Here is a 144,179-nt window from a genome sequence, read left to right as displayed (position 1 = left end):
GAGATATCAGTAGGGCAGTGCATACTACAATAATCTTATCTGATTATCCGAGCGTCAGTCAGTACCTGACAACAAATGTGGTTCATCAGTGTACTTGTTGAGAAAGATAAACTTCATGAAATTATCAAAAGATAATTTTTGGGCTATGATATTTAAAGTCGAATTGTCTCAAGATAAGTGCATCGAACGTTTCAAAATTGCTTTTGGTTCTGAAGCGCCATTTTCTGCTACTTTTTTATGTTGTATTTGGAATTTCAAAGGGGTAATAATTAACTTAAAGATAAATAATGTTCGGGAAGGCAGCATTCCACCGTCACTTAAGAAAACACTGATAGCGGTTATAATGTGATCCTAGAGGACTGGCACTGTACTTTACCGTTTGCTAGGGATTGGATCCGTAGCAATTCGAATAATCTTGCATGAATTTTTAAAAGTAATAGAAGTTGTTTCTCAATGGGTACCTCATGATTGAACAAATAAAGAAAGAGAGGGTACTTTATGTCAAGATCACCAAGACCTGAAATGGTGTTACAAGTTTATGCAAATAACTACAAACAAATTTTCTTGCTTTGAAAATCAATCAAATTCGGTTTTGAGTCCATGATTATATGTTGAAAACTCACACTCATTGACACTGTAAAAGGGGTTTTCAAGAAGCCACCTGGTAAGACGTAACTTGAGTGTTCTGGGGTTCTCGCTCTTGACGTCTTGAAGCAGGATGTTTTGAAATTTTGCGTCTAGATATGAAGGGTTTTTCTCAAAAAGTGTCCAATGATGTGCAGGAAGACTAAAGTTCTGGGTATTTCTAGTACTATACCTATGCAGGTCTTGATGTCGAGTCTGCTGACTCGACTTACATTAACTTACCAGGATAATGACTTTGTAAATGTAGAGACTTAACACTGTCATCAACTTCAGCTCTTTGAAATATCTTCTACAACTGTCCCCCCGTCCCAGACCAGACAATTCTTACCATTTTTTTTTTTCTGAAGAATGAGCACACATTCTAAATTCTGTTGAGAAGAGGCACCCCATACCTCATGTTGCTCTCAAAAAGGGCATGATAGGCAATTAAAACTGCTTCAGGTATGCTAACTGCTTGTGTTTTTCTAAGGGTGAATAGGACACTGCTGAGTTTCTTGAAGAGTATGTATATGGTCATGCCAGTTCAGTGAATTATCAATAATTGTCTGGAAGTATTCAGTGGCAAGGTTTACAGCTATAAACAAATTTACTTATAAAATTATTTGTGCGCTGTTAACAAAACTGAATTGTCAGCATACATAATGGTGTGGCTGGCTCAACCTACTGTGGTAAGTAATTTGTGTTTAACCCTTTGCACTCCGGAGTGAAATTTTGTGTCACTGCCAAAAACTCCAGTGGCTATTGCAAGTGTACTAGCGAAAAACTCCAATGCCATTTGATCAAAAGTGTAAGGGTTTCATAAAAAAAATCATAACTTTTTTATTTTAGTACATAAAGCCAACAATTTTGTTTTGTTTTGTTTGTTATAAGTTTCTGCATATAAAAGAACATAAAAAATGCTGATCCAAAAATCTTGTTTTTTTTTTTTTTAATTTTTTTATATATATTTATGTAAAAATATTTATAAAATTTCACTTTCAGCTCTTATAACTGACTAAAATTACATTGACCCCCTATAAACTGTTATTATTTTTGGAATTCTTATCTAACTATGTATCTACACTCAAAATTTTATGAACTTACCTCGAAAATCCAAAAAGTTATGGGCACTTTATCAATTGGTGTCAAATTCTACAAATCGTGAAATGTCTGTGATATACTGAACACTTATTTTATACTGTTTATAAACAATATAAAACACTAATTATATTGAAAACGATTTATCCACTGAAAAAGAGGTTATCTGAAACACGAACTCACAGCAAACAAAGCACGAACTCACAGCGAACAAAGCAATACACAAGCCAGCTGATATCCTGACTTCAGCTGATACGTCATAGAAAGTGATGTTGCATTATTCATTACAAAAAAAAAAACATAGAGTATCAAAGTTTACTACCGTACATCGTTATAATCTATAACTATCCCAGATTGCGTATATCGCAAATTAGGTGCATTTGGATCATTTATGTAGCCAGTAAACGCGACTTATCAACGGTCCGACATATCGGACGTCGGAGTTTATGGCCTAAACTGCGATGTCCGATATTTCGGACCGCGGAGTTTTTAGCCTAAACTACGATGTCCGATATGTCGGACCGCGGAGTGCAAAGGGTTAAGATAAGGATCGGTCCAAGAAATGATCCTTGTGTACACTACTTTTTACTGGTGAGAGGCTACATCTAGCCCTAGTTTAAAGACCATTCACCATTTGTCTGCTTTCCACAAGCTGCTCACAATCACTAAGGTAACTTTTAGGCCACTTTGTTGGATTGTTCCTGAAAAAAGACTGAGCATATAAGAGAATCAGCCAGCAGGCTTTTGGTTATTCTTCAGTGTGAAGAAACATTTGTATGTCATCGCTTTTCTTTTGAAATTGATGCTGTAATTCATAAATATTTTGACTCTATTACAAAATTTGAACGGACGTTTGCTTTGACTCACCCGCATGAACGGTCATGGAACGCATATGTGAATGTAATTAGTATTAATACTTTAAAATAAAATTTCATTTAATTTGAACATGCTTAACAATTTGTAAGTTTAGCATAAAAACTCATCATAAATCTGAAAACCTGAGTAACACTGGAGAGGGGTGAAAGATGGCTGGGTGATTTCTTTCCCTTTATGAAGACCTCACCTGTTCTATTTTTCAGAAACAATGACCTTGGTTAATCAGTGAGTCAGTTTTCGAATACATATTGGGACGTGTTAATGTAAGATTTCGGTTTAAAAAGGACACTGCTGAATGTTACGTATTTTATAAAATAAATTTGTATTCATGTATTTATTCGAATTGTATTTTATTCCACATACTTAGCCACAATATGTACATGACATACAGGTTTTAATGTATACAGTCCAGCAGTGAAAAATGTGTATTTTTGAATAAGACAGGAGATAGATTAAACGGTTATAAAGTAAACACATTTTACAATCTAACAATACATATATATTTATGTGTAATGTTTCATTTACAATACAGGATTACAAGACGAGTTGTGATATTTAATATTTATATTTTTACAAAACCTTACAATAAATAAAAATTGTGTAGAAATAAAAACAAACCTTCACCACTAAAACTTTACAAGTATATTGTCACTAATAAATTTAAAACTAAACTTTGTAATGTACACTGGGTTTTATATCTCACATATGGACAACAATCGTTTGATAAACAAACTGTGAAGGAATGACAATGAAGATTCTGGTGTCAGACTCATCTTACTGGACTGGATTGCCCTGAACAAAAGAAGATATTTTGATCAGTAATAATTGACTAAAAATCACCCATAAATTACCATTAATAATTATAGACCACTAATATAAAAAATCAATAGTATGAGATCCAGGTTTACAAATTTTCTTTTTTTTTAATTCATGCCCAGGTTATAAATGATATTCTTGTTTGATGCAATTCTTAATGGTAACATTTTCATATGTGTCTAATAAACCAAACAATTTCAACTTTTAAAATACAATTTTCAAGGAACAAGAATTCTGAGTGTTATTCAAAAATAACTCTAAGACAACTTAATCAATTTAAATTTTAGCAACAAAATTGTATTAAGTTATCTGTTTGTCTAAGGTTTTCTAAGGTCTTCCTTGTTGTACAAGGTCAATGAAATAAGTATCCAAACTGTTATCTTATCTCCAGTAGAAAGCATCATCACAGTACATAACAATGGCTGGATTTTTGAACTGTGTATTTTATTGATTCACTTGCAAAATTTGTGTGAACAGGTAATGGAGTAGTTGTTTGATAGTGAGTTTTTTCCCAATGCTCCATCATACTTTTATATTTCAAAAAAACAATGAGCGACCTGTTTCTAATTTCGTCAAAGCTTGGTGAACTGCTACAAACATTCACAAATAGTTAGTATGAGTTTTAGGAAAAGAAATGCCATAATCTCTAAGCGAGACCTTTACGATATGTACACTGGCAGAAACATTACTAGAGGCCAACCAAGACCTAAGTTTGTTTTAAAATGTCTTTAGGAAACAAATAAAATTATAACAACAAATGCAAACAATGCATGTTTTGTGTAATAGTGGTGTGTTATTTTTTTAAGTTGTCTGTTTATGTAAAACTTTATATTGATATGTAACGAGTAAGAAAAGTTATAATAGTGTTACAACTTTTAAAAGTGCAAGTGACACTTAAATAAACAAAAATTTTCATGAAGGAAGTGTTATTGACTTCAGTAAAGATATCTATGCATATGGTCCTAGCATTCGTTTGAGCAGTGCAGAGCATAGTTATGGTCATCTAGGTTCTTCCTACCGTGACAGAAAGCCTAGGCCTGTTTATTTTGATGTAAGTGATTCAAGTAAATTAATTAGTTGACAGTACCAATCAAGATCCGGACCATATTGGAAAATTAAAGATTCTGGCAGAGGAGGTAAAATTCCAATATCTTCTCCAACGAAGTAAGGGTGTTGTTTCCCTTAATTGATAAAAAACCAGTTATAACAAATCAAAATATGATGATCAGAATACCAGTTGATGTTGGCCTGGAGGCTTCAAGTGAAGACAGTGATGAGAAAATATGGTGTGAAGTTAGTCAGAATGAGTTTTTCCCCTACCACTAGTCAATTTCATGGAAAATGTAAGTTTCAAGCATATTTTAAGCCAAGACTATAAATTTTCATCATACTTTTCTCTATTTGCTTAACTTAACTATTACTAGAATACAATACAGTGTTTGTCCTTAATTTTTAATTGATATATAACATGTTGGATACCTGTTTCTGCTATGGAGATAAAAGTTTTCATAGTTTATGTCTTAAATGAAAGTTTGATTAAAAAACCCTCAATCAAGTTTATTGGTTACAACTTGGTTTTACCAGATGTCTAAGAAACCTCTGCTCTACTATACTCACCTAGACGAGAGAATGTCTCATAAATTTTGTAAAACGGTATTCTTAAATTTTTGCTCAAATGCCTAAAACCAACTACTTATAAAATATTTGATAACTACCCACTGCAAGGCCAATAACCCGATTCCAATTCACTGAATGATCCTCACTGATACTAGGAAGGAATGATTACTTCAAGAAGCAGAAAAAGACATACATGATCCGCAAATTATCAAAACATTTGGAGTGAAAAAGAACTACATCCTCAGTTTCTGTCATAACACAAGTGATGGGGTTTTTATAGTAATTAAATAGGAAGTGTGCGGAAATAGTAACTCTGTTTATGTTCATGTATTATAAATATTGGACAGAAAATGCCAGAGAAAGGTAAGAATTTATCTTCATGCTACCAAGTAACTCAAACCCTTCTGTTTGATCCAATAGCATTTATTGTCTTTGAATTGTGTTTCCAGTATCTGAATGCTATCCCACATACAATGTTAGAAGCCAAATCCACAAGAAGCCTTTTAACAAGTTTTTTCAACTTTAGTTGTAATAAATCTAATGATTTATACATGTTTTTCTGTCTTTATCTACTCTATAACTTGACAGAATTAAAATTTAAGCAAATTATTTTTTAAACTGTTATTTTGATTCAAACTTGTTTTTATAAACCTGTTTTTCATTCTTGCTTCTCTGAAATGTATATTCCCCAGTTTATTAAGATAAAAGGTATCTAATCAATTTATTTTAATCATGTTTTAAATCTCGTCAGGATGAAACTAGCAGTGAACTGGAATAGGAATTAATATTAACTATGCTATAATTCAATTTAGAAACTGATAAGCTTTCAATACTGCTATTAAATAATGCAGTAAGTTGGTCATTTTTACGTTGGATTCATTAATAAATAAATTAGTAGTTCGGAGATTTATTCAAACCAATTCATAGCCTGACAAAAGAAATAGTCACTTCAATAAGGAACACTCTTCTCATTAGCTAGCAACGAATGGAGGCCCTGCCTGACATAAAAATGGCTGTGATAATCCCACCCCTAGTGGCTACAGAGCAAACAAGCAAGACGCTTTGTCCATGATGCGAAAAGAAAGTTTTCTCCCCGTGCAAAACATACATCCATAGCACGCCAAAAGAAGTACTCACTTCGATAATAATGGTCTAATTTACTGAATTTCCCTTTTAAAACAAATTTTTTAACATAATTGTAATAGTTTTTCTCAAAACTTGTTCTGATTCTGACCACAACACGAGGAGTGGCATGATTCAAGTAACTTCCTAGTAATAACACTTTATTCATGGATGGTTATTTTATTTTGGATTTCTTGCAATGTAAATGGACTATCTACGTACCCATTCTCTGGCCATCAAGAGGAGAGTCTTATTCTCAATTTTGGGGCCAATCAGAGGGTTCATTTGTGCCATGTAGCAACAGAGCCAGCTAGAACAGAGAGCAAACTTAAATAACATAGAAAGCCTTAACATATGGACAATTTATGAATACTGTTAAAGTAAATTATCACATCTTGGTAACAAGTTAGTAGTAAACAATAGTAATAAATACATTGATTTGGTAATTTAAGCCTTTATTTTTATTATTTTTATTGAACTTGTGATGTTTCTCACCCTTTCAAACATTGTGATCTATTGTAAGATTCAATCTTTCCACTTTGCTCCAATTCTAGCATTTGAAGGACTAATAGCACTTCAAATACATTAATTTATAATTCTTCTAATTCAGAATTGTATTATCAAGCATGGGTATAAATAAAATAATAGTGTTTACTTACAAAAGCATTACCGGTATGTTTAAAATGGAAAAGATATTATTTTTTTATGGCATTAGCAATTGAATTGGCTGTAACTAAGTAGATTTCATACACTTTTAAGAAGATAAAATTTCAAGTAAACCACAATGTCAATAATTTTTAAAAAGATTAATTTCAGCTATTAAACCAACGACTAGTAAGCAATTGGCAAGTCTTGACTGGAAAACCATCTTGATGGTTTGCACAGACTTTTTAATTTTTTCTTGCACAGTTAATTACTGAACAAAATATAACTTATTATACACCCATATACTCAGATGTATAATCTGTTAACATAACACAATTTAAATTTGTTTTTATTTGAGTAATAGTAGATGTTGCATGATCAGAAGTTAACACTTTCTCCAAACAGTTTTTATTTTACGTTACTCGAAGAGAATGCAAAATTTTACAATTTGGAGATCCAAAATATATCAAATGTTCAATGGTTTGTGCTTAAAAAGAAAATGTGTACTTATGTATACTTTTGTTTACAAATAAAATACATATTACAAAACAAGATTATAAACTAGTCTGTAAAAATACAATTAATTATAGTATCTTACATAATACTTACAAAAGCCAACATGTTGCTCCGGTTAGCATGAGAACTAGTTGAATTATCCTAAAAAAAACACAATATATTTTAGAACCAAATCACTAACTGTCAAATACTATTCAAGCAGTACATTTTTCACAACTGGTACTCATATATAGTGAATTATTTTATTTCTCAGGAAATTATGCAAAGTTATAACACAAAAACAATTAAATGTGACCTATTCACGTAACTGTATTAAGATACAGTTAATAATTTTGTTAGAAAGATACTGCCATTCACAAAAGAAAATATGAAAATAATAGAATGTATTTATGTAGCTTAGGTGTATTTTATGTAACTGTTAACGCATTGAAAGCTGTAGATGCACGTTACTGCTATTCCAACTTGCCCAGAGTCGGTAAAAATCTCCATTGAAGGTGCTAAGGGAACATTTAAGAATTTGTTATTAGCTTATTGCAATTTTATTAATGTAAGCCCTACAGCCAAATACTACACTAAGCTATCTCTACCTTCACCTTGTAATAAGAGGAGTTTTAAAACCTATTAACTAGTCTATAACATCTACTGAAGTCGATAATGCATTCTCAAAGCTATTTAAACGTTGCAATGATGAAATTGTTTACTGTTAATAATGTATAATCAACAAATCTTTCAATCAACGAATCTTTCCAAAAATATCCAAAGCATATCCCAAATAAGGGAGGAGAAAAGCCGAAGCAAGAAACTACTGCCCCATTTCACTTACTCTAAAATAATTGAAAAAGTTGCCCTTTGAAGATTATTAAGTTATAGGGAAAACGACAATCTTTTAACATGATAACAACATGGCTTTCTGAAGAACAAATCCACAAGAGCCATCATTTAACAAATTGAAAATGTTATACACAAAGTTACCGATGGATATACTACAATAAGTATATTCCCTAGTAAGGTATTTGATTGCTTAAACCACAAAATACTCATTTAAAAGCTTGAATAACTCGGGGTAGTAGGGAGAGATGCTACATTGCTCCACAGTTAAAAGCAGGACAAATAGTAGAAATTAATAATTTCTTTAAGAGATAATGTATCATAAAAGTCTATCCACAATCCTAAACCGTTCAAAGAGTTGTCCCACAAGGGTCAGTACTGGGACCTATACTTTTCCTAGGACCTAAGTGCTTCCTGACACACTTTTAGCACTAAACACGACTAAAAAATACTTTTACCAATGACTTGTTCCTTATAGATCCCAAAACAAAATAGGCTTTTTATCATACAAATCCTAAATGCTTGATGGGCTACCAGAACCTGAAACTCAAAATATTATTGTCTCAACAATAGATAAAAACAACATATTGAGGAATTGTGCAAAAAAATTAGCTCTGGTACTTGTCATAACATGGATCAAAGAGATAGGTGGCCCCCAAGCAGCTAAATTAATCTACCATGTGCTGTTTGAATCAAACTTAAGGTATGGATGGTGTAGTGGCAAAACCAATAAAACTAATACAGTTCTAGAACTCATCTGTTAGTTCCTGAAATATGCTTCTGTGGTTGGGTACCTTATAAACTTGGCCCAATTGAATGCAACATTCAAAGATTTGTCCAATTGTATTGGTCATCGTGAAGATTTCAAATTATCTTATTATAGCAAGTACAGATGTATTTTGTTTCACACGACAGTAAATAGAAAATTATTAGTAGTGCTTTTTATTGATTCAAACTAACCACGTCTAAGAACAATCTTACTAAATAAAATAAACACATGGTAAACAAACATATTTTATTTTACTTATCTATTATATTTACATGTAATAATTTTAATATCATAGTCTTTACAATTCAAAACTAGTTAACTTAATAATACTCAAATTGAACTTTAAAGGCACCACTTTGTTCAACACTATGTTTACTGGTAGGAGAAACTAATTTAGTGTGATAAATCAGATTAAAGGTAGGTTCAATTATTAAGTTCTCTTTTGAAGGGATTATACATAGACTGAAGAAGTCAAAACACTTAGAAACCGAAGCAATCAATCGATTAAATCAAAACACAATATTGTAATATTTTTATATTGAATTGACATGAATGCTGCATTTCCACTATAATAACCTTTTCTTTTCTAAGTGTAAGCTGTAATAAACTATACAAACCTCTTTCTTTGATATACAAGGTAGGAGTATGCCACACCATGTATTGTGTAATAGGCTTAGGTTAAGTTCAATGCAAAATTTCAAGACTATAGACTATTTTGTTTTTGTGATGTGCGGACAAATAGGCAGAATGAAATTTTCCAGCTTCTCAAGTGATGATAGGCTTCACTAACACCCTGTCCATTAACTGCATTATTAGAAACTAATGCAGAGTCAGAGTATAATTTTATTAATTACAGTAATTATTAATTCTAGAAGTTTATTTAGAATGAACCAATAATAAAAAAGGGCCCACCCCGTTTCTTGATTTGTTGCCATCTTCTTTCTGCCATGATGATTGTAATTTACTATTGACCTATCGTCATTTGCAGTGGATGGTAGTTCAAAGTGATCATCTATTATCCTAATAATATTATACATGCGAAAGTGCCTTTGTTTGTTTGTTTTGCTTCCACACGTAAACTATTCCACCGATTGTAGCCTACTGAACTTTTTCATTGACATTCTTACAGTCCCTGGGATGAATAGGCTTATTCTAATTTCAAAAATCCTTCATAGATCCCCCCAATTTTTACTATTTTTAAGGATAAACTTGTCTGACACTTCATCACCCAAATAACACATACGTATGTATATTGCCATTATACTTGCAGCCACTACTCAAATACCGTTCACATGATTTTACTTTGTTTTAATTAATTTGGAACAATAATGTCGAAATGAATTACGTTACAGGTTTTTAAGATTGTACTATAGTGAAGCTATTTTTATATTTACGCCTAAAACAAATATATAGGTATTTGAGAATGTAAAAATATATAATATAGTTACATTTATGCGTAGTATGCTACTTACTGTTTACAGGATAAAGATGTTTGACAACGTTTAAAAACTGCTCGAGCTCTAACGTGATCAGTTAGTACTAACGCTACAATTTAAGTAGTATCTTGAGAGATGTTTTTCTTCTTTCGCCAGAAGTGGGGAGTGGTGCCGAGGCATTTTCCGAGCTCAGATCTCATCAGACAATCTGGCATGTAATCTGAGGTCAGAAAAGTACCAATAGGAAATGCCCCCAGCCATCAGTGCGGGCTTCAGTGGTGCCACCCCACACTTATAGTGAAAAAAGAAAAATATCCCTCGAGATAGTACCCAAATTTCAACTCAGATCACGTGAGCGTTTATAACGGTTAACTTTAACTTTGGTACTACTAGTACCATGTTTATGAGCTGCAGTATAATAAACGTCCAACACTCAAGTGACCGATAATATTGAATAATCAATTAGAATGATATTAATGCTGTCAGACATGTTTGTTTACTCTATTAAGTAATTATAACTGCCACACTTAGTATAAAGAAAGTTGTATTATTTTTTATACTCTAAAATGCATGTATTTCTTTTGACATGTAAAACTATAGTTTCACTATAATATAATCGTAAAAGTCTACAACATAATTCCGTTTGAATTATTGTTCCGAAGTAATTGAAACAAAGTTAAAGCAAGTGTGGTATTTGAATAATGGCTGCTAGAGATGGGAAATACTGTTTGTCAATACCTATTGCAAAATAATGTGTTGAGTTATTACGTTCGTGTAACATATTACTGTGGTAGCATGTTACTATACAAAAATTTAACTAACTCAATTCAATGTAACATAGACTGATAAGATAAACTAATAAATTTATAAACAGGTTTGACTATAAAACACAATTATTGGGGCGAGACCTTAATAAACAGCCTACACTCATTAGTTGATTATTATCGAATGATTCGATATATTATCTAACTTTGGTATTATATAATAATTGTAAGCAACAAAAATTATATTACATTAACAACAAAAATAACACATTACAATTCTTAATAAAATAAATATAACAATAACATAGACAACTAACAAAGCCAACTTTGGTTTAGACCTACATTTCAGAGAAACGTTACAGTATTTATAGATTGCTTGAATAACAGTGAATAACCACTTTTGTGAAATAGAGAAAAGGATTCTTCTCAGACAGGTGCACTTCCCAGCAGTAAAAAAATCACAAAGATTGTCTGCTAGGCAGTCTACCCCTATTACACTCCTCAAATTTCTCTGAGATTTTGCCAAGAACTATCTCACACAGATTCCTCATATTCATCACATTATTAAGAACAAACTGCAGGAGTTTAAATTAAAATTTATTTAACTTAACAACAACAGCCGAATAACGAGTGTAGGCCGCTTATTAGTCTCCCCTTATTGGGCATTATGAAGTCCTACTATCCTTCTACTATTTGTTATAAGACTATACATATGTACGTATTATAAATATTAAGAAATAAAGATAATTTTAACAAGTGCTCACGTGATCTGAGCTTGAATTTGGGTACTATCTTGATGGATATTTTTCTTATTTCACCAGAAGTACCATGGGTGCTACCAAAGCTCGCATTGATGGTCCACACTGGCCGGTAATTTCCTGGTGTAGGGTACGATAAGCGGACCTGGTTTTTTATATAGAATTTGGCAAACGATATTACTTAATCATAACCATCGATACAAATTATTTATTTTGAATAGTTAACGTAATATTTCTATTTTACATAAGTAAAATTTGATTATTAAAAATGGCAGTCAATTTTAGAAAACTACACGACATTGCTTTGGAAAATGATAAAACGTGTTTTTCGTGGCTTCAACATGTTGGACTCGTACGGAAAAAAACCATTATATGAAATTTGTGGGGAAGAAACAACTGTAACTGTGAGAGGAGCAAATATGGTCGTCTTCAGTTTTCGTAATTTTGTTTATTATAATTTGTTTGATCACTGTGAATATTAAATTTATATTTTAATTTAAAACATATGATTGTTATTGAGGACTATAGATACTTTTATATCGATTGATAGTCTAGGATTTGATATGCGAATATTAGGTATCGATGGTTACATTCTTCGATATAAAAATCCGCTTATCGTACCCTACTCATTTCCTGACCTCAGATCATCTAACTTCACCTACGTGAGGATCACGTAAGATTTAGGACGTGATGTAAGATCGGGAAAATATTGATCTGGAGTGCTTCTAGCCATCAGTGTGGGCTTCAGTGGCTCCGGCACCACCCCACTCTGCTGGCAAAAAAAAAAAGAAAAACATCCCTCGAGATACTACCCAAATTGAAGCTCAGATTACATAAGCGTTTGTAAAGGTTATATTTAACTTTGGTGCTGCTAGTAACATATTTACGATAACCTAATTATATTGCATAATAACATTGCAAAATGTAGTAATATTTCTAGTGATAATATATATTATGGTAATTGTCACATTAACGGCCGGAGCGGCAAAATATGAGTTTCGCGTTATTAACTTATTGGAATCTTCCTACAGAACAAAACAATATAAGGTTTGACGGGGTGGAAATGAGGAATAACGAAGTTCTAGAACATCAAATAAAATGGAACAACTTTTCAACTATTTCCATGTTCTACATCCATATCGGGCATCACGTGACCTTTTGTGACCATGATTCAACCTCGTGATGACGTCATCTGATGCAGCGCCATCTTTGCAAACGTAAATGAAATATAATACTGAAATGAGCAGAATTTTTATCCAAATGAACTACTATGTTTCTCTTAAATTTCAAGCTATAAATTAATTAGTTGTTATCGAGTTTAGACGAGTGCCTCTGGCCATCAGCACGGGCTTCGGCACCGCCAGTGCTGCCCCGCGCTGATGTCAAGGAAAGAAAAACATCCCTCGAGATAGTACCTATCAGTCAAATATCAAATTCTAGAGGGGCTGATCAGAAATATAAATTGAATTGTAATGGAAAGGCAATTATGTACCGTGTAAAAAACGTAATAAATCATGAATGTACCCCTAATATGAATACGTATATAAATGGACATTAATAGAGAACATTTACCATTAGTGTGTTCCACAGAATGTACAGAAACTAAATAATCTCGTTTCGGTTGAATCGTAACATCTTAACATGCCCAACAAAACACTCTAACACACCAATTCACTACGATTGGTTGAACTAGTGGATGGTTGATCCATGATCGTCACGCACTCACTCGATCCAAACTACAGTACACGATATCCAGCGAAGCACTGACTTCTGCCCCGGAGCGTTCAGTTAACAGATACGCTATCAGTCCCAGCCGCAGATAATATTTACGACACACCAGTTCACTACGATTGGTCGAACTAGTGGATGGTTGATTCATAATTGTCACACTCACTCGATCCAAGCTACAGTAAACATTATCTCTGACTTCTGCCCCAGAGCACTCAGATAACAGATACGCTATCAGTCCCACCTGCAGATAATATTTACAGATATCCAGACACAGCACACAAACAGAACATTAAAACATTAAGAACTTAATTATTTATGTATATACCCTCTAAAGTCATGTTATTTGTCATTTGCACCCCCTAAAACCATAACTTATGTATTTTTTGTTCTGGAGGATGAGCAGAATACGTTGATAACGTCAAATTTGTGATTTGCCACCTCGACTTTTAATCCTATAATTTCCGAACAAATCATTCAGCCTAACTGTTACTGGAACAACAGTATCCTGTTAATAGGTTAACATTGAATTACCTGTTAATGACACTAATACAACAGGTCTGTAATGGCAGCAAGTGCAGTGGTTATGCACATGTTTTATTTGTATCAAGACAAGTTTATCCTTCAAAATAGTAAAAAGTAAGTAGCCTAAATGTTAATACTGTTTTGTTTGTTACATTTTATAAATACATATCTTATATTATTTTTTATTCACCATAACATTAACTTATAGCTTTTTATATTGTAATTTGAAGTACAACTTAATTAAAATATAAAGTAATTTGGTATAAGTAGGCTAGTTGTTGCGAGGATTCTTTACTCATGAATATTGATGATTCGATATTATAGATCACTATAGGACCTTATTATACTGCAGTATATACATGATAACCTAAAATAAACCTACTTATATTGCACAATAACAAGTAACCTAGTAGATAGTGACAGAGCAGCCTCCATATAATATCAAAGAACCCAAAATTATGATCTTGTAGCCATTTGAAACATTGTTCAACGTTTAAAAAAACATTTTGACACAAAAAACATGTTCATCACCATGTTCTTGACAGTGTCATTACTCACTACAAAAATGATTTTTACTTTGTTTCAATAAATTTAAATCTAAACAATATTAATAATGTGTAAAATAAAAACAGCGTGATTATTAATTAGAAATATCTGTAGGTCACAATTTTTTTTACTCAATAGTTTAGAAATTTCTAATCAATAAATTATTTGATTGCCGTGGTGACCACTTATTAAAATACAGCTTTAACCAAAGTCAGTCCTATCTATAAAAGTCTAAGTTAGATTACAAAACTTACCCTCTATTCTGACCCTTGGGTACCAAAAATGGAAGAACTATTCCAACAACACCCCATAAAACAGACATAACAATTACAGGAATAGCAGAAGCACCCATTGCTTATTTTATATAGAGTACTGTCACGTTCACTTCACACCTTACGGGTAATGTAGAAATATATAATAAAATTGCACAAAAATTGATACTGTCAATAAGTTCCTACACGAAGAACAGGAGGAGCTCTTGAGATTGAGAATTGAGATGTCAGCTGACATGAAGTCACATGCTACAAACTACCCATTGCCAACACTCGCACAATTAAAGATTGTAACTTGAGTTTTTTTATAACAACCTAAGAATGCAATACAAATACATTTTGTTATACATTTTTAAATTACATAGTTAAGAACCAATTTACAATAAATGGCTAACAGAAAAAGAAAAGAATTATCTAAACTGAAATCCTGAAAACTGAAATTTGGGGGGGTCTAGGAGACGGGCTGACCTTAGTTCGGGTCAATCCCAAATGAACTGGGAAAGTACCTCTCCAGGGGCGGCACCGCCAAGGTGTCGCTCAAGACCGAAGGGGGATCCGAATCCAACCATCTAACCAATGGTTGGGCCCGGATAAACGCTATTCAGCGTCCTGCTTGAGGTGGCCCTGCTGTCAACAAAACCCCAGGATCTAGGGTAGTGTCTCGAGTGTGCACTCTGCGCGGTGACGGCCCTCGGCGCCGCGCAGTAGTGGTGCCAGTCCGGGTCCGCCTGGAATCGCACCACACACAAAAACTTGTTTTTGACTGAGGGCACCCCAATCCCACGGTGTGAAGCGACCCGTGCCTAAGGGATGCATGGCGCAGGGGTTGTGCGTCGTAAACGGAGCCCTTGGGGGTTGGGCGCCCCCCCAAGCGTAAATAGCCTTACCTGGTCATGCGGGGCTCTGGCTGGGTGGACTGTTATTTCCTCGGTACTCGTGGGACCTTTTATGGAGTCTTTTAAAAATAAACAAAAAACACCAACAGATTTAGATCTGGAAGAACTGCAACGGGCAGTTGCATCCGGCACCCAGGCCTTGGATGTATCTGCCTGTTCTTCTAGCGCTACCACCATCGACGACGATGTAGTACTCGATGATGCTAGCGGAAGGGTTGAGTCCATGGACACAGACACTGGAGCATGTGTAATGGACTACAACCTTAAGCTCCCCTTTAAACTGCGCAAGCGTTGGGCGATGGAGCAGAAAAAGGCCGACGGCACCTGGCTTCCGGACAGTCAATGGAGGAGGCAAACGGGCAAGAGGTCGGCCAATGAAAGAAGAAAGATAAAAAGACAGAGGGAGGCAGCACCGGAGGCAACTGCAGGTGCGGTCTCTACTCCTATTGGGAAGAGAGGGCGCTCGGGCGGTTCTTCGGCGGAAAAACCCCTGCCGAAGAGGCGCCCGACCGCACCTCCTGAGCAAGCAGCGCATGCGACGAGTACCAATCCCTCAACGGAGGAGGGGTTGGGAGAAACATTCAGGGAAGTTCTGACGGGACATAAGCTAGTCTTGGTCCCTGCTAACTTTCCTGAGAGGCGCCTCTCAGAGGAGGAGGCTATGGAACTTCGGGGGCGCATTCTCGACGAGGTACTCTCAGCAGAGGGTGTGTGCCTGCAGTTCAAAAGGTGTTTCCCCGAAAGGGGGGCTCTCGTCATGCTTTGTGGCAATGACGAGACCAGGGATTGGCTGCGGGGTCTGGCTCCGGGGCTGGGGATCGGTGGCCCTGGGGGAATAGGGGTGATCTGTGGGGACTACAAAGACCTCATAAGATCTACCAAGGTCTTCCTAAGGGTCGATGGTCCCATGGCCGGGAAGGACTCTGCGACCATTCTCAAGGCCATTAATAAACAGAATGCTGGGATCTCTGTGTCGGACTGGAGGGTTGTTGGAGATGTCCACACGGGAGATTCCAGAACTCTTGTAATTTTAATAGATGAACAGTCTTCAACCACTCTTAAGGGGAGGGGCTGGAGGGTGTTCATTGGTGTGGAGCAGGTCCAGCTGAGGGCGCGGGGTGGGGCGGTTGATCATGGGGATCAAGGTTCTTCAGATCAACCTGCAGCACAATAAGGCTGCCTCGGCTGTATTCTGCAGACGCTTCCTGTCGGAAGATTTTCACGTGGCTCTGATACAGGAACCTTGGATCAGCAAGGGAAAAATATCAGGGCTTTCAATGACAGGGGTGAAAATATTTAGTGCCCAGGTTGAAAATGCCAGGACATGTATTGTTGTAAGCAACAAGGTGGACAGCATTCCTGTTCTGGAATTTTGTTGCAGGGATCTCGCCACAGTCAGGTTGATGGTGACTGGTACTGGACGAGCCCTGCTAGTTGCATCATCATATCTACCGTATGATGATGCGGAGTCCACGCCCTCCAGGGAACTGGCTGCCTTGGTGGACCATGTTGGGAGGAGTGGAGCGGAACTGGTGGTGGGATGCGACGCCAACTCGCACAACGAGGCGTGGGGCAGCACCAACACTAATAACAGAGGTAAGTTACTTCTAGAATACATAATGTCCCGTAGTCTAATGATCGCAAATGTGGGAAATGTGCCCACGTTTCGCACGAGGACAAGAAGGGAGGTGCTAGATGTGACCATGATGTCGGAGGGTATGGCTGGTCGGATGCATGGCTGGCATGTGTCTGACGAGCCTTCCCTCTCTGATCATGCTCACATCTGTTTTAAGATCGGTGAACAGATGCTGGAAAAAGTTCAGTATAGGAATCCGAGGAACACAAACTGGGTATCCTACAAGGAAAACCTCAGGGCACGGCTGGATTCTGATTCCACTAATGGGAAACGGATTCACAGCGCGGCGCAGCTTGACGAATCTGCTGACGGTCTAACTTCTGCGATTGTCGGCTCCTTCGATCTCAGCTGCCCGATTATAAACAAAAACAGATCTAAGGTAGCCTGGTGGAGCTCTGAATTGGCCTCTTTGAGGAAGAGGGTCAGGGCTCTATTCAGGAGAGCCAAAACTTGGGGTACTTGGGACACCTACCACGAGGCTCTTGCACTGTACAACCGCAAGGTTCGTACGGCTAAGAGGTTAGCCTGGAAGAAGCTCTGCACCGATATTGACAGTGTGCAGGGCAGTGCAAGGCTGCAAAAGCTATTGGCAAAGAATCCCATCTCGCCGCTTGGTAGTCTCAAGGACGATCAAGGTGTTTACATTACTGAGCCGGAAGGAGTTCTGAAAGTCATGATGGGAACACACTTCCCGGACTGTATTGTTCATGAGGGTGAACAACCACCCGAAAGTGAGGGGAGACATGCGGGTCGCGCCACTCATTCGCAGTGGAGTCTGGCGCACCGTATTGTTACCTTCAGTAGGATTGAGTGGGCTATTAACTCATTCAGTCCTTACAAGGCTCCTGGGGGCGACGGGGTGAGACCGGTTTGCTTGCAGCGGGGATTGGACATTCTCCTTCCACAGCTGTGCAGACTGTTCAGAGCCTCCGTGGCTCTCAGGTACATCCCACTACCCTGGAGAGTGTCCAGAGTGGTGTTCATACCGAAGCAGGGGAGGGCGGGCATGGATCGGCCGAAGTCTTTCAGGCCAATATGCCTGTCCTCCTTCCTTCTCAAAACCATGGAGAAAATGGTTGCCAGGTTTGTTTGGGAGGGAGCTCTTCTGGAGCGACCTTTGCATCCTAACCAGCATGCCTACACTCCAGGAAAGTCATGCGACTCGGCCCTGCATCAATTGGTATGCAGGATTGAGAAGACGCTGGCGGCAAAAGAGGTAGCCATAGGAGTCTTTTTAGACATTGAAGGTGCCTTTGATAATACAGCCACTCAGGCGATTATCAATGCGGTCTCGGGACGTGGCGTTGATGGTCAGGTGTGTGACTGGATAGGGGCCTTGCTCACGGACAGGGTTGTTGTTTCAACCCTCATGGGAGCAAGTGTTAGTGCAAAGGCTACGAGGGGCTGTCCGCAGGGCGGCGTTCTCTCTCCTCTTCTGTGGAACCTGGTTGTGGATGACCTGCTGAATTCTTTGAATAGCAGCGGTGTCTTTGCACAAGGGTACGCAGATGATATTGTGATTCTTGTGAGTGGCAAGTTCAACACAACAATCACGGAATTGACCAATGCTGCTCTGAACATGGTGGGAAACTGGTGTGATAAGGTTGGCCTCACCGTCAACCCCACCAAGGCTGCCGTGGTTGCCTTTACCAGGAGGCGACAGATGGAGGGCATTGGTCCTTTTCTATTTAAAGGCTCACCCGTTGAGCTGAAGCCTGAGGTCAAGTACCTGGGCGTGATCCTAGATAGGGTTCTAAACTGGGGACCTCATCTAGAAAGGGTCATTGCCAGGGGTAAGTGGTCTCTAATGCAATGCAGACGTGTGATAGGTGGGCCCTGGGGACTGAAGCCGAGGCTCTTGTACTGGCTTTATGTTTCCGTGGTCAGACCTGCACTAATGTACGGAGCTGTCGTATGGTGGCCAAAAATGGAAGCCAAAACGGTGGTAGCACGTTTGGCAGGTATCCAAAGGATGGCCTGCCTCGCTATCACAGGGGCCTTTCCTAGTGCGCCAGGCGCGGCTCTGGACTGTTGTCTTAATCTCGCCCCCCTGGACATTGTCATTCGAGCTATGGCCAGGAAGAGTGCCTACTGTCTGCAGCAGACGGGATTCTGGTCGGGCTGCAGCGGTGGGCACTGCAGAATTAGCACTCTGATACAGGAGGATGTTTTGCATATGATCTCTGATCAGGTGCCACAAAAGTTTTCCTTTGACAAACCCTTTAGGATTATTTTGCCCTCAAGGGATGATTGGTCAGAGGGGAAGCAACCTCTTCCACCAGCGGAGCTCGAATGGTACACAGACGGCTCTAAAACAAAAAGCGGCACAGGTGCTGGAATTCTGGGAGTGAGACCATGTAGGGAGCTGGTGGTTCCTATGGGTCCGTATCCGACAGTCTTTCAAGCGGAGGTCGCAGCCATTATGGAATGTGCTCGTGAGAATCTTCGTCTGCGATATAGGGGCAAGACGATTAACATTTTCACGGACAGTCAGGCAGCGCTGATGGCGCTGGATTCTTGCGCAATCAAATCCAAACTGGTTTGGGATTGCTATCAGACCGTTTCCTCCCTTGCCAGAATCAACAATGTAACCGTTTGTTGGGTTCCTGGTCATAAGGGGATTTCTGGGAACGAAAGAGCTGATGCCCTGGCCAACCAGGGCTCAGCAACAATTATGACGGGCCCTCAACCATTCTGCGGTGTTCCAAGGTGTGAATCCTCTAGGGTTGTCTCGAAATGGATTCGCGCGGAGCATGGGAGAAGGTGGAGGTTGCATCCGGGTTTGAGAGTGAGTAGAATGGTATTACAGTCACCTTCCTCCAAGGTGGCCTCGGACCTTCTCTCATTAAACAGATCAATGTCTTCCAAGGTCATTGGTCTCATTACGGGGCATGGTCACCTGAAGAAGCATCTACACAGAGTTGGTATCCTTCAGGAGGATCCGCTCTGTGGAAGGTGTAATGAGCAGGAGGAGACTGCTGAGCACCTGCTCTTTGATTGCCCAGCAATAGCAAGAGAGCGGTATGCCATCTTTGGTAGCTTGAACAGGGGTGGCGAGTTTTCCCAGGAGGACTTGATAGGTTGTTTTCGGCGGTTTGTTGAACTGCTGAAGTTGTAGACTGGTAGTCCTCATGGTGTTTTCGGGGTGCGCAAAAGGCCCTTGAGGCTTAAGTGCATGGCAGTAGGCCGCCCCAAAGAAGAAAAAAAAAAAACTGAAATCCTTAAATTAATTATGGAAATAACTAAATTTAAATTCAAATGTCGATTTTATCTCGTTCATCTTCTGCTTATAGTAATGTCTGAAATCAGACCGTACTCCTGAAATCTAGTACATTTCCATCTAAAAAAGGTCCAAGAAAGGTTTACGACTAAAGTATTTACTATGCAGTCTAGATAAAGAAGTGTTCACATTGTCTTATCGAACCTGACATCACATAGGTACTAAATATGTAGTATGTATATAATTATTTCAAGTGCTAAAAGCCTTAATCAGTTTACCCTTATATTTACAAAATCTTGATTCAGTTCAGCATAAATCAAACAAGATGCGGTTTGCTTTAGATATCACTAGCTGTTTCCCGCGGCTTCGCACGCGTCTCTTAAGCTTTGCCCGTATATTTCTTTGCCTTCAAATAGTGTTTGGATATTTTAATATACGTAACTACTGTGTTGTAATTGCAGTTTATAATGTGCAGGCGCTTTGATAACTTTTATATCTTGCAGTACAGCCTGGTGGTTAGTTACATCAATGGGCATTGCGTATAAACCTTCTACATAGAAAAATACAAATTTTCATAGTGATCGGTCCAATAGTTTCTGAGTCTATAAAGGACAAACACACAAACATTCATTTTTATATATTATGATTGCAGAAACAGTTTAAACAAAATTTGTCGTTTCTCTTAAGCTTACTCTATGCTTTAAAACTATAAGTGTAAAGAAATTTATATATAAATATATTTTTTGTCGCATTATATATGTTTACAAAGAACAGCTGATTAAAAATTTGAAAAGACTCTTTCACTTAATAACATATGTTTGCTGCAATGCATTTCTTACGGGTATTTCTGTAACCAGTGGGGCGGAATCCTGAATCAGGAAAGGGATAAAAAGTATCCTATAACCTTCTACAGATCAAGACGAACAAATTTAAAAAAAAATTAGGCGAATCCGTCCAGCCGTTTGTGAGTGATGCTGTTACACACGAACAGTTTCATTTTTATATATATAGATAAAGAGAACACGATATATTTCTCAACACACCATACAGAACATTCTACTCACACTATAGGACCACATGCTGATTTGTGACTTTCTTTCAGATTCAATAAACGTATAGTTTAAGGTATTCTCCTACATTTCTTCTACTCGATAAAAAGCTACGTTATATTTATAACACGGGAGTTCCAAAATACCAAACTTTGTATTTTGTAATTTCTTAACTTAACTTTTTCTTCATTTCCAAACGTAAGGCTACAGACTTTTGGTCAATAATCAGTGTAAAGAAGAGTCCTATTTAATTGTACCTCAATTTTATAAATGCTTCCACATTGGCATGCACATCTTTTTGGGAATATACTTGTTCTGACTGTGAAAATATCCTTCAGAAAAATACGAAAGTATGAAATTGTGCAGTAGAGGATTTCTCAGAAGCATCCGCTTCTAATAAAAATGAAATTTCATCGTTAGTACGACATTTTTGGAACGAACTTACGGACTCTTAAAGGCATTAAAGGAAATTGCAAGAAGTAAGAAGTTTGTGTTTTCAACCAAAGCATGAATCTTCTGAGAGAATAACATTTAGGGATGAAGTAAGAGTAGTGGGCAAACACCCCCGAAGTACGATACAATGTGGCCAGTATAGGTAATTCCATTAAAGGTTCCAAACTTCACGTTCCGATTTAGTCATTTTATCATGCATCACATGTCACAGCAGATTGATATATTCAGTAGGTAACGTAAATTTGTGTTTGTATAGCATTGGTTTATATTAATTTGCAGCATTGAGTTTTTCAAATTTAAATGGTATTTTTGTTAGTTTTCCCCATAAACAGTAACATTGTTCAAATTACGCGAAAGTATGTTGAAAGGTTTGAGTTTTATTCACACACACACGCGCGCGCGCGCGCGCGCGCGCGAACACACAGGCAGAGAGGGGGAGAGCTATTATAACTGCTCGAAGAATGATCAAAACAAGATTTATTTTACACACACACACACACACACACACACACACACACACACACACACACACACACACACACACACACACACACACACACTTTGAAATATGGTAAAATATTTTAATACGTAATTGTAAAGCTAAAAATAAGAAAAAAATGTTATATAAAGGTAGCTCCGGAAACGCTCCATTAGTGAGTAATGGCTGGCGAAAAATTCTGCTTTATTTTCAGTTCATCTGGTGAAATTAAATGATTCTGAAATGTTTTGTTCTTACTTTTTAACTCAAATAAGGTGGATTTATAAGGAAAACCACCTGAAAAATCAAATAAAACCACTCTAGAGGTTGTAGTGTGAACGGTTTTTGAGAAAAAGTAAGAACTTTGCCAAAAAATAACAATAACAAAATAATAACAAAAATACCGTCTTAAATGTTTGATGTCAAATAAAATTGTTAAATAACCAATAAACGAATTGTTTTTCTTGATACAGACTGTAGAGAATTTAATTCTGAAAACAACCATAATAAGCAAAGCTAACTAAATGTGTAAAAAAGTTATGAAATTGACTACTCACGTATTACAATCCACAGCAAACTTTGCTGTTTTATAATAACGAATGAGTATCTGATTGGAAACAACTGGTGAAAAACAAACATATTTTTAATCCAAAATTGTATTTTAAAATACAATAAACATATCTACAATCGCTTTAAGTTTCACCGGAAGATTAAAGATGATGCTCAAAATGACCTCCGTTATTCAAAATGCAAGCGTTCAGGCGTCTTCTCATCGAGTTTCGGACCCGTCCAAAACTCCAGGTGTCGGCTTAATGGTTTCTATTCCATTAGAAATGTTTAATCGGAGTTCTTCAATGGTATCTATTGAGAAAGAGTAAACTAATGTTTTTAAAATGTCCCCCAAAGTAAAAGTCTAAAGTATTTAAGTCCGATGATCTTGCTGGCCATGAAACTGGTCCACCTCGGCCTATCCATTGATTTGTGATACTCTCATTTAGGTGTCCACGAACAGCCAGAAAGTAGTGCCAAGGTGCCCCGTCATGCATAAACCACATGTTTTTGGCGCAAATGCAGAGGTACATCATCAAGCAGGTTAGGTAGCTCGTCTCTTAAAAAGTTTAAGTACACCACGCCATTAAGCCTGGGAGGAAGCACGAATACGACTAAATGGTCTGCTAAGATTCCAACCAAAACATTTACTGAAAACCGATGTTGTGGGCGTTTAGGTTTCATGCATAAGTCATCTAATAATAAATGCCCAGCTGATTATTTATTATTTAACAATGTTTAAACAACTGTTGTTTAAATGTTGTAGATGGAGCTTATATTGGTACTGATAACTTACTTACATTAAAACATAAAACCAATATTTAATACTTTTATTATTTTGTGAGGCCTTTTGATATCAAGGGTATCTTCTTTAATCATTAATAAGTTACTACGAGACAATAATAAGGTATAAGAGGTTGTTATAAATGTAGTGGCATTAAGTGATAAAAGTATCTTCATTTCAGATAAGTTGTCTTGAAAGATAATGGGTGGAAACGTATCTGCCAGCCCTAGACAATCGACTGTTAAAGAAAAGGTTGGTAGTACCCTGGATTATAAAATCTTCAGATGGTTTCACAATTCACTGTAGTAAACTGGTGGCAGTGAAACAGGTTCTCATTCCTTGTAGATGGTAGAGGGACTTACAGAGTCATTAATCCAAGGTGAGGGCAAGCCACTTCTTTTCCGAAGATTTTTTCATTAGGTACATCTTTAAATAGAAAAAGTATATACTCGTAGTCAAGTGTGTAACCAATGACGCGCCAGAACTACCTTTGAATTCTTTTAACTCTGATACTGAGTCCTGTTTTGTAAGGTGTCCAGTTGTCAGGATAATACTGTTGTACTTCAATATTGGCCTAACCAGTGCCACAAATTAACCTTTCATTGTTCCTGTGCTGATTACACCCCAAAAGTAGTCGAGGATAAAGAACGATATAGAGTTCTAAGTGCAGTTAGGTCATTCAGGCCACAAGAAGAACAAATCAGGAAGCTACAATGCTAGTTTGTCCTCTATGATTATCCAGTAGATTCTTTTAAAACAAAGTTGAAAAGTACAGAAGAAACAAAGAAAGAATTTCTTTTTTCACTCCAACACAATACAAAGATAAGAGTGTTAATCGGATATTGTACGTTACTGTAACAATGACTGGACTAAATGTCCAAAATCGTCTATTTATAAAAAATATAACATAAATATTTCTTTAAAATTTGAAGAATACAACATATAATAAAACTAAAAGATTATCACCTTTTTACATACTTTACAGTTAGATGAGAACATTTAGGGCCTCAAAGGCTATGCCTTATTTAAGGTTCCGGTATATGAACTTTAGGTTTTAAAAAATATCAGCGTTCTAAATGGAAGTTATACAAAGTTGATAATTAATGCACTATTTTAACAGTCCTAGCTAAACAAAAGGTGTTATCGGTTATATGATAATGTAGTAGAATAGATCAAATAATAACAATTAACTTAAAATGTGAAGTGCACATAAAAAAACAAAAACGAAAAATTAAATATTTTATGAAATAATCTGCTTGAACCAAAGATAGTAAATCTCAGTTTAGGACTCAATGGCAACATATTGTTATAAATCTTCAACTTGTAAAAACACTCCCGAATGAACCTCTTTTGAGTTTACAATTTATTTAAATCATGTTTTTATTACATTATACTGAAATGTAATCTCAAAGCAATTTTTTAAATCACATAAATTATATTCTTTTATCTATTCGATACAAAGAGGATCGTAACTGTGTATCTCTAAAACTAGTGTTAAGTAAGTGACGTGTCCCACTACGAAAAAAATATATGTTTATGTTTCACGTAGGCTGGCTTCTGGCTAACCTTTTCATTACAACTTAAAGTTAGTCCTGCTAGGTCTTATTCTCAAACCGGATTGATATATATTTAGGTTTTCTTGATTTAAAAGCAAAATATTGGAATATGAGTTTAATTATCAGTTACCCGTCCTTAGTTTTATTATTTTGTATAGTTTTTAAATCAACAAATGCATTATATTTTCACATTGGAGAAACTGAGAGAAAGTGTTTCATTGAAGAAATTCCTGATGAAACTACAGTTCTTTGTAAGTAAGATTCAGTTACAATTAGCTTATTATAAAATGATAGAATTTAGTTATAAGATTAACAAATTTATAAGTTTGTGTTCTAGAAAGAATTTAGTTATAAGATTAACAAATTTATTAGTTTGTGTTCTAGAAATAGGCCTAGGCATATTAAAAATAGGAAGTAGCATATCAGAATTTACTGTTAGGCTTAGAAATGTCCATTTAATTAGCACAATTTAAATGTCAACATGTTCTAGAGCCTCATTCTGACAGAATCCAATATGTGATACCTTGTTTGTGAAAATTGTACTGTACACTTTCAGAACCAGTACATCTAAGCAACTTAAAATATAATACTGTACTGATCAGGTTGTTATAAATGTGGTATTTAAGTGATAAAAGATGGTGTAGCGACTGGTAAACATGGATTCAGTTAGTTGCTTAGCAGACAAACAGTGCTGGTAGCGCATTTTATACTTTGTGGAGAAATTAATTAAATCTGATTTTAGTCCCACTAACTAACGAAACTGATTTGTATCTTGTATTATCATTAAAATATGTAGGCAAGAATAAATTGTTGTTCTTTCACAGCATAAAAAAACCAGGGCTGCAGTGTAATAAGCGGCCACCAACACAATCGGATAATGATTATCGAATGATTCGGATTATTGATATTCATGACTATCCGAACGACTGAAGCAAACTGTCAAAGACTAAAAACAAAATTTTGGACGAAGTATAACGTAATAGATATTTCATAGATGGTTTTGCTTGTTTTCAATGTTAAGATACAGTAGGAATATTAACCCTTTGAGTGCCAAGGGCCGATTTAATCGGCCTAGCAACGTTTCCGCATAGTGCCAAGGGCCGATGGTACTGACGAAAATTGCCAAGGGCCGACTAGATCGGCCTTTCCAATATTGGTCATCCTATTGCTAAATATTGACGTATGATATCGTAAAACGTATCAAATTAAAGCCCAAAAAATGTACGACATAATTCACGTATTGATAGTTTGTATATATAGTATACAATATTTTTATGTGGCTGATATCTAGAAGCCTGTGGCGCGAACCGCCTGTTGTCACGCTGCAGTCGTTTTGTTTACGTTCAGTTGTTTTAATTTGCTAGCTGTCTATTGTGGCTGTGTTGACATTTTGATTAATGTTTTAAAAGTTTCCTACTTTTATTACGTCAGTTCAATTTCATTATTGAATGTACAGTTTGCCGAAATGAGTAAAAGGAACAGATCGCCCTTAAGCGGAAAAGGTCAGATTCCGTTATATGCCCCCAACGCTTAAACTTTTTTCAATGATCTTAGAACGTTATAACACAATGTAGTTGAGTAACAAAACTAACATTATGCCCCCAACACTAATTTAAGTAAACTAACTAAACTTAAATTATCATGTGATGCCGCGCGGCCTGCCGTAATCGGGATTCTCGAGAAAGATAAGATAACAGCGACAACAATACCGATCGCAATACCTGGAAATGCTTGTTGATTGATGGAATGTTAGTTCTGTTACTCATCTACATCGTTTTATAACGTTCTAAGTTTATTGAAAAAAGTTTAAGCGTTGGGAGCATATAACGGAATCTGACCGCGAAAATACATTAATTTATTCTTATGATAAAAACACTCACTCAGTTATTTCATCTGAAGGATTTAGTATAATAGGCCTAATGAAATAAGCCCAAAGTAATTAATTGATGTCTGTTCATAATAAATAAATAACATTTGTATAATCTACCTTTATTTAATTTCTTAAAACTAGTAAAATATATTTTATATGAACGTGCAATGTTGGGGCAGGTTTTCAGCATTTTGCAGCAATATATAAACAAAATTCAAAACTCAGTTATATATAAATGTATTTTTATGAAACTTGGTACATGTATTCCAACTAACATTGGGAACATAGAATTGGCACATAAAACTCATAAAACAAAAATAAATAAATACTTTTAGTATCTTAAACAAAAAAAGAGTTTTTTTTTGTTTTTTATTTTTGCTTACACATATATAAATATATTTTTTTTTTATTTATGGTCAAAATGTATATATACCAATTTGTAGCCCGTATCTTGCCCTAAAAAATAAAGCAAAAAGTGTCCCATTATGTTAATATTTAAGGAAGTTGTTAATTTTTTAGTAAAATACTGCAGTAACATAAAAATAGTGCTTGGCACTGAGGGCAATGGCCTGTCACAAATGACTGGCACTGGCTGCATGACCTCCGCCACTTCGCGTGGCACTCAAAGGGTTAATATAATTTACAATTAATGTGTGATATATAATTAATATAATTACAAGAAAACACACTTACATTTAATTACCTTATTTATTTTCAAGAATAAACGTGAATGCTTGTGACACAAAGAAGACACGTACGTCACTGTTCTTGGCGCCGTTAGTCAATAACTGAACACATGATTTTAATTTTAAATGTATTTCCAAACACAATTTTACTTTGAATTAATTTTGAGCAAACTGAATTAAGTTTGATAGGCCTACTTTTAAAATCGTCTTATGGTGTAGCTATACTTTTGTATGTAAAACAAATGTATTTTTTCAGATTGCATAAAATAACAAAACTATATTTAAATTATGTTTGAGCAGCGCAGTACTTACGATTACTTTAACCAATCTGAAATGGCACTACTGGCATTTCTGCAGGTACTGAAGCCGTCAAATGTACATTCATTAATAATTAAAAGTCATAGTTTTTTTATTTCAACTAAAATAATACACGAGTTTTCATTATATTTATTACCAAATTTAAAATGTTCAAAAGAAGGCTTCTCAAGATCATTTTTGGATACGTCATGTTTGTTCTTACTTTTCTTGTGATATTAACCTTTATTTCTAGTTTTCAACTCGTCAATACAAACTGGACAATTCGTATTTAAAGGAGCAAGGTCTTGTAACCATTTAAACCATTTGTTCAGTGTTTATAAAACTGTTCTTCTCCTACATAGACAAAATAACAACAGCTGATAATGACATCACTAGTCTAAATAAAGAAAGCTGGCAATGATTATTTATGAATATGTGTAGGTCAAATGTCATATTAGATAGTGTCGATATTTAAAATTGATAATCATAATCCAATTGTGTTGGTGGCCGCTTATTATACTATAGCCAAAACCAGCATGAATGAAATAATTTTAGTAAAGTAAATATTGGGTTAAGGGAAAACTACTTAAAAACTTTAAAACCCCATTTAAAATATTCCTGACTATGTAAACTGTCATTAAATTGTTGCCATGGGCGAGACTTTAATAGCCTAAGCGACATATACTTGTTATTCAATTGTCATTATCAAACAATTCATCGTACAACAAGAATTATTATACATTAAAAATATGAATAACACAGTACAACAACAAAAAATAACTTAACAGTAGCATTAAAAATAACAAAACCAACTTTAAGCTTGACCACATCTTAGAGATACTTACAGCTTGCCCAGATAAGCCTAACTGTGAGCAACCGCTTTTGTGAAATGAAGGAAATGACTTCCTGACAGGTGCACTTCTCTGTGGTACAAACAATTACAAAGATAGTCAGCTAGACAGTCTACCGGTATTTCATTCCTCAACTTCTATGACCGCTTGCCAAAACTTCTCTCACTCATACTCTATCTCACACTCATTACCATTTTTTAGATCTCCAAAAAATAGATATTACTTGTTTATTGTTTACTTTAGACAATATTATAATTCATCAATAGGCCTACATTGAAGTCATGTGTTAAGTTAAATTTTGTAATATCGAATTAATAATTTGATAGAAACTATTGATAAAAACAACCAAATAAAGAGTGTAGGCCACTTATTTAAGTCTACCCTTGCCACGAGTTTTAAGGAAGAAGTCTGTTTTTCAACATTAAAAACTTTAAAGGATTTCAGGATTTCGGACATTTCCTATCGTTGCATGTTATAAAAAGCATAACACTTATACATCCAGTATATTTCCAGTGTTATACCTTTTATAACCTTTAACGATGGCAAATGTCTGAAATCTTGTTATCTTTTCAAACCTTCCATCGTCAATAACAAACTTAAAACAAAAAGTTAAAAACTTGAATCATGTTGACGTTTTATTATTTTTATTGTTCCATTACATACATTATTACAATTAAAATCATGTTTATAATTTTTATAACTACTGATATTTGTTTAATAAAGTCACCACATGACACACTTTTCGTCATGTTTTAATCTAGTACAATCTATTTTTGTAATGTTAGTCAGAACTTTTCTAATTTGAATCTATGAAAGAGGAATCCTGTTATTTTGTTTTTTATCGTTTAAAATATGAAGATAAACAGTAACAACTCAAAATTATATATATATTTATTTATTTATACTGATATATATATATATATATATATATATATATATATATATATATATATATATATATATATATATATATATATATATATATATATATCAGTTTATTCATATTGTTTTATTTCAGTGTTTAGAAGTGTAAGAGTATAATATTTTAAAATTGTAGAAAAGTTAAATAGACTGAAAATCAAAATAATATAAATCAGATTTACCTTATTGTAATTATTTGCCTGTACGTTGAGGAAAAATATTTTAGAATAAATACATTCTAAAACAAATTCTAACTATTGTCGGAACTATAGAAAGACATTGATATATATATTGAAAACAGAAATGAAGTGTCAACACGTCTTTTACAACCATACGAATCTTCGCAATCTCTCATATTTCCATCAAGGGCTAATATTTTATAGGTTCTCATACATGACGATCTAAAACATATTACTGTTTCAGTTTCAACTGCTACTGGGAGAACCTGTAAACCTTAAAAAGGATGAACAATAAATCTGCTAAGTTTTCAGTAGTTATAAAAATTTTTTACAATTAAAATATACATTTATCACCTAATGTAACTTATTATGATATTGTATGTTTATGTATATAGTGTGTTGTACTACATGAAACATTGTATTTATTAATTCAATAGCTATAAATTAAATCTCCAAACTGTGTAAAAAAAAACACTCAATTAGGTTGTTATTTTTACTAACTAAATTAGTTTATTCATTTATTATTTCTGGTATGGCACACTGTAAAACATCTGACGACGTAGTATACTCATACCAATTTAATTGTATGCAATTGAAAACTACTTGAAATGCTAAGTTTATAATTTGCATTTATTTAAGATAGAAATTTAAATCATTGATCGTTGATTTTTAAACAAAAATGTGGTACTATGTTTTTTTGTATATATTTCCTACATAAGTAGAAGTCAAGTGGAGTATGATAATTTAGCGTATAAATTTTAATGGTTTCATGACCTATTAATACAAACTTTTCTTTACTTTTTAACTTTGAGTTCATAACAATCCTCATAGTTTTTGTTAAGGTGAACAGCATGTAAGACTACTACTTTTTTTTACTCTATTGAAAAACAGTGACCGGTCATTCTTACTCACAGGGAATTTGAAGTTTGTATCCAGTTTGAAATACATTCTAATTTATCAACTGTTGGATAATTTTATTAATTACGCTACTTTTCACTTGATTGTTCTTACTCACAATCTCGCAGATACTACAACAGGGTTTATTAAATGGGTGATTTAATTGTAATTAGTTAAATAATCTGATGAGAGTTGAGATTAGTTTTGCATGTAATTATGGAACCCTTTTTACGTTGTATTGGTAACTAGTATATAATTTCTGTATCTGTAATTTTTCAGTAAACTATAAAGTGGAACTGTACGACCCTCGGAGTGGTGGTTTCATGCCTTCAAGTCCAGGAATTGGAATGCATGTTGAAGTGAAAGATCCTGATGGCAAAGTTTTGCTTTCCAGGGTGAGCAAGTAGTAATTAAATTTATTGATTTAAACAATATATAATTGTAATTGTTAGTAAATATGAACAAAATAATTATAAGCCTATGACTTGGTCAATTACACAGTTTGTGTTTAAAGACAATAAAAACTTCTTGATTCTGATTAATCTATTCTTAACATCTTTTACTGCAGGTCTATTCTGAGTGATCTTGAGTAGCAATCCTAAGTCTGATGTAGTTACACGTCTACTGCAGTAGACATGTTAGTGTGTTAATTAAATATTGATTCTTATATACATAGACTATGACATCAGGCCTTTCAGTACTACCTTATGCAAAAACATGTTATGGATTTCTTTTGAGTGTACTCTGAATGACACAATTGGCTGTGTAGTATAAGTATGCAACTGAGTAAAAGTACTTATATAACCTAAAAAATGGTCATAATTTAATTTATTTGTTAAAAATCTCTTTAACCCATTTGCTGCAGTAAAAAACAAATGACAAATGGATATGGAAAATTTTGAAACATTCTGTGTCAAAGCCAGATTGAGGCCATCTGAACCATGCGCGCACTTCCGCTAATCCCGATTGGAGCTGGCCGCATCGAATATCTTAACTAACTTCAGTAATTAATAATTGTTACTTCAGTAGAGCATCAAAAATCCGGACTGTCCAGATTCAGATCTGGCAAAAAATTTTGTGTAACCTACATGTACAGTACTTGTATAAAATAGCTAAAACCCACTGTCCCAGAGCGTGTGCCAGGGGCGTGTTGTGGGGATTCACATGACACTGTGGCGTAGGTATCAGTGACGCCATACTGCTGGCGTTAAGCGTTGTTTTCTGCGTGTGCACTAAATTAGTTTTATTCACCTTTTGTGTTTACATTATTTTTTGTTTGCCGTTTGTGTGCACCAGGTTTTATTTTGTTGTTCTTTATTATAACAAAATACAAGTTTGAAAAGCCTACTTTTTAAACATAGAAAATAAAATGAAAATTTTAGATAGGTTGAAAAAATGGTGACATTGGCGTATCGCTAGCGAAGTATTTTGGGTTGGCACTTCAACAAATGATATTAAAGCAAAAAGATCCCAAGTGGAACAATGTGAAGACAGGAGTCTTAAAAGAAAAATTGCATATTCAGCAACAACAAAGCTTTAGAAGAGGCAGTTAACTCAAAGAAGAAGCTTAAGAGAGCCAATATCAGGTCTTTTGATATATAAAAAAGCCTTATAATTAAAATTCTTAATGGACCAAAAGTTTTCAAAGCCAATTCTGGCTGGCTTAAAACCTTTACGCATAGGCATGGAATTAAAAAATTAGACATTAGAGGAGAAAACTTTCATCAGATATGGATGTGTATTTAAAGAGAAGTTTCTTAAAGCTCTAGAAAAAGGGTACATCGAGGTTGACATGTACAATGCCGATGAAACTGCAATAAACTGTTGAGCCCTTCCAAGTCCCTGGTGTCAAGACATGAACAATCTGCTTGCAGTTTTAAAGTTTGTAAGGAGAGAATTAAAACTATAGTGTGTGCGATTTACAGTAAGGAGCAGAAGTTAAAATTATTAGTGATTGGTAAAAGCATAAAACCTCATTGCTTTAAAAATTTGCAAACTATTCCTGCAAAATCTCAAAAGAATGCATTAATGACTTCAATCATTTTTCTTAATTGGTTTATAAATGAATTTATCTCTAGTGCTAGAAAGTTTCGTGAGGAGAAAAATAAAAAAGGGAAACTTCTCTTTATAAATTGATAAACACACCCACCCCCCTTTCGAGGTATTAATTATCACGTTGACTGCCATGAGGACCACCGGTGGCTCTCACTATGTTCTATACGTGACGCCATGAGAGCCACCGGTGGCTCTCACTGGTTTTACATCTGAGGCCAATGGCATTTGGGCCAGGAACGTCATAACTGAACTATCATTGGTTATACATCCCATGTGATCAAATACGGTCTCCTGAGTATTATAATCAACAAGATTCGGTCCTAGGCCAATTGTATTAAAAGTTGTAGCTGAGGACCACCTGTGGCTCTCATGGCCTGGGCAAATCTTTTTCTGCTTCCATCTGAGTGGTTTTTTTTAACTTAACCAGCTGTTTTAGTTTGGTTATGTAATTTCCCACCAATTCTCGTCACCCTGTTGTTTTGTTTTATTGTGTGGACCACCGGTGGCTCTCATGGCACAGCCAAGTCTCTATATCTAGTTTCCAGCTAATTCGTGTTCTATTCGTTTTGTCTAGATCATAATCTTGAGTTTTAGTGCTGTTACAAAAATGAGTGCGGGTCGATTGAGACATGATGACGAGGATTTAGGGGATTTTGTGAACAGAATATTAGAGGAACCTGCGAGTACAGGTACAGAGCCAGTGGGTGTTGAAGAGGAGGATAATAGTGAATTTGACGACAATGGTAGTGAATCAAGTGAATGGTTTGGAGGTCATGATTCAGATATGGACCCTGAATATCTTCCTTCAGAGGATAGTAGTGAAGACAGTGATAACGATATGAATACCTTGGACCAAAGGCAGCTCGTCCACAACCAACTTATTCAGCAGCAGCCCAACCCACACCCACAGCCTGACAATGGAATCCAACAGGTAAACCAAAACATTGAACCAAATTACTTAGCCTTGACCTGGGGAAATACTAACCAAAACAACTTATCATCATTCGAGTTCAATGCATTACCTCTTATCTCACAAGAAATAAGGGACAAAATTGAGGGTGCTTCCCCATTTGAAGTCTACAACCAAGTCTTTGTTGACAACTCTTTTTTTACAGAAATTGCACTGCAAACAAACCTATATGCACAGCAGACAATTGAATCTGGTGTACCTTCTGATAAGTCTCGGCTCAAATCCTGGCTTCCAACAGACGAAAAGGAAATTAAGCAATTTTTTGGTCTCATAATATGGATGGGGTTAGTTCAAATGCCAAGTTTAAATTTGTATTGGAGCACAAAAAACATATACAAAAATGAAATGTGCAAAGTAATGCCTAGAAACAGATTTGAACTGTTACTTAGAATGCTTCATTTCAGCGATAATACAAATGCAGATGAAACAAACAAACTATACAAAATACAAAACATACTTGACTCCCTGAATGAAAAATTTAAATCTGCTCTGACTCCTCAGCAGCAACTCTGTATTGACGAGAGTTTGATTCCCTTTCGTGGCAGGGTGGGATTTAGACAATACATCCCTAACAAGGCCAGCCGCTATTGCATTAAGATCTTTAAACTATGCACTGAAAAGGGTTACACCTGGAATTTTAAGGTGTACACAGGTAAATCCGAAGGAAGGAGAGTTGGTCTTGCTCAGGCCATTGTGATGCAGTTGATTTCCCCGTTACTTGATGCTGGTCGAACACTGTATGTTGACAATTGGTACAGCAGCATAGCTCTAGCCCATACCTTGAAAGAGCGTTCCACTCATTTAGTTGGAACACTTCGTAAAAACAGAAGAGGAATCCCAGCATGCATTGCAAATGCAAAGCTAAACAAGGGTGATGTTGTGGGGAAACAAAGCAATAGCAATGTCATCGTGATAAAATGGAAAGATAAGAGAGAATTAATGATGATAACGACACAGCATACTGATGAATGTATTGAGATTCCTCAAAGGCAAGGAATCAAAATAAAATCAAGATGTGTGGTTGACTACAACAAGGCCAAATCTTTCATAGATTTGTCTGATCAAATGGCTTTATATTCTAGACCTCTGCGACGCTGCGTAAAATGGTATAAGAAAGTACTGTTTGAACTACTTCTAAACACAGCAGTGGTGAACTCACTTCTTCTGTACAACATTGTGAATGAAAAGAAAATGCAAATCACCCAGTTCAGACAGGAAATCGCAGATTCTCTTATTGAAACCAAAGAGGGAGAGGAAGATGAACCTCAAGCTGCAAGAACTCCCAAACATAAGCTTATCGAAATCCAGAGTCCTAAACGCTCAGTACGTCGGAGATGCGGCAACTGCTACAAAACTCTCTCAAAGTCTTATGGTCGTGAACATGCCCAGAAACAGTGCAAGAGAGTAACCACAAAATGTGTCATGTGCAATGTATTTATTTGTTTGAACTGTTTCAATGCAACCCATAAAAGCCCATTCATGTAATATTAGTGTGTAATCTAAAGTTCTGAATACAAACATGATGTACTTATTACATTAAATTATTTTAGTTATAATCTAATTTTTCAAGGCTATAGAGGTTTTATAATTTTTAACTTTTACTCATGTTATAAAACAAGTTCTTGTACAACTGGGTTTTACTTAGTCTATTCCTATAGTGTAAACCACAATAAACAAACCCAATTTTTCAGCCTATTTATTTTGAGTTGTAAAAGCAGTATCCAATAAACATATGACCTTTTTTATCTTCATTTAATAAGCTATCAGTTAGTATAAATACAGGGTGTATATTATGTCTGGAAACACCCAAATATATCCTTTAATAATTTAAATATAAATTTGAAACCTCTTACAATCGTGATAGAGATTGGGCATCTACTTTTTGGAACAATGTTTTGTTATGTCACACCAACGGGGGACGTCCTGCCGAGGGTATCGTGAATATTCTTAATGGAAGCCTATACCTTGTGATACATAATTTTAAAGGTAATAGCTTACTGAATTGAATGCCACAAACCGCATCTCAAAGGAATTATTCTATCAGAAAATAGAGCATTTTTAGTATTGAAAATTTACTGATGTTCAACAATGTAATTTTAACATGGTTCTTGCCACAAAATGTGTTACACTAATTTTTTAGCATTTTTTAAATGTTCAATTGAAATAAATTAAACAATTTATTTTTAAGCTGGTTTCATTAGTACAAATTTACCAGTTTTTATTACAATGAATAAAACTTATGAGTCACTTTCTCTGATTACTTATGAATCTGTACTTGGTGTTTTCCAGTCAGCAGGAAGGTTTAAAGAGACAAAGGTCACTAGCCTATGAGAAACATTATTGTGTTATTAATCATCTGGTCTACAGGTTTCAGTTTGTTGAGCATGGAGCTTTCACTAGACAGGTCTAAGCTTGGGAATTACAAATGGACAAAGGTCATATCATTCCTGTCGAGTTAATCAGTGTCTCTGAAGCATTGCTGTCAACAAGTTATCTAATTACAGTAGTTCAGTTTTTATTTGGCATTTTAATGGAATTGTCTGAAAGAGAACGAATTACTCTGTTGATGATGCGAGGATATGGCGATCGTCAAAGATCTTATCGGGAAGTTTGTAATTTGTTTAATGACACTTTCCCAGAAAGGAATCCCATAAGTGTTTCAACAATATCAAAAACTATTGAGCGTTTTGAAATGACAGGGAGTGTACGTAATCGGCCAAAGTCGGGTAGGATACAATCTGCAACAGATGAAGAACATGCACTAGATGTTTTGCAAACATTTATTGAAGACCCACATACATCGCTCAGAAAAGCTGCACAGCAACATGATATGCACCCTATGTCTGTGAGTAAGATTTTGAAAATTAATAAATACAAATTAGCAACCACAAAAACTGAACGTATGGTGTGGAATTTTAGGTAACAAAATTGTTGGACCCTTTTTCATCAATGGAAATTTAAATGCCGAACTTTACTACAATATGCTCCAAAATGAAATAATCCCAGCTATTCAAATTGCATCAGGAGAATACTTTGATAATGTATGGTTTCAGCAGGATGGTGCTCCACCCCATTATGGGAGACAGGTAAGAGAGTATTTGGATTTAAGGTTTCCTCATAAATGGATTGGCCGAAGAGGAGAAATCGAATGGCCTCCAAGATCTCCGGATTTGTCACCAATCGATTATTTCCTATGGGGTCATTTAAAATCCAATGTTTATAGAAGAAAGCCTCATAATTTGGAAGACCTAAGAAACAGGATTATAGAGGAGATTGCTTTGATAACTGAAGAAATGTTAGGCAACTCTGTCGAATCATTTTACACAAGATTGGCTCATTGTCAAACCGTAGAAGGAACACAGTTCGAACAATTGCTTTGACACCAAATGCAGGTAAAACGTTTGTTGTAAGACTTTTCTAACAGCATACATTATTTTTTATTTGTAATAAGAAATCAATAACATAAGTATTTCCATAATTGTACTGTAATAAAAACTGGCAAATTTGTGCTAATAGAACCAGCTTAAAATGAAATTTTTGTTTTATTTAATTGAACATTTAAAAAAATTCTAAAAAATTAGTGTAACACATTTTGTGGCAAGAACCATGTTAAAATTACATTGTTGAACATCAGTAAATTTTCAATACTAAAAATGCTCTATTTTCTGATAGAATAATTCCCTTGAGATGCGGTTTGTGGCATTCAATTCAGTAAGCTATTACCTTTAAAATTATGTATCACAAGGTATAGGCTTCCATTAAGAATATTCACGATACCCTCGGCAGGACGTCCCCCGTTGGTGTGACATAACAAAACATTGTTCCAAAAAGTAGATGCCCAATCTCTATCACGATTGTAAGAGGTTTCAAATTTATATTTAAATTATTAAAGGATATATTTGGGTGTTTCCAGACATAATATACACCCTGTATAATTGCTGGAATGTGTTTACAGATACTGTGAAAAAAGTTTAAAAAATGTATAACCTGAGAGCCACCGGTGGTCCTCACGGCGTAGTTCAGTACACCTGTTGAGAGCCACCGGTGGTCCTCATGGCGCACAGAGGAAGTTCACAAAATTAGTCCTTGGCCTACAGATACAGCAAAAATATATTCCTTGGTGGCAGTCAACGTGTTATCCAGTTTAATTTTATATGATATTTATCCTATTTAAGTCATTACCTGAAGACGAAATTCCAGATTTCGAAATGTACATTGTAAGAAAAATAAAAGTGAAAAAAAGTGTTAAAAGGTTTTATTCATATTGTGTTATACATATTGGAGAAACATTTTTTAGTGACTAGTTACTAGTTGTCTTACAGATGGAGGGTTAAGTATTTTACTTACATTTTGTGTTATATGTCAAAAGTAATTTTAGTTAAATTAGTTTAAGATCTGATATTCATAGTTATGACAGAAAAAAGAAAAGTGACATAGAATGTAAATATTAAAGATTGGGAAAAACCAAAAATAGCTTTATGTATATAATAAGGTATTATACTATTTACTTTACTCCCAATATCTTACAGGGTCATTAAATATTTTTACAAATAAAATAGAGGTTAATTAAAAAGTAAAGCTTTCTGTTGAAGAGTTTGAAGAAGACTGCTGTGCTACATTGTATATAAAAGTAGGCTATACTTTTAAGATTCGTGACAATGTGTATTACACTGTATTGTGGTCAATGACAATAAAGATTCTGATTCTGACACACACTGAAACTGAATTTTTATGGCAGCAGAGACTTTGATGGTGTAGTTTAAAAACCAGACTGAAAGCACACTAACTCAGCTTGTTCTCCTTAACCAAATAAAGAACATGTCTGCAAAAAATGAACCAATACAGTGATTTAGAAATCCATAACAGGTTATTTTTAACTTCAACTATTTCGTAATTAAAGTTATTTATCAATCACAGTTTTACATTAGGTACAATATTTTATTTTTATATAGCCTAGATGTACTTTATACGAAATGAGACGTTAAACATTGAAAGCTTATACAGTAATGAATAGTTTTATTTATCCACTCCACTTCTATAATCAACAATGAGATTTATGCTCGATTGCACATAACTTTTCATTAGCCCCTTATTATTATTACCTTTTTTTTGCTTCATTTAAAAAATCCAGACATTTCGAAAATCCGGACTGTTGATGCTCTTCTGTATAAAGTTATGCATGCAATGTCTTATTGTACTGTTATCACAATATTATGTACGTGAAATATGAAATTTACATAATAAACACCGATTCCTCCTGGTCCCCAAGATTGATAGACTTATTGAACTATAACTTAAACTTGAAACTTTGTAATAATTATTGTGCAATATATGGCTTGCCACTGCCTAATAATTCTTTCTAGAAATGAAAGTATACTATTTTAATCAATTGTTAACAGTACTCTTAGATCGTTTTAGGTATCATGGTTAGCTAGTAAATTATTAAACTTCATGTTGGATTAGTGGCATTATAACAGTTGTTACAATACTATATAAGTCTCAACTGAGTTTATTAATATAACGTGTTCAAACCATAACTTACACTTGTCTGTTGTACCACCACTGATAATATTGTGCACTGCACCGCTTAAGAATCAGCATGAATGTTGTATCCTAGTGCTTCTAGTACAACATGTAATGACAGTAATGTGTAACCGCTGGAATGGCATGTGTCGATTTCCACATTTCAGTATGTGGCACTTCTGTGTATATAATATATACTGATCTGCTTAGGAGCTAACTAACGATAGTTACTTGTGTTTACCAACGAATGCAAAACATTTTATGTGTATACAAGTTTTAAGTTGTTACAATGCTTAACAATAATTCGATTTCAAATTTGTTGATACAGGCTCATAAGATGCTTTCTTATTGGCTGTACTGAATGTTACTGAAAATAATAAGATTCTAAAACGAGGATAGTTTTAGTATTTTATCATTGTAAGATAATTTGAATATTACTGCATATAATTTTGGTTACCCTTTATCAAATAAAGTTCCTAATTTATTTGATGGCTAATAGTAACATACAAGATTTTTGCTATAAAATACAAACCACTATAATTCATTATTCACAAAATTTCTAATCACTGAGCAGATTAATTATAACACATCATGTGTATTTTTCAAACCATTCGTTCGTAAATTATTTTGTTGTTATTGTCAATTCCAACACAAAATATTTGCTTAAAAATCTTTAGGAAAAATAGTTGAGACTGTAAGAAATATGTTTGAAGTGCTTTTAAATATTGAGGATTACAAATGTATAATTGCAAAGTTAAAATTGACCCTGTAATTTAACAATGGTTATTTTTAGGTTTACAGTTATGAGGGAAGAATCTCTTTCACTTCCCATACCCCGGGCGAACACGGGCTGTGTTTATACTCAAACAGCACAAAATGGATCGGTGGAACTCAGTTGGTATGTGATATTATCATATTTCTTTATACAAATTGTATTGATAAATTTAATATCAATTCTGGATGTTAAATAAGTTTTTATTGTTCAACTGTTATATGTATTAGAAATTATAAGAGTTTTTTTTAACAGAGAGTGCATCTGGACATCCAAGTGGGTGAACATGCCATCGATTACGCCACCGTGGCACAGAAAGACAAACTGACAGAACTGCAGTTGAGAGTTCGCCAGCTGCTAGATCAAGTTGATCAGATAACTAAGGAACAAAACTACCAGAGGGTGAGTGTTCTCTAGGAGTGAAGTCCAAGATTTATTAATTTGATCAGTGTCTCAGGGCTGTCTTATTAAAAAAGTAAAATAATCAATAGTGATTGTTGGTTAGTTTGCTGGTCTGTATCATTATTTAAATACCCTTGCTCATGCATAATAAGCAGTGGTTGTGTTCATGGGCTGAGGCTCACTAATCATTCTCATTCATCTTGTGTATAAAAAAGATACATTTCCTACCATTTAAACTCTATTGTTGTCTTGAACAATGCACCAGGTGCCCAACTTATAAACGCTTGACAGAATATGACAAAAATTTGATAGCAAGCGGGGTCAGTAGAGTGCATCGTACAACATTATTTGCAACTTGGGTTTAACCTGGAAGTTTTTGTAGTATTGGAAAATCAAAAAAGAAGTCACAACATATTTCACTAATGAGTGTTTTGCTGTGATGGTGAATGTCTTGGATTCATGTAATGTATTTATTCTTATTAGAATTATATTTATAATTTGAATACTTTAGTTTTCATAATTTTTTAACTAAAAATCTAACCTTTATATAACGTAGTTTTAAACTGGTTTAGATTAGAACATGCTTAGGTCTTACAGAATTAGTTCTTTTTAATTTAATAAAAATTTAAAAGTACAACGAGAAATTTCGAGTGTTATTGTAAAAAACAGGTAAAGTAAAGATTTCTAATTTTACCAGATGAAATTAGGGCTAAGAAGCCCTCTCTAACACTTAACCTGGGGACCACCGGCTTAAAGGTGACTTTGGAACCACCACCAACTATTTCTCAAAATATACTATACTATTTTAATGACTTAAGACGAATGTGACGTGGAAAAATTTCAACATGAAACCCTGTATAAAGAATTTCTCACAAAATAGTAAATTAGTTGTTTAGATTTAAAACCAACGTAACAAGCTGTGTTGTATGTGCAGTATCGAGAAGAACGGTTCCGTCAGACGAGTGAGAGCACAAACCAGCGTGTGTTCTGGTGGTCTCTGGCGCAGCTGTGTATCCTGCTGGTCATGGGAGTGTGGCAGATGAGACATCTCAAGAGCTTCTTTGAAGCTAAAAAACTTGTGTAGACCTTGAGTTCTCGTCCTTATTCTACGCTTTTGGGGAATGTCTGGAAGAATGTTTTCCTGTGAGGATGATTTTGTTTTTGTTGTTTTTCCCATGAAAATGTTCATTCAAATGAACTCAGGACTTGTATAAGTGTTGATTGTATTGTTTTCCAATTTGTACAGTAGTAGAAACTGTGTATATATAAGAGGTGAAACGTGTTTTTAACATAAGTAAAATTATTAAAGGATGGTTTTTCAGTTATTTACTTGTATCATGATTGTGTATTCATTTTATTTTGTTCCTTATACAGAGTGTATCTGATGATCTCTTTCTCCATAATTATTGATGCTCTTACTCGTAATGCATTAGGTGCCATACTGACCCAATTGGAACAGTAACATTTTTGTTGACAATTTTGCCGACCTATTAAGTCGCTACCATAGTGTCAGTAGTTTTAATTTATTGCCATTGGGTGCATTGCACTCTGATCTAGTAGCAAATAAAAGAAACAGTGTCTCGATCAAAACAATGACCAGAGATCACCCTGGAATACTGTATAGCAAACAACCGTCTGAGGTTAATGTTCGGTCTTTCAGTTTTATGTTTTTTAAGAAAATATTCCTGATATAATACGATGCAAAACTGACATAAACATATTGATTCAATTTTTAGTTTATTATGTATACACTGTGTGGGGATAGATTTAATAGTTCTGATTTACTAGTTATAACTGGCTATAAATTGGTTGTAACCAGTTTATTGAGATTCTTTCTGTTAATATTGTGTAGAAGACTACAGGTTCGCTGCCTGACTATGCTGTAGTCTAGATAAACAGTAGTAATAAACCATTTATACCATGAGAATTACGTCTTGGAGTACTAGATGTCAGCCTAGTATTATATTGTCACACATAGATCTGGTTCACAAAGATCTGGATCACACATACATAAAGGTTAATAGGTTATTTAATGACCTATTAAATAAATCTTTAGATAATATTATCTTATTTATGTTATTTCTGGTTGGTAATCAATTTGAACAGATTTCAGTTACATGTATATAAAGAGAGTTAAAAATAATTATTTAGTTATAGTCAGTTTATTTTTTCCTGTTTCCATTACAATCCATAATGTTGGATTTTGCATAATTTAATAATTCTTTATAAGCACAGTCGAGTCACGTTGATCTCCCTACATTCAAAAATACCTTTCTTTTATATTCTGAAGTATTATAAGATTAACTAGTATTAAGTTATGTACTAGAACAAGTTCAATAATTACAGATTGAAGTAATAATTGTCAATTTTGATATTATAAAAACATTGTAATCAAATTTTAATATTAAATTTTTTTGATTACAAACTATGGTTCATACATTAAAACTTTATTAACCCTCTGACAGCCACTTAATGGATATCTGTTGTTTATTTTTGTCCCTTAAACGATAATCAACAGATATTCCTTGATTGGGACCACCCGCTTAATCTCAAATTTTATAGTACGTAAACAATTGAGTAACGATGTGACTTATACCACTGAAAGGTTAAGAGTTGCTGAACACAGCACTGGTTTTTTTAAAATTATTGTATGACAGAGTAATTTTAGAATGACATTGCTATTTTTGTCTTTGTTAGAAAATTATAACAAAATACTATATATATATATATATATATATATAGTATTCTCTTATTTTCTTTTATATATATATATATATATACATTTTTTTAACTGAACCTCTTGGTTATTATAAACTTTTACAAAACCCAAAAACATTATTACAATAACAGTTTTTACCAGGTAAGTATCCCATTTTTGATAAACATAATAATTTTGATTTCTACTAATAATAACAAATAAAAAACCCTTATGTTTTCTCAAATTATTTATTAATATAGTGTTCTCTAGTTTATTGCAAATAAAATTATACCAAATATAGTTAGTTTTACAGTTTATTACATTTTATAAAATTTATGTGTTTTTGATTACGAAAACCACGCTTATTGTACTACTCTTAGTTTTTGCGCTAAAACTAATTTATTTACCCAAAAACTCATACAAACCTATACATTTTCTGAAATTAGACTAAATTTGTGACCCTTAGGCTCATTTTAATTTAAAATTTATATAATAAACTGTATTTTTCAGGCGCACGCCTCTTTTACATACAAATAAAAAAAATCATTTCCGCACTCACCGTAAAACATTAAAATAAAAATATTTACCATAGCTACTTATTTTCATTGTATTATGCTGTTCATTATGAACAAAATTATACCAAAAATATAATACTAAATAAATGGGTTAGCAGTATAAAACAATTTTTAGAGATTTTAGAAAAATAATTTGCAAAACTAGGAAAAACAGCTTGGCGTGTAAGGAAAATACTAAGGGCAGTTGGAGGGTTTACACAAAGTTTTTACAATCTGTTCTATAGTGATTCATAAATGTTTATTTTTTTTAATAATTAATGTATTTAATTTTGAATTTGATATCATGGAGGGATGTGGATGTAAAAAGTAAAAAAATGCCTAATACCATTTATATAAATAAAATCATAATCTCAAAAACATGTGTAAAGAAAGATGTGTCACTCTTCTTATATATGAAACTTGTGAGTGCTTATATTTTCAATCATGATATCACACAACTGAATAAATTATTACATAAATGTACACTTGTGACTTAACTTTTCATCATTCCAAATACTACACTAATTTACATGACTCATATAGTAAAAACTGAAGCACTCAAGTTTACATCATGACAACTGACTGGAGAAAAATATCTCTCCATTTTTGGGTGTTGACTGCCTTATGATTTTAAGACATTAAAGGATTCCGGCACTGTCGCCACTCTATTTTTATTTATATTATATAGGCCTATAATTAAAAAAAATAAGTTTACAGACTGCTTTTCAGAATAAATTAGGTCAATAAACACGAATAAATGAACTAAAGAATTAAGGTGGTCGGGGAGACCGTAAAACAATTTAAGAGCAAAAGTAAGAGCTACTTTTCCCCAACTCTAACTTCACTTTAAAAAAGTGGAGCGAATGCACAACATGGCAGACCTTCCCCTGGTACAAGAGCCTCCTGTTCAGATACTGTGGTTCTCTATGTAATAGGAACCTTGAGATCATAGTGCAGGTCTGCATTCTGCATACAATTTCCATAGGTAAAAGGCCAAATCAGCAATGCAGGAACTTAGAAGGAACTATGGCGAACCAAAGAATCCCATATTTTGCAGGAATTGAGCAATATTTACAGAGTATGACATAAGCCACCTCATCAAAGAGGACCCCACTTCAATTATTAATGATTTTCAAACAAAAACTAGGAAAAATATGCCATAATCAATTTAGAAGCCAGAGTCCTCCTCACAAAGACAGAAATCAAGACCCCTCACCAATTTGGGTTTGAGTGTACGCCTTTTTGAGCTGAGTAGAGATGACAATGGAAAATAATCTGCTAATACAGGCAATATTTACATAAATATAAATGTCTTAGTGTCCAAACAAACATTCATGTTAAATGATCTCAGACTCTACAACAGCGTTACACACATTGAAGCTAAACTTTATTCAAGGAGTGCCAGTATGTGGAAAAACAACTTATTTTTAATAACTATACAGATGGTGACCTCTCACTGTTTCCAACTTGAGACTCAGCTATTGACTACCAAACTGTTCACTACACATCTGCTATAAGTACTATGGATGCATGCTGGAGAAATACTGTTTGTGGCAGTGCTCTCTAGAGTACAAGAGCTGGTGTTTATTGACGACTTAAACCAAATTCCATATATGAACTGAGCAGACAAACTTGAGATAACGTTTTACCAAATACCTGAGATAGCAACTATATCCAAACTAAAAGTGCATCATACAGGTGTAATAAAACCACCACAGCCCTCCTCTAAAAATTCTACAGCAAAAATGAACAAAGACTCATATACCCATCTGTTTTCAAACAGTCAGAGAAGCTAGAACTTAGCAAACTAGACTACATCACATTTACTGTCCATGGGTTCCTGGGCAAGCAAGCTGAAAATATAGCAGTGGTATGCACCAATAGCAAAATGGAACAAATATAAAATAGTTCTTAAGCTCACTGTCTAGTTTTCACCTCAAGACAATTAGCAAATGGATACAGCAAGCACAAACGTTTCCTTCAACTGGAAACCTTTCATACTAACTCCCATCTGGAAGAGTAACCTACTCAAGACATCACTAAAACTTTTGACCCAGAATCTGAACCTTGCACAAAAGAGCCAAACTACCACACAACATAATTTTTCAGCCATCACAGACTCGCACAATGGGAGATACAAACAGAAACATGCACTCTGAGTGCAGTCTGGAACACTGGTCACAAGAAAGAATCATGCAACAAGAGCCTTTACAGTATTGTAAAACCAACAGTAATGAAATTAAAATCTTCCACCAAAACATTAACTGGCTCTCAAATAAAACTGATAAACTAAACCCACTTTATAAACAATATATTTGTGGATACGAGGTCTGTCCAAAAAGTATTCGATCGCCAACTAGTAGGTGGCCGTGGCGTAACCGACCGGCTCAACCAGTTATTGGAGGGGGGGGGTGAGCCTACTCCTTCCCATATTAGGCATTGAATACGATCAAGTCACATCGCTCTGTTCCGTACAGTACTGCCGTATGTGTGCGTAGCATTTCAATATGACTGAACGTGTTGAGCAGTGCATTTGCATTAAATTTTGCCAAAAACTTGACCAGACTGCATCAGAGACGATTACTATGATACAAAAAGTTTATGGTGACATGTCTATGGGCGATACACAAATAAAAGAGTGGTTTAGGCGGTTTAAAAATGGCTGCATATCAGTGGAGAGTGACGACCGATTTGGCAGGCCAACGGCCAGAAACGCTGAAAATGTTGAACGTGTTTGTGCAGCAATTAATGAAAACTGTCAATTGACTGTCCGAGAGCTGGAAGAAGATTTAGGAATACCAAAATCGTCAAGTTGTTACATTTTACACAAAGATTTAAAAATGAACCTTGTTTTGGCAAAATTTGTTCCTCAGCTGCTGACAGAAGACCAAAAGAACTGTCAACTTGAAATCGCACAGGACAATCTGGATTTGATAAAAAGTGACCAAGGGCTATTTAAAAAAGTTATTACTGGTGATGAGTCATGGGTTTATGCCTACAACCCTGAAACAAAGGCTCAATCTTCACAGTGGAAAACTCACGAAGAGCAACGGCCGAAAAAAGCAAGACAAAGTCGAAGCAATGTCAAGACAATGCGGACAGTTTTTTTTTTTTACCAGGACGGTGTTGTTCATCACGAATATGCTCCAAGAGGCCAGACAGTGTATCTTGAGGTCCTAAGGTGGCTACGAGATGCAGTGCGAAGGAAACGACCTGAACTGTGGACAAGCCGTGACTGGATCCTGCACCACGGCAACGCGCCAGCTCATTCCTCAAATCGTATTCAGCGTTTTTTGGTCAAACACAACATCAACCAACTACGACAGCCTCCCTACAGTCCTGACATAGCTCCTTGTGACTTCTGGCTATTTCCGAAATTACAAATTTCTTTGAAAGGAAAAAGATTTGACGATGTTGAACAAATAAAACAAAATGCAACGAAGGACCTGTTAGCCATTCCACAAAATGAATTTAAGGAGTGTTTCCGGAAGTGGGAGGAGCGTTGGAATAAGGTAGTGGCTTGTGGAGGGGAGTACTTTGAAGGGGACCAGATTGCCGTAGCCGCAGAGTAACGTCAGTTCATGCCAGACGTTAAGGTCGGATACTTTTTGGACACACCTCGTATGTGGACAAAGAAGGATTTAGCAGGAAACAAATGAAATGATATTGAAGTGGCTGCACTTTTCGAGGAAAATAATACTTTTCCCCTCCAAGATGGCACACTCTTCATTTCAAGTACTGCCCCTTCATCGTGGTTACTGTTGAACGAACTTTCAGTGGGTAAAGACACAGCACAGACTGAATGGGTTAAAAGCGTCCAATGGAAATTCTTCAAGAAGAATTTGAACTGGATTTAAAAAAAGGTTTGAAGAAAACTTCTTCAAACCCAAGAAAAAGGATGTAATTTTAAGAAAACACATATAATTATACAAGTCTAAATTTTGTCAAGGAAACAATATTATAATAACCAATATAGCACTGCTGTAAGTATATAAATAATTTTCTTACAATTAGGTTCCATTCACTTTTCCCATTCTAAAATGTTACAACCTAAACGACCATGATATGACCCTCTCAAGTATTTATTTTGAGTACACTCTTGGTAAGCTGACAAGACTAATTATACAAATATCTTGAGACTCCATTTGAAACGTGAAATATATCGTAATTTGTTTGAAATATAGGATACAAATGATTTAAAACACACTTTATAAACTTCTTGTTTATTAATTAATCATCTTACACAGCAAATAATGTTAAGGCAGATAGATGCTAGTTAGGAATTTGAGAATTAAAAATACTTAAATTTATTCAATGATTTGGTGATGGTAATACTCAGCATACCTTCAATCAAATAAAATTAAATAAAAAAATTGGAAAAAATAATTAGTACAAAATTAGTATTTTTAATGTTTAATGAACATTAAATTAAATTAATGACCTTTAAAAGTTAACGAAAATACTACATTGGGCGACCGCGACCCCTGCCCATTGGAGGGCCTCCATCTCCAGACTTGGGGTTCTTGATGGTTTCATCAACAGATAAGACTAAACAAGCAGCCTCGCTAGCTGCTGTTAAGGCGTTTTTCTTTACAATAGCTGGCTCCCACACACAGTTCTCAAAGTTGTCGCTGATATCTTCCTGTGTGATATCAACTCCATACCAGCACATACCTGCAATTAAAAAAGTTGATTCAATCATAGTTCTAGGATTTGTTTTATTCTTTATAACTGTTTACATAAAATGTTATATTTAACAGTCCAATTTCAGGTAAGTTCAACAAAACTTAAATTATCACGCAAAGAGGTAAATTATCACCAATTACATCTAGTAATTAAAAGTATAATGAGAACCAAAATGACTACACTTTGGTGACCACGTACTGTAGGTGAGTCACAAAATGACCCCTGACCCAGAACACGGCACAGCAGTATATTGTAGCAGTATTACCTGACTTTGCAGGTACTTACGTCAGTAATAACGTCTGTAAATTAGAGCACACTATTATAGTTAGAGCCTCAATAGAAGTGATTAGCGCCCTCAATTTTCCGATATGCAAAGGGACCAGGGATCGTCTCGCTTTGTACTTTTGATGCGTTGAAAAGTACATTAAATTTATAAGGAGTTATAAATAAATGCACAACATAAAAAAGATACACTACTTCTATTATTTGGTTACTAAATTTATTTAGAAACACAGACTTTCTGACAATCTGCTTCAAGTGAATTTGAAAAGATTCTCTGAGTTTTAAATGTATTGAAAGAAATTAAGCAAATATTTATAAAATTTTTACCCATCTTAAAGATATTTTCAACATTTAATTAAGCTAGGAAACTAATTATAATTTTCTACTCTACTAATCTTCTACTCTTCCTATATATGTCACACTGAAACTAAACTAAATATTGCATTAAAAATTTACAAATAATTTAGTATGGCATATTCTTCACCAGAAGAAAGGTTCACTTCTGGCTGGTTTATAACTTCCAGTTGATCCTACACTGAGTACAGCAAAAACCAAAGTGTCAGTTATATCTGGGTATTCTATGGATGTCCAGTAGCGGCACATTACTAACCACAAATGTCGAGTTACTGAGGTAGAAGGGTACATCGATAGATCTAGTCTTCTGCAGAGAATGACTTGAGAGTGGGTGAAGCTCCCTTAGTAGCTGTTGCTAGTCTAAACATGAGGGTGTACTGGCCCTTGCCCATTATGACTGGAGAAGCTGGAAGAGAGTTGGCCTCCCAATCTTATAATATAACATGACTGAGATATAGAGCGCATGCTATACTTCCGCATGGGATCTCAACAAGGGGCAGCCTCTAACTCCAAATTTATCCTGAATATCCTAGATGTTATATACACACAGATGTATACATTGTTGTAAAACTGAACACATCATAAAATGTTACTTAAAAATTACATTGAACGTAGTATTCATTTTGTTAAATTACTGGGTGTACATCTAGACAATAATTTGAGCTGGGGTTATCATGTAAATTATTTATGAACAAAATTACCTAGAGTTATCTATTTATTATGTAAACTAAAAAGATTTGTGTCAATCAGGAAATTTTTATTACTTGTATTAGGCTTTTTTCTCATTTCAGAAATGGTGTGTGACGCTAGGGGAACAGTACAAACTCTAAAAAAAGTATTCATCTGGCAAAAAAGGCTTTGAGAATCATAAAAAATGCTTTAAATCATGAATAATGTGTGCCATTATTTAAAGAAGTTCAAATTATGAAAGAAGTCCAGCCTGTTTATACTACAAGTAAAAAAATTTAATATCTTTATAAACAGACAAGACTTTCATAGGCATCTCACAATAAATAAATATCTGTTGGCCTTGCCCTCCAATAGATTACATAAAATTAAAATTGCCATATGTTTTTGAGGATAAAATTATTTAAAAGTTACCAGAAAGAGCAAGGGATATTCCAGACAGTAAATCTAAAATTACTGTGAATAAATGGCTGAAAAGCAAGGCTTTTTACTCTGTCCATGATTACTGATCAGTGATATAAGCACAATTGTGTTTAAAACCTTTATGTTTTAACTTAGTTATAGGATTTTAATTAATAAAAAGATTTTATTTATTTCTTTGTTAGTTATTGTATTTATTTATTTTAGTATATTATAAGATAGTTGTCTTGTATTAAACAAATGAATAGGTTTGGAAATATGCTTTCAATGTTATTGTGTGTAATATTCCAATCCAGTAGTAAAGTTTAATTTTGTCTATTGCATAATCAGTAATTTTATCGTGTTTAATGAGAATAAAAACATCTTGAATCTTGCCAGTATAGTGAGATTTTCATTAAAAAAAAATAATATTTAGTAACCAAATATCTTTAATAATGAGTGGAAATTGGGTAGCAACACCTATACCATAAATGCAATAAAAATAAAAGTAATAGTAATGTTTACACAGCTTCCTTATAAGTTTTTCACATTAGTGCTCTTTTTGATAAATATTTTTTATATAGCAATATACCAACACTTATGATTTTGGGTAATAATCCGAACAATACTAATTAATTTTCGCTTTATGGCTAGTTCTACAAACCAGATTCAATTTTACGTATCCTTTGTTGCCAAATTTCAGTAACAAAAATGTTTTACTCTCAGTAAAAGTACAATCTTATTGTTTTCCACTACAACCTCCTTTATGCAATTTGGCAACACTGGATATTTCAAGCTGAATCTCTCTGGGGTAAAAAAAAAACTCACGTAAAAACGTATATAGATTTAGATATTCATTGTATATAACAGAATAATTTAAATAAAGATTGGCTTTTCAGTTTATTTGTTATTTGTCATCGATAACATTTTGAAACAACCTATAAATATTGCCAAGATACGAGACAGAATAGTAAAAATGAAGAATGGTTTCTCTATATTGTTTTATTCAATTAATTTTCATACAATTAAACAGAGATTTCAATACTATGATGCAAAGTGAGTTTAAATGAAGATCTGCTTATATTTCATTTTAAATATGAAAAACAAAAAAACATAGAATGACTTACCTTGAGCGTGTTTCTGGCGCAGTTTGTTTAGAATATTGGTTGCGTCAAAGCCTGCATTGTCACACAGTTGACGAGGTATGATCTCCAGCGCCTTGGCCACAGCTCCCACCAGTAGCTGTTCCTTTCCAGCAATGGTGCGTGAGTAGTCACGTAGAGCCTTGCTTAACTCCATTTCTATTGCACCACCTCCTACAAATTGATAATAAGCAGCTTATTAACAGATATAAAATCATATACATATTTTGTAGTTCAACTCAGACTCTCATATTTTATTTTAGAAAAAACTAGATCACTATTTTTGTTATATTTAAAGCAGCAACTCACAAACATTCTAATTCTAGTCTAAAACATTTAATAATTTGTCAGATGAAAGTTAGCAAATGTTTGAAAAAGAAAAGAAAAAGTCTTTGCTACTACTAACATTAGAAACTATAATCAGTTAATTTTTATTTTAAAACTTTTAAAAGAATAAATTTTAATTAAGACCTAAGAGGAAAAACAGTATAGTACTAATTTTATAAAATTAAATTTATTTTTACCTGCAACCACTGCATCGTTCTTGATTGTACGCCGGACAATCATGATAGCATCATGTAACGAACGTTCCGTCTCTTCCAAAAACTGTTCAGCTCCTCCACGCAGGACAATTGTACAAGTTTTAGCATTTGGACAACCGGAGAAAAAGTTGAATCTATAACAATTCGGAAATCAAGTTTAACTAACCGAATATGTCCCCAATAATTACAGTAAGATATATTATGAATATATACTAACAGGAGTATGAGACAGTAGTGCAAACAAAAATCGTTATCTCAATCTTTCTGAAGTCCAAAATGTTTACTTTTATTAAAAAAAAAAAAGAATAGACACAGATTAACCTTTTGGGGTCTATAGGTGAACTATGTCCAACATCACTATCTCAGCCATTCAGGTCCAAAGTGTTCGACATCTGTTGAAACGTGAACATCTAACAAAAAAAGTCATTTGGATTCATATTTGTTCCAAGTAACATCTCTGTAGATCTTGTGAAACAGTTACCAGTCACAAGTTATCTTCCTCTGTCTATGGTTTCACTTTCAGCACTATTACGATGCGTACTTGTAATATGTACATAGTGCATATTTTCAATTGAGCGACTTGTAGCACCAAATACGGTTTGGTTAAATATTTGTTTTGAAGTAGTTTGTTTTTATGAATAGATGCAGGTTTAGTATGATTATTAGTTATTAACAAAAAAAGTAAAGTGAGTTTTCATTTTCAACTGATATGGCATCAAAAAGCCGATGCTGCAGTTGCAAGATGTACGCATTGAATATGCACTGTTTGACTTTTTTAGGTGTTCATGATAGTGATTGTGATTTAGATGACAACGTTAGTGGTAGTGATGATGCTGAACCAACAACCTCCAGCACCAGGCAGGGTTAGGCATAGAATAATGCCTGATGCCCACACAAACCTAGACTCCATGTATTTTTATTTTATAAAAAAAATTATTAATAACAATTTATTTTCCATTACTTAACTTTTTACAACAGTGGTACAAGGTTCTACCTTGAGAAAAATAAGAGTTTATTACAATTTATTCATTTATGTTCATCAGAAATATAGGCATATTCACTTGAAATTAATTGGATCTGGTGAGTCAACCCAGTGGGGAACAAATAGACCCCAAAAGGTTGACAGTTTTTATCACCAAATAAAGCGCTTATTATTTTAACAAAGTCAATTATAAAAACACAACCCAGTTTTTGAGACATCAATAGCAGTATTTCTCTTCAGAGAGGGAATTCTCTTGAGTCTATGTTAGCTGTAAAAGTTAATGACTTATAACATCGATAATTACCAATTAATTACTTGAACCTTGTTTTGGTACTAGTCAAAATAGGAGGGTAACAAATGAGTTACACATAAAAATGATAAATTTTATCATCTGTCATTTTATAGTTTAACAAACAACTGTTAAACATGTAAATATTATAAGATATAAATTAGAGTCAACCAAAAGAATAATATTTGATTTTTGTATTACATACTCTTATAAATTACTTGAATGTATCAATTCAACAATATTAATATTGTGGTTATTAAAACAATATTAAATAAGTAGTATCCAACGTTTCAGTTTTACTGGTAGTGCTTTACAGTTGACTGTAATTTGTAGTATATGTCACATAATTTTAAGTGTCAATATATTTTATTAAATAAGCTGGCATGGTAGCACATTGTTTTAATGTGTTTATATGACTAAGCTGCTTTATATAATCTGAAATGTTAAACGTTACTCAATTCTTATCTTGTGAGGGCATTGCAATCAAGCAATGGAGGCTGTGGTAAGAGGTGTCAAATTTGAATGTGTTAACTCAGGTTATTTCATGCTCTATTAAAGGATGATATGTAGATTTGCACTGTAAAAAGTATGCTTATACAAAAATAAAAAAACAATAATTTTTAGTGAATAAAAATGGTTTGGAATAATAAATGTTTAATGAATAATAAATAAGGTATGTACCTTTCACCTCCAATTTGGTTTTCTTCAAAGAGTTGACAGGTTCCAAGGACAGAATCGTTGAGATCATGGGCAGTAGTCATAACAGCGCCTCCACAAGCCTTCATCGTCCGCTTCAAATCTTCCTCAGGCACTCGACCAGCACAGAACATGTCTCTGCAGGAACATACATAAATAAACTTTACTGTGACATTAGCTTGTAAATAATTTAACTAGTGTCACTATTCATCTGCATCTTGTGTGGGCCTACAGATTGAAAATAACAATATTATGGTTGATTGATTTAGTCTTAAGAATAATAAATTTAATAATTATATTTCACTTCCGAAAATAATCAGTTTAGATTCCAGTCCACAGATATTGATTAAGACATTGCAATAGAAACCTTAGAGTCTGTGTTTAACATTTTATAACCTGATTACAACATTATGAGTCCAGATTTATTTCATGTTATAATTATAAGATTTTGCAATATATATAATGACTTTTAAGGAGAACTAAAACCATCAGCATTAAAAAGATCATAGGATGCAAGAAGGTAAGTTCTGTGTTCACTGACCTATCGGCAAAGTACTGAGTGGCAACATCACCGATTGGGAGTTTTGACAGAACGACTTGAGCACCGGACTTGACAATCTTGTCTAGTTTCTCATAAAGAATCTGCCATTCTGCATCAACCACTTTCTGATACTCCTGTAAACAAATTCACATCCTCTTTTCAGAAATATTGGTCAAATTAACTCTCTGAGCACCAGACAACAATCTAGTAAGTAGCCCAACATCATTTATGAAATACTAAAATCATCGCCTTAGGATACTCTGGATTAATCAAAATGCACAAGCATGACTTTAACAATAAGTTTTTTATGGATAAACTAAACATACCTATTAATAATTTAAATACAAAACAATACACTGCCAAAGCAAATTTCAGATGGAAAAACCTAATGGAGTTTGAAAGAATGTTTTTCCTCTAATACTATTATACTACTCTATTTAACCCTTTCCGGGCCAGGCGGCAATATATTGCCGCCATAGATTGTGTCTGAAAAGTGCCAGGTGGCAATATAGTCTTATTGATATTCGTTGTTTTCTTAAATAAATACAACATCAAATGATTAAAGTTTTATGTTTTTATATTTCCTGGTATATTTGTAGATAATTATTATGAATATAATTTTTATTTTGGAGGTCTATGCATTTTTATTTTGTAATTGTCACGTGACATTATCAGCTGACTCGATCTTTTGTTGTTAATTTTTTATGCTTTAGTGTAATCCTACTATTATTGTATACTAGATTCTTCTTCATTATTTTATTTTGTGGTTGTAAATATTAGTAGTGTTAGTTGTTACGTGCTTAGCTATTGTGTGTAGTAGTTACAATGACTGACAATTTGCGATCTCACGAGAGTGAAATTGTAAATAGCACATTTTTAAATAGAAAAAGTGTAAATAAATTTCAAATAAAATTGTGTAAATATTTCTTGGTAAATAGTGTTTTTTAACTGCATTGAAATTGTTTATGGATCCTACAATCATCTGTTTACCGGTAAATCCATAATGTGAATATTTATTTTAAGTTTCTTGGAATGTAAGAGTCAGTTGCTTTAACACTTGAGCAAAATCTTGAGAAGTACAATTATGCGTATTCATACAAAATGAGTCATAAAAAATTTATTTATGAGAGAAATAACACAAAATTGTGTATGGTTGTTCCTTTCTAAATGTATAATATAATTAAATAGCTTTCTACGATAAAATTATTTTTCCTTTTTTAATTATATGCAAAAACAAATAAAAAATAATTTTGTATGTAATCTATTAAAACATAATTTTTTTCATTTTAAATTATTTAAAACTACATCTATATATTTTTTGTTGATAGTATTTATAAGAGTAATTTGGTGCAACTTTTAGGTAATTCTCTAATTTTTATGAAAAATTATAAATTTTAATCTAAGAGACTGCAAAATCACCAATTTTAGCCTGGCACTTTTGACTAGTCACAAGGGGATATGAGATATGAAAAAATTTGCAACATCTCATATTTGCTCCTGGCCCTGAAAGGGTTAATGGCTAATAGGTAATACAGTAGGGGATTCCTATGTACCAAACTGGAGCTACAGTGCTACGGCAGCATGAAACTGAAAAACCACACCCAAACTTTCTCTTCATTACTCTTTGAGTTCCTTAGTTACATGTAAAGGCTTTCCAATCGACACTTAAACAATTAATTTTCTAATACACAAAATTATCCTTCTCTTGATTTAGAGATTTTGTTCAGTATGATTTCAGTGTTTTATTGAATGACTTAGATGCTATTTTAATAACCATCACAAAAGCCAGTAAACTAAGAGCCTAGGCACTAAAATTTACTTTATTAGGTTTTAATTATTTTTGGACATTTGTGTATAACAAAAAGATTTCCTTCTCTAGAGTATGTCCTATAAATTTGCCATATAACTAATTTGTCATATACAGTGTGTATATGTGTATGTTTATATAATATAATATATACAATGATTAACTGTATGTAATTAATGACAATATGTGGAAACTAGCATTCTAATACTAACATACCTTAACATTGTCAACTCTGATCTCTGCATTATCTCGCTCTGCCTTCAACTCTAGCTCAATATTCAACAATGCTATCTTCGGATTGTCATATTTCTTAGGCTGCATTTCAAAGCCAGCATAGGAAAATGTCTTCTTAAATGCTACACCATCCACAAGTTTTGAATCCTGGAAAACACAAAGTTTATTTATAAAACACAAAGGAATGACTTAATTTTGTGATATTAGGCTTTTCATTAGGTAACATTATATACAATTTTATCCATTTACACATAGAAACAGATGGAAATTTCATCTATCTTTAAAAAGTTTGTTGATTTTTTACAACTTTGAGATTTTTCACTTTCAACTTGATTTTGTGACCATAGAACATAGTAGATAAAACCTGCTAACTTCATAGGTATTTAAAAATTCCTTGTAGTTCTTTGGCATTCACATAAAGACAATTTTAACTTGGGATATATGGTATGAAATTTTACTTTCCAATAATAAGTAAAATTTTATAAGATAAATTTAATTAAGTTTTAAACCACAAAATGGTATTGGTGGAATTTTATCAAGACGAATCGGACTCAACAATTTTGTTCAAATAAAAAAAAAAGAATGTATTCCTTATTAATTCTCAAACCAATATAAAATAATGAATCTCTTGACTGCCACGCCTGTGTCAACATGGGCAAACCCGCTTTTACATTCACCTGCCACGCCCATGTTATACACTTGCTTGGTTACCCAACACCACAATGGACTCTGGTCGGATTTAGTTGACTGACCTACATCAACTCCACAGTAGTTTTGTTTGATGTCCAATGAAGGAACCAAAGCACATGGTAAAGTTTTACTAGATCGTTCAAATAAAACATAGGTTTCTACTTTTTTAAGATTTTAAAAATTGCAAGTTTTGTATTTTATATTACGATTGTGCTTCAGTTGTTATGGAGGATATTCTACCATTTTTAGATCTGCCTGAATGCATACTCCTGAGTAGCAGTGTGACTTTTTGAAGGAAAAAATCATGATACAGACTTAATTTATCAACCAACACCTGAAGTGTCTCACGGTTATAAAAGTAGTTTTGTAAATGAAGGCATCACTGAAGTTTATCATAATTTATGAATTTTTAATTCCCAATACAAAAATATATTACCCACTTTATACTACAAATTTATAAAGGTTTTCATGTGTATATAGCGAGACAATGCCTCGAAACATCAATCATTATGTTGCGTAGCTAAATAAAATAAACTGGTTGAAAACTCTTACAGCGCAGTTGAAAACTCAACACTCATAGGGTTAATAAAGAGTTAGATAAGATTTTGCAATTATTTTTTATTTTATTTTCTTTAAACATTTATTCTATTTTCAACAATTTCATTTTGGCAGTCAATTAGATGGATTTTTATTCCATGGCACTTAGAAATAAAAGCTTTTCACTCAGTCCCACAAGGTGGTTCTTGTCAATAGCAAGGTGTACTTTTGATTGTCACACCCTTCCTTTCAGTACTGAAAAACCAATCCAATTTTTTGATCTGCATCTTTCTTATACTAAAATAATTTTAGTATAAAAATATGAGTATTATCAGATTATTGGTTTGTTTTATAATCTTTGTTCCACGTCAGTCTGCACTGCATCATTCATTAACACCTAAACATGCCTGATATTTTATTGGCCACCATTGGCTGCCACATCTTTTCCTTCCATACCACAACCTGATTTGATTACTGGATCATTAGCTTATCCAAAATTATACTTTACTGACACAATACACTGCTTTAAATACAACAGAGATACTCACTTCTAACGCTCCACCTTGGACTTTCTTGATTCCAATCATATTGAGAGGCAGGAGATCATCTAGTGACAAGACAGCGTCGACTACAATCTTTGAGAAAAAGTCTTTCTGTTGGTGGATCAGTTTTGAACTGAGAGCAGTCGCTGCACATTTCTCTAACAGGGCTCTGTGTTCTGTTGTGTTACTCTTCTCTATCTGTATAGGAAAATAAACTTACTGATTTAGAAAATCAACTTAAGACAAACTCTTGCGAAGACACAAATAATTAGGTGCTCAAAATATATGTCATTCTATAACAATCCATTTCTATTACAACATTGAAATAAGGATGAAAGTTCTCTTTACTAATGCCATTATAAGTAGCCAATGAATAGTAAATGTTAAAACTAATTTATGATAACCTTCCAGAAAACTAAAAAAAAAATCATATACTAGTAAATTAACACAATTTAAGATGTTTATTAACTGAATACAATGGTTTGAATTGCGTACGTCTTAAAAGGTTTAAATTTATGCAGCCCTTTGATAAATTTATCTCCAATATAAGAGGATTTTTAATATTTTAGTTGATATTTATTAAAAAGACTATATCTGAGAACGTTCTTTAGGTGTTATGCAATAAGAATAAATTTAAACTGTACACAGAATAGGTATTCTTTCTAAAGGTGACATTTCTTAATCAACAAAAGATTAATTACCTTAACAGCCAAGCTGTCAATCTTCTCCATGGATAACTGAAGAGCTTTACGGATAGCTTTAATGACAATCCGAGGATGCACGCCTTCCTCGACATAAGGTTTTACCTGTTTGAGGAATTCACCTGCCAGCAAAACCACGCTTGTTGTTCCATCCCCAACCTAAGAAATACATCTTTCTTAAAAATCATTACATTGATATTGACAATAAAAGAAATAAGGAGTAATAAAGTCTTAATAAGACTTCACTACAGTTGTACATATATATTCAGAAGTGGGTGAACCGTGATCACCTACAAATTAGTTATGCTATAAATTATATAGCATAAATTTATACGCTATACACATTTTAATTAAAATATTCTAAATAATAGGTGTTATACTGATTAATATACAATATATTTACATGATGTTATAAATATTAGTATCATTAACAAATCACTTATATTCAATCAACTGAAAATATATCAGGCTACCATAAATATTTTGTATAAGAACTGAATTTACTTATGAAAATTTATCTATCTATTTAATCTTAGAGTATAAAAGTTTAAATAAACTGAAACACTACTTTCATGAATAATTGTTTTTTTTATAAAACTACAGCGGAGAGCAAATGTAAGCTGAGAATTGACTAAAATTGGGATCACAACCACTTTTGTTGACTACAATAATCTACATGCTGAATACATCCACTTGAGAGGTTGATATGAAAATGAAAGTACTTTCTGAAAAGAAACCATGTTTGTGCCTGAAGTGAAATAATCAGCCTCTCCTAAAATTACCCAATTGGATAAAATGATTGTTTCTTTTTGGTCTGCTTACCTTAAAGAACTTGCATTTGGAGTAGTCTTAAGTCTTAATTCTATTCTTAATTGTCATTTTTTATATGCATTGTATATATATATATATATATATATATATATATATATATATATATACATATTCACTTCGAGTGTATAAAAGCAGAATTGCTCTGTTATATCAATTATTAAACTTCTTGATACAAAGTTCCTTTAATATTTCGGCTTTTTGCCGTTTTCAAAAAGGTATAATACAAAATAACAATACAGCAACAAAATTTACAAAAGTAAATAAATAAAAACTGACATAAATAAATATATATATATTTGGTTCTTTATTTTAAGTGGTTAATTTTACTATAGTGTAAGGATTATAATGAGCTGAATATTTCACTACACATACTCATCAGTCCAATAATCCTCTAGATTAATGTGCCCTCTCTTGTGTTAAAGTTTCCATTTCTTTTGAAAACATTAACACAAGCCTGTGTGGGGGGTGAATGTACCATCACAATAAAATCATTTCTAATTTTATGTTTTAAAATGAACGAACCTCAGCATCCTGTGATTTGGCAATATCTACTAATGTTTTAGCAGCCGGATGGACAATGTCGAGAAGCTTCATGATAGTCGCCCCATCATTGGATATTGTGGATTTGCCTCCCTGATCCACGATGAGCTTGTCCATGCCCCTCGGACCGAGAGTTGTCCGAACTGCTTCCACAACAGCTTGGCAGGCATTGATATTTGAGATTAACTGAGGTTTACCTTGGGAATTCTCTGTCCCCTCTTTCAGTAAAATAATCTGTGGTTGCTGGAAAACAACAATATCATATTACAACATTTAATGATATGGAATAATTTTATTTTACAATTACTCATTTAAAAAATCTCCAGGAGAATGTGATCTCAAAATCTTTAAGTAAGAAGAAGCAAAAAATTGTTTTTGATTATTTTTTTAAGTGTAAAGATGGTATTTTAAGATTCTTCACTTATGTATTATGTATACACAGTTTGTTCTTACAGTATAGTGATTGCTTATTTTCATGTTTCTTACTGATTATAGGTTATTTATGCATTGTGTAAATGGCACCCTTGGTAATCGGACAGTGTGCTAGTCCCATATAGGTCAGATTATTTACAATACAATTACAAATTAAATTGACAGATATGGGACCAGCACACTGTCGGATTATCAAGATTGGACTGTAGTAGGATCCACTCACTCAGTGTGGGCTGCCTAAATGAGGGATCGAATGTGATAGTTGTCCTCTAACCTGACAAAGAAAAGTGCAAACTGAGGGGATAAATGAAAAATTAAATGAAATGAAACACATAAGGGGGGGGATAAACACATGAGCTAAAACCAAGCTCTAGGGATTAGGATTTTTTTACTCTAGTAATGATACTCGATGACTATTCAGAGATTTAAAAGTTATAGTGGGCAAATGGTGTAAAATTGTCAATTTATGTTGCCTCACTATTCAATTTACATTAAAACCTGTCATATCCTGCCTGGTGATACAAAATAAAATATTATGTAACTAAAAAGGTTTGCAAGCAAAGAATCTAGTAAGCTGCAACATCTCCCGTAAATTAGCTATGAAATACGTATGTTATTCATATTATAATTGTACGTATCTGGATTGAACTATATCCAGCCTACCTTTCACCACAATGGTCCTGATATGACAAGATTCTATTATACTATAAGAAAATAAAACTGTGTTGATAGTAATCAAACATCTAACTCAAAAAAAAAAAAAAAAAAAAAAAAAAAAAAAAAAAAAAAAAAAAAAAAAAAAACACTAATAAATATGCAGAAAGTCATATTTAGCTAAAAGATTTATTTTTGTGTTTGTGAGCATTTAAGAATTTATCCATTACACTATGTCACACACGTTAAAATGTCAAAATGACAGTTTCCAAATTTTTTATTCTATGATATTCTTGATGCCATCATGGTTACCCATAAGACAAGAAGCATAAAAATATTTGCTAACACTCAGCCACATAAAAATATTTGCTAACACTCAGCCAAATCCCAGAGTGACATGAACCATCATAAAGCTCGATGTTGCCTACATAGAAATAAGGCTTCATGTAAAATTTCAAGCTTAAGGCCACTTTGTTCTCAATATATTGTGCAGACAGACAGAAATTACATAATTTTCATCACCTCGAATGATAGGCTTTGTTAACACCCAGCCAATTAATTTAACCATAACACCACTCTCTGTCCTCTAAACAATATGTTTGAAACACACAAGAATATTGAAGGCTGTGTTACATTGCTGTAGTAGATATATTTCTCCAAATAAGCTAAGTTTTCTTCTAGATATCTTTCAAGAATTGTTAAATGTTCAAGTTAAATATCTAAGCTTAGTTAATATTTAGATAGGTACCTACGGAAATAGTAAAAACTACATTCTCCATTAAATTGGCATTAAACACACCACACTAAGTTATATTATATATGATTAAATTTTCATTTAGGATCCAAATATAACTAAAGCTAATGAAGCAACTTATTTTGTAAACTCAAGTCATACAATGCAACCTCTAATATCAAACTCTGACATACCCAATCCATAGTTGGATTTTCCAACAAAAAAGTCTAAATATCTTTTGTAAAACACTCATAAAATAATTTTACTATGAATACAATGTTATTGAAATAACTTTTAGCTTAAAATAAAAGTATACACATACCACACTGTATGCAATAACTAACTGATGAAAATATGAAAAGACTGTAGGATATGAAGGATTCAACCCTAATTATGAGATTAGATAATTGTCTAATCTCATTCTTTTCAGATAAACATATGCATTGTATATTTTTAAACAACTTAAATTATCTTTAAAAAGTCTTGTTTAACTATATATAAATTTGGATTTAAGATTCAACGATTGCTTTTATTAATAATTTGTAACCAATATTTACTAATCATCCTATTATAGGTATAACACTGGCATTTTTTCAGAGTAAATTCAAAGATGCTACCAATGTACTATTTAAGTACAAACAAGCATTGTCTCTGATAATGGTTAATAAATGAGAATTCGGTATGAGATGCTACCAAATGAGCGAGTTTATAATTGATAGTTGTTTGAATATCGAAATTTAATAAGCCTTACGAGATAACTAGAGTATTGATATTATCTAACAAAACTAATTTTAAAATAATAAACCCTTGTTTATTTTTATATATAAATGTTGATTGTTAAAAATTACTTACGTTTCCATAAAGGTTATACTGTTAATATGCCAATTAATTTTAAAACTTAAATTAAACACTCTTAAAAATTACAGAAATTCGAGTTTCTTGTTATTTTGCATTTTTAAATAGCCTATAACATAGAAGAATTTTATGATGAATGATCAATTTATTCAAATTGGTTAATACATAATAAATTTATAAACATAGATTATTGACAAATAACAGTATTTCCTATCTCTAGTGGCCATTACCCAAAAACCATACAAATGATATAACTTTGTTTATATTAATTTGAAACAATAACACCAAACTGAATTATATTATAGACTTTTTAGGGTACTCTGGGATTATACAGACCACACCCAGACATGAATCGTTATTTGACATTTTGCTTTTACTGATTACTAGATTAGCGTACAACAATATTTCGTCAATATAAAACAGGAATTGTCTTATCGCAAACCCCTCCCCATCCTCAGACAGAGGTCAAAGTCGAGCGGTCTAATAAATAACGTGATTGCAGAGTCTCGTTCAGCTGGTGCGTCACTTTGTTGTACTTTCGTGTTTTACCCCTACATTTCTCCAAACACAAAAATTCAACAAAAACAAACATTACCAAACAAAAACTAAATTCTTTATTGAAAAAAAACACACAAAACTTGTTTTTATTCTTGATCACACTCCGCCACCCAAAATGCGAGTGTCTCCGACCATCAGCGCGGGCTTCCTGCACCACGCTGATGTCAACGAAAGAAAAACATCCCTCGAGATAGTACCTATCAGTAAAATATCAAATTCTAGAGGGGCTGATCAGAAATATAAATTGAATTGTAATGGAAAGACAATTATGTAGCGTGCAAAAAATTTAAATAATCATGTGATGCCGCGCGGCCTGCCGTAATCGGGATTCTTGAGAAAGGTAAGATAACAGCGACAACAATACCGATCACAATACCTGGAAATGCTTGTTGATTGATGGAATGTTAGTTCTGTTACTCAACTACATCGTTTTATAACGTTCTAAGTTAATTGAAAAAAGTTTAAGCGTTGGGGGCATATAACGGAATCTGACCCCATTAACAATTAATAATCATTGTAAGTTTAATTTGTAATTAAAGAGTTGTTTCTTCGTTCTATCATGTTTCTTTCTATAAATTTATATTTTTGTGTTCTTCATACTGGTGTGGTCGGTATAATCCCAAAGTACCCTTTTTAGATTATATCATAGTGAAGCTATATGTTGTATGTAAAAGAAATACGCATTTTAGATTAAAGAAAATAATATAACTTTATTTATACTAAGTTTTAGCAGCGTATTACTTAAAATTTCTTTACAGGGTAAACATGACAGCATTTAATCGTTCTAAGCAATACTTAATTCAATAACTATGAATATTTCAGTGTTGGCCACTTATCATACTGCAGCCAGAAGGTTTTTCCTTTTAGCACAGAAGTGCGGGGTGCGCACTATATATCCTAAGTCTAAACCTAATTATATAGCCTAATAAAATAGTAGATAGGGACAGACTGGCCTCCTCACCAATATTGCTTCCTTTTAGGGTGCAAAAAATATGAACCAATCATTATAATGACACATAATTTTAACAGTACCGTAAATGAAATAAAAGTATGTTCAGGTAGACTTTAATAAGCAGTTTAGGTTGTTTTTATCAAAAGGTTTGATACTTTTTATCCGAATGAATAATTTGACAAATATATATATATAGCCAACTTATGATTCCTACTTATTAGTTAGTCATTTGTCATATAAACAATAAACAGCAAGAAGTAACTAAATTGTTGAGAATTTGAAAATAATAATGAGTATGGGATGAAATTGCGTGATTAATTTCTAGATATAGGCTACACGTGAGTTTGGATACTGCCTTCACAAAAGGGGTTACTCACTACTGTCCGCTCAATCTATTATATTGTAACGTATTTCTGATGTGTACGTCTAGGCCATAGCTGAATTCCTTATTTTGTAATGTTATTGTTAAATTTATGTTATTAACCCTTTTACTGCCGGCCATTTTTTTATTGTACCAGTCAAAATTGCCAAGGAGGAAAATCACTGTTGTGCATTCATTTACAAACAATGCTGTATCTTTTTTATTTTTCATTAGATTTGCATGAATTTTTATTTTATTTACTCGTATTTAAATGCTGTTTTTTAAATAATAAAAAGACATTTTAATTTGAAACAAACACATTATTTATTTTTAAAAATGATATAAATAAAAAATAAATAAAAAAATAAAAATTGTGTTTGGCATCTGATAATTTATTTTTAAAATTATACTAAAATTATGAGCATGATATCATTATAAACTAGAGCAATTGCTTAGAACATATACCAAATTTGAAGGTGCTACCTTGAAACATAACTGCACTATGAGGATTTTCCCAAAACTGGTAGGCCTCCTCTAGGCCTACCAGTGGAATTTGAAGGTAAACTTATCTGTGCCACATCCCCCTCACTATCTAATAACTCCTCATTATCTGATGGTAAGATACAGTCAGGATCGTCATCAGTGTCATCCACATCACTTTGATTGTCATCAATAGCCCTAACAATAATATCAGATTCGTTCTCGGCATCTGAATCTGACAAATTCAGAAGGAAATCGTCACTTAGTTCGTCTTGCACTTACTTATTGTTCCCTCACTCACAGGAGAGTTAGATGTAACTCTTTTACTCATTTTATCCTTGATCAACAAAAGTAACACTTCAAAAAACTTTCGATAACATTGTAAACAACAACAATGAACGAAGATTTCAGTAACATAATCCGATCATCTGGTTTTGACAGCTGTCTAGGTAGTTCGTCAATTCTAGTCAAAGACGACAAAAATAGAAATCCAAAGTTCTTCAAATGGCTTCTTTCATTATCCTTTGCTCCTAAACAACCAAAATACCGAATATTTTGGCATTTGAACATAACAGTAGCCAGTAACGATAAAAAAAAACAGACGTCCGACATATCGGACGTTGGCGTTTTCGGCAAAAATGCCGACGTCCGATATGTCGGACGTCGGCAGTAAAAGGGTTAAAAATTTGTATCATAATTTTTAGGGTAGGGTACGATAAGCGGACCCGGCTTTTTATATCGAAGAATATAGTCATCGATACCTAATATTCGCATCTCAAACCCTAGACTATCAATCGATATAAAAGTACCTATAGTCCTCAATAACAATCATATGTTTTAAATTAAAATATGAATTTAATATTTACAGAGATCAAACAAATTATTATAACCAAAATTAGGAAAATTGAAGACGACCATATTTACTCCTGTCACAGTTACAGTTGTTTCCTTCCCACAAATTTCACAAAATGGGTTTTTCGGTACAAGTCCAACACGTTGAAGCCACGAAAAAGCAACGTTGTGTAGGCCTAGTTTTCTAGAATTGACTGCCATTTTTCATAATCAGAATTACTTATGTAAAATTGAAATATTATCCTACGTCTATTATTTTAGAGTGTTTACAGCTGTTGATATAGATAATTTAAGTTAATAGTTCAAAATAATTAATTAGTAACGATTGATTATATCAATGGATATAATTAAGTAATATCGTTTGCCAATTTCGATATAAAAACCGGGTCCGCTTATCGTACCCTACCCAATGTATAATATCGAACTTGGAGAATAGTTCCATAATAACAATCAAACAAGTGTAAACTTAGGCCGTTTATTAAAGTCTCCCAGTATGTTCTTCCTAATAATGTAGATTTCTAGATCCTTGGTTGGAAAAACGCTTTCGAAAATAGTGGCCATTGTATACCACAGAACCAAATTTTGTTGTAGAGATGAAAGTAGTTCTGTACTTATCTTCTATTTCAGTTCATAATTTAGTGAAATTTTCCATTGCAATATCCTAAAACTAGTAGGCAAAGATGGATAGAAGTAGCCTATGGTAACCTAAAACTTCAGGCTTGTCAAAACATTTTTTTTCAATATATCCAAACGCCCTGCAATTTATAATAGATATATGCGTAACCTAGTAACTTCACTACAGATACTTAAATTCAAATCACCATTCTTTGAAGATTGTTATTTTAAGTGAAGTAAAAATGATTATTGATACTTATGAAGAAAACAAAGGTGTTAAATTTTAGGAGAGTTAAATATATATAGAAATCTCGTGTCAGCAGTTTTGTTATACTTAATTATCTTTTAACGCTGATGTAAAGTAATGTTATTTATTCAAACTTAGAAAATGTAGAAAGATTAAATCATAAAATCTGGATTAAAATTACCATTGCGGGATCTCGAAGTAAGCTTTTCTAGTAGACAAACCAACCAATTTCTAAACTGAAAATGACAATGCCTTCCTAATTTCAGCGATTTTACTAGTGAGTCTTCGCCTATAGCCTAAGGCCCAACCTAGTACACAAACCCACCGGCTAGTCAGCAATAAGACCACATGATGAAACAAAAACATGGAGAAAGATGAACAAAGCTACAAAGAGAAACATTTGTATTGATTTGTAATATAGACCAGTTAACAAACCCCCTTCAACAAGAGCAGTTAGTTTGTACATCATCTGTATGTTATTTACTTATATATTTACCACATACTTGTTTATTAAGGAGTCGACTGACAGGCCCCTCTTAAAATCTTGTCGTTTTCTGTCCATCCGTGCAATGACAGAAACGTTCTAATGGAAAAGGCGTGTTACACGAGAATTAAATCATTATTTAAGACACGAATCTTATAACAATTGTTTAACTGATTTATAACACTGCAGTAATAATTCTTAAGGCTGGCAACAAAACTGTTTCTGAAAGAAAACTTCAATTTTCCCCCTGATATATAACAGATCTATTTATGAGTGCAAGAAAGAATAAACAATCGTATTGCCTAATTACTTCCAATCTTCATTTTGTCATAACAAGGATACTCAAGACAACGTAATTTTATCTTATGTTATCTTTGTCACCTCCTCTCCATGATGACAGAGATGATGAGAGATTAGTGATGGCCACTTCATCATCTGAGATCGTATACCACACGAAAACAGTGAAAAATAAAACTTTTGTGGTATTTCCAACATAGTTCTACGCAACACAGTTTACCTAGATTATACTTAATTTCCTGCTGTATCTCTTAAATATTTGTATAAATGTCTCACAAGGTAATTCCCAACAAATTGGAAACATCCGCATTGTTATTGTGCTTTATAAACCTGGAAACCCACCATCTTAAGTAAACAGTTATCGTCCAATCAGTTTTCTCCCGTCATTTTCGAAATCATCAATAAACGTATAGACGTGTGTGTAAATAATGTTTTACTTATTTCCCACCATGTATTTAGTTCCTAATCTCATCACTGTTCATTAACAATTAATAGCAGAGAAGAACTCTATATGCGATCCCGGCAAAACCTAATCCTCGGGATACCCCACCTAGAATCTGACCGTCTGCTTGTGTCCGATATCAGACGATAACGGTAAGGATGTCCGAACTTTGCCGATTTTCATCAATTTAGTTACTGTATAACATACGGTATATACTTACATTTCTATCTAAAAATTATTCTACTAATACTTTATACTCTATTATATTACTGTATAAGTGTTTTCGTCAGATATATAGATGTTTTGTTTGGAAAAGAGGTTTTTTTGCTCCTCTATATATCCCCGACTTTTTACCGTTCCGACTACAACCGGTCCCATTAGGGGGATATGAAGGGTTCTACTGTAAATAATAGCATAATTGAAGAAGCAAAAACAAATGTTTATACATTATGGCCTTCTCCTAAGTCAGGAAAAACTAGCATTGTACACTTTAAAGCTACGAATACTTTCGAAAGCGAACTCAGACAGACTATTCATGTATAGTTGAGACTTGCAGGATATTAGGAATACGTATTGGCAAAAACCTAAACTGGAAGTCATATATTGATTAGGTACTTTTAGATTTGCTTTCCAAATTCTATTAAAATTAGTATCAATTTAAACATGAACAGTGTTATACTATGTATATTATACTACGTGCATTGCGCATAGACGCGGCTGACGCTCGGCGATGAACAAATATAGACATACATAATATGAACAAGTTAAATATTATTCACAAAGCATGACATTTCGTTACTTTCGTAATGTAAGTTTGGTTTTTATACACTAAGTTTGACAGAAACACATAGAGATCGGTTAGTAACTATCGTAATAATCAATTACCATACACGAATAAACCGATGAAAAATAAATGTATATAGTTTTTTAAAGATTTTGATGTCATCATACTCGTGATAACAAAGACTCTAGTGCCATACTAGACATTCTTTTGGATTACAGTTTTATGCAAACTATTACAGGCTTAAATCAACCTCAGATCTGACAGGGAAGGCACGGTATAGACATTTTTCTTTCAAATAAAAAAATAGCCTTTTATTTAGCAGTTTCTTAGAAGTAAGATCGCTGAACCTGATAAAATAATACTAATAATTTATAGTATGAACATTATCGAAAACCCCTGCAACATTAACATTGGAATAAAGTATTGTTGTAAAGTAATGTTTATAGCTAAAGTTGTGTAATAAAAATATTAGAAATTACTAGATGAGAACTTAAAGATATTTTACATATCAATGACCCACCAGACAGTGGTTGCTTCAGTAGGTGGGCCCGGGCCCACCCAGAATTTTAAGAACATGACGTAATCAACAAGAAGTATGATCGAAAAAACGGGTTTGGTTTTGTTTATACTCAGAGCGACTCTAGAACAAAGTTATAGCCTATACAGGTTAAACATTTATTTTATACTATAAGCATCTTGTAAACTGCTAAGTTTTCATTGTGGCTAAAGATAAACTAAAAATTAACGTGTTATTGTTACAAAGAGCCTAAATTGTAAATAATATAAGATGAGAAGATGACTAAGAACTTACAACTAGTGTTAGTGAAAGTAGACATTTTTAGGAGATCTGAGGTGTAGAATTTATTTATTTATGTGCCACAACCAATTAATATGGATAAATATTAGCTTAAATGAAAAAACTCATGTAATAATTATAATTTATCAGTTAAAACAGACAGGCTGTCCTAAACTCAGTAGCATTTCTGAAAAATTTGAGCAAGAAAAGAGTAAAAAAATAAAATTCGATCAGCCTTGTACCTCTAAAACACAAATGGTAGATGTTCAAGTTGTAACAATGGGCCCAAACAGCCCAGTTGTAACGTTTGCACGTTAGCTGGAAACAACGAAAATTTCTGAGATCGTGGTACGAAAGATGCCCTTGGATTGAATATTCAATTAAAAATGATTTTGTTTTTTGCTTTGTTTGTAGAAATTTTTTGACACATGGCAATTTACTTGAAGATGTATTAGTTGAAACTGGTTACAATGATTGGTAACATTTAGGAAGTACGGTATGGTGACAAGACATGAAAGTTCCAAGTTCTCCAAAGCATGTTTATCTAAATACCACAGATGGAAATCTTCCAAAAATACTAGTGTGGTGACTACAAAATTAGATACATCCTTAAGTTAGTTATTAGAAGCATTATATTTTTTGGAAGGTAAAACATTGCATTGCGCGGGCACCGTGAAACTAAGATAAAAGATTACAAAGATTCATTGGCACTCAAAGGGTTATATGGTACCGTATTTTTATTGTTTATCTAATCATGTTAAGTTTTTGCTGTTGTTAATTATTTTCAATTTCTTTGTGGAATGATGTTGACAGTTTATAAATTAATACTTTACTATTGCAAAATCATTGATCTATTTTATAATCTATACAGACATAAAAAATGGTAATAGAGTCATAATATAATGTTTAAATATGATGGTGCTACTCGATAGCATGAAGAATTACATCTGACAGTGGTGTACCTAGGACTTAGCTTTGGGGGGATGAATTTGATTAAAAAGTCCCTAGCACATGGCTGTAGAGAATAAATGTGAATATTATTTAAATAAGCCTAATGCAAGGTAAAACATTAAACTGCTGCATTTAAGAAAATTTAGATTAATATACTAACATTTTATTTATTTTTAGAGCTCTTAGGGGTTGTCCCCTCATTTTCCTCCGTAGATACACCACTAACAACTAATAAGTAACAACAGTGATTTATTTGCCAACTGAAATTCACATGCCTGCTTCAGCCTCATTGACTACCAACTGTAGATAAAATTGGAAACTTAAATGTACAAATAGGACCTCATCCTTCACTTTGCACAATAATTATCAGGTAGTATGAAAACAGAAAAACACAAGATAGGTGGACTAGGCCATATTTTAACGCTAATTAGTAAATAAGCCCTACATTTCCAAATTGGACATTTATATCTCACTGATAAAGTAGTTTTTACCAAAACAGTTGCTTCTACCCATCCTATGCATTATTAGTTGTACCTTCCCATCTTAAGGTTGGTATAAGATGAGCATCCAGATATACAATCTATTAACTTACATGAAGAAACTCCATAGATGACTAATACAAACAATAATTAGATGTTGGATAACTTAACTGCAGAACTCAGTCAAATAGTTATTTGCTTGACTGATATGGATCTAATCAATGTCTGTAGTGGAGTTACATAATTATTTTTCAGAGGACTGCTCCAACGACTAATGTAAGTACAACATATTTGTATGTTTTCATGAAGAACACATTGAAATGTTTTTTAAACATTGCATTGCGCTAATCAGGTTGAAATGTTTCTTAAATACTTATATTAATGTTTGTATATAAATATTGAATTTAAAATCTTGAGCTTTTATGTGTTACAATACAACAGTAAAAGACACACAAATACTACTTCTCATATATCACATGCTTCACTGAAAAAACACATCAAAATAATTAAAGAAAAAAATATAATTAGTATTGCCATTTTAGTCAATAAATTAAATCATAAAATTTAATGTTAACTAGTACACATTTTAATCTCTGTACTGTATATATTATTTGTTTCATTAAAAGATATATTTTTTACATTGTTTCATCATGGATTAAACATTAGAATAAATGCATTGCCAGCCAAGGACAGTACTTTGAAGAAAATTAAATCAAATTCAAAGTAAGTTTATTACTTTTTGAAATAAAAACCTATTTACTGCATTTTTTTATCACATCTCGTTAATACAATAAAAATTATTTTAGAATCCGAACCAAAACTTAAATTGTTATTTTAAAATTGTAGAAGCTATTCCCGGAATAGAGATGATTCTCCCTATTCCAGTTTACCACAGATTATTGGACTTCTTGCCACATCCACTGATTTAACTTTCACTCAGTGAATTATGTGATTTTTTTAAAAAGAACATAGATGTGGAAATATAATTTCATCTATACATGAAAACGTTTTCATGTGTACCTTTTTTTAAAACTCAATATCTAAAACATTTCTTATTGTAAGGTATATATGACTGATTGGGCTGAGTATTGAGACCGATAACTGAAGACAAATGCAGCTACTAAACAATACTCAATACTTATATAGACAGGAAGCTGACTAAAGCTGTTTATAGTGTTCAATATAGTTAAAATAATTAAAAATGTAGCAAATTAGAGATAATAAATTGATTATATCAGGAATTATTTTAAATTTCAAGTTGTATACAATAAATTAAGAGAAATACTGTAAGGTGTAAGTTTAAATAAATATTTTGAAAGAGTAAATTTTAATCAATGAACGTTTACAGGCATTATTCACCACTATGAGAGTTTTGTCAACACTCATTTTGATTTGTGTCTACGTTGAAAACACAATTGAATGGAGTCTCAACCCACTTTCATGGTTTTCTCGAGCTCGAGGCAAGTTGGAGCATTTTTACAGTTAACACAATTTTGTATCAGGTGTTTTATATACATATAGACTGATAATATACAATCCTCTCACAATGCTTTATCTCCAGATTTTAAAAACAGTTAAGTTCTCCAAGGTATAGCAGAAGAATCAGCAGAGTACATTTGACTGAACTGTCCTGCTATTAGTATAACCAGGAAAAAGTTCTTATCACATTGCATGCAGCGCGGTCACTGACGACTGTCACACATCACTACTGTAGCGGTCACTGGTGACCATGCCGCACATAACGTGTTAAGAATTAAGACATCAATTGAGGTCAAAGAATATTAGATAAATGGAGCCCACAAATCTAATTGGTTTTTGAAGAAGCCTCTGAGGGATAAATACAAGAAAAGGAGGCATGAAGGTCCTTTTAGTATTATGTGAATGGTCTTGGACTCTTCCCTCAAATAACAAAAAATATAGAATGTTTGTACTATTGAAGTTTCTGAAAGAATCTTCTCATCTTGACAGAATTTCCTCATTTTTCTATCAATTTGAAAGTTGGTCCAACTCAGTTTATTCAATTCACAAGTACACACTAAATCCGGTGAACATTTCATAATTTATTATTAAGGGGATTCACAAAATAGAATACTAGTAACTCCACACAGCCAGTTATTTAAATGATTAATTGGTTGTATTTCACTATTTAATTCAATAATTGAAATAGTTATATATTTTTATTACCAATACCATTAACCATATATTCTATTTTGAAACCATTGCAGGATGTCAGTTAAAACTGAACTCTGATTTAAATCGTGGACATGAGCCTGTTTTCCTAGCGAAGACGCGTCATGGATTTGAATTGGCCATGCCGGAACTTGTTGATGAAATAGGTATGTTTAAGCTGGCAAAGGGAGACACACTGTTTGTGGCATGTCCAGGAAACAACAATGAAATTCGAGGATTTGCCAACAATAATGGAGGATCAGTCATGTCTAGGTAGGAACAACACTGATAGCTACAGTTTTTAATATACCACATTAATACTCAATTATTGAAAGTTTGATTTAAATATATTACATTTAAAAAATCTCTTCTGAACACCTTTGTTTAAGAGAGGCATATGGCAAATCTGTTTTAGTTAACTAAAACCACTTAATGGTTTAGGCTGTTTATAAGTTCATAACTTTTTTGAGATATCAAATCATATTTTGTTAGTACCAGTATCAGTATTGATCTGATCATTCCTTTACTTTGATTCTTTCTTATGCTTTTCCTATTTGTTTGTGTTTGGAGGAGTAAAAAAGGTTATTTCAATCTACTTACTGAACAGTTTGTATTGCATAATTTACAATTTTTACAACTCAATGATCAAACCTAAACACCTGAAATAATACAAATTACCTTATTAGGTCTCCAATTATATGGATTAAAAAATCACACTATTTGTTTCTATAACAAAACAGGCATTTTATGATGGCAGAAGTAAGAAATGGAATGGTTTTGCTGATTTATAAAATAGAGAGAAAACAAGTATAGAAAGATTATCAATAAAATACAAAATATTGGGAAAACAATATAATATAGTACTAATTTATTGCCGAAGAAATAAATGAATGTCTACTAGTATATACTAAGTTTTCATATCATGTAAAACGTTTATAATGTTATTTTAGTGCTCTTGTTCTGGATCTAGAATTATACTGTACAGCATGTTTATTTTCTTGCTTATTAAATATACAAGCCACTGGCCTAATATTGTGTAGTAATCTCACTGTATTTAAACTATTTTATTACTATGTTTGAAAACAAATTGGTGTACATATCAACTTAATTAATTACTCCTATAAACTGTAGTTTATTAACTTGCACAGGTGTGTCATGGACAAAACTCTGGAGCTGAAGGGAAAGCAAGTTGTATCCTCAGAACTTGAGTGCAAGGACAAAGTATTTTCCAAATTGAAAGAGACAGAGAAGGAATGTGGAAATAATATTGGGGAGGAGGTGCAACTAGGATTTGAGGTTGGCCATGAATTTGCTATAATTTTTTTGTTTCTTAAATATATATGAGTATCTGTTTTCAGTTCAAACCAAGAACAGTAGTATAATTTCTTTATCATATTCATCTTAAGAGCCAACTGTAAAACGACCCTTAGTTTTACCGCATGAGAACAGTATTAAACTTCAAACATTTGTATGCCTTTAAATGGTGTATCTCTTTTTAAAAGTGTAATTTATACACACACACACACACACATATATATATATATATATATATATATATATATATGTGTGTGTGTGTGTGTGTGTGTGTGTGTGTGTGTGTGTGTGTGTGTGTGTGTGTGTAAAAAACGTTTTTCTGGTATAATGTGTACTTTTTCAATATTTAAACAATCAAGTACTTAAAGGTTTGAGAATTTTTTTCTGTATAAACAATACAAATATTAAAGGGACTAAAAAGTATTTGGAGAAGTATTAGTCATATCTTTAAAATTATACATTTCCCACAATGCTATAATTGAGAATAAAATTGTAAAGGTATTTGAAATTGTACCATTGGTCCATAACATGTTCTTATGGGACCAAGATCAAGATGGTTTGCCAGTACAGACAGCCAGTTCTAAGCACTCAAATTGATTTTCCCAAATGGTTTGACTGAGAATACCTTGCATATTTTGATTGTTTACTATTATGTTTAAAGATTACAATACTTCAAAATAATATGGATTCTTTAAAGTAAAGTTTAGTTACATATATAAACACAATTATTCACTGTAATTTTTCAGTTTATTTAAAAACAGGACTTTGATGAGAGTTAAGAAAATTAATTTTTTCAAGAGAGCTAATTGATTTTAGAGGAGAGTTTGCCCTTTTCAGATCTAAGCATATAGCAAGTCCTGTCATAAATAAAAAAAATAATATAAAGGAGCCTTTTGATACCCATTCTATTATGGTTTAATAACTTTCTTTCCCTGACACATGTAATGATTTTGTATTCCACTTAACAGTGGAAAGTGCCTGGAAAGATTGAGAAAGGAGACTTTGATCCCTAGACACATTTTGGTAGATAAAGCCAACACTGTATGACTAGGTATGGAAGATCTATATTGGTTAACTATAATTTTGCTGTGTTCTGCAACTTAATGGGTAAGAACAGTTAAGAAAGTAAAGATGACACTGGGTTAAGCAGACAATCAGTACATTCCAGATGCATATAAATTCTATGCTAATACTTTAGAACTAAATAAACTCAACCACATTTTTAATTTGTAGTAAAAATCATATTGCTCAAATTACGTGTACAACAGCACTATTAGTATTTAAATTGGGTATGTATAGCATTATTTTAATGAAATTAATTATCAAATTCACTGCTGTTCTATACTCTGTCCAACTTGGATTATAAAACGTGACGGAACCATTGAAGAGTGAAGTAACGCACTCACATTAATGTGTTTTTAACTGATTTTTTTACTCTTAAATCTTCTACCTAGATTATGAAACAAGTTTTTTTTTTACTTTACAAACATTGTACAATTTACGTATTTGTTAAACTTAGTTTCCTAATTCTTCCTCTTTTAACACATTTATGTTTTTTTAAGAATCATAATTGAAAAATTATTGTACATTTGTTAATTTATTATTTTTTAGTTCATAGTATATTACACTTGTTCAAATGTTCATCTATTATTGTTGAGTACGTTAGATATTTTTCTCTTTTAACTCAAGGTGGAAGGTTGGCATCCATTAGTGACAGTGTGTTATTATCGAAGCAGAGCTGAGACCTTGCACGCTTCTCACATCCTCTTTGGTTCATCTCTCCTCGGAGCAGAAATTAAGGAGAAGAAAAATTACTTCATCAAGGGTCCAAGCAGTATATATCCTGGCGTCAACCCAGCCAGTTCTTACAAACAGGTAATATTTTACATGTTGTTGCTACTTATTTGGAAGAAAATATATAACAAGCTGTTTTAAAAATAGAACATTTTTTTAAGCAACACTCTACTTTGTTTGATCAATTATGAATTCTCATATAGATGATTGAAAGGAGGTTAACATAAATTAAAAATATAATAGTTGTATGTTAAAATAAGTAATTGAATACTGCTCCTTCTGATCTAAATTTGAGTAATTTACAAGTTTTGTGATTTTGAGTAATTACTGGCACATGAGTAAATATATACTACCATTAATTCAAGTTTATTAAGCTAAGCATTCCAAGCAACCGTGGTAAAGGTGAAATGTGAACAGTGCCTAAAATACAAACAGTAACAAAGTATTTGAATTTTTTTACATGCAGTGGATTCAGTTCACGCAAATAGTATGAACCCATAAGATAAATGTAGATTCAATTAGCAAAGTTTTCTATAAAATATAAAAAAAGGAAAAACTAAAAGTTTAAAATTGTGCCACAGTATTAAAGTAAGACATCGTAATTAGACCTCATTAGAGGCACTAACATCCAGTTCACAAACTGGCTATTGAGCTAAATCATGACCTTCTGATCATGTCATTTTCCTTATTACTGAACAAGGTACTGAAGCAAGAAACACCTGCGTAGCTTAAGACTCACTGATGATCCTAGTGTAGACTGTGTAATCAATCAGCAGGAGGAAACTGCTATGCACATTATTTTGGATTGTGAGATGTTTGAGGTTAGTAGAAAAACCCTATTTGGAACCTCACAGCCAGGTGATGAATTTGACATCAGTATTGGTCAGAAGCTCTTTGATCTCATGGAGGGTTTAGAAGTAGGTCGGCCCTACTAACGGAATTTGGGGTGCACAACAAACTTAGGTTGATGTGTTGGGAACTAAGAGTCCTTTATAACCCCCTCTTTAATCTAATATAAGACATCGTAATAGTAGATATTTTATTTAATTATTAAATTCGTATAATCTATATATATAAAAATGAATGTTTGTATGTTTGTCCTTTATGGAATCGTGAACTATTGGACCGATCATGATGAAAATTTGTACGTATATGTATTTTTCCACGGAGAAGGTTTATAAGCTATGCCCATCCCTTTCCCGATTCAGGATTCCGCCCCACTGGTTACAGAAATACCCATAAGAAATGCATTGCAGCAAACATATGTTAACGTCTTTTCAAATTTTTAATCAGCTGTTCTTTGTAAACATATATTACACTTATAGTTTTAAAGCATAGAGTAAGCTTAAGAGAAACGACAAATTTTGTTTAAACTGTTTTTGCAATCACTGTTAAACATAGACTTTACTATCCAGATAATACAATTCAAATTTGACGTAAAAATTCACCTTTAACTGCAATATTTATTTAATATAAACCATGCTCATGCTTGATCAGAAGAGTAATGCAGATATCATAATTACTATCTTACGTTGGCTACAAATATAAAGAATGTTATAAAATCAACCTTAGTTGTTTTTTTTTTTTGACAGAAGTATGGTTCTCAAAACTCCGTGTGTACATATTCTCTCGATCGAGACAACAAAGCAAGCTCAATCGTGGCATCGGAGATATAACTAATTTAATCTAAAATTTATTATAGTAAAAAAAAATTTACTAAGTAATATAAGGACTTCGGTTCTTAAGATTTGCGTGCGAAGCCGTGGGTAACAGCTAGATAGAGGCAGGAATATGGTACATACCTTCATAATACGCCCAAGAGGCTCACGATGGAACGACTATCAATTATCTCAGCAATGTTTAGAATGTGATAGAAAAAGAATAAGTGAATATAGTGTACTGTTTTCAACGGGAAATTGCGTGCGAAGCCGCGGGCAACTTTTGCAAAAAATTATTGAAATGCGCAGCAAAGCGCGCCGGGCTCGCTAGTATTTAATAAAATTGTCAAAATAATTAACATATTAATCTTCAAATATTTATATTTTCTAACATGAGTTTTGTGAATAAAACCTTATTTTGTGTTAACATTTCCTCAACACCATCACAGTGTAAACAAATAAAAAACATAACCATAAAATAGGATAAAATGGCACCCAATTTGTTTAGGAAGTCAGATTTTTATTTTATTGATGTTGTTGGTTTTGACTCATTAAAATCTTTAACGTGAGGTGATACTTGGATCTTCACGTTAAAAATGTTTGAGATGCCCCCACCCTCTAATATTTTGGTCAGGGAATATAATTTTAAAATGTGCCTAATCTTCTTTCAGTGTATCTTATGGCAATCCCCCAATGGGTTTGGAAATATTCAACATTCTAAACTTTTTAGGGGAAAGACTATTTCTATCCTGAATATAAAATACAATTGTGTACTGCAATTAGCAATGACAGTAGTATTATGTAATTTTAATTATAGATTAAGACAGTAAAGGGGTTCAAGCCATTTAGTTAATTCTGAATATAATTTGCCATTGCTATAAAATTAATTTTAATGAACACAATTGTGAACATGTAATGTAAAGTTGTGCTATACTAAATTCAACACTTTGAATGTATCTGTTAAGATCATTGACCCATCCTTGTACACCTCCAATGCATAAAACCTTATCATATGTTTTTCTTTAATCATCACTTTTGTGATGTGTCGTTCAGATTGAATGTATATCAGTTGTGTCTTTACATATTTTAAAATTATTTGTCATATCTTATTAATATAAAGTGAACTAGACTACCTGGGTCACTGACTGAAGCGGTATAACCAGTGAAGATAGAAACTCTGTTTTAACTGAACCACCACTAGTTTGTGGCCAAAGAATTCAATAAAATTATTTTTAACCACCGAAAAAATCTGTAAGGGGTATTTTTGGTAGCTGGGTGATTGTTTTTGACAGATTTTTATATGTAAGATGGGGGCATGTGTTATCTCGTTTTAAAGGTCTTTGGACACAGATTATTAAACATTTTTTCCAATTTATATTGCTGTAAATGTACAGTGTGTTAATAATGAAATAACAACCGCTTTAACAAGTTTTTCCTTTATTGAACAACTTATGAAACTCCAAAAGTTACCAAAAATAGTTGAGGATCTCCCCTCCCAATAAAATAACTGTAAAGTACTGTTCCTAAAAACTTTCAACATTAAAAAATAATTTTCATTTTAAAAATTTAAAAATGCTATAGTAAAGAAATTAAGTAAAATCATTACTTAATAGTATGCATTATGCCAAATTAAATGTATTAAAAGAAAACAAAATTAAGCAAATAACAATTTCAATTGACTTTTTCCCAATTTGTTTTCAAACAATTTTATCTAAACGAAATTGTCCTAATCATTTTTGTTCTTTTTCAAGAAAATGTATGTATATTTATGTCTGACCTTTCTATCTACTATATTTATAGAATGATTCTACATTTTTCACTGCCTATTTTCTTTCCGTCATTCCCTAGAATTTTCAAGTAATATGATTTATTTATTGTTCAGGTGTTCTTTTGTTGTGAAAACCAAATATTGCTTGTTAATTATTTGGTCCTAGTGAGCATATGCTTCTCATTTTCTGTTTTCTACAGAAAAATCAACGTAAAGTGTTATCTCAACTGCTGGGTGACGAGCGAGCTAACTTCATCTTGGCACGTTCTTACCTGTCTCGTGGTCACTTAGCTCCTGATGGCGACTTCTTGCTAGGCACATGGCAACACCTAGCCTATTTCTACATCAACACGGCCCCACAGTGGCAGAGTATCAATGGGGGCAACTGGCTCAAGCTAGAGACGTTAGTGAGAAACTTCGCTTCAAGTGTTAGTAATATTATTCTATCCACTTTTTTTTAATTTAGAGATATCGTAAATAAAAAAGCAAGTCGACTTTTAGAATCATAATAAGTGGGCAATACTGAAAACTATATTGGGTCAAGGCTACAACTGAACTTTTGATTCAATGGAATAGGTTAATTTCCCACTAACTCCAACTTTTGATACAAATAGTGGATCTACTATTGATCACAATGTAGATTAACCCATATAAACCCAAGACCTAGAGGAATTTACAAGCCACCACTAAATTTCTTGAGTTCTCTGCTGCCCAATATTGGAATTATGGGAACATATCAGATAAACCAGACAGAAATACACACATGCCAAATTACAATTAGTTTTGATTCCAAAATTTGTCCAATATACAAGAAAGGCCCTAAAAATCTACCGGAGAGTTATCGACCAATATCAGTTGTACCCACATTATCAAAAATTATAGAAATATTAGTTCATGATCAATTATTAGCATATTTAGAAAACAATTATTACCTTGATGTATCGCAATTTGGTTTTAGAAAGGGTAAATGCACCATAGATGCAATAGGTGCACTAATTAGAGAAGTTGTGAGTGCCTTTGAGGACAAAGCCTTTGCTCAGGCCACCTTGTGCGACCTGAGCAGGGCTTTTGACTGTGTGGACCACAACAAACTAGTCCTTAAACTAAATTATTATGGTGTAACAGGAACTCCCTCTAAGTTTTTTTCAGTCAAACCTATCAAACCGAAGGCAAAAAGTATGTGTTGATGGAAACTGGTCAGATGAGGCTAAAGTTTCTACTGGAGTGCCCCAAGGATCGGTTTTGGGCCCTCTGTTGTTCTTATTACAAATAAATGATTTAGGTACCAAAAAATATCAAGGCCAAATCTTTATTATATGCAGATGACACAACTTTTATTAACATAAACTCTAATTTCGATGAATTACAAGATCTTGTTAGAGAGACTGTACAAGAGGCCTCATTGTGGTTTAGGTCCAATGGATTAGTACTCAATGAAGCCAAGACTCAGAATATTATATTTAGCTTAAAACAAACACCATCAGATGATACAATAAATGCTTTTTTACTACTGTAATATTTTTAGGTAACTATATCGATAGTACTTTGACTTGGAATTCCCATATTGAGTACATATCCAAAAGGTTGTCTAGGGTAATTTTTCTACTCAGGCGACTACTGTCGTGTGTGGCTGAAAACTATGTAAAATCAGCTTATTATGCATTTTTTTCAATCAGTTTTAAGATACGGTTTAATAATCTGGGGAAACAGCAGTAAGATTGAAGACATTCTAATTCTGCAAAAGAAAGCTGTGCGAGTGATAGTGAGGGCCAATTCTCTGGACCACTGCAAGCCTCTGTTCATTGAACTTAAATTACAAACTGTGATAAATCTCTACATCTTTGATTTAGTTACCTACTCGTATTTACTCAAAAATTTTCAAACTCTCATTCTAAGAAGTGATATACACAACTACTATAATAGAAATAGAACTAATATTGCCATAGATCATGTTAGATTAGCCAAATCTCAAAATAGTCACATTATAATTTCTCAAAAAATCTTCAACAAAGTAAAACATTTGGCAGATAAGTATCCCACAAAAATATTTCAAAACAAACTGTACCATTGGCTTTTGAACAATCCTTTCTGTACCCTATCAGAGTTTTTTAATTACAAGGATATTAAATTTTAGTTTGTTAATAATGTATACAGGATCCATTGCACATCTCGCTAAATCTGTTATACTACAATTGAAAACATATATTTGTAAACAATAATGAGATTTCAGTAAATTGTTCAATTTTAATCTAGAAACTGTCCTATTTTTATTCAGTACTGTAAATTTCATCTGTAGAATCTTATATTGTAACCTGTTATCCTAAGATTTCAATTTGTTGTGCTAGTATTGTAGCAATTCATGCACAATCAGTTAAAATATTTTTTAATTTAATATATGTTAAATTTTTATAAAATCTTTTGTTGTTAAATTATTTTAAAATCTCTCTTTGTTAAACTATTGTCTTACATTATGATATTAATATTCAAAGAATAATTTTAAATTGTAATGATATTTTAAAAACTGAATAGTTTGGTTTTATTGCTTGTTTATGACCATGTCATCTAGACAATATAACTGACTTTGTCAATGCATGTCATATATAAAAGGGCAAATACAGATTTATTGATTGATTAAATGTTGGACAAAATGAAAATTGAAGATAACATAAACAAATAGTCCAAAGACTAATATCTGCACCAGCATTAATTACCTGTATGATGAAAATTTGGCTTCTTTAGTTCAGTAGAACATTAAATAGATTTACTTTTCACGGACCTAAACACGCAGTGAGAATGTAACATTTTTGTTGGACTGTGTAGTTGGAATCAATAATTTATTGTAAATAGATTAACAGAGAGAGTGCTTCAGTGAGAACTTTTAACATTTTCTTACATTATGATTAAGTTAATCTTAATTATTCATCACTGCTCAAAATTATGTGTAAGGGAAATCTTTGTAGAAAACTCGTAACCTAAAATACTTTTAAGTCCCCACAGGCAATTTTGAACCTGAGGGAGACCCTCTAATTGCCATTTTAAGGTTTTACATAATAGTCCAATTTGATATAATTAGTCAAGTCTGAAATTATTTGGTCAATCCTTTGTTATTTGTTATCCTGTTGTATAAATTAAAACTTGATAGGCCTATGATTTATATAAAAGTGACAATCTAGTATTTTTGAATCAGATGATGAACCAACTTGTGTATTTAAAACCACACAATCCTACAATAGGATAATAAAGAACAGATAACTAATACATATCGATCTAAACAGCTCCCAGTCACCAGAGGAGTGCCCCAAGGCTCAGTGCTGGGACCCTTCTTATTCATTCTCTTTACAAATGACTTTTCCAGCTTCATCAGTAAGGAAAATGTGGAACCTATAATGTATGCAGATGATACAACTCTTCTGTTTACACATAACACTCCACAAGGATTACACTCAGATATCCTATCATCAACAGATAAAGCACTTCAATACTGTCTTCAAAATGATTTGGCCATCAACCCCTTAAAAACAACACAGATAAATTTTTTGCAGAAAACATGAGCAACTCCCAGAAATTCCAGAAATTACAGTGGAAAAAAACTATAAACTTCTAGTTCTAACAATTGATGAGGAACTTTCTTGGAACGATCACATACACAACTTATCTAAAAAGCTTTCGTCTAGAATTTATGTGGTGAAGAGAATGATGTGGATAGGAGGTCTAGAAACAGCTAAAACAACATATCATGCTGTGATTGAGTCACATATAAGGTATGGATTGATCTCATGGGGAGGAACATCTGAAGGAAATCTTAACAAAATCCTAGTTCTCCAGAAAAAGGCTGTCAGGGCACTCGCAGGACTAAACTACAATGATAGCTGCAGGGAAGCTTTTAAATCCCTAAAGCTTGTAACTGTTCCAGCACTCTACATCCATGCCGTAGTCATGTATGTAAAGGAACTAGACCTTCCTAGGAATGAGGATTTTCACTCCTATTATACTAGAAGAGCAAACGACTACAGTCTTCCTGCTCATCACACAACCCAATACAGCAAGAAACCCTCATATATTGGTCGCAAAATTATCAACTCCCCTCCATTTTACCTGAAGACTACGCCAGTGAACAAACTAAAGAAAACACTCTGGGACTTTCTAGTGGAACGACCAGTGTACTCAATCAAGGAATTTTTAGATCAACTGGGACGCAACACTACCTGAACAAAATCTGAAAGTTTGTAAAGCAAGAAATTCTTTTTTACTACTGTGATGCCATTGTATTTCTTAATGAAATTACAAATAAAGATGTTTGTCTATTGTCTATTGTCTATTGTCTATTGACATAGGAGAGATTGTTAGAAAAATAAATTAGCTGATCTAGCATCTACATTTTTTTTATTAAATAAGAATTATACATGTTGAAACTTGATGGGCCTTAATGTTTTTCACAATTAAAATTAACAGAGAAAACTAAACATTAACTTCATGTTAACTTAATTTAAGTTTATTTGAGAAAAAAGATTGTAGAAGATGGTCCACATTTGACCTTCCAATTAGTTTACCTCATAACTTACAACTGTCCTTTCAATAAACCATATCTCATATATAGTTTAAATCTGTGCATAGTTACTGTTTCAAAACATTAAGTGAATTGTATTTTTGAGTTAATTATCTTGGAATTAAATTATTTTTCCTGTATTGCCAATGCAAAGGTTCTGACAAAATATTAATTTTTTGCAGGTGAAACAAGATTTTATTGTTACAACAGGAACGTACGGCATCTTGGAATTAGACGACGTCTACGGATACCCACAAAAGATATATCTTGAACCACTCCAGGAGTCAATACCTGTTCCACTGCTACTATGGAAAATAGTGGCAGATCCAAAGAAAAGTTCTTGTATAGTGTTTGTAACTCATAACAATCCGTTTTTGACTGAAAAGCCTTCCACAGTCTGCAACAATATCTGCCACGATCACGGGTGGCCGACAGACTTAGACGATGTATCCAAAGGTTACACATATTGTTGTTCATATCCTGAGTTCAAGGGTGTGGTGGACTATGCTCCTGACCTTGACTGTAGATCTATACTTTCTAACTACTATGTTTGACAGTCATAAGATTATTGTGATATTAATGTATAGTACTTTAAAAGAACTCTAGATATAAAAGTATTATAAATAGTAATGATTTTTTTATTAAAATAAAGTTTTATAGTATTACTTTGCAATTATTCATCTATAACTTTTACTTGCTTGAATACTCATCTACAAAGAAGTGAACAGTCTTCTTGGGGAGTGATTTGAACAAATTAAATGGATCATAAAATAAAGGATATTTAATATATATTGTATATATGAGAATATAATCGTAAAATCCTAGAAACTACTGGGCAAATACCACATCATTTTCAAGTTGGCTAGTCAACAGCGGTTATGGGAGTTACAAACCCTTGCCCATATGAACACATAACACTCCTTCTTTTCACAATATGAGCTTAGTTTCTGCCCCATGCAATCTCAAACATGGGTACTGAGAAGCAGTTTTCCAAGCTGACCTTACAACTTCATCTCGCTGGTATCACAATTATTAATGAAAGTTGAGAAGTAACAAAATGCTGAAATACAAACATTTTTACCACGCAAAGCTTTAAATATGATATCACTACTTATATACACCAATATGCAACAATGACTAGAACTGTAAACAGAATTGAAAAAGTGAAATTTGTGAAGATTTTAATTACCTGCAAATGGAGATTAATAAATTTTCCCATTGCAATCACCCTCTTAATGAAATGTTAGGAACATGTATTGTATTTTCTCTGATCAGCCCCCAGATTATTGATCAACACACATTAAACTTCAAGTAATATTTTTACTGATATTACTTATTTTAACTTACTGAAGCCACCTATTGCTCTTCTTTAGTGAGATGAATTGGGCTGTCTCCAAAGTAATATGCTGATAGTTAATTTATCTTTGGTATTTATACTGTTATATATTGTAATTTTTTGTTTGGTCTAAACAAAGTATTTATCATTCTAAACTATTTTGAATGTAAATTTTATTTAATATGTATTGACAATTCATAGAGACATTCTTTATTAGACTCCATCAACTTTGAGTCATAAGGTTTCTGAACTGTCAGGCAAAGTACACCTAGACTGGAGTATACACTTCTGGAAGCTGAACATCACTAGATTGTGCAGCTTTGCTAACCATCAATGCCTCAAATTTCTTACTGCATGTAAAAATTTGATGTAATTTTTGCTTCAATGATGGTAATACTTAATCCTGATGAAATTGATTATTATTATATTGTAGAGAGTTGGCAGTACCGGCAGCCATCTTGATTTTAGCCCCTTTAGAACTGTTAAATATCTAACTTTTATGCTCTAGGTTTTGGTAATAGAGTTACGGGAGATGTCTCTTTTAAAAATATAATTAATATAAAACAAATACTTTTTTTCAATATTTTTATTGATTAATTATAAATAAAATCAAACCGTTATGATCTTTATTATTTAAATATTCAAAATATACAAAATTTACAAGAAAAACTAAAAAGCACTTGTTCCTTTAAAATGAGAAATAACCCATAATTCCACTACAAAAAATTATAAGAACTTAAAAGTGTTAAGAAGTTTAACATTGTTGTTATATAAAATCAAGATGTCTGATAGTACAACAGATTCTTCACAGTAAAACATACACAATATCACAATATTCAATTTCATCAGGATTAAATATTACAAGTATTGGTAAAACTCGAGGTGGTAAAACTACAGCTGGCTCTTAAATAGTTGAGTTTAAAAAAATAATTTTTGTCTCTCATACAGATCAATTTATTCTGCTATTGTTACACTACTTTACCTGCAATGTAAAACTTTATTTATCACTTCTCAAATTATTAGTTTTTGAATGATGAAACCAAATTCAAATGCAGAAAATTTTCAAATCATATGGTCATAGTAATAATGTGGGTTTTAGTACTATGCGACTTGTATGTCAGCAAATAAAAATAAAATTAGGATTAAAGGAAAATTTTACATTAAAAAAAGAATTATTGGTCCCTCAGTATTTATTAAATAAAAAGTCTACAAGTGTGCTTTCCTTTTTTTTTAATTTACCAGAAATTTAAAACACCCAAGGTTCCTTTTCCAACTACAATCATTTTTGTAAATGACTGATTGACAAAAACTGAATCCTTTGTATGAGGGCTTGTAAATACATAAGTTATATACATACATCGTCTTCTATTTCTGACATCCCACACCTCTTTCAACTTCGTTTTAGACACACATAACAATGACTTTGGTGTAGTAACGATAAAATTCCCATCAAATACATTCAATAATTCTATTTTACCATTGTCAAATTTGAAAGAATATACAACATCCTGGGTGTAGAGGTCCAAGACATACAAACAGAAGGCAGTGGCTAGCAGCAATTGATTGTTAACTACTTTTGTCTGCCGATGACAAACTAACTCAGGGAAAGCTTTTTCTCCAATTATTACTCCCCATTTGTAGTCGTAGAGTACCAAAACAGTTTTGGACAAAGAGGTGTCTTCTATAAAGTAGTTATTGAGGCGACAAAACAAAATAACTGTATCTTCATGCAAAACTGCGTGGAAAGGTATATAAACTACTGAAGAACCTTCCTTATTGGTCCATATTGTTTTAAAGAAATCTCTTGAAAAGCTATAGCTGAGAACTTCATACACTGTACCTAGTGGATTAAATTGCCTCTGGGCATCATTAATTTCAAGACAAAGAACCAAATCATTGCCGTTATTTGCTGCACAAAGTATCTCAAAATCTGTACCCTCTTTTGGTGCCATTAAAGCCCTGATTTTGGTACACGTTTCAACATCCCATACATGTACAACGGGCTTGCCAATTTTGTGACTATAAATTTTGTTTTCGATAACTCTATGATAGCAAACAGAGTACATATCATCTGGACTGTTGAAATCTGGAATTTTATCAAGTGGTACTTCATGGTCAACTAATATTAAACCGACAAGTGGCAGTATCTTGTCCGGAAGATTGATATCATAAATCTGAATGAGCTTTCCAACCTCAAACACAACTAGTTTCCTACCAACAATTTCATAATGAAGCCCCTCATAAAAGAAATTGTGATAAAGTAAGCGGATATCAGTATAACGTAATGGAGTGTCTTCAATATTCCAAACCACAATATTATGTGCATAAAAGTCATACAGAAATAAGTACATATCCTCATAAATGATTTCTATACCACTCTTTAAGCACATATAATAGAGACCACTGGCAGAATAAACTTTGTGCTCTACAAATTTTCCATTTTTCCAGTTAGATAGCAGCTGGTTTTGTTTGATATAATCCATACGTTTGCTGCAGATTGGGTCTAAATTGTGTGTCAAGGAAGAAATATTGTATTCAACCTCGTTATTTTGTTTGGCAATGTTGAGATACTTGATGACATTTGGTTTGCAGAATCTTCTCCAGATAAAGTCATCATTGAAGACAGCCCTCAGACGAACACAAGTTGCTGAACAGGAGAGAAGATCTTTTACTGACAGGAACTTGGCAATAACAACCAGAATTTCAGCTGGAAGGCAAACAAGCATTGAGGTTTGTGTAACTCGAACCTGTAACAGATTAAACATTACCTGATTGGTATCAATTTTATCACTTCGACATCATTAAATAAATATACGTTTCTTTCTTTTTTATGTAGACTACTATAAGAATTGTATGCACACCGAGATAACTACTACACGGATCGTAATTTTAAATTGGAAACCTGAAAAAAAGATTAATTACTGACATATGCCAGTTTAAAGTTGAAAAATTCTGATTTTAATGTGTGACAAATTGTTGGGTTTAACTTACCAACTCAATGTCTTCCTCCTCATCTGTTGGCACAACTGGAGATGTAATGGTCCAGCGCTGTCTCCATTTTTGGCTCATGCTGATTGCGATTTTTACCAAGTGAGAGTTATTTTGAAGAGAGAAACCAACACTGAAAAAGTCACCAAAATAACATAACACTATTATGTAGAAATATAGGCATTGTTGCATTTAAAAAAATATAATGAGTACACATCAAAATGTCTTTTAACTTTTTTATATTTTTATTGGTTATTAAAAAAAAATCTCAAACATTTTTGCCATTCATCGTTTTAATATTATAAAACTACACACTTTACAAAGAATCTATAAAGCGTTTGTGTCCATATTAATTATATATTTAAAATGAGATATCTCCCTTAGTGCTATGATTATAAATAATGACATAAAAGTACATGAGGTTTAAATTATTCTTACAGAGAAAATTTTAGGTCATTTCAAAGGCTTTTAAGAAATACTGGCTTTCCAACCTCATTCTCTGGGTCTGCATGTTAGCTTTAATTTCACTATTTTATTATTTATAAAACCTGAATTAAAGTCATACAGCAAATATGTCTAATACTGATCATCAGTTCATATATAGGTGAATCTAGGAATAAGTAAGTACATAAAAATCCTAAATAGAGAGGATACAACTAGTCATATTTTAGACTCTGATCACAGTTTAAGTGGTGAATAGAGAGTGAATCTGTAACCAGGAAGACAGAATTATCACTGTGACATTGGTCTTGAGGACCAACAAAAATAAAGTTTTACTGTTGTTCATGGTGTGAGTAACTGGTATGTAAATATTTGAATTAAGGAGCAATCTAACAGCAGTTAAAATGCTTCATTGGCATCAGCTGATATCAATATCTGATAGTTCACTCTGTACTAGCCACTTAGAAAAGCCTTTACAATCAATTTTTGGAATTCTAATGTAAGGAGATTAATGACCTTGTATTATAATAAAGAAAATCATCATATAGGATAGTGTGACATGAGTGGAAATCCCATCCAAATACCACTTACCCCCACTTATGTAACTCTTCATTTTCTTTACTTACCTTAATGCAATACCTATTATCTGGGAATGTACAAACCAAACCATGTGTGTAAAAAACTCATCTAGAATCTTTGCATTCAAGAGTTGTTTAAATTGGCCTGAAAAATAGTGGTACTTTCCTATTACAGAATAAATTTACCAAGTATATTATGGTATCTTGCTATGCAGAAATTCTTCAGAATATAAGGTAATAAAAATGTTTATTTTTCGCACATCAGCAAATGAATTACAGCTAAATAAATTATCTAATAATGAGAAGAAATATTTTTAAAAGGCTACATATTTTATCAAAGCCATTTTTTTACATATGATATAAAATGATTATTTGTTGAATTCAAAAATTCTTATTTGGATAAGTTTCAAATGTACTTTTTATACTCCACAAAAGGAAATAAATTATTTAGAAATTACACACAGTAACTAAAAACATGTCCTTTTAAATAATATATAATGAAAAGTTGAACAAAGATCAAAATTAAGAATGTAATCTCAAAGTTATGTTTCTTATTTGTTTATATTTTATGATTATATTACTGTGACAATGGCATGACTGCCAAAACACGTGTCAGAAATAAAAATTATGAAAAGCGTTACTTATTTGTTTAATATATATAAAACATATATAAAATATTGTAAAGTTAAATGCAAGTGAAAGGAATATTAATTAAATAATAATATTACTAACTTCAAGATATTTGTCTGAGAAATAAACAGTGTTACATATTAACATATTAATTTTTATTAAATTTGAATTGTAACTAAACTTATTGTAAAGTTAATGTTACTAGCAGCTTAATATTTGACCTGTTTATACTGCACTTTAAATTAAGTTAGGTAACTTTTTTAGTGGCCGAAACAATACATTTTGTATTGGTTATATAGGACAGGTAATAATTTTAATTTAATTTATTAATTATTGACAGTGATGTGTTTTATGTACCAGAATATATATACAGGGTGTAACAGAAAGGTTAGGCTGGCTATTTTCAAATTCTGTGTGTGATTCTAAGCTAAGAATTAAGAATAACTTTAATTCCAATTTTCACTTTGTTTAGCCACTAGCCGCTGTTTTGTATCTTTTATTAACAAATTATATCTCTAAAACTAGAAAAGCTAAAGAGATTAAATTTGGCACATAGATTAGAACAGGTAAGAGGAAAATAAAAAAATAATTGTGTCATTTTCTTTAATATTAACAAACTGGTGTCTGTTAAAAATGTTTAAAGTCAAGTAAAAAAAATACTAGTATAGTTATAAAAAATGTACTAGATACCAACTATTTGGAGAATTGTATTGCAATTCCAGTGGCACTAGTTTAAACGGAATCCGTTAAGGCATAAGCAAACACGACCACTTTAAAGGTACGCTTACACAAGCTATGAGCAGCAGACATTTGGTTTTTTTATAGGTATCAGCTGTTTTACATTGGTTCGTCTTAAGTGTTTTGGATACCTTCAGAGGAATTTTTTTCTTTGAATAAATTATTATAGTATCTAAATCCTTGAAGGTTTTTTAAAACATTCTATTTATTAATAATTATGACAAGCATTTCATTTTCAAACCAAAATATTTGTGGGCATTATTATTTAACACGAAGATGCTCTAGATGTTCACAAATAGTTTCTTGAGTTTGGAATTCTTGTTCTTTAAGGCAAAATGTATAATAATATGTTATCCAATATTTATATTGCAGTATTATTCTAATATGTAAGACAATAATTTGTTCAACCTTTTGGAACTCAATAATTCATAATTTTTTATTCATCTGAATTGAATAATTAGCTAAACAATCCATCTGGAATGGTGTATTTAATTCACATTAAAAGTTATTAACATAATATTGATATATTTAGTGTGTGTATTTAAAATGACATATAATCATTATATACTTAATCTTTGAGTTTTTTATCTCAAAACTTTGATTTAAAATGAGAAAATTTATTGAAAACTTACAATAAATAATAAACAATGAAAGATAATTTCTTCCTGAATCTTAATACATTGGTCTAGAAATCTGTAGGTATCATAATAAAAACAATGAAATTTTTATTAGCCTGTATATAACAAATTTATGTTAAGAAACAATAAACTTTCACAGAGTATAAAATTATTAATATTAAATTCTTAGATTTGAAACTATAACTTACGTTTTGTAAATAAAGGTAACCTCCATTTTCTTTTTCTTGGAATATTCAAAATACGTGAGTTATAAAAGAAATAAATAATTACTGTAGAAAGAAACTTATTACTTAGGCATTAACTAAAAGTGAGTGAAGAAGGTTAAAAATTATACAAGGCAAGAAAGTAGCCAGGAAAAAAATTTTGGGTGTGTCCAGGCAACTGATATTTCCCGTATTGGACAGAGTAAGGCTCCATTTTGTTCCCACAAAAAGTGCTTCACCCGTTTCTTTGTTATGAACGGTCTTTCAGCAGTTAATGTCAGTAATACTGTATTATTTAATTAATAATAATTGTTTACTAAAATAGTAATTGAAAATTTGGGGAGAGAGGTCCGGACCCCTTAGACCTCCTTGCTGCCTATGTCCTTGATATAAGGCTAGGCTTATGCCATGGAAGCATGAAAATGAAGGGAGATTGGTTTAGCACACACAGTGGATAGAAAGTGTTAAAACTGTAAATAATAATTTTGTTTCAAAATCGTCATTAATTTCTCAATGTTAGAATTTAACACAAGATGCTTTTAAATAATAAATTTTAGTCGAATACAAGTTAAGGTATAAAGTCATTTGGTATTTATTTTAAGGGTTGGTTCATGTTGTGATGTTTGAGGTGCAATCCTGATAGAAGATCGTAGATAGCACATAAAATTTTCATTTTATTAAATAAAAAGCACATGTTAACTTCAGACCAACTAATTTTTATTTACTTTGTTCAGCTCTAATTCTGTAATTTCACAAAATGTGTCACACAGTATTAGTACGGCCATACGCTAGTATGTATTGGTACACTAACTTAGAATTGGTTGTTTTTCATACGTGTTATTACAAAACATTTTTATTATAATTTTGGGGTTGTGGCATACCTCCTCGCATCTGCGTAAATCCACATGTGTTATCCAAAAGTGTATTAAAAAAGTATCTATTGAATCTACAGGGGAAGAATAATAAAAACTTTACTCCTAAAGCAATTACAGATAAGCATAGAAAGAAAAATAAAATTTGTATTTGAATAAGTGTTGCAGATGAAATAAATAAATTACAGTGAAGTACTTACTATATTGTTGAGCTAACACAATATCAATTGAATCTCTGCTCATTCTCTATAGACATCTCTACTCAATTAGATAAATGAATCACCTGCTGCATACCGCTAAATGTTTGCCAATGCCAAGTCCAAAGCAATTTGGGCGTATTTACAAGGGTCATTTTTAAACTTGGCTACGTTCCCGCATAATTTAATTCTTCTTCTGATCAGTTCTTGCTTGACTGTTAAGGCTTTGTCAAATGGTTTCGTTAAACTTATCAATTAGATCATGCCTTCTCATTAAAATTTTGATACAATTTGTACTATAATGTATGTATAATGTGAGTGAATATTAAAGTAATATTTTAAACAGTATCTAGAACAATAATAATACAAACGATTCATACAATTACTTGTATATTGATTCAATGTGGTGTTCAGTAAAAGACTGACTAACACACTATATATATTAAAATGAAATAAATTACAATATTTTCCATGTAAATTATACATTATTGCTTCATGTTATTGTTCAATGTCCGGGAAATAAGGGTTATAATAATTAGCTAAGTTTCTATAACATAATTAATTGGATGGCTACATATCAAAGTAAATTATTTAGAAATTGTCAATTATACCGGCTGAAAATTATTAACCTGGTGAAGTGTAAATGTATTATAAAAGGGAACAAGTAACAATTAATAGTGAGATCATAGACTGATAGGTAGGGTTTTAAAAGAGTAGGTCACTCATTATCAATATATTGATAACAGGTATGTATTAATCTATGGTAGATAATGTGACATGGTCAGGCCGCATTCCCCACATTGGCAGAGTTGGCAAGAGTGGCACTGTTAATTGGTGGTGTGAAAGATCAGCATAGTTGCCTTTCAGCGAGTAGAAGTCAGTCACTGAAAACGGTTTCAGTTGTCACTTCTCACTATACCAATGTCGCACACGGAATCTGCAGATGTAAATCACAGACGGCGTGTTTATTCATTAGAACTGTATGTTTGTTAAAATGACACTGTTAAAAAGAATGGTTACTGTTATAAGAATTACTTGTTAGATTGCAACCAGCTCTTAGGTCGGGTGTAATAACTTACCCTAACAATATTTGTAATTCGGAATACAAATTAAATCTAATAAAATGTATGACATAACTTACATTATTTAACTGTAAGAATATTATTTTTTGGTATTTATTTACAATATACCAAAAAAATGGACTTTTTTTCATGGGTTGGGCATTTATAGCCAAGTATTATTATCACAGGTGCATATAAACTGGGGGGAAAGTATATTATTGTATTATATTGATGCCTTTCGGGCATTATTACGTTAAAAATGGAAAATAACCGACAAAATTTTGTCGAACAACACTTGGAGGGTTAAGGATCAGGGGCATCACGTGATCTGGGATTCGACTTTTGCAAGCTCGAGTTAATTTTTTTTCTAAAAGAGCAAGCAGTGCGCAGCACTGCGCAGCGGGCAGGCATCGTTGACAGAATTAACGTACTTGTCAGCATCATTTCAGTAAAATTGCCAGAGATACTGTCAAAAACAGAGTTTTCAAAAAATCGTAACTCCTTTGATTTTCGTTGCCGACGAATTTTTTCTTCACTATTGTTTTCAGGAAAAATTGTAGTTTTCAGGGGAAAAAAATGAACATACCTTTCCATGGTCACGTTATTGTAAATTGATACCTATTTTTTTCCTATAAAATCCTTTATTAAATACAAAGTATATTTCTATATTATTTTTACTAAATCAATGCAAATTAAGCATTTTTACTATAATTTTTGGCACAAAATAGTGTGTATTAAACCCACTTAATCTAATAAAATAATATTATAACTGTCATTATAATAAATTAAATGTTCTTAACTTTGAGTGCGTATATTTAAATGTTTTTGGAAATATTACAATACAGATTTGGTAATATTTAAAATATATAAGCAAACAGATTTCTTTTTTTTACGCTAAAAACCAAATGATTTTAATATTATTATTAGGCTTTACAGCATCAATTTATAATTATATTGCTAAGTGCCTACAGTGTTCATAAAGTGATTATATGATTAAACCAATTCGTTGGATTAAACTCTCCAATTTACTATTTATTAAGTTATTCAATAAACCAGGCCACTTACAGTACACGATTCATTCAAAACAACAACAATGAACATGTGTTGATGTAAAACAGCTGTTAAATAATAAAAAGTGTTATCACTGCATTATTTGGCTGCTAGATTACCCCTCCTAATACTGTTTTATCCTATTTGGCGTGAAGAGTTTAGTTGATATACCGACGAAGATTTCGATAAGCAATGTTTACATATAGCAGTTGATTACATTTGACAGGCTCATTCAATTAATATTACACAACTTTAGAGACCAAGATTGCATTTTTCTACTTTAATGACCAGTGGGGCGTAGCTCGAAGGAGCTTTCGAAATGAGAATAAGTCTATATTCTTCCCATGAATCTTAAGAATGTCCATGTAAAATTTCGGTACAAAATAGAGTTATATTGACGCGTGAAAACAACACAAATAAAGACACTTTCGAGTTTATAATATTATTAGGATTATTTGTTTGTATTCAAATAATATATTATAATTTTATTTTAGTTTATGGCTATGAATGTTAGGAATACACGTCAGTCTGTGCTGGATAACATCATGTCATGTGGTAATATCCAACTAATCAGAAACGTCCAATACTCCACCACTTCTTGCTCCACACTATCGACTCCTTTCCAGGTTATATTTAGGGGCACACCGACGCGACGCGACGAGAGGACGTACGGGACCTGTCTCCTCCAAAGAGCAATTTATTTCAAAACAATAAATTGCCTAGTAGTTTATGTTCGACTAAACATGACATTTATAGTTGAACTTTGATTTGAATCGTAATCAAATATAAATCTAAATTTTATAACTATTTAAGTTTACGGAATACAAGACGATGCACATATAATAATTCAATTTTAGTCAAATCGTTAAATTTTTTTGGCAAATAGCTCTCTGGGAAAGGACGATTACCCGGTACAAAGTATCTTAGGTCCGACGCAATCAGTTGTCACAATACTGAGTTACCGAGATTTGAGCAGTTCTGTACTGTGCTATATAATTTGTTGTCTCTACGATGCAACACCGCCATGGACAGTCCAACAATTTGCGAGTTAAAAACGAGGACCGGCCACGTCTATCGCTATGCGTTTATATGGAGCTCAAATGTTGTATCTCTTCATACAGGCCCGAGCCTGTTACATCCTTTCTTGGGCCTTTCTGTTATCCAACATTCCTTACTGTTACCTTTCACTTAGGCATTATTTGGGGGTTTGAAATAAGACATACTTAGTTGTGTATTAAGATCGGCAATCATTTATTCAACTCGTATCATTCCATGGGGGAGAAGAACGCTTATTCTTGGAGTTGACCCAATGGGTATTGGGGTGGAGGAAGGTTAGGTACAATTCGCTGGTGACCCCCTCCGTCCAGGTGATCGCTCAAAATACCCATCAGCTGATCGCTCACTGCTTGTTACAGACTGAAGCAACAATACATCTTCAGGGTTTACTCGCCTTTCATTGTTAGGACTTTCAGTTCCAGTTTATTTGCCAATAATTGATTATTATGGCGTTTCCACACCATTTCACCATATACTTTTACTAAAAAAGAAACAGCACTTAAGATCTTCAATACTATCCCCTCAATTAATTTATTTCTGACTCTAGTCTCGCACAAGTAAGGTTTGTTTTAATGGCAACACTCTGACACTACTCCCTCCTGTATAAGTTACTCGTTTATTCTGATTTTCTAATTACTGTATTAGACACAGAGGATCTAATTAAATCTAGTCTGCTTCACAACTAACTGTCGACCAAACATAAGTTTAGCCGGTGACATCTGCGTTGTACAACACATTTTTGATAGCATTTCTATAGGCTAGCAAAATTGGTTTAACATAGGTCTACATTGTTTTCAAAACCTACGGTATATTTTACTCGTTTTTAACAGTTTTTACATAATGTTCTGCTTGGCCATTGCTGGCTGATTAATAAGGTAGTGTAAAGCCTAGTCCACACTGGCAGATTTGTATGCGGATACATTGTATGCAGACTTTATCTTTTTGTATCCGGTGATGTTTGGAGACAGTCTGCAGACAGTCCGCAGACAAACCGCATACAATCAACAGACAGTCTTCATACAATCTGGAAACAGTCTGCATCAATTGGAATACAAAACCTGTGTTTTGGGAGACAAAATACAATGTTTCTTGTTTTCCAACAACATGGAAAACACGCATACAAATCTGCGGTATCTTGTCTCAAGTCTCCAAGTGTAAACATGTCGAGATACAAGAGATCCGGGTCTGGGTCAGTCTGCACTTAGCCTTCCTCTGAGTAACATCTACTGTGCTTTGCCTTTGGTATTGTGGTTTTTTTAGTTGTGGTTGCGTGCAATAATGACGTCGTGGACACAGGAAAAGACAATCAAACTGATAGAGGAGTTTCATTCACTTCCAGCTTTATGGGGTGTATCGGTTCCAGAATATAAAAACCGGAACAAAAAGCGGGACGCATTAAAAGAAGTTGGCGAGTTGCTAGCTTTTGATATTGGTGAAGTTGGAAATAAATTTTAAATTTGAAAGTGCAGTTTCGTTGTGAGCACAAATCCTTGTGTGCCAGAAAAAAAGTATAGTTCACCAAAGAAGGTAGGGTGGTTTGGATATGAAATACTTCTGTTTTTGTTGCCGCAAACAGAGACCCGTGGAAGTACAGTCTGCGAACAGTCTACATACAGTTTGCAGACTGTCTGCATACAGTCTGTGAACATTGTATCTCAGTGTGGACTAGGCTTAAGCGTGTGGTGAATACAATTTGCTTCCAAGAAAGCATTAAACTCATAGGAACAAAAGGGTGGACATAATTTCTTCAGGAATTCCGAACCTTGCAAATAAAGGTCTTAATTATATAAGATATTGTTTGTTTAGCTGAGGTTGACGCAACTTCCTCTACTTCTCACCATTTAGTGTAAGCGTCTACTATTATGAGATTTATGAGATACAGTTTGGAATTGAGGGGTTCTAAAAATCTACATGTAACCGTTCCTACGGTTTTTGTGGACAGTCCCATACATACAAAAATTCCTGGTGCTTGTCGTTCCATAAGGCATAGTGGGAAAGTGCTAGCAATAAATTCAATATCTTTATCAATACCAGGCAACCAAAGATATGACCTAGCCAGTGATTTCATTTTCACTACACCCAAGAGTCAAGCATGTAGTTCATTAAAAATATTTTTCCTTAAAAATGTAGGCACAATCATGCGGTGCTCCCACATTAAAATATCTTCCTCCACAGTTAGTTTATTCTGTCTTAGTAAGTAAGTCTTTAGTACACTGTTTTCATGGTTTACTGGTCAGCTGTGTGAAACAAAACCTAAGATTTAATAAGCTATGGGTCTTTACTGGTTTCTATCCTAACATCATGAAAATTTAAAGGGATTTCATTTTCCTTTAAAAATTTGAAGGTAAGTACCAACATAATATATCTCATCGGTTGTGTCACATGGTTGATTCAAGTCTTGTACATTTAACGGAAACCTAGATAGATCATTATCATTATTTTTTTTCGTTTAAGATCTTACATGAACCGCTAACTGCAGAAAGGCATCAAGTCCAAATTAACGGGTTTTTTTCCGTTTTTTTCCTTCAAAGTTGTTGTTTTAGGTTTTAAGACTCGTCGTTTACAGCAGAAAGGAAACATGTCCGCGCATTGCTATTGCAATGGCGACGTCTCGAATAACCTATTTACTGCAGAAAGGGAACTAGTCCTGGACTTGTTCCCCTTCTGCAGTAACCACTGGCATGGCTGACAGCGATACGCCCTCGCGTGGCAGACGCGATAAACTAACGTTCAGTCAATCTTGAGTCGCGTTCAAAACAACGATCATAGTGCTTTGTTTATTCATAACATTATTTAGTGCGGTCTCACTGATTACTTAATGCCTCATCATTGAAATAAAATGAGTAGTTCAGAAGAAGAAGGACAGTCGAATAAAAGAAGGAAGGGTGTAAAGAATGAAGAAAAGTACAGAAGAAATGTGATTAAAAAGTCTAAGGTAGAGGGCAAAGAGCATGTAAACTGGAAAGGCAAAACTGTACCTGCAAAAAATCCAGGCTCCAATGTTTGCAGGTAAATATAGTTTTTGTTCAATAGTTTTTTTTTGCATACAATGTTTTGGTTGATACATCTCTTTGTTTTTTCACTTCTAGTTTTATTTTAAATTAGCCTAGTGGTCTTGAACGATAACCTAATCATTACATCAAATTGGCCCCGACGGTAACATAACCTCAAAATATGGTAGGCCTAGGCCTATTATATTTTGACACATTCATCATAATATTATACTACTCTTGTTATATAAGCCTGTTATTGTTTCAGCTGCAAGTCCAACTGCCTTCAAAGCTTTTCGGAGGGAGATATGATAGAAATATTTTCAAAACTACATAATATGACAACCAAAGTAGAACAGGACATTTTTCATCCAATCTCTAATGGAAGTTAGTCCTGTTGAAAGAGAAAGATCCAGGCCTGGGTCATCATCTGAAAAGCCGAAAGCTTTTAGTGTAAGCTATTCCATTCTACACAATGGCAAACGCACCAAGGTATGTAAAAATGGATTTATGACAACTTATGGATACACTCCTAAACAGTGTTTACCGTTTATTCTCATTTGTTGCAAGTAAATGAAATCCCAACTGAACAACAGAGGAAAGAACGTTTCAGGAAATGCAATACCCGGGTCTGTCCTGACTCGATTAAGGGCCATGTTGAATCATTCCCAACAAAAACCCAATCACTATACAGGCAAAGATAAACAGTACTTCTCAGCAAACTTGAATTTGAAAAATTATGTATGATATGTTCATAAAAAAAAAACACCAAAACTTTCTTACAAAAACAACTTTGGGAAGTGAAAAAAAAGAGGCTCTCATACAAGTTCTTTTGGACTTATTTTAAATGAAAACTACCCTGACATTGGTTTTGACCGACCAGTTAAAAGATGCTTGTGTAACTTGCGAGGAACTAACCTTGAAAATAAAAAGTCCTTTTTTAAACGAGAATGCCAAGCGAGTAAGCTGTCGCCGAGTTAATGGTACACAAACGTAGAGCTAAAAAAAATGTTATGCCTCGTTGCAAGAAACAACGGAAAAGTGCAAAAATGAGTTGACTAGTGTTGGGATCTGTATTGATTTTATGGCTAACGTATCTCTACCTTGCATTCCTGTACAAGACACCTATTACTTCCGGCAGCTCACTGTTAACGTCTTTTGGTGTGCATAATCTTTCAACAGGTGAATGTACAACTGTTTATCTATCAACGAGGGTAATGGAGGTAAGGGAGCTAACGAAGTTTGTACAATATTGGACTGGTACAATCAAACACAAAAATTGATAATGATGTAAAAAAACTTTATTTGTTTGGGGACAACTGTTCAGGACAGAACAAAAACCACACCCTGGTAAGAATGATGATGTATTTATGTGAAAATAAAACGGTTTGATGAAGTAAAAACTAAGTGTTTCCAGTCCGAGGCCACTCGTTTATTGCCGAATGATAGAGATTTTGGATAGTAAGAAGAAAATTGGGAAGAGAAGAAAGATACTATGATTTAGCTGAAGTCGAAGCTCTTATTCTTGGTTCATCGAAAATCGCTGGGTAAATTCCCCTCTGTCATCAAAATGAACTTTGACGATTTTATTTGACTTTCACTGCATGGTGGCCAGAGTTATTTACAAAAAGACCAGCTTAAGTGACGATTCCTATGGTAGAGATGTAACCGAAAAGACAAAAAAAAATAACATTTTCAATATCAAAATACAGGGTAATTGTCTTTTTCATCTGAGACGCCTCACACGGTGCAGTGTGACATGAACATTACCGGCTTGGGCAACGGATTCCTTCAGATTGAGGAATGCAGAGATGCCGATCAGGGCTCCAACAAAAAAAGCCTATGCTACGGTACTTCCGATCAACATTAAAAAAATGGAAGATCTGAAAAAAACAAAAAAATACATTCCAGAAGAAAAATTTGACTTTTGGGACCAAATCCTGTCATGGCCTACCACATCAACCGCTGACGATGACTTAAAATATTGTAGTGTAAAAATATTTTCTTTGTTATACAACGTGTTCCTAGATATAAGATATTTTTTATCATTTAAAATTAAATGTATCTAACAAAATGATTTGTATAATGATTTTTCCCCATGATTTGTAAAATTGTAAAATAGTTTACCGCAGAAAGGAAACATGTCCTATGTAAAAAAAAAATTAATAATCAGCTCTTTTAAAATATTTGATTGACTCAATTTCAAAATATGATCTTTAAAAGGTTCAGAGTCATATAGAATAAAAAATAAATATTTAAATATATAGTATGTACATATGGATTTATAAGGTTTTTTGTCGCTCCTGAAAAAGTTGGTTAATTTGGACTTGATGCCTTTCTGCAGTTAGCGGTTCACATATTCAATGTTAAAATCGTAACCAGATAAAAAAGAGCATAGCATTGGAATTTACTTGCTGCATACGCAGGTAACCATTACTTACGATCAAAGATGGATAATAATGGATTGTGATCCGTTAAAAATGTAAATTTCTTACAAAACAAATACTGGTTGAATTTCTTAATAGCAAGGACAATCGCTAAGGCTTCCTTGTCAATGACTGAGTACTTGAGCTCGGCTGAGGTTAATTACCTCGAAGCAAAGCAGATAGGTATCTCAGACCAGTACCGTCTGCTTCCACTTGGTTAATTGCCACTAATGCTCCTATTGTAGTTTCATTAGCGTTTGAAAATCTTGAGACCCTTTTTTATTTCTCATTGTGTTATAACGTCATAATAATAATAGGCATCCCACCTATTATTGAGATATTCAAAGTATGTTACAGATTTCTTACAACTAAAATTGTTAAATAGACAGAAATTTTTAAAGTTTGATTGTTTAGTAATGTTAGCGAATTGTGAATTTACCTTCTGATTTTCTTATTGTTGCAACTTAACGACGCGTTTTGCCAACACGGTGATATCATCAGGTATCAACATAACAAAATTCAGGAATTGTCAGAAGGTAAAATTTGCAGTTTTTTTACTGTTTGCGGTGACGCTTCAGCAGTAGAAAATGGACTGTTTTAATAGTTCAAAAGAAATAACAATATGTATAAACTTTGGCGACACCACATTTAAGATGGTATTCTCTTTGGGTTTAAGGAAATATTATTTCTTCCTCTATGACAGACAGCCTAGATCAGATGATCAAAAAACATTTCAAAATAAACATGAAGAGAGAGGAGAGCCAACTTTTCATACTGTTGAAGTAAGGATAGCCTAGTGCAATAAAAATCTCAAGAAAATATCGACATTTTACGTACAGTTAATACTACAGTTTTTATACAAACTAGTGAAGTATATAAGGTGATACGACTTTTTGTAGCAATAATTAATTGATAGTAAATAAATAAAAATCTTATTTTGTAGGTTAACCACTAACATAACCATCAAGTAACTATACAGCAACTCCATTGATAGATTTTTAGGTATTTTTAATTCGAATTTGATTTAATTTGAAATCAAATTCGGTACCAGTAAGATTAAACGCCGGGGCGGCAAATCACGAATTTGACGTTACCAACGTATTCTGCTCACCCTCCTGAACAAAAAATATATATAGTACTATGGGGTGCAAATGACAAATAACATGATTTTAGGGGGTATATTGATAAGTGGTAAAGTTTCTAATGTTTTAATGTTCAGTTTGTGTGCTGTGTCTGGATAATCTGTTTACTTGAATATTATCTGCGGCCGGGACTGATAGCAGCCTGATAGCATACCTGTTATCTGAGTTGTCCGGGGCATAGGTCAGTTCTACACAAGATATCGTGTTCAGTAGGTCGGATTGAGTGAGTGAGTTTACAATGATGAATCAACCATCCACTAGTTCAACCAACCCTAGTGAATTGTGTGTGTCGGAGTGTTTCGTAGGGCACGTAAAGAGCTTACGTTTTAACCGAAACGAAATTATCTCTTTTTTAATAGAACAGGGCATTTTTAAAAATGAGTGTATTTGTTCGTCGTGCGGTCGAGTGGTGTTTTTAAACCGGGAGACTGTGTCGTTTCGTTGTGATAGACCACTTTTTTGTTGCTGCTGTTTAGCTATATCCGCCAACACACTAATGGTAAGTGTTCTCTGTTAATATCCATCTATATATTTGAGTTTTTAATGATTTATTTAGTTTTTTAAACTTTACATAATTGCCTTTGCATTACATTTCAATTTATATTTTTGATCAGCCCCTCTAGAATTTTATATTTTACTGATAGGTACTATCTCGAGGGATGTTTTTCTTTTATTGACATCAGCGCGGGGCAGCACCGAAGGTGCTGCCGAAGCCCGCGCTGATGGCCGGAGGCACTCGTAATTAATTTTTTTCTCGAAATTAAGAAAAACATTATTAATTTTGATCAAAATTCTGCTCATTTCTGTAATTTCTCATTTACGTTTGCAAAGATGGCGGCGCAACCGATGACGTCATCACGAGGTTCAATCATTGGCCACAAAAGGTCACGTGACGCTAGACGTGGATGTAGAACATGGAGATATTACTGGAAAGTTATTTAATTTTTTATTTTCTAGAACTTCGTTATTTCTCATTTCCACCCCATCAAACCTTATACTTTTTTTTATATAGGACGATTCCAATAAGTTAAGAACGCAAAACTCGTATTTTTCCGCCCCGGCGGTTAATATGATAATTACCTCAAATTCTATTACCGTATGCAGTAAAAGCAATGCTCACTTTTAAAACAAATATGCTAGGAACTAGAAAGGCTTGATAAGGAAGGCAGATCGCTAGCCTAGGAAGGGTGAATGTATTTTACAAATCATATACTTTACAAGTCAGTGGAGGAGGATAGAATTGGACCTGGACATAAGTAGGAGAAAGGTACAGATAGAATATTTGAAGGGCATGGCAAATGTCCTTTCTTGGTAGATCAGTGAACAGTAATTTGTATGAATGTGTGTATTAATCTAAGAAATCTTCCTCAGTAAATTTGAAATTATTGGCTGGAGTGTTGTAAATCATGTGGATAGGGTACGATAAGCGGACCTGGTTTTTTATATCGCCATTGACAAATGATATTACTAAATTATAACTCTGTTTTTGAACAATAACTAACGTATCAACTATAAACTCTTTCATACAGTAAACGTATTTTCTTTTATAAATAATAACAGACAGTCGAAAGCTTGTGGACGACCGTTTAAAACGAAGTTAAAAAATGGCATATCAGCCTTACCTGCTTGCAGATCATCTCTGTGAGTATTTTTTGTGCAGAAGAGAAGTATGGTTTTCTAGACAAGATGCTTCAGCAACTTCTCAAAAACGGTTAACACGCGAGAGATCGCGCCCGCGGCAGTTTGCCGCGCTTTTTTGATTTCTTTATATTTTCGTTTACACTGATGCCCCAGGATAACAGGGTCTCGTTTTATCCCTCCCAGTACATCCCTGCGCCTGACCTTGACAACTGTTAGTCTTTCGCCGGCTTTGTTTGCGAGTGGTGGAATTTTTGTTGTAGCTCTGCACCTGCCGCGGCAATATGCCTTCGCGCGATCTCTCCCGTAGTGCATTCTGTTAAATTTGCGAATATTGGAAATATTTCTAAATCTTGAATATTTTAATGTTTTTGTGTTTTTTGTAATGTTTTCGAATACATACACACTTCTTCAGTTAGCTTAGACGATAATGTCCACTGAAACTAAATTAGTAAACTTGTACTAATTTAGGGGTTTTTATATATTTTAACTTTTTATGAAATTTAGAAAGAAGTTTTAATTTTTCGTTAACATTTATAATTTTTCTTTTATATAAAATAGGTTTCTTCATTTGTACATAATATTTTATTGAATTAGTAATCTTTTGCCTAAATATTGATTTATTATTATGTTATAACATTTTTGAGGCAATTTGTTTTGTTTTAAGGAAATATACATATTATATAATCTATTTCTTCCTCATAATAAAATACTTTACTGTAATAAAATGTTTCATTTAAAAGCCTAATTTATATAATTGCGGCAAATTGCTCACACGCGACCTTTTTCGTACCAAAAAGTCACCAATTCCGAACCAAATATACAGTGTATCATAATAATATTTCTCTTTGTTAGAACTTAAGTGCCCAATTACTTTTATTAGTATATACTGAAAGACAGTAATAGAGACAACACACAGTTGTTTTTTTTTAACTTTTCTCACCAAATTAAAGCTGCAATTTGAGTAAAAGACGAGCGTGAGCAATTTGCCGTCGCGCGACCTCTCGCGTCCAGGAAGTGAGTGCGATCTCTCGCGTGTTAATCATTGGTACACAGGAGGAAACATAAATAATTACGCTTATTTTGTTATGAATGTTTTTTATGTTGTTATCATTTCATTATTATTAATGGTTTTTTCGTATTTCTAGTTCTAATTGTTTGTTTGATCATTAGAACTCATTTATTATGCACAAGATTATCATTATGTGTGTAGTATTAGTTATTTTAATTTAACATATGATTGTAATTATGGCCATAGATAGGTTGATATGGTTTATAAACGTGTATTTGATAAATTAATATTAAGTATCGATGATTGTACTACAGTAGAACCCCTCATATCCGGCCTCGGTTTTACCGCACCTCGGTTTATCCGGCCACTTCCCGGAAGCCAATATCGAAATTTATTTACCACGGCTTGCAGACGCGCAGTTGCACGCACTAGTCTCCCACGACTCTTGCGTTATTTTGGTGTATCTATTTGTTTACATTTTCCTGTGTTGTCCTCAGTTGAGCTAATAGGTTTAACCTGTAAACAGTTCGTTGATTATTTCCAGTGCGGTTAGTACAGTACAGTACAATTGTTTTGTTTCGTCAAGTGCTGTGTACTGTAGGTTGGTTTATCCGGCCGAATTGTTATCCAGCCAGGGGCTCGGTCCCGTGGTGGCCGGATATGAGGGGTTCTACTGTAATCGATATAAAAAAACCGGGTCCGCTTATTGTACTCTACCCAATCATGTTTTGATGTTATCATATTGCACTTGTCCTAGGTAGAGTTTACACACTCCTTATACGGTTATTTTTATCGAATGTTTGGATTATTTTTATCAAGTGAATAATTCGATATTGCAATTTATTTAACTTCACATATGACCATCTAATAATTATAATAATTTTGAATGTAAAATAATAATAAAAGCAAGAAAGAGGTTAATAATTTTTTGGAGAAAGATTTCGATGAATATGAGATTGAAAGTTCTTGGTGTATGATCAAAGTGGAGTTTTGTGGAGTCGCCTGATGATAAATCCTTTGGTTTCGAAAGGCCTCGTCCAAAAATATAAATAATTGGGAAAAAGTATTGTTTTCATTAACATTGAGTAATATAAATATGTTACTTATTTATACTTTATACTGCTTTATGTTACTTTATTATATATATATATATATATATATATATATATATATATATATATATATATAGTATAGAGTATAGTATAACTACCTGTGTCACTTTCCTTGCCCAAATCTAGCCTATTTTTTAGATCAGACTTAAAAAGTTTTAATATTGTAGCCTATGTTTCCAAACTAGAGAATAGGATCTGATAATATTTGGATGCATTTAATAAACAATCCAAATTTTGTTTCAGGCCTCAAAATTCATTTAATCATGGATAACAGTGAGAGTGGCGATGAGCTGGCAGGCACATTTCTCACAACAGAAGCCGGCTACATGGTCCAAACTGATGACTTAGATGGTAAATTATGTCCAATATTGGCTATTTATTTATTTCTTTCAATAAACTTAATTAATCAGTACAGTTTGGTTTTAAATTAGTAAACTGTTTTTTCTCCAAACATTCCTCAAAATAATTTAACTTTTTTTAGATAATTCTTTAACTATCCACAATAGCCCTTTTATATTTAATTGTGAATTTTTTAATGTTTAGTTTCGTTACGTACTATACTTAAAACTCCTGAAAAATTAAAGTATACCACACTACTTTCTGTGTGTTTCTGCTAGAAACCTAAACAAAGACTTATCTAAAATAACTACCTAACTGTCAAGCATGTGCTTCATCCTACATACCCATGAGTAGACCCCCTACCTGAGAGCATAGGTAGGGGGTTGGCTTTCTTAGATAGAGAGCTTTTTTCATGGTTAGGGTGATCAGTAATAGGTTAGGATAGGTTGTAATATGTGCATGATAGTTAGGCAGTAAGATTTTGTTATTTTTTCTTAAGACCAATACTATATTTGTCCTGGATAGAATGAAATAGTTAAAATCAGGTAGGTTAAAATATGGGTAGTTTAAGTTAATACATATGCGGAACAGTCAGGGCGAGGTAAATTTTTGTTATCTTTTACTGAAACCTTACAAAACGTAAATGGGATCAGTATATACACTAGTACCAATAAATGTAGTATCATTCATTACTTATAATATTTCAAGTGCATGTAAAAAAAATTAAGTTTATTAAAATTTTTTCATGGTTATGCCTATAGTAATGATTTAAGAATAGTTAAAAGTATGCAATTTTTATTCAGTTTTAATATTGTCTTTCTGAAAGATTACCACAGTTTCACAACCAACAATCATGTTATCAAGATGTTATAGTCATCACCAACATGCTTTAATGCCACATATATATTAATTGAAATATAACAAAATTACAAAGCTGAGCAAGCTATGGACAAATAGTGTACATTTGATGGTGGCTGGCAGATATGAAGTGGACTATCTATGCATGTAGAGTGACATGGTACTTTCAATGTCAGGAAGTCATGGTAATCTTGATCGGTCTTGATTAAAACTTATGACTGAATATAAGGTACATTTACTGAGATATATATTTTGAAGGATAAAATAATGGCTTCCACTTCCACCAGTGTGTGGAATAGCGGTTTTTATTGTCAAAATTGTTAATTGAATTGAAATTGTTTGTTCCATATTCTTTTGCTGGAACAACACTTATCCTCATTCCATATTTTTAACTGTATTGTTTTAAAATTTTTTTTTTAGCTCCTTATTGAAATTTACACACTTTTAATAAGTAGGTAAATTACTCATAATAGTTAATGGTATTTGGCTTCTAACTAGAATTTTCATTTAGTCGTGTTAAAATATTTTTATTTTGTTCTCAAACTACTCAAAAGCAACTTTGAAAAAATAAAAATATTTTGGTGGGTTCTAGAAATATTTTAAGTGTTCACCTAAGTAAAATTGTATAAGGTTAGCTAAAGAATAGTTTCAGATAAGTGAAATTTCCCAAAAGTGTTCAGAAAAGTAAATAAAATTAAGAAAAAATATTTTAAATATAGCAAACAAATTACAACTTTATATTTAAAAATTGTTATATTAAAGTAATAATAGGAGTAATGTTTAAAGATGAAATAAATTCATCAATTTTGATTTAACATAGCCTAAAGTAAAAGAATAAAATTAAAACTTCAATATGCTAACAAATTTTGAACTTAGTTCTGTACAAGATGAGAACTTTATCCCCAGATCACAAAGAATTACCACATGGTCTGCACATGGTTGTGGACTATTCCTTTTATTCCTCCTATTTAGAAGACATACTGAATGAAATTATGAACACATATAAGGGATGGTCCAGCATTCTGTTCTATCAAATAAAGTAAGTTATGATAAAGAGTTCTTTTTATATTTCATTACTAGAGAGTCTACTTTTTTATTTCAAATTATACAAATATTTTTAGATCCGTATTTAAAAATTATAATAATATAAGAGCCTATAGAAATTTATATTTTGATTCTTGTTGTTAAATAAGTTTTACACAATGTATTTTATTATAAACAGTGTTACAGCTATTGTTAATTATTATTCAATACATAACAAACTTCTAAGCGTAGAATCCTTTATTTATTAAAACATTAGAAGTTATATAGTTTTATCGTACAACTTTAATCATATAAATTATCTATCAAAATGATATTGTAATAGACGAAGCAGTATTGACAGCAGAAAACACTGACGACTCTAACCATGATGGAGAACACAAGATTGGCAACCCATTGCGTGAACAAGACAGATTTCTGCCAATAGCCAATGTTGCAAAAATCATGAAGAAAGCAATTCCAGAAAATGGAAAGGTAAACTCTTTCAACTTCTAGAGGAAAACAATTTAAATACACTTTGATAACAATACTTATTCGTCTGTCTTACTGTCCGAATGGAAATTAAGAATATTAAAGTTTGAAGCCTAATTACAAAATAATCAAATTGTTTATAAAAATAGCCTATAGTGACATTTACTGTGTTTAGTTCTGTATTTATATGTAGGCTATATTAAAATTTAATTTGTTTGGACCATACAACGGTTGTTGGCTCAGCGTTAACTAAACTATTACTCAAGGAGCTGGAAAAATTTAATTTCTGTCCATTTGTTTGTCTGTCCACATGATGTCTTGAAAACGAACTAACCTATAGACTTGAAATTTTGCATGAAGTTTCGTTTCTACATAAAGGAAACACTGAGTTAGATTATGCTCCATGGTATTTAGCAAACGTTTTTACATTGGTCTAATCATGGTGGCAATGAAAAAATTGTAGCATAAATAATATTGTAAACAAACTTAGTACAACCATACAACATTTTTACATGTGAGATAGTAACACAGTAGCGTAATGAAATGAGCTATAGTCTTGAAATTTTGTATGCAACCTCAGCAAAGCCTGTTACAGGAACACATGATATAGCGTACTATAATCGTACCTTGATTTAATACAGTAGTAACACAAAATTACCATGTGCTTATTTGCTAAACCTCAACTTTAAAAATTTGTAAGAAAAAACACAATTGGAAGATACACGTAAAATTTGAATACAAGTTAATCACAAGTGTGTTATTTTTTACTTTGTAGTTTAAATTTTTACATTATTAAAGAGATAAGTTAAAGAGATTACTATATCAACTTTTTCTGGTGATTAATTACTCACAAAAATTTAAAAATTGGTCATGTTATAGAATTTGGTTATTTTAGCAAAAAAAAAGGACTTACATTCTGTGTTACAAGATATGGACCTATATGACAAATAGCATCAGTACAGCCAAACAATATAAACAACGTTTTTAATCGGGACACTTTGTTATCTGGTATAGTAGGTTTAAAAAACAGTTTTTAACAAATTAAGGGGAAAATAGTATTGAGCACTGTTCCACAGTGAACAAATTTCTCAAATATTCCCTACCACAACAAAAAATATTTTCTTCCCTAAGGATAAAATAAATTTTGTTTCAAGTTGGCAATGTTTTATTTTAGAGGTAAAATTCGTTAATTTTCTTATGAATAACTCCCTTAGTAAACCCGTTGATTACAATTTTTTTTCATACTGAATCTTTTTGCTTCTTGGGATAAAAAAAGTCAGCACGCAATCTCTTACCTTCAGCTACAATTCTTGTAACTAATGATTTAGACACACACGTCCCTTCACTCGTTATTTCGGCAACATTATATTTTAGAATGTTTATTCTTTTTAAATAATTAAATATCTCACCACATTATAGACACTCTCTTCAGCCTGGCCATGCAGAGTTCTTTCAGATACACACTTAGATGTTGATTCCATTGTATTCGCATGTATAAATTCCATTCACATTTATAAATAATGAGGTGTAAAAGAAATAATAATAAATCACTAAAACAATAAAAATAACTCTTTAAAACCCTTTTAGTGCTGTTTTTCATGTGTATTATATTTTACTAAGTTACAAACTATGTCTAATAAGAACATTGCAGGTGATGATGAATTATTACGGAATGTTGTTGAAGATGTTCTGGACAATGAAAGCAGCAGAATTAACATTGATTCTTCATTTATAAGTGAACCATTTGGTTTTTATGAGCAGAATGATGTGGAAAGTGACGAAATCCCAACATCTGATGAAGATATTCACAAATCGTCTTGAAGTGAAATTGACGATTCTGAAGAAGACAAAGACTATGAACAAAATTTGGCGCGGACAACATATTTTATTTTTCATCCACACTTCTTATTTGTTGTGTAAAAATAAAATAAAATAAATGGAATTTGTTTAGTTTTAGTTGCTCTTTCCGATAGTAGCATCAGAAAAATAATATAAAATTGTTTACATACTAAAATTGTATGCCAAAGTGAAATATATATATAAAACATTTACACATTTTTTTATAACAATCCAAATATGTACAAATGTATTTTTTTGTATTTATTTCTGTTTATTGGTTATTTATCTTCAATACAAAAAAAAAGCAACAAGATATGACCTCAAATAAGGAAATAGTAAGGAATTTACTAAAACTCTGCATTTATGCACTAAAATGCTTAGCACTCTTGGGTATGCAATGCACCAGACCCCTTAGCACTAAAAGGGTTAAGTAACCAAAACAGTAGTAAAATCTAAAAAATGGTCACATGACGGCCCAGAACAAGTGGTGGGTTGGTGGGGAAGGGGCACGGCGACTGTACCGTCCGTGCACTGAACCCATGCGCAGAAGATGGGTGATTGTGCATCTTCTTTTGTTAACAATCGGCTTCTAACTGATCAGAATATTGGGAACTGACCTGTCAAAGACGTAAAATCTTAAACAGACCAAGGTTATTTAGCAGCTAAATATACATTTCTTTTCATTTTTGATTAAGTACATTACTGCCTCTTTGATACAACTTAAATAATATGATTACTCATTTAGAACTCAACACAATACACTTCTCAATAATAATTTATCTGTATCTATTGGTTCAGACAGTCACTTTTCTTTAGATAGCGAAAGATGCAAGGGAATGTGTCCAAGAGTGTGTTTCTGAGTTCATCAGCTTTATCACAAGTGAAGCGAGTGACAGATGTCACACAGAGAAGAGGAAAACTATCAACGGTGAAGACATTCTGTACGCCATGACAACTCTAGGTTTTGACAACTACGTGGAGCCACTCAAAATGTACCTTCAGAAGTATAGAGAGGTATGTTAGTCATTGTTAACTAATAATGTCACAACAGTGTAGAAAGAGTTATGTTTCCTACTGTTATTTTTCAGTTGAGCATGGTAATGTCCTGAAATTCATTATAAAAATATGTATATTAGCATAGGAATATTCTTTGTGTTGATTTAAAGTTTGAAATTATGCTATCATGAAACCTTACAGGATTTTAAAAAATCCATGTGAGAACAAATGTTGTTTTTAATGACTTGATAATTTAAATATACTTTTCTGTTTTTTTCTACATTATCTAATAACTGAGACTCCTTACTTTAAACTTTAAAATATACAAAAAAAGTGCAGGTATTAAATTACTTCAAACTTCTAAAAGAAATGAATTTTCTTTTTGTCCATGATAAGAAGTATTACAGATAAAATTTTGTACAAATTTAAACAGCCACCATCTTGAAACTTTTTATTGGTTGATATTAGCTAACATACACCTATCCAAGTCATGTCAATTGCGGTTTTCACTCCTTTTTCTATAATGTTTTTTTTTATACTTCTCAAAACTTTGTTTGGGTGTTTTTTAACTTCAAAATATACAAAAACATGTAAGAACAACCCGTAAGTTGTAACAACACCCTGTAAGTGATCAGAGAATTCTGAAAGACTTCCGCTTTGCTTGATGATGGTAAATAACCGAGATATAACCATTCCTTTACCAAACATTGAACATTTAAGGTAATATCGCATCTGATTGGTTCACGCACGGAGGTGTGAGCAAGTGGGACACAGGAATGACTCATCGAGCTGGGGCAGTCAGTTTTTTCCAAGACAAGTTGTCAGATATCTGTGCGGCTATGTGATGATGCTGTCAAGACATTTACAGGGGGGGGGAGTTACACTTTGTTATTTTATACTGGTTATCTCCTCTTTGTGTTAGCTATTACTATCGCCACATTGTATATTATGTTATGAAATTAGATATTGTAATTGTTCTGTTGTCAATCCAGCATTCTCTTTAGTTTCACCAGACAATATAATTGTTATCTTAGGTATCTTAGGATTTTTCTTGACCTAATGAGGAATATTGATTGGTACATTTTCTTGTAGTGTTTGTTATAATTTTATATGTTATTTATATGTTACTGTCACTTGTTGCTGAGTCCAATAAACAAAGCATCTAGAAAATTATCATTTGATTCTAGAGTTTAAGAAAATCAATTTTTTCAAGAAAGTAGTTCTATTTACATTCCAAATTATATAACTTCAATTTCTTCATAGTAATAGTTTTAATATTATTTTCTAGTTGTACAACTGAATAATATTGGTGTTGCTAGTTTTGTCCATACATCTTCTTTAGAGATTGCAATTTTTAGCAACATTAACCTGTCCAAAAAACAGTTCTCTTTAGTAAGGTAAAAATAACTTCCTATGGCACATCCATCAACAACATTCTCTTTAATATATACATGTTGGCTTGACGCTCTAGAACAAATTGTGAGCATTTATCACAAATTCTTCAGATAAATTCTGTACAAGTATGGATACATTCTTTGTAATCACCGATGACACTAAAAGTATTTGCGAGTACAGTGAATACTCATAAATAAATTTCTCATACTTTGCAGAGATTAGATTAGAGACTACTCAGTTTAATTCACTCACCCCATTGCATTGTTTATGGTAAGTTGTGCAGCATATTATGTCAGGAATTCTACTTTTACTTCTAATGGGCGGCCTATTTCCATGCACTTTCAAAGTCTCAATGGCCTTTTTCGCACACTAGAAATATAGCATGAGGCCAATCAGTTTACGGTTTCAGCAGATCTACAAACCGCTGAAAACAACTGATTAGGTTTTCTTGGGGAAATTTTTACCACCTTTGTCCAGACTACAAAAGATGGTATAAAACTCCTTTGCTATTGCAGTACCGTCATTGAGTAGGTGTTCAGTGTTCAGCAGTTCCCTCCTGCTTGTCACACATTCTACACAGCCAGGGGTTGCCAAATTTTAAAATATTTTATTTTTGAAAAAGAGATTGTTTATGTGTCTTCTTTAATATCAATCACATGTATGTTGTAATTCTGGATTCCTTAAATTTATTGGATTGTCTTATTATAGGCTGTAGAGAAAGAGTTACAGTATGGAAAGACAAGACTGGTGTAAGATAGTTGATCTAACAAGTTGCTGCAATAAGGGTGAATAATTCTAACCTTCCTCCAAAAGTGCTCATCATATGTGTGCTTCAGTGGTCATTTTTTTTAGAAATTATATTTTTAAGTGGTTTATTTTTGGGACACTACTTAAGTTTTAGTGAAATTCAGGTAATACTTGTACAAAATTAATAACTACTTAACTAATCAATTGTTTTAACTCAATTAAGTATTATAACATTATTATAAAACCTTTAGAATAATTTAATTTTAAATTAATAAAAGATAACAATATTGTAGTATAAAGTTACAAGTCATTTACATTTTCATACTACACCAAAAATATAAGCTTACTAAAAGCGAGTTTAATAAAAGTATAACTTTTGTAGGCCTGGTTAAAATTATTAGCTAAAAAGACTGGAAAAATATGGAGCATTTATAATTGTTATTATATTTTTACAACTCTCTATGTACTAGGTTAAAATATTGATTGCTTTATCAACATATTTATCATTACATGGATACACTGGTTATTATGTGCTACATCATCAGAGGCCTCTGAAACACCAAATTGCTTTAAAATTTGCAACTTTCCTTAGAATATATAAGCAACAATTTGGTTTTATTTCAAGTAACACCAAGGAAGTCCCGTGAGTAATTACCAATTGTATAGTAGCACATGGTTGCCACATACAAGATCTGGTGCCTACATCAGGAGCTATTAAAAACTGTCAGACAAAATTCCAATACCTAACAGAATTTAAGGCTTGAGTGTTTAAGTCAGCTAGATTCATATGGCATTTTCAAAACACATTGGTATCAGCGTGTTTTGATCATTATACTTTGAACCTGTTCGATATTAATAAACTTAAGATATTTATAAACTCAGTTAAATATGTACAAACTATAGGTAAACCGCTAAAAAAAAAAAACCTTGGTTGATTTGAGTTCACGCAGGGTGGGGTAAATATCCCTCCGCCGCCCCTCCAAGCATCCCCACCACTGCTCGGCGCTCACTCTATTTCAATCTAATAAAATCAGCTGACTAATCCGGCTCAGTCGGTATCGTTCACTGCTGCGACCCGTTCAGTTGAACCGGTCAGTACAGAGTTACTAAGCCTTCCCGCTAGAGCGTGTTTTACCGGTCATCGTGTTGACTGAACAAAATGAACGAATGAACGACTGGATGTAATGAATGGATCTGCTTGCAAAAATGTGTTCGAATAGAGGAAAAAACTACATATTTTACAGTGAATGGATAGATATATAACAATAAATGTATTGTTTCAGGAATCTAGTAAATGTAAATATATATTATTAATAGAAATGATTAAAAAAAATTAACTGTATGTTACTATATGCATTACTAAATATTTTAAACTTTAATACTTAAGAACAATGGACTTGGTTGATTAATATGCCTTTGATTTATCATAAGATTATTTCACTACAAATGTTTCAATAAATTACTAAATATCAAACAGACACATTGCATTGTTTGAAAACAATTTATTATTATAAATAACAACACATTTTAAACATTTAATCTATTAAATTACCACCAATTTTCATAATACCCAGGCCGAGTCATTAAAATAATATTACGCACACTACTACACAGAACGCCTCCTCTCAGATCGACCCTGCACATCGCATCTATATCGACCATGTGTTACCACATGATAACCTTTTAAATTCTAATTCTCAATCTATTTTTAACAGCACTAATGTTAATGTTTTTACATTACAACTTCAGAATATTATTACAATTTCAATAGACAATCGAATAAATTTAAAACGAGGCCAAAAAAAGCTAAAACCATGGATTACTTCAGATTTAGTCCATGCTATAAGACAAAGAGATAAATTACGTAAATTAGTGAAAAAGCAACCATTTAATGTGGAGCTTAAAACCCGCTATGTCCATTGCAGGAACATTTTAAGCAGAAATTTAAAGCAACTAAAAAATATTATTTTTGTGATAAATTCGACCAAGATAATGGGGATTTAAATATGTTTTGGGGGGTTTTAATTAAATTGAGTGGTAGAGGGGTTAACAAAGTTTCTTCCCTAAATAAATATTTGCCAAATACCAAATAATTCAATGACAAAATTAAGCTTGAAGTAGCTACCGAATTTAATAAATTCTTTACTAATGTGGGTTAGAACTTGGCGAACTCTATTGGCTCAAATATAACAATTTTTTTCGAAGACAGATCTTATAGGCTTCATTCGACCTTTAACTTACGCACTGTTACAAGAGGTTATACGTTACGTATCCAGTTTGAGAGGAAATTTCGCTCTTGGGCACGATTCAATACCTGCAAGCATATTTAAAAAAATCACAACACATTAATTTTTTGACAAATAAAATCCGCAAGTACATTTTTGCCTTCAGATAATTACGAGAAGTACTCACAGATAAGGAAATTAAAGTGGTCTATTTTGGTATTATAGTCCATGGTGCTGCTTTCAAAACTATTCTTGAGCCATTAATTTTTGAACGAAAACGATACTAAAAATAATGTTCTTTAAGAGTACAACATATTCTTTAGAATTAATTTTCTTCGAGAAATTTGTTAATCAAAACCATTCTTATTTACTTATATATTAATTTTCATACTATTTTAGCGTTGAGAACTTATACTCCATAACACACGGTACTCGCAACAAGTCGTCATTACAGTTTCTATATATATAAAAAAAAACATTCATGTATTATATTTCTCAAGTTTTGTACCGTAACGTGTTTTTGAGTTACAACTTCGCTTCTGTGTTGCAATTACCTAATCTTTACTGGTTTAAAAACGCATGAAGGATGGGTTACTATTGTTAGATGGCGAAGAAGTATATAGACTTATAGTCCCTTGTTATCACTGAACTTCTAACCCTTCCTCGCTATTTATTGTTATTCGGTCTGTCCTTCACTATAATTACCATAATTAATACTTCATACGACAGTGCAGCAAAACTAGATTTATACTCGGTTACGTATCATTATCAATGTGACTCATCAGTTGCCTGCGTCACTGTTGTCATTGCCATCCAGCCGGATTAAAAATAAATTATAAAACCATTAATAATATCAAAAATTACTAAACTACTATTTTTTACTTATAAAATCATTTGTTCTATTATTAGATTTGAGTTCCAATATTCACGACCAGAGCCTACGCACAGGTCCTAGGCCCATGTAGGTTCATCCCGGTTATACTACTCTTCTTATTTCAAATTTTAATTGAATGAAATAGAATTAATGCAAGGTTTATTATAATAAGAAATAAATAACTACGTATAAGTACCGTATTGTTACACTCTAATACATAATTTCAGACATTGTATATATTTGCTTACGTTTTTTGCAAAACGTGTATATGTGTTTCATTGTACTATTTTTAAGAATAAACCATTTTCATTTTACATGATTTGGAAAAACGTATCAAATTTATTCAGTTGCCAGGCCAAATTGAACAAAACTTTCAAAGTGAACGGGTCTTTTGAAATACTCCGTTCCGGATCACTCGTTCACCTGACTAACTCGTTCTAATTGAACGGTCCTAGTAAGTAACTGCAGTATAAACAATATGGCGCGAGCAAAACAAGATTTAAACAGCTGACAAGAAGATGCTCCGCCCACTCACCACTCCCCCCCGCCGGAGGGGGCCCCTCCTGCGCTGTGCTGCTCAAATATTTGCTTCTGCGCAGGTTTCTTTATTAGCGGTTCACCTATAACTGTATCATCTCAATTTTCCAGTTCACACTGCATCAAAACATTGTTAACAGATATAAATCTTTAAATATTTTAATTGTGTTAGCAGTGCTACATAATAGTTATGATCCGGCCACATAAGCTAAAGAACTAAGTTATAGTTTCTCAACTACTTAGTAACTTTGCCTGTTTAAATAAACGAATTTTCATTTCATTTCAACTACTCAGATTTTTAAAAAAGAGAATGATTTTTTCAAAATATATATTGAGGCCTCTGGTTAGTGTTAACTATGCCCCAAAGCTAGAAAACAACTTGGCAACACTGCATGATAGTTATTGGATGGTTTAAGAACTGGTCACCTGTAGGTTCAGCCTCCAATGGAGTTCATTGATGGCGTTCATTGTAAACAAATTAGTGTCTACAAAAGATAAAAGTTTTCAAAGCACCTGCACATTATAAACTGCAATTACGAGAGAGTTATTTATAGCAAACACTATTTGAAGGCACTCAGTTATGATGTATATTTGTCTTTAATAATAAAGTTCTGGTTGAACTTAAAGCTTGAGTGTTAGTCCATTTTATAATAAAGCATATGTATGTGTACAATGGCTATAAACATACATTTTTTACAGATTTTCTTCTTACTTTCTTCTACTTTCTTTTTTTTTGTTGCAACCAGGCAAACACTACATCGACGTTGGGAATAAAATTCACTTGAACTAGAAGTGCTCATAAAAATCATAAATGGGCAAAGCTGACGAAAAGAGCCAAGGGAAATAGCTAACATAACATAAATGTATGAAAGAAATACATTGTGTACAAGAAAGGCGGGTTGTGGAACACTTCAAAACAGTTTTTATAGTGAAGCCTGGCTTTGTAACACATGATTTACATAAATGTACAGTTTCTTTCCTTTCACGCTGTTTGAAGCACACAACACATCTTGTCCTTGAGAGCCATCTAGGCGTTGTTCTGGCGGCCTTTGTGAAGGTCGACCTCGCTTGCAAGTAGGTTGTGTCGCTAATTTCTCTTCCACAAGTGTTATGACCTAGCTCTTCCTGAGCTCAACGGCTTTTTTTTCCATTTTTGATTTGTACAGATCTGTACAATATGTAAGAATTTACAGTTGCAACTTCAAGCAACCAAACAAATATTTTTCAATACCATTTGCGCGTGCATCGCATAAATTGGTAACTTGAAATGAAGTGGTCATTTAGGCCTACCGCACCCATATGTTTAGTGTAATTCAACACGACATTTGGCTTGATTGTTGGTGGCATATTTGGCCATTTACTTGGGAATTGGGTCTTTACTAAATATACTAAGAACATGTACCACTCTTTGATCATCGGAATTTGCAATCGTATAAGAAAATAACTAATGCCACTAACAAACTAATGCAAAACACATTAAAAATACACTACACAAGCCAAACACACTGAGGGTTCACGCACGCACAGTGGATGGACTACAGTAACCTTCAGCCGACTCACCCTCAATATAAATAGATGTGCCCAGCGACCTGGGCATTGGCCTATATTTTTTTTTTAGAGAAGATTCCATGTGGAATAACATAATAAGCCGCACGCTAAATAACCATGAAGACACAAAAAAATCAAATATAACCAAAACACGTAAACGCTTCAAAGGCATGAGATCGTTAAAGGTTTTTTTATACTACTCTAAATTAATTTTTAAAGCTCTTTGTTTTACCAATCATTAAAAATGACATCTGATGATTGCCTGTAGAATTAGCATTAACGAGGATTGTAACTTGATGTAGCTTTGATGAAAAAGCTTTTCGTGACAACGCTTTGCAATTCAAACTGGTTTCATCAGCGTTCTATACAAGTTCAGGATTATAGTCATTGGTTTCTTTTCTTAAAGTTTCCAAAACACTATTGGCAGCTTCATGAATAGCAGAGAGATTTTTCTCGCTACATCTAACTCCCAAATGCTATGTCTGGATTTAGAATTCCAGAGACAACCTTAGCTTCGTTTGAAATCAGGCACTCTTATTTTTTCGCTTATAATCAGTGCCTTTTTCCATAAAAAAGGTCCTGAAATGGGTTTTCCAATCAAAAATTGTTGCAGAAACAACATGAAAATCGCATTCTCAAGGTGTTATTATTTTAGCCCTTTTCATAACTTTTGTAGAGAACAACAATCTTTACTTTCAAATGCACTCACAAAGCTTAAAATCTTTCCACTGTTGGTTTTAATCTCGCAAATTGTAGCCACTCCCACACCAATTCACCCTGTCAGTTGAAGAAGTAACTGATGGATTGATGGTGCGACTTGTGTTGTGCAGGTTGGAGGTGGTAATAATGACTCATTTCTTCTATAAATACAATGTGGGAGAAGTGGGAACACAGGTGGCGACTTGTATTGCACATATTGGAAGGGATAGTGGTGACTCATTTCCTATATAAAAAGCTCACAGGAACAGTGCACACCTCTATGCCTCACCCATTCGCACTCCCCCTATTATTATTTATACAGTTTTTATTATTTTGCAGAGAAATCGTTAGAATAATTGAGATTTTGTAAAATTGGAGTTCTACTGTAACATGAATATTAAATGATATAACAAACTATCTGGCAAAATTTGAAATTTAGGTGTATAACAAGAAGTCTATAAATGAGATTGTGATAGATTGTAAAACTGCCTAAAATCAAACGTGACAATTTTAATTTACAATCAAAATTATCATCCCTGTAACATGATTTATCTTCAGCTGTTATAATACGATAAGAATATTATTATCATCAACAATGATTGTACTCACATACAAATTTAAGTGCAAGCAAGATGATTACCAATATTTGGGATTTAAATAGGGATTGTATCTTGTTCTCATTTTTCGGTGCAATAAATTTTATCGTTTTATATTGTAATTGGGTGCTCTGACATATGTTGACTCTACTTAAATTAAATGTTTATATGTTATTTTCAGTTAATCCCCACTATTAATGATGTATACTGAATCTGCTTCGATTTGTGTTATATTGTGCTGGAATTTTGAAATATTTCAGGAAAAGGTTGTGTGAACACTAAAAAAATTCTGATTTTGTTTCAGGCAACAAAAGGTGAAAAATCTTTGCATCAAGGAGACATGTATGATGAAATTGGTGAAGACATGTTTAGTAAGTACAATCAGTGGTTAATATTTTAATATTTAAACACTGTTTAACATCTTTGGTTGATATATAAAATAATTTTTGCTTTACTATAATAAAACTAAAGTAACAAAGAGTTTTAAATAATCATTAGGACAAGTCAGAAGATTGGATAAAAATCCAGAGTTAAAGCATGGATTTACCTACCTTCCCTTAAATGGGGCAAAGTCAAATAACAGCTAATGACCCTTTAGACTCCAGTGTCTACTTTATTGGACTGCCGAGATTCATGTGAAAACCACTAACGTCCAATTTAGAAGCCATTTGAGAAAAACTTACTTTTAACTTTATTTTCAGGTTTTTAAAGTTTGTTTCAAGTGGTTTGGTTTTGTTTTGAGGTAAATATGGACTATTTTTATACATTTTAATGTTGGTGTCACTAATGACCTTGACACAGCTGAAATGGTAGAATAGTACAAAGTAATAGAGCATTCAGTACATGTCCTCTGACTATGCATTCTCGGATAAATACTAGGACTTCAGAATATAAATGTTAAGGTATATAATATGGCATTTACTGTTTAGTGCGATACTAGTAAAGTAAATATAACACATAATGGCTACTATGGAAAAAAAGGACTTTTTTAACCCTCCGAGTGTCGGCCAACTTGTTTTAAGTCGACGGCACCTTTCTCTGAACGTCACCGTCAATTGCTGATCCAATTAATTCAACCCGCACTATTATTATAATATTATATAAATATATATATTATATATATAATATTCTAATAATATAACAACAGAGTGTTTATTTTAGAAGAGGGCCTATGTTAGCAGTAGGGTACAAACAAACAAAAAAAAACCTGAAAACCAGTACCTTTTATCAACAGCTTGTCATGCCCAAGACCTACGGGTTCAAAAGTCACCATGAGGCTGTAAAGCCATGATACATGATACAGCAGTATAATTTATACATGGGTGGAGTGGACATGAAAGATAAATCCATCTATCACATATCATGCTTGCGGACTACCACTCGCTCGGAAAAAAATCTTTTATAATCTCCTTGACGTGGCAATTTTTGACTCCTTCATCTTATATTCAAAAAACACAGACAAGCCTATGCCCAGAAGAAAATTTGTGATGGTTCTAATTGATGAACTCACAAGAACAGCACCAGAAGAAGTAGCCCCTCAGCCTGCTCCAACATCAGTAGAACATTTTATTGTTGTGTTACTTAGCAATACCAACTAGGCAAAAATTCAAATTTGTGCATATCCATGTAAGTTTGTATAACATTATGAATATATTCACAGAACCCTATAACCCTGTATATTTATGTGTTCATGACTAAATTTGCTATAATTTGCCTATTATGAAATGTTTCTATAAGTAATATAATAATAACATGTGGATATATAATATAATAATAATAATCTTGTATACGAGTATGTTCAAAGATTTACAAAATTAAATCACAAGATACACACTTAGCAACTTCAAGTTATTTAGAATATTCTGGACATAAGCTATATAAGTTTGATCAAATTTAAAATAAAATTATTTATGACCTTGAATCATTTGCTTTGCCACTCTTTGGTATAGCAAATGTATTACTGAATTTTATACTGAGATTAAGATTGCCACTAAGTCATTTTAAGTTGTTCCAGAACCTTCACGTACAAAATACACAGTTAACCCTCCGAGCGTCCATCATATTTCCCTAAACGTCCACCTGTTTTTATAGGTTTTGCAGTCTTTTTTTGCATAAAAATCTTAAGAATGGTTTAAATATGGATTATTATACATAATTTTTCTTGTAAAGAATCACAGAATATGATGATATAAAAATTAAAATTTTAAAAAATTTTCTTTTTGCAACAGCCTGTGAAAGGGAAAAAATATTTTTATTTTAAATATAAAAGTATCCACATGTTATTATTATATTACTTATAGAAACATTTTCATAATAGGCAAATTATAGCAAATTTAGTCATGAACACATAAATATACAGGGTTATAGGGTTCTGTGAATATATTCATAATGTTATACAAACTTACATGGATATGCACAAATTTGAATTTTTGCCTAGTTGGTATTGCTAAGTAACACAACAATAAAATGTTCTACTGATGTTGGAGCAGGCTGAGGGGCTACTTCTTCTGGTGCTGTTCTTGTGAGTTCATCAATTAGAACCATCACAAATTTTCTTCTGGGCATAGGCTTGTCTGTGTTTTTTGAATATAAGATGAAGGAGTCAAAAATTGCCACGTCAAGTAGATTATAAAAGATTTTTTTCCGAGCGAGTGGTAGTCCGCAAGCATGATATGTGATTACTATAGATTACTAATATAATATAATATAATAATATCTATAAATATTTGATATTTTTATTGCAGGTAGCCAGACAATTGCAGGAAACTTGCTCACTGAACAGAATGGACAGACAGAGACTGTGATTTATACAACATTCCCAGCTGGAGATCAGATACAGCAGTTTCACATGGTTTAACAAAGCTTTTTTCATTGTTGTAAAGTTCTGTGATTTATATTTCATGTATAAGTTCGTGTAGACTTAGATTTTCCAAAGATGTGGAGTCTGATTAATGTTTTGAGGTTGAAGTGTCTTCAAAATTGCATGTGTAATGTCAGTTAATTTACTTTTGAGAATTTAAAAAAAATCAGTGCGTATTGTGTTAAAAAAATAATATATATATATATATATATATATATATTTGTATCACAGGCATTAAATTTAGAATTGATCAATGTTTCTTTAGTTTTATTTCTTCCCGTTGTGAGTTAGTTAAATGTTGAGTACTACATTTTAACCCCATTATATTTTTGTTCCAAGAACTCTCTTGTGTTATAAATAAAAGCATCAGAGTTTGTTCGGAACATGGCAAAGCGACTTGTTAATTGATCTTAATTTGTTTTGTCATTCGGTGGCTAGGTATATAGATGTAATGGATGAGAATACGGATATAAACCAATGGCAAAATCTTCAGCCTTTAGCCAGCCATTTAATTATACCATCAATACAGTTGTCACTCATGTTTGAATAACTTTATCTGTGGAGACCATTACTATAAAATGTTACATAATATACAATGTCAATTACAAAAACAATATACAGGGTGTCCCAGAAATGGTACCTGAGGACATTTTTAATGGATTTAAAAATTACCTTACAATTTAAGTGGGATGGACCATTTTACCAAGAAAATAAGTTTCAGACTACTTAGTTTATCAAATGGTACCATTTGATTTATTTAGTGTTGTATTTGCCGATTTATATACAGTTTTCATTCTACTTCATTCAGCAAATTTTTCTGTAATAATTCAAATTCAAATCTTTATTTGTCATTAGGCTATATTACAAGCAATAGACATTGTCATACTAATACTAAATATACTATGCAGTATACAAATTGTCATAACTACAATAATGATAAAAATCTTCAATAGAATATGGTGCAGTCCTCACCAAAAAACTTGTAATTATTGTTTTGAATACTTTAACACTGTAATTTTTTTACATATTCAGGTAAACTATTATACAATTTAAATTTGCATATATTTATGACTGTTTTATCACTTTTTGGAGTCGGGTACTTGGTAAATTAAGATTATCACAGTTCCTAGTATAGTGGCTTATGATACACATTGCGCTCAACAAAATCAGATAAATGTTTTTTAACATATAATAAATTACACAATATATACAAGCTAGGTACAGTTTAAAATCTTAAAACTAATAAAATATGGCTTACAACTTTCTATTCTGACTTATACCAGCCATAACTCGAATTGCCCTTTTTTGGCATAAAAAATACATCATTAGCTCCAGGACTATTTCCCCATAGCAATATGCCATAGTTCAAGTGACAATTAAAAAAATGCAAAATAGGCCATACGCAAACAATCAGATTCAACATTATACTTAAGCTTAAACAATAAGTATAACACTCTAGATAGTTTAGTAATTAGCTGCTCAGTATGATAATGCCAACTAAGTTTTGAGTCCAGATGAATACCGAGCAACTTGACAGGCTGATTGACTAACTCTCTATCTACTTTCCTTAATGTTAAAGATGATTTGTTCTGACTTATCATCATTAAGTATTAACTCATTTGCTGAGAACCAGTCACCAGCTCTTTCCACTAATAGAGCAGATTCATGTTTCACATAATCCAGAGAGTAACCTTTAACCAGTGCTGATGTATCATCTGCAAAGAGGACAGACTCATGGGGGAGGTTGGATGGAAGATCATTAATCATAATGAACAAATAGGAGTGGCCCCAAAACAGACCCTTGGGGAACACCTCTAACCACTTCCCGCATACGAGACACCTGATCCCCCATTACAACCACCTGTTTTCTGTTTCACAAGGTACGAACGTATAAGGTTTAATTCTTTGCCCATTACACCATACTTAGAGAGCTTTTTAAGCAGTATTTTATGCGATATAATATCAAAAGCTTTTCTTAAATCTAACAGAGTCAAAGCCAAGAAAGAATTTTTTTCAAAAGCCTTAAGAACTTCAGTAACAACCTTTTCAACTGCATCAATGGTAGACTTACCAGCTAAAAAACCAAAATTGTGCATTCGTAAAGTAATTATTTTTTAGAAAAACAGAATATAGTCGTCTTTTGGATAAAGTGCTCAATAATTTTTAGAAAAAATTGGTACCAGAAGCAATTGGTCTAAAATAGCAAGTTCATCTACATTCTTTCTTCTTTTGAACTGGGATAACTTTAGTAACTTTAAACTTTCAGGAAATATTCCTTGATCTAAAATTTTATTTATTAGATATGTAACTGGAGATACAATTGCTGGCATTATACACTTTATCATCTTGTTTGAGAGACCATAGTAGTCCTGGACTAGTAGAACCTTTCAAGTTATAAGTTATATGTAACACCTCTGCCTCTGACGCTGGATCCCAGGCCTGTCTAGCATCTGGATTAGATTTTATTTTGTTGACATTATTCATATAGTCAATATGACTATGCTTCACAGGATTGCCACTACCGTTTTGACCATCCTTAGCAACAGATTCACCTACACTAACAAAGTAGTCATTAAATGTATCTGTTGAAATTGAAGAAGGTTGCTGTTTCTTTACACCAACTTCGTCTTTAATTACCTTCCAAGCAGTTTGACACTTGTTTGTTGCATTATTGATCAGGTTTTCATTATACTTATACTTAGCCCTCCTGATAAAGATTTCTATAAGTTGCCCTACAATTTAAATAACAATTTTGTCTCTAGTATCCTTAGTATACTTATATCTATTGTACAAATTTATCATAGTATTCCTAACCCTATTTAGTTCAGGTGTAAACCATTTATTATTTGTTTTCTTGCTTCTATCATTAATTAAATTTACTTTTTATATTTTTTAAAGGACAATAAATATTAAAGTTAGTACATACAACATCCATAAAATGATCAAAGGCAGCACCAGCATCTTCAACCTCAATCTGAGCCAGTTCAGATTATTTAAACTACTGACAAATTGATCAATATTGCCTTTTCCCATCAGCCTAAAGCGAATTCTTTTTGGGACATGTTCAGGCTGTCTTACAACTATGGCGTCTGTATTAAACCAGATAAAATCATGGTCAGATACTTTAAAGCAGCCTATGTTGGACTGTAATCTAATATTAGTTGCCAGATTGTCAAGGCAGTAGTTACCCCCTAGTAGGAGTAAAATTTGTTAAGTGGAGGTCAAAAGACTTGAGCAAGTTGCTGAGCATTCTACTCTCCTTTGAATCACTTAATGTACATACATTAAAATCAGACCCTAAAATTACTTTAACATGGTCAGAATTAATCCAGAACTTTACTTAAAAAATTTTCAAGTACCTCTAAAAACATTGATAATTTAGAACTTGGTGTTCTATACAGTGATATTAAAATTACTGGTTCTTTACTTTCTAATTTTAACGGTAGCAACTTCGAAAACACCAGGTTTACAAAACTCATCAACATTCAATTCCGCAACACAAATGTCTTCCTTAACCAGCACGGCAGCAACCACCATAGTGTTGTTGAGGTCGGCAGTAGGTAGCAGCCCACTTGTAGCCTTGAGGGACGTACAGGGGTACCTCGTGTGGAGATAGCCAGTGCTCATTGACAAGGGCAACATCAAAGTCATGTTCATGTAGAAGGAGAGTAAAGTCTTCAAGCTTGTTGCGAATAGATTGCAAGTTAATATGCACAACCTTAAACCCAGCATTAGGAACATTTATAAAGTCTTTTCCCCTAAGGCCTTGGTTCGTGGGGATCCCATTTCCACTTGTAACTGAGAGTATGGTATTGGAGGGGAAGTCGTTTCCCGAAAAAACAAAACTGTCTGTAGTCACTGAATGAAAACTCAAACCATTTGCATCTTGATTACTCATAAGGGTGTTGAAGTACTTGGCGCTGGTGAGCCACCAGGGACCAGGGGGGTCATTAGATGGCAGTAAGCTTCCAGGAGCTGGCAGACCTCTGACACTCAAAAGCAGGTTGTCCGGTGCCGGGCTGAACACTATCAGCCGCAGGCGGTGAGCCCAGATATGAAGGTGTGTCCAGGCGGTCAGGACTTATTTGATGTTTGAACATCACCACCCCCCACTGCACAGATACCAGCCGCCTCACAGATTTCCTGAGCGATCCATCTCTTGCCTCTCTTGTTGAAATGCAACCCATGACGTGGTGTGTAAATGTCTTTCTGCATAGCTTGCCTTGACCAGTGATACATTAGTATAGTCACTACTCAGTTCCACTAAAACATTATTTACTCTCTCAACTTCTTTATTTACACAAGACCAAGCTTTAAGGTCATATCGATGGGGTACATCAACCACAATAACCTTGTTTTTACCTACCATATCCAGGGTTTGTTTAATATATGTCAGTAGTTTTTGTGCTTCATTGGCAGCTACATCATTCGTACCACATAACAAAATTAGAATATCATCTTTTACTCTTAATACCATCACAGATGTTTTCTTTATTAAGTACCTGTTCAGCTTTACCTCCTGGTCTTACAAATCCTACAACTGTCATAAAGTTTTTTGACACTGATTTTATGTTCCAACTTAAGTCTCTTCCATGACTATCAGAGCATAACAACATCGTCTTTGTTTGTAAATAGTCCTTGGGTGTAGATAAGCTACCTTATGTTTGCCTTTAGACGCATATCCTGTCTGATCTAAGTGACCACTAAGGAGGACAAATGGTCCTAATCAGCTTACAATTACATTTGATCTCCGAGGCATATGGGTGGTCCTTGAGGTTGAAAGTTCTCACACACCACAATATCTCATAAGTGGGCTTCCATAAGTTTAGAAAATTCAAAGCTAGATATCACTAAGGTTATTAACCACGGTTCTTTGCACATGGCAATTTTGCGCTTGCTACACTGATTGTTTTTTAGTCATCAAAGAGCTGTATTTGTGTATATATTTGTTATTTGAGTAAAAAAACAATGTCATCAAACTTACTTGCAGCTCCAAGAAGTCCATCGGTAGTAAAATTAAAATCTGTGTTATCTTGGAATAAATCATCACTTTCACTATAACTAGAAAATCTGAGTAACTGTTCTAGCACTTGATTGTCTTCAATGCTGTCACGATTCGTTGTATTTACTCACAAAACAATCATTTTAAACTAAAGTAATAGCAAGCAAAACAATAAAAATGCAGACGACGAATTAGCAGAACAACAACACAAGGCTAACTTGACACAATGACGAGTTCATAAAAAAACCACTTTTTTCTAATATTGCAGATGACTGCAAACAACATTTCATAGATCACAATCCATAGAGTAAGAAATAAAAACATGGAAATAACGACTGGCTATCAATGTCGAAGTCCAAATACATTTAAATGCATTTTTATTACTGTAAAAGTATGCGCCATCAAAATACGTCTGCAGTGAAAGTGTTAACTCAACATTGTGTTAAAAAAATCTCCTAACTTATTACTGTACACTTTTTTTCTTTGATTTCCTAATAAAGGTACTTGATGCAAAATGACTAGACACAACTAAGCCTGAATGATGATGGAACACTTTCCTGTAGAATCCTATTTTGGATATCTTCCCAAGAAATAGTAGAACCAAGAATTAACACATCCATAAATTACATAAATTATAATGTATTTATTTGAAATGAAATGAAAAATGTCTTTATTAGAGGCGGAGTTAGGACTATAAAGTCCTCTCTACCACTTAACCAAATAAGTAAAACATTGGTATAAAATTCACTGTAAACACCAGGGAACTTTAAACAGGAATTTACAGGGAAACTTGTAAATCAATAGTCAGTCACCTTGGAAATAAGTAAGACTCATTACTTTATAATTAATTTTATCATTTATTATTCAGTTGTCCAAATATATCATCTCACAATCTGCAAAACAATTTGCTCACACTCTCAAACAATTTGACTTTACAAACATTGATTTCACTTACAAAATTACAAATATAAAATATGTACATAATAAAATGTTTTAAACAACTCTCTATGTTCTGTAATCAAACATATTCAATTCTTACACCTAAAGTTAACCATTGAGGAAACCCGTAAACAATTTACATTACATTAAAATTAACCTATTATCACGGTTTCAGAGCACAGACAAAGAAGAAACACTTGAGTCCTAGCGTCAGCTCACAAGTCTAACTTAGGCCTGTACTGCAGTCGGAGGGGAGGTTCCTGAAACCTCCATCTTGTAACGTAGACAAACTTGAGAGTGTGATCCTTTCCCAGTAACTCGTTGTTGCACAAAATGTCAATCTGAAAACAACAAAAATTGTAATGCCAGAAAAATAAACTAAGTAAATAACACTAAAATAAATATTATTTTACTGTTTGGTAAAGTTGGGTTTTTTGGCAACGGAAAATATTTTTAAGTTAACAGGATTTATTCAGACATTTGCCATCGTTAAATTAACAAAAATGAATATGCCAGACCTTGATAACTCCAATGTAAAGGGACAGGGAGCTAACTTTACTATAGCTATAGACAGCCAAGAAAGCTTCTGAACTGTCTACATTATTTAACTGATATCATATATACAGTATCTGCCACTACGTACGCTCATAGCAACAGCAAGATAAACAAAACTTTATTGTACAGTAAAATAGCAGAACTGTATGAATAATATTGTGTGAATACGCTTGTTTAGGCCAACACAAAAAAGTACAATTTACTTATAGAATAGATAAGTAGCTACCATATAAAAAAAATGGTGCAAATACAACACGATCCACACAGCTGATAAAACAGATACGAGGATATGCTTGTCCCACTCCCCACCACTGAAGCGGGGCCCTCTACTGCATGTGGCTGCTCAGTTATTTGCTTCTGCGCACGTTATTTTGCGAGTGGTTTATCTATAGTTGGTTGTTTTGGTAGTAGAGAGTGCCTGACAGTCTACAGCCACTACTTGTACTGGACAATAGTGTTATAAGGCTAGTGTATTGACTACTACTATAAGGAGTTTCCAGGAGTGTAGAGTGCCCAGTACAGTCTCTGCTGACACTAGCTGTAGACCTACTGGATGTTAGCATAACGATTACCATGATCTTCTACTGGATCAATTATAGTTACAAATCCCCTATAAATACAAAGTCCCTAAAATATTCTAAAAATACAATAGTTAAAATTATTAATTCATTTAAAATTATAAAGTTATTATTTATAGATAACGTTGAAAATTAAATAATTTTTTTTTTAAATAAATATACATAATAAAAGTAAATAAGAGTTACTGCTGGCTTTACTACAACAGGTAATTTGAAGAATGATTATACAAAAAACCACAAGAGAGTGCAGTTGAGGGAGGAGCCTATTTTGCCCGTGGCCTTGGAGCGACCAACGAGAACTGAGCGACGTTGCCAAACTTGTTCCCCGCTGTAACCACAAGCCGCGCGAGTCCAGCGTTCTTAAAATACTTAACCGTTACGCTCGAAAGAAATGTTAGAGCTGTCTTGAATTAATTAACTACGTATTACAAAATGTAATTTTACGGTCATTTAAAAAAAAAGTACATCTCTGTAGCTTATTTCCATGTTGAGTTAAATGGATTGAAATAAATAAATATTGTATTATATTACTCATATACGAAGATCGTAGGATTAAAATCTTTAGCCGAAATATAAATTAAAAAGAAAACATAAAAATACCGCAAAAACGTTAATTTCCCGTATTTAACAGTTAGATAATGCCATTATCACTGATATATAATAAGGCATTACATGTTTGCATAGTATAATCATGTTATGTTAAATGGATTTTCAATTTGGTAAGAAAGTTATCAAATACATCTGAAATATATGTTCTTTTCAATAAATATACTTATTCAGTACATAACGGTGGGAATTGTTGCCGCAACGGTTTTGTTACGCACTTCGGTTCTCATAAATTTATAACCATTTGAAAGCATTTTTTCTACCTGGCTATTAATAGTCTTGAATCTGTGTTATGTAAAATTGTTTTCACACGTGGGTGATTTAAATATTTAAACTGGCCATAGTTGAAAAATCATACAGCACAAGTATTTTTATAATATGAATGCACTTTCTTATAAAATTCTAAAGTTTTCTATAACATCCAATGAAATTTGAACACAGTACATAATAGATGATGTCAGACGAGTGAAAATGTGGAGGAAACGGGTGAAATACCTGTAAACAAAAGCCGCACCAGCCAGCAGTGGTGGTAATACCAGACGGATGAGTCATACTGTTTCCAAGAAACAGCCCCTTCCTCCTTCCGGTCTCTGACCGTCAGTCAGTGCCTATTGTCGCTTAATCAGTGGCGGTTGAAAATACTGCATTCTCTTCAATTCCAGTACGCGTATATTATTTTGTGCTGAATTTTACTGTTGATGAACGTTTTCGTGTTTTTAAGTGTTGTTTATTGGTAGCTATTATAAGTGTACCGATTATTTTCTGTGTAGTGTCATTAAATTGTAATATACTTGTTATTGTGATTCCTTATTTGGACAAAATGGAGTGTGATGATGTCTGTTCAAGTGCACAGCCATCCGGAAGTAAGAGCGGTAGTGGAAAAACCCTACGTATTGGAGAACGACGTATTATTTACAACGTTTACAACTTTTTCAAAAAACTGTCGTTGACAAATTTCCGAGAAACTCTAAACTTTAAGCAAAGTGGTAAACTGTGTGCTGAGGCCTGCGGTGTAAGTGAAAGAACCGTTAACAAAATAAGTAAAGAAGCTAAGCTGTCCGAAGAAGATTGACCTTCATCATCAGAAATTAAGTTTTCAACGCCAGGAAAACAAAGAAGTCGAAAATAAAAAATAACAGGCTTTGATGGCTTTGAAAAAGATGTTTTGAGACGAACTGTCCTTTCGTACTACGACAGAGGGGAATTTCCCACATCAAAAAGAATCACGCAGGATCTCAAACAAAAACTTGATTACAACGGATCGGTAACTTCAACAAATAGATTATTAAGGCATGTTGGTTTCAGGTATAAGAAAACCAATGATGGTAGAAAGTTTTTATTGGAATGAAATGATATTATAGCGGCTCGTTTAAAATTTTTGAGAACTATGCAAGAGCTTAGAGAATCTGGTGATTGTAGGCCCATATATTACCTCGATGAAACATGGGTTAATGAAAACCATACTCGAAAATACATATGGCAGGATACGACTGAGTCTGGTGGACTAAAGGTTCCTCTCGGCAAAGGTAGAAGATTAATAATTTGTCATGTCGGTTCGGCAAAAGATGGGTTTTTGCAAGAATGTAAGTGGGTTTTTCGGTCTAAGACATCATCCAGTTCGGACTATCACGATGAAATGAACGCTGAATCGTTTAGAAAATGGTTTTAAAAATTGCTATGCATTTTGGAAGAAGGCTCGATCATCGTTATGGACAATGCTCCATACCACTCAGTACTCGCCGAGAAAATTCCAAATTCATCGTGGAGAAAGGAAGAGATTCAAAATTGGCTGCCTCGAAAAAACATACAATACTGTATGAAAGAAACGAAACCAGAACTTATAATGAGGGTTCTCCCATATAAAACCCAAAAAAAAACTTATGAACTCGACGTATTAGCCAATGAAATGGGACATACAGTTGTCAGGCTCCCTCCTTATCACTGCCAGTACAATCCCATTGTAATGGTATGGGCTCAAGTGAAGGGAGAGGTAGCACGTAATAATAAGACATTTAAAATAACCGACGTTGAGAAACTTGTTCATGATGCTCTGGACAAAGTGACTAAAGAAGACTGGCAATCAAGAGTTCAGCACGCAGAAGCCTTGCAGCAAGCTGATTTTGAAAAGGAATGTATCCGCACAAGTGTTGTAGAGCAAATAATTATAAACTTAGCAGACAATTCTGACACGAGTAGCAGTGAGGCAGAAGGTGAAAATGAAGAAGACTCCGAGGTTTTGGCTACGATATTGCCGCCTGAGAGCGAATAAATAATATACAAGTGCAAAGGTAAGAATATTATTAAGTCAATCATGCTTTTTAACGTATTTCATTTTAAAATAGTAGGCCCTAAAAGTTATTTAGTGGAAAATTTGATTATTTCATAATTTAAAAATATAATTGTTCAATAATTTTAAAATTGATTATATTGTTATATTTTTTTTAATTATTTTTAATCAAGCAACACGTCATGCACGTCCAATATAAGCAACATGTATATTAATTTTGTGTGTGTTTAGTAATCGTTTAAAATCACTGAAAAGATTGTTGTATCGTATGGAAATAAGCAAGTACTTTACTCTGACTAACTGACGGGACGATTTGTTTGTTTTAATCGATAGTTAGTTTGTAATAACATTAATAAACTATACAAGTAATTTAAATATAATATAGCAAACTGTCAACGCATTTTAAATATTGTTTTTCAATTATACTGATAAGTTTTAAATGTTCAGTATCAGTGTTAGTTGTGACAGCGCAGCGGTTTATCAGCCACAATGCCCCAGCCGTGCCGTGCGGCAGCGGCAGTTGTGTGGCAACGTCGCGCAGGCCAGTCCATTCTATTGGTCGCCGCCAACTGCACTCTCTGGTGGTTCCTTGTATAGATTGATCTTGCCACATAAACTAAATGCATAATAACATAAACTCATTTTACATGAAAAATGTCAAATGAAAATGTTTTCCATTGATCACTTACATCTTTGTATTTGTCCATTCCATCCAAAACCTTTTTCGCAATGAATTTTTTCAAGTGCGTAATGGTTGCTTGAGACGAAACCCTGACGAACTTCCTCTTCAGAGTTTTCAGATTTGCAACCATACACTCCAAACCGATGTTGACCTGAGAATTGTAAAGATTCTTTCAAATAGAATGTTATATACCAATTACTAAGTCAATTTTATTCTAAAGTATTTGAGAAAACGGTTTTTTATAGATAATGCTCTACTAAACTGAATAGTTTTTTTTTATCAAGCAAAATTATTTACGAAAACACAATTTAATTAAAGTCATTACCATTACAATTATCAGTAAGTTTTGTATCAGCAGTAATTATCATCTGCCAATCTTTGTTTGATCTGTCATCTGCATTATTGCAATATAATTTTTTGTTTTGTTTTGCTGAGAAAAGATATATAATTCTATACTCTGTAAGTTATTTAATTTTCATCAAGGTTTGTTTCTGTTACTACAGGCAATACTTTTTTAAACTGTAAGTAGACAGTATAATGCGCACTGTTTAGTCTGTATGAAAATAGCACAATACAGTACAGAAGAGATTTTTACCTGCTCATCCATACGATGACAGTCTACCTCTGCCACTTGGTCTGCTACTGGTTTCTCCTCTTCAGCATCTCCAGCATTGGGCGGAATATCTTTTGGACAAGGGAGTCCTCTCAGTCTATAGAATTCCCTCTCACGTTTGATCTCATCTGACACAGAAAACAGTTATTAGGATTCTAGTAGATTCTAGCAACATCATTCTTACTGATAGCCTACAAAAACTGTTTTAGCTAAAAGACAACTATTTTTAAATTTTAATGAGTCGTTTTATCACATTTTGGTGCAAAAGTCATTGTGGCAATGCATCATTATCTTTTTGTCTTTAGTCACATTTGATTAAGATTGTCAGTTACAACATAATTCAACCAGAACTTTTGCTTTGAAAATTATGTTACCTACTGAGTTAAAAGTTACTACTAAAAAACTGCGGGATGAGGATCCATAGGGACTAATAGCTCCATATATGGTCTCATTCCATAATCTCAGCGTGTGTGCCACTTTTTGTTTTAGACCCATCTGGATGTTAAACATTCAAGCTCAGTTGGTGGAAGAGGTTTCTTTCCCTTGTCTAAGTCTCCTTAGAAGGTATAACAATCCTGAAGGATTTGTCAAAGGAAAATCTTTATGTGCAAAACATTCTCCTGAATCAGAATGTTAATTTTGCAGTGCCCCCGTCACAGCCCGAGGTCGACCAAACTCAGGCACTCCTCCTAGACATAGCCCAAATGAACCAATGTCCAGGGGGAGGAGGTGAGACAGCAGGCTAGAGCCATGTCCGGTGCACTTGAAAAAACCTCAGTGAAAGCAAGGCGAGCCATCCGTTTTTTATCACAAGACGACAGCCCCAAATATTCATGCATGGTCTAACCATGGAGACATAAAGCCAATACAAAAGTCTTGGCTTAAGTCCCCAAGGTCCTCCTATCATATATCTGCATTGCATCAAAGACCATTTCCCTCTGATGATGACCCTTTCCAAATGGAGTCCCCAATTCAGGATCCTATCAAGGATAACACACAGATACTTGACCTCAAACTTCATCTCGATGAAAGAGCCTCTCAATAAGAATGGATCAATATTCTCAAATTGACGCCTTCTTGTAAAGGCAACCACGGCAGCCTTTGTGGGGTTGACACTAAGGCCCATGCCAACACAGCAGTTACCCACCATGTTCAGAGCAGCATTGGTCAATTCCGTGACGTTGTGTTGAACTTGCCACTCACAAGAATCGCAATGTCATCTGCATATCCCTGTGTGAAGACACCACTGCTGTTCAAAAACACAAGCAGGTTGTCCACAACTAGGTTCCACAGACAGGGAGACACAAAGGGGGACAGAAAAGACGCCACCCTGGGAACAAGCCCCCATAGTCCTTGCAATGGTGCTTGTTCCCATTAGAGTGGTGGTAACAACCCCCCTATCCGTCAGTAGGGCCTTTATCCAATCACATATTTACCATTAATACCACGACTTGAGACCGCATTGACAATAATTGCCTGAGTATTGTCAAAAGTTACTCCTATGTCCAGAAAGACACCTATGGCTACTTCTTTCGCTGCTAGCGCCTTCACAATCCTGCATACCAATTATTGCAGGGCTGAGTCACATGATCGTCCTGGAATGTAAGCATGCTGGTTTGGATGTAGAGGGCGCTCCGAGAGATCCCTCCCAAACAAACATAGCAATCATCTTCTCCATGGTTTACAAAACAGACATATCGGTTTAAAGGACTTAAACCGATCCAGACTAGATGTACCCTAGTATAAATGAGAAATGTAAGTGATTATCATTAATTTTAAAACTTATCTAAAGAATACAAAGGTTTATTAATTACTTGCTGTCACCCGGGCCATTGCATGCAATTTTATGCTGAATTATTAACCAGTATCCATTGATAAAGAAAAGAAGGCATAAAAGACAGTGGTCTGTGGATAGTAATCTCAGAATCCTTTGTTTAAATAAGGGCTTGCTTTTACATTTTAAGCAGTTCAGGAAATACACTAGAAATAAATTAATACTCATTAGCATTAGCATAAATATTTGATCAAAAATTGGTTCGCAATCATAATTTCTGGTATTAGAATTTTATCCTAACCTACTGACTATTTATTTGTCATCAAATGAAGTTATTATATTATTTGTGTTTTTTTCACTCAGAAACTTGGGATTAAAAAATTCTCAGAATCAACTATTAGACACAAAAATGAGCTGATAGCGTAACAAAGGTTTTAAAGAGGAATAGTTTAACTTTCACCATGCTTTTATAACAATTGGTTAATTCTTACAACTTAATTTAAATGATCTACTACATCTTAAATATCTTACATAATTGTGTTTTAATCACAATACTCATTTTAGATTATTGTTTGTTCCAATTTCATTTTTGAAATTATACTCCACATTGTTTTACAAAAATTAGAGTTTTAAATAAACGAGATAGAAATCGTGTTCAGCTAATTTACCGTAATTTTTCCTGTTTTGAATGAGTAGTTTTAATTCAGAAGTTGTGTCTTCTTGTTGCACCAAAAATTTTATCTTTAATAATTAGAAATTCAGTTGATATCCAGTTTGAGTTTTATTCAACTTTTTTCATTTAACCCTTTTACTGCCGACGTCCGATATGTCGGACGTCTGTTTTTTTTATTGTTACTGGCTACTGTTATGTTCAAATACCGAAATATTCGGTATTTTGGTTGTTTAGGAGGAAAGGATAATAATGAAAGAAGCCATTTGAAGAACTTTGGATTTCTATTTTCGTCGTCTTTGACTAGAATTGACAAACTACCTAGACAGCTGTCAAAACCAGATGATCGGGTTAGATTACTGAAATCTTCGTTCATTGTTGTTGTTTACAATGTTATCGAAAGTTTTTTGAAGTGTTACTTTTGTTGATCAAGGATAAAATGAGTAAAAGAGTTACATCTAACTCTCCTGTGAGTGAGGGAACAATAATTAACAGTCTAATCAATGGTGGTGTACAAGTGCAAGACGAACTGAGTGACGATTTCCTTCAGAATTTGTCAGATTCAGATGCCGAGAACGATTCTGATATTAGTGTTAGGGCTATTGATGACAATCAAAGTGATGTGGATGACACTGATGACGATCCTGACTTTATCTTACCATCAGATAATGAGGAGTTATTAGATAGTGAGGGGGATGTGGCACAGATAAGTTTACCTTCAACTTCCACTGGTAGGCCTAGAGGAGGCCTACCAGTTTTGGGAAAATCCTCGTAGTGCAGCTATGTTTCAAGGTAGCACCTTCAAATTTGGTATATGTTCTAAGCAATTGCTCTAGTTTATAATGATATCATGCTCAAAATTTTAGTATAATTTTAAAAATAAATTATCAGATGCCAAACACAATTTTTATTTTTTATTTATTTTTTATTTACATAATTTTTAAAATTAAATAATGAGTTTGTTTCAAATTAAAATTTTTTTTTAATTATTTAAAAAACAGCATTTAAATACGAGTAAATAAAGTAAAAATTCATGCAAATCTAATGAAAAATAAAAAAGATACAGCATTTTTTGTAAATGAATGCACAACAGCGATTTTCCCCCTTGGCAATTTTGACTGGTACGATAAAAAAATGGCCGGCAGGAAAAGGGTTAAGAAAGTAGTCTTCTAAAATATCATAACTTTCATGGATTCTCAGTTATATATGCAAGTTTACAAAATATATATGAGACATTGGTGGAATTCTGATGGGACGGCCTTATCTTCTAACGCTTTAGAAATCATGCTCTAGAAAAAAATGGTTTTAGTTCTTAGAATTACACAGCCAGTCGTAACTAATATCTGTCTTCGGATTCACACTGCATTGAAACATTTGTGAAAGCAATTTGTTAACTTTGTTTTACCAAAGTTTAACGTGTACATGCACTATTTTCAAGTGTACTTACTGTCTTGAAGGTCTGGCACCAATTTGTAAACAATGTCCTGCATGGTACGGTCGAAGCTTATATACTGCAGGGGGTGTGACTGGTGAATTACGATTTGGCATGATGGACAGGTATTATTCTCTTCCAGATGTTTAACCAGACAGCTTTTGCAAACTGAAAATATGGTTTTAAATAAGACATTTCATTAAGTACAGAAATTTCACATAAAGCATTGTTCTTCCATACAAGCTAATTTAGGTATATCTACATGCTGATAATTGTACTGCATTTCAAGAGGTCATGAATGATGAATGTAGATATCACTTCATTACTATTGGCTGCAAAGTCCTACGTTAATGACATGAATTAAGGGAAAAGTTGACAGATTTGTAATGTAAATTAAAAGAAAAGAGCATTAAATTTTAACAACAAATATATCATGTGAATGGTATTTGAGTAATGACCACTAGAGATGGGAAATACTTTTATTTGTCAATAAACCTATTAAAAAATAACATGTTGAGGTATTAAGTTCATGTAACCTGTTACCGTGGTTATATACCATCCGTAGTAACCAGCTTATCCAATCTCGGTATTAGCATCATGCTGTTAATAAAATTATGTTACTAAGTTGCAAGTAAACCGAGACAAAATTTACATGTGTATGAGTGCACACATGACCTAAGCTTGAATTTAGGTACTATCTGGAGGGACTTTTATCTTTTTTTAACCAGAAGTGCGGGGTGGCACGGCACCACTAAAACCCACACTGATGGCCAGGGCATTTCCGATCAGTACTTTCCCAACCTCAGATCGTCCAACGTGATATGATGTTGGAGAAACAGGACAATCTGAGATCAGGAAAGTACCGATCGAAAATTCCCCTGGCCATCAGTGTAGGCTTCAGAGGCACTTTTCAACATTATGATCATGAATCATCTTCGCATTGCTTGCTGCTGACGTCAGCCGTTACGCCATCTTTGGGCATGAAGAATAACAATGATAATGAAATCATAGGAATTTGACCCAAATAAAAGATCTTTTTGTTCATTTAGATCTTCCATGAATAAAGTTCTTATCAGCCTGACACAAGTGCCTCCAACCAATAGTGCGGCAGTACCTTTGCGAAGGAAACAGGATTTTTCCGGACATTTGCCATCATTCAGTGAAACAAAAAAATCAGTAACACTACGTTTCGAGATCTGCAATCTGGTCTCTTCTTCAGGTAAATAACTAACCTAACACATAATTACAAACTAGGCTATAAAAAAACAAATCATACAAGAGCGTTGTGACATGCCTAAGTAAGGAATCACCACCATGTTGTGTGTCAACTTCACTAACTCTAAAACATGCAGTTAATACAAACTAAACACAACACTAATCATTAAAACTGAACTACAAAATACAGGTCACAATACATCTGCATTCGTCGAGCAACCACCTACGACTGACCAAAGGCCAGTAGCAAATGACGATCGTGACGGCAGAAACAAGATGGCGGCAATGAAAAGGAAGGGAGACATGAATGGGCCCTTTTTTAATTATTGGTTTGTTTATGCTAGACAACATCTTAAAACCATATTGTGATTCTGCATTGGTTTAATACAAATATCTAATCTGGTTGATACTTTTGGTTTTCTTTTTAGTTAATTTTTTAGAATTGGCAACCAAAGCAGCCTAATCTTGACTGATGGATCAATTTCAACAACTGTCAGAGGACCACCAATTTTCTTCGAGGATGTTGAAATATGATGAAAGAAAAACTTCGCGGCAGAAAGAATACAAGTCCATCAATGAATATGTAGGAATGCCAAACTCCAATAAAATATAGCGTTGTCTCGGTGGCTTCAGTTGCAATAACGTCGTCACCAAACCAAAATGTCAATGTCCGATTGCGTTCTTTGAAAAAAGGAACCTGCCCACACGATGAACACACACACACTGTTAAAAATTCCATGTTCTATTAAAAAAGCAGTTATCTGGTTTCGGTTAAAGCATAAGACTCTGAACATGGCCGATAAAACACTCTGACACACTGCAATAAAAATTCATTGAGCTAGCTGATGGTTGATCCATGATTAAGACAGGCACTCACTCGATCCAAACTACAGCACACGATATCTAGTGAAGCACTGGACCAAAGCCCCTTGACAGATAACAGATACGCTCAGTTCCGGCTGCAGATAACATAGAAGTACACAGATATCAAGACACACAGCACACAAAAAAAACATCCAAATATTAAAAACAACTATTTATGAATATATCCCCTAAAACCATGTTATATATGTCATTTGCAACTCCTAAAACCATATATATATATTTTTGTTCAGGAGGATGAACAGAATATCTTAACAACATGATTTGTGTCTCTCAATGGTGTTTATATGTGCATCGGTATCAGAGCCAACAAAATTAATTGAATGATTTACGGAGAGGTGTCTGAATCCCTCGTCACCGAGACAGTTGTAGGCCTTCCAACATCACTAAAAATTGTCGTAACTGGCAGAACCCATTCTTTAATTATGTCAAGCAGAGTGTCCTTATCGCGTTGTTCAACAGGAACAAGGAAGGAATTTCTGCTCTGCCTTTCGATTCCCCCAAAAACCCACTGTCCCTGAATTCTTCTGCAGCGATTGTATTTTCTCCTTCCAAATTTAGCCTCATCAATTTCAACGACTGTCAGAGGACCGCCAATTTTCTTCGATGTTGTTAAAATATGATGAAAATACACTTCGGGGAATAAAGAATACCAGTCCACCACACAATTTGCAGAAACACCAAACTCCAACGAAATATAGCGTGTTGTCTCTGTGGTTTTAAGTGCAGCAACGTGGTCACCAAACCAATATATGTCTCTATGTCTAAGCGTGTTCTTTCAAAAATGGAACCTGTCCAAGCCGAAAACTTTTTTTACTACTTTTCCGAATTTTTCTATTGCAACGAAACGTCAAAAGTCCCAGTTTAAAAACAATATGCGACCACACGACGAACAAATACACTCATTATTAAAATTTCTATGTTCTATTAAAAAGGAAATAATCTCGTTTCGGTCCAAACGTAAACTCTTTACGTGCCCGACAAAACATTCCAACATACACAATTCACTAGGATTGGTTGATCCATAATTGTCACGCATTCACTTTGCGCCAACCTACAATACACAATATCTTGTGAAGCACCGAGTTATGCCCTGGAGCGCTCAGATAACAGATGCGCTATCAGTCCCAGCCGCAAATAATATTTAAGTAAACAGATTATCCAGACACAGTACACAAACAGAACATTAAAAACTTAACTAGTTATGAATATACCCCTTAAAATCATGTTATTTGTCATTTGCCCCCCTTAATACTATATATATTTTTTTGTTCAGGAGAGTGAGCAGAATACGTTGATAATGTCAAATTCGTGATTTGCCTTTAATCTTTAATTTCCGAGAAAACAACAAATAGCTTAATGTAAAGTAGGTTAAAAATCCACTAGGAGTTTTACACAAGAAAACATTCATTGAAATTAGTGTCCTATAATAAATGCTAAACAGATAATAAGTGCTAATGTAGCACTAATTTATATAAGTATAGATTATAAATTAGCTATTAAAACTTAAATAACAGTTTTGATACTTACATGTATGAAGACATTCAGTTACAGTTGTAGCATCAACTAAGTAGCCTCTGCATATTTTGCATGTTATATGAACATTTAGTGTCTTTAGTTTAATTTTTCTCTCCATTAAAAATGAAAATTATAGGCTGGAATAATTACAAGAGAATAAGTTGTGGTATCTAATAATTTGATGTCCGATTCTAGTTATGTGAGCCTAGTTTAAAAAAAAATCGTAACATTAAATTTATCAAAGTAGAAAGAAATGTACTTGCTAATACCTATCCTTATTGAATAAATAGTGAGAATAAAATGTATAATTCTTTGCACTTATACTACCATACATGTAAGCAAAATGTCAATTAAAAACTTCAAATAAAACCCTCTTAATTAACCTAACCTAATACAATTGCTGTGAACTCAGGCTTAGGCCAAAACCATAGCCAGAAACTACAAGCATAGGATAGACAAAGAGGAATCTGTATCAATGACAAAGAGTAAGTTGTTTCATTAGTTTCCTAGGGGTTATTATTAAAAAAAAAACTAAACAATTTTAATAAAAAGAGAAAAACTTATTGTTGTTTGTAACTTATAAGGTCTCTGTTACGAGAACTAAACCTACATAAAAATATTAAAATAACAAAGTAAAAGTAACAGTTAAACTATAGTTGTGAAAAAGATAAACCTATCTGATCTCGATTTTAACGCACAAGATTCACCTTGCAATCTAATTTCAAATGTCCAAATCATATTAACAGTGTTGTTGCTAGTTTGGCCAAGGGACTTTATGCGACATTCTTTAAATGATAGAATTGCACATGCTAATGTATTAGGTTTTATGCTATAATATTCACAGTTTTTTTTAAATTACATGTTTCCTTGTGGGGTAATTTTGGATTTGAAAGTTAAAGGGATGTCCTACAGAAAAGAGCTGTGCATTTAATTTCTGGGGATGCAGTAGACACACTGGTTATTTCGACCAAGTGGAAAACTGATGGTACTTTTATTCACTACAAATTTCTAAACAAATTTGGTGTTTTCCCTTAGATGTGGGAAACTTATGAAATTTCTAAACACGGAGAGGTACGCCTGAATTAGCACCCCTCGCTCCTGACGTCACGAAATGGTATGCTAAATCAACACAGCGGCCGTGTCCACGCCCTGAATAAGGACCCCCTTTCCTCAGAGGGGTTCTAATTTAGCACCTTGACGATGTTCATGGGCTGATTTATCACCCCCTTGAATCTGGAGGTGCTAAATTGGCGCCTATACCTTGTTGAAGTAACAAATAAGTACCCCTTTTCAATAAAAGAATAAACATTTAACTACATTGTGACTTATTAATGAGCATATTTATTGTATTGCT

At 33.2% G+C, this 144,179-nt stretch overlaps 7 protein-coding genes across 11 annotated transcripts; 3 read left to right on the top strand and 4 right to left on the bottom strand.

Moving 5' to 3' along the window:
* Positions 1–3,074: 3,074 nt before the first annotated feature.
* Positions 3,075–15,178, bottom strand: LOC124352788 (V-type proton ATPase subunit e-like). The gene is made up of 4 exons (XM_046802462.1): positions 14,923–15,178; positions 7,408–7,455; positions 6,376–6,463; positions 3,075–3,390 (listed from the first exon to the last, which is right to left on the bottom strand). Exons 1-4 carry the CDS (start codon positions 15,018–15,020, stop codon positions 3,373–3,375), a joined length of 252 nt encoding a protein of 83 aa, XP_046658418.1. The 5' UTR covers positions 15,021–15,178; the 3' UTR covers positions 3,075–3,372.
* A 10,362-nt stretch (positions 15,179–25,540) lies between these two features.
* LOC124352787 (transmembrane emp24 domain-containing protein eca) lies at positions 25,541–42,319 on the top strand. The gene is made up of 5 exons (XM_046802461.1): positions 25,541–25,812; positions 31,542–31,657; positions 40,604–40,708; positions 40,838–40,984; positions 41,919–42,319. The coding sequence occupies exons 1-5, from the start codon at positions 25,671–25,673 to the stop codon at positions 42,066–42,068; spliced, it is 660 nt and encodes a 219-aa protein (XP_046658417.1). The 5' UTR covers positions 25,541–25,670; the 3' UTR covers positions 42,069–42,319.
* Positions 42,320–48,443: 6,124 nt separating this feature from the next.
* Positions 48,444–71,833, bottom strand: LOC124352784 (T-complex protein 1 subunit eta). Of its 2 annotated transcripts, none has more exons than XM_046802455.1 (10): positions 71,804–71,833; positions 60,701–60,961; positions 59,348–59,506; positions 58,653–58,844; positions 56,860–57,024; positions 54,837–54,970; positions 54,281–54,433; positions 52,311–52,462; positions 51,772–51,960; positions 48,444–48,910 (listed from the first exon to the last, which is right to left on the bottom strand). In XM_046802455.1, exons 1-10 carry the CDS (start codon positions 71,816–71,818, stop codon positions 48,699–48,701), a joined length of 1,632 nt encoding a protein of 543 aa, XP_046658411.1. In that variant the 5' UTR covers positions 71,819–71,833; the 3' UTR covers positions 48,444–48,698. The 2 variants fall into 2 exon arrangements, with proteins under 2 accessions (XP_046658411.1, XP_046658412.1); XM_046802456.1 differs by lacking the exon at positions 71,804–71,833 and adding an exon at positions 67,639–67,795.
* Positions 71,834–72,023: 190 nt separating this feature from the next.
* LOC124352786 lies at positions 72,024–85,604 on the top strand. Its single transcript, XM_046802460.1, has 7 exons — positions 72,024–72,042; positions 73,039–73,150; positions 73,916–74,132; positions 75,008–75,155; positions 76,863–77,048; positions 80,594–80,821; positions 85,122–85,604. The coding sequence occupies exons 2-7, from the start codon at positions 73,054–73,056 to the stop codon at positions 85,491–85,493; spliced, it is 1,248 nt and encodes a 415-aa protein (XP_046658416.1). The 5' UTR covers positions 72,024–72,042; positions 73,039–73,053; the 3' UTR covers positions 85,494–85,604.
* A 1,843-nt stretch (positions 85,605–87,447) lies between these two features.
* LOC124352785 lies at positions 87,448–93,843 on the bottom strand. Of its 3 annotated transcripts, none has more exons than XM_046802457.1 (3): positions 93,564–93,843; positions 89,267–89,396; positions 87,448–89,022 (listed from the first exon to the last, which is right to left on the bottom strand). In XM_046802457.1, exons 2-3 carry the CDS (start codon positions 89,342–89,344, stop codon positions 87,511–87,513), a joined length of 1,590 nt encoding a protein of 529 aa, XP_046658413.1. In that variant the 5' UTR covers positions 89,345–89,396; positions 93,564–93,843; the 3' UTR covers positions 87,448–87,510. The 3 variants fall into 3 exon arrangements, with proteins under 3 accessions (XP_046658413.1, XP_046658414.1, XP_046658415.1); XM_046802458.1 differs by lacking the exon at positions 93,564–93,843 and adding an exon at positions 91,607–91,986; XM_046802459.1 differs by lacking the exon at positions 93,564–93,843 and adding an exon at positions 89,702–90,524.
* A 9,024-nt stretch (positions 93,844–102,867) lies between these two features.
* LOC124352783 (nuclear transcription factor Y subunit beta) lies at positions 102,868–124,328 on the top strand. Of its 2 annotated transcripts, none has more exons than XM_046802453.1 (6): positions 102,868–103,023; positions 107,291–107,398; positions 109,611–109,759; positions 112,412–112,609; positions 121,517–121,583; positions 123,957–124,328. In XM_046802453.1, the coding sequence occupies exons 2-6, from the start codon at positions 107,311–107,313 to the stop codon at positions 124,067–124,069; spliced, it is 615 nt and encodes a 204-aa protein (XP_046658409.1). In that variant the 5' UTR covers positions 102,868–103,023; positions 107,291–107,310; the 3' UTR covers positions 124,070–124,328. The 2 variants fall into 2 exon arrangements, with proteins under 2 accessions (XP_046658409.1, XP_046658410.1); XM_046802454.1 differs by having other exon boundaries at positions 102,907–102,925.
* A 5,579-nt stretch (positions 124,329–129,907) lies between these two features.
* On the bottom strand, positions 129,908–143,260 carry LOC124352782 (polycomb group RING finger protein 3). Its single transcript, XM_046802452.1, has 5 exons — positions 142,838–143,260; positions 139,226–139,378; positions 135,317–135,462; positions 134,729–134,872; positions 129,908–130,354 (listed from the first exon to the last, which is right to left on the bottom strand). Exons 1-5 carry the CDS (start codon positions 142,941–142,943, stop codon positions 130,229–130,231), a joined length of 675 nt encoding a protein of 224 aa, XP_046658408.1. The 5' UTR covers positions 142,944–143,260; the 3' UTR covers positions 129,908–130,228.
* Positions 143,261–144,179: the final 919 nt, after the last annotated feature.

This window comes from Homalodisca vitripennis, chromosome 1 (assembly GCF_021130785.1).
Source record: "Homalodisca vitripennis isolate AUS2020 chromosome 1, UT_GWSS_2.1, whole genome shotgun sequence".
NCBI lineage: Eukaryota > Metazoa > Arthropoda > Insecta > Hemiptera > Cicadellidae > Homalodisca > Homalodisca vitripennis.
The sequence above is the reverse complement of the archived record's forward strand: the minus strand, read 5'-3'. Positions and strand labels throughout refer to the sequence as shown.

Excerpts from the sequence above, each read along its gene's own strand:
- LOC124352788 (XM_046802462.1), bottom strand. The coding sequence starts at position 15,020 with ATGGGTGCTTCTGCTATTCCTGTAATTGTTATGTCTGTTTTATGGGGT. Across the intron at positions 7,456-14,922 it reads CCCAAGGGTCAGAATAGAGG|GATAATTCAACTAGTTCTCA; the intron begins GTAAGTTTTGTA and ends TGTTTTTTTTAG. Across the intron at positions 6,464-7,407 it reads GGAGCAACATGTTGGCTTTT|CTGGCTCTGTTGCTACATGG; the intron begins GTAAGTATTATG and ends TCTCTGTTCTAG.
- LOC124352787 (XM_046802461.1), top strand. The coding sequence starts at position 25,671 with ATGAGTTTAATTATCAGTTACCCGTCCTTAGTTTTATTATTTTGTATA. Across the intron at positions 25,813-31,541 it reads TGATGAAACTACAGTTCTTT|TAAACTATAAAGTGGAACTG; the intron begins GTAAGTAAGATT and ends GTAATTTTTCAG. Across the intron at positions 31,658-40,603 it reads GCAAAGTTTTGCTTTCCAGG|GTTTACAGTTATGAGGGAAG; the intron begins GTGAGCAAGTAG and ends GGTTATTTTTAG.
- LOC124352784 (XM_046802455.1), bottom strand. Across the intron at positions 59,507-60,700 it reads CCAAATCACAGGATGCTGAG|GTTGGGGATGGAACAACAAG; the intron begins GTTCGTTCATTT and ends TGTATTTCTTAG. Across the intron at positions 54,434-54,836 it reads ACTCAGTACTTTGCCGATAG|AGACATGTTCTGTGCTGGTC; the intron begins GTCAGTGAACAC and ends ATGTTCCTGCAG.
- LOC124352786 (XM_046802460.1), top strand. The coding sequence starts at position 73,054 with ATGAGAGTTTTGTCAACACTCATTTTGATTTGTGTCTACGTTGAAAAC. Across the intron at positions 74,133-75,007 it reads GGAGGATCAGTCATGTCTAG|GTGTGTCATGGACAAAACTC; the intron begins GTAGGAACAACA and ends TAACTTGCACAG. Across the intron at positions 75,156-76,862 it reads AGGTGCAACTAGGATTTGAG|GTGGAAGGTTGGCATCCATT; the intron begins GTTGGCCATGAA and ends TTTTAACTCAAG.
- LOC124352785 (XM_046802457.1), bottom strand. The coding sequence starts at position 89,344 with ATGAGCCAAAAATGGAGACAGCGCTGGACCATTACATCTCCAGTTGTG. Across the intron at positions 89,023-89,266 it reads AGGAGGAAGACATTGAGTTG|GTTCGAGTTACACAAACCTC; the intron begins GTAAGTTAAACC and ends AATCTGTTACAG.
- LOC124352783 (XM_046802453.1), top strand. The coding sequence starts at position 107,311 with ATGGATAACAGTGAGAGTGGCGATGAGCTGGCAGGCACATTTCTCACA. Across the intron at positions 107,399-109,610 it reads CCAAACTGATGACTTAGATG|ACGAAGCAGTATTGACAGCA; the intron begins GTAAATTATGTC and ends ATATTGTAATAG. Across the intron at positions 109,760-112,411 it reads CAATTCCAGAAAATGGAAAG|ATAGCGAAAGATGCAAGGGA; the intron begins GTAAACTCTTTC and ends ACTTTTCTTTAG.
- LOC124352782 (XM_046802452.1), bottom strand. The coding sequence starts at position 142,943 with ATGGAGAGAAAAATTAAACTAAAGACACTAAATGTTCATATAACATGC. Across the intron at positions 135,463-139,225 it reads GGTGCCAGACCTTCAAGACA|ATGAGATCAAACGTGAGAGG; the intron begins GTAAGTACACTT and ends TTTCTGTGTCAG. Across the intron at positions 130,355-134,728 it reads GAATGGACAAATACAAAGAT|ATTGACATTTTGTGCAACAA; the intron begins GTAAGTGATCAA and ends TGTTGTTTTCAG.